Source organism: Artibeus jamaicensis, unplaced genomic scaffold, assembly GCF_021234435.1.
Source record: "Artibeus jamaicensis isolate MK-2021 breed Jamaican fruit bat unplaced genomic scaffold, CSHL_Jam_final scaffold_1689, whole genome shotgun sequence".
Classification (NCBI taxonomy): domain Eukaryota; kingdom Metazoa; phylum Chordata; class Mammalia; order Chiroptera; family Phyllostomidae; genus Artibeus; species Artibeus jamaicensis.
This window is the reverse complement of record NW_026522029.1, coordinates 696052-812016: the sequence shown is the minus strand read 5'-3', so window position 1 is coordinate 812016 and position 115965 is coordinate 696052. Positions and strand designations below refer to the sequence as shown.

Below are 115965 nucleotides of genomic sequence, written 5' to 3'. Positions count from 1 at the left end.
GCAGACCTGGAATCCATGTTTTCCAAGTCTTGGCTGGTCCTTCGTGTCTGGGCCCTGCGGACTCCCTTCCTCCATCAACTGTCTAAGCCTCTTCCTGGCCCTGCTCCCCGAAGTAGACTTCCCTTGGTCCTCTTATACGCCAGGTGCACTTAGTTTTTGGCTTCAGTGACATTAACTCTCTTATGTCACTAACTTTGTTTCCGCCCCCTATTCCAGGATGCACACAGCATGAGCTTCTGTTTCTTCTGGCTGCTTCCAGAGGCACTTTGTCCATCACCAATGGACTCTTCAGCAGTTACCGGATTCGTGAACACTTATTCACAGAAACTGCCCTCGCCAGCCCATGGCATGCACACCTCCAACCAGGCTCATGCGAAGGGCCGTTCTGTCCCAGAATGGCTGTGTCTTAGGTGCTTAGATTGCACCAGCTTGTTCTCCTGCCCAAAACATGATCTATTTGTAACCCTGCAGAGAAAATAGTACACATTTTTTTTTCCTGTGTGAGATTTTATTCAGGCTCATTTGCTTTGGCTGTTGATATAAAGAAACCAGTTTAACAGCTTCAAAAGGTCAACTGAAAAAGGAACTAGTCAACCTGTATATTCATTAAAAATAAATGGAAAAGTTATGTCAATACTTTTCTTGGGAGGGGAGAGGGTGTGGAGGGCAGGGCCAGGTGGGAGGTGAAGGCTGGTTGGGATTACGCCCGTGGTACCTCTGCTGTGATACTTGGGTTGACTGCATGTGAAGATGCTGGGAAATCAAAACTAGGATTTGTCCCAGCCCGGGATCTCTGGAGATGAAGATTATGTGAAGGGTTTTGAAGGCACCAGATCCAGGAGCGTAACTATTTTAAGAATTCAGATGGCTATGAAGAATGCAGTTTTAACCAGAAGCCAGGGATAAAACCTCCCAATCGCCAGAAACCCCGAGGTGTTTCCAAGGATCACACTGAAAATGGGCCAGAGTTCAGTGGGTCTCATCATTTACTTTCCTGATAACCCCTCTGGTGGCGGTGGGCTACTTAGTTGTGAGTTTGATGACATGGTCAGGAAGGATGGTTCACGTTAGCAGTAGGTGGGCAGCATCCAGTCGGTCTTACGTGTTTAGATTTGGTGCCCACCGAGGGACAAGGTTTGGGAAGAATAATGGCTGGTCATTATTACGCACTTCCTATGTGCCAGAGACTGTGATAAGAGCGTTCAGGGTATCTCCTCAGGGACTCCTCCTAACGACCCACCTAGGCTTCCTCCTTTCTCTTGTGAACGTGAGGCACTGAGGCTCAGAGTGGCTCAGGAACTTTCCCCGGGCCACACAGCCAGTAGGTAACAGTCAGGTTTCAAACCAGGGTCTGACTCCATGTCTCATGCAGCTAGCTAATCACTGTGCTGTGTTAGGAAAGGCACCCGAAGGGACATTAATACTGTAGTCGTAGATTTACAAAATAAAGGTGTCTCAGTTTTCTTCATTTTATTACGTCTTGCATCCTGTATCCAGATGATAGTACAGGGCTATCAGTTACATGCTGAGCTGTGTGGAGGGGTGAACGGGGTGTTTCAATGGAAGAATGCTCAGCCACGAAACCCACCGCCCTCACACAGACCCCTGGGAATGACCCGGTCTGCCAGCGTGTGGACAGAGGAGCACACGCAGCCCTCACTTGCAGGAAATGTTCGTTCTCCTCTAGAAGATAAAACATGGGTATCCAGAAGGTAATCCAAGGCAGCATAGGTAAGCACTAACAAAACAGAAGAGCCGCTCCGAGTGCTGGAGGAGGGAGATATCACTCCCGGGGGCGGGTCCAACAGGAGTCCTGGAGGACGAGGCAGGATCCGCATGAAGGGTGCGGGAGGTTAAGTATTTGGAAGTCGAGGAATCGAGGCCCGGAGCAAGGAGGAGAAGGGTGTGCTTGGGAACAGTGAAGGCACCAGCTTGATGCTAGCTGGGCTCTGTGGAGGATGAGGAGGAGCGAGGCCGGAAAGGTGAGCTGAGATTAGACTGTGCAGATCCTGGAAAACAATGCAGAGTAGCTCCGGTTCATTACAATAAATGCATCCACCGTGGGAAACACCAGGCCTGTGCAGGCACTCAGCAAGCTGGGGAGGCTGTTCAGGAGGAAGGGCGGACAGGCCAGGGGCTTTGGACAGGAGGTGGACTCACTAGGATTTCGACTCTGACTAGTCACTTCATGTATCTGAGTTTTGGTTTCTTCATCAGTGAAGTGGGACTAATTCTCATTTCATATGGTTATAGGTCAAGAGTAGCAAACCTTTCCTGTTGTGAGCCAGATTATGAATACTTCAGAATAAAAACAGTCGACTGAATCCGACCTTTGGGCCACACTTGGTTAACTAACCCTTGTTGTAGAGAGAAGTAACATTTGTAAAACAGCTGAGCACTGAAAGCAGACCTTAATCGGGGTGGCCAACCTGTGGCCCCTCGGGCTGCCTGCAGCCCAGCGTGGCTGTGAACACAGCCCAACATAAAGTCATAAATTTACTTAAAATATGATGAGTTTTTTGTGATCACCTGTTGCAACGCACTTAACGTGTGGCCCAAGACAACTCTTCGTCTTCCAGTGTGGCCCAGAGACGCCAAAAGGCTGGACGCCCGAACTAATCATTCCACTTCTGCCGATTCCTTTTGCCCCTCAACTGGCTTGCACTCCCGTCACCGCACTCTGATATGCGTGATGCATACGCGTGTATACTTACTGCTTTTTTTCCTGCCCTGCTGACCATACTATTGTCCCATAAGAATAGGCTTCAAAACTATAGATTTCTTAAGGTATTATTTGCTAAGGGCGTAAACAAAGGAGACTGCTCCTGATTTCTAGGCTAACAGAGCAAAGGCTTGGGAAAGAAGGTCCTCCCTTTCCTTGCTACTTAAAACAGAGGAAAAAAGCCCTGGAGCTCCCCCTGCTGAATCTGGAATGGCACTGCATTGGGAATTTAGAACGAAAGGGCGCCGCCTAATGGAGACGTGCAGAACTCGGTTGAATTCCATCATGACTGTAACTAGGGTTCACCAAGATGAATGTTCCTTGTAAGCAGTGTGCTCTTCACTAGCCCCCTCACACGTGACCCCATTTGATCAACAGCTGTGTCGTGTGTGTTGTGGAATAACTTTTCTCCGGAGTATATTGAAAAAGAAGTTCTCAATATATCCCCATTGAAGGATGGGGTCAAGGTCACACTTCATGAGATGAACGGAGAAAGTAAGAAAGAGAGAGTGAGCAGGAGAGGTGTGGGTGGTGGGGACACTGTGGAGAAGGCTTACCAATGGTGGGAGACCTCGCCCACCCCGCAGTTTCACCTGCTGCCAACACCATAACGAATTGAACAACAGTAAGAAATGGTCAGTCTATGTCACTGAAATCTCTCCCATTGCAGAAGAGATGTTTTTTTAAATTGATTAGAAAGAGAGAGAAACACTGATTTGTTGTTCCACTTAATGATGCATTCATTGGTTGATTGTTGTATGTGCCCTGACTGGGGATCAAACCCACAACCTTGGCCCATCGTGACGATGCTCTAACCAGCTGAGCTACCCAGCCAGGGCCAAAAGAGTTCTAACTGAGTTCGATACACTTTAGGTAAAGCAGTCTTTGCAGTTGGTAAGCCAAGCTACCCAATGGTTGTTTACCAAATCCAGCATTTGGAGTCACAGGACACTCATCACGCCCTCCCCCTCTTACCCATAAGTCATTTCCTTAGTTGCTGACTGAGGTGACTATAGGACCAAGTCCCTGCATTGCAAAGAGTACACAGCCCTCTTGGAGCCCTGTGATAGTCACGCAGGAACAAACAAGAAACGTCAGGATGGGAGCAAACAGGACCATGTTAAAGAAGGAGAAAGCAGCTCTTCTTCTACGCAGTAAAAGTCTCAATAAATGAACATCCAGTTCCTCTTTGAACTGTTTGAATAACAGGATTGGCAAGGCAGATAAGAGCAACATGGAGACCGTGGCAGGACCTGTTTAACTGAAGGAAACAGGCAGGTGAGAAGCAAGCTGAAGCTCAGACCCCAAGGAGCCCTGCCTGCTCCTCGGAGCGGGGCTCCTCGCCTTCCGCTCCCACTGACTCCCTACCCAGGAGGGTTTTATGAATGGTCTTTGGACCACAGTGGCATTTCCTCAGGAAAAACTCATGGGAAAAATGTTCTCAATTCTATCCATCATTGTTTATCTTTCGCGTACACTAAAATCTAGTTTCAGCACAGAAGTATTCCTTTACTGAACATTTAATGCAGCAGTATTTTGTGATTAGGGGGCAAAGGAGGTCTCCTTCCTTCCTTCCTTCCTTCCTTCCTTCCTTCCTTCCTTCCTTCCTTCCTTCCTTCCTTCCTTTCTTTCTTTTCTTTCTTTCCTGTTGTTATTTGGTGAAGAGCACGTGGTTCTTCGGCCTGAAATCAACACTGCTCACAGTGTGTTATCTGAGAACAATAGGCCAGTGAGTATTTTATTATTCTCCACCTTTGTCTGATGGCAATGAGGCTTCCAACTGAGTGCACTTTAGCCAACTCAACCTCTTGTTTACGTCATCCCATAGGCCATTAGAATGAAAATTTTCTCTCCCTGGTTGACACTCATTTTAGAGAATTGAGCCTTCTACCTGGCCCCAAGGTCTCTCCTGATGAGTGGCCAGGATGTTCCGACTATACATGGCCAATGTCCACTTACCTCTTTTTGGTGATGATCTGGAATAATTCTGACATCCAGCTCACTCCCTTGTGAGGCTTGCCTTTATGCAAATGAGCTGGTCTGGGAGGCCAGCAGACTGTCCAGCTCCAGGCTCGCCAAGAATTGGCTGGACATGTCACAGCTTGGCAGGTAGCATTAGACCTGCCATATTTAGGTCAGACTTCTCAACTGATTATGGATCAAAGATTTCTTTAAATTCTCCATTTTCTTGTCAAGGTTTAACCAATAGTCTTGCATGTTTATAAGCAACGCTCTCCCCTAAAGGTCCTGGCTGTGCTCTGGGCAGTTAGCTTCCCAACCACCATGGAAGATTCGGAGGGAATGAAACAGATGTGCAGCCGTGTCAGAGGGGCTGCACTGGGGCTCAGCAGGCAGGTTGGGGGCCGGTGACCGATCATCTCCATTTGGAGTTGGGACTGAGGAGGATTTCAGGATCTGGGACTCTTGGTGCTGAAACTGGGAGATCCCTGGGCAGAGTAGGCTGACTTGATCAAAGAGCGCTGGTTGAAAAGAACTTGAACCTTGTCTGTAACTGGGGTTCAGAAACATATAGGCTGTTTGGTGGACTGGAGAACCCTGAGGGAGGCAGGACAGTAGGGACTCTCAACTGGCCCCTAGAGACCAAATGACCAGGAATAGGGGACTCTGTCTAGGGTGAGGCCAACTAAGCAGTAGCAACTGGAGTTAGAAGGAGCAGCAGTTTCAGGAATAATGCAGAATAGTTGTTCCTACACCATCACTCAAACAGTCCCTCATCGTTCCCAGGACACCTGTGGGCCCAGGGAGGGTGAGGCTGTGGTAGAAATGCCACAGTGGCATCTGTAAGGGCTCATGCGGCACAGCTGTGCGAGTCCCCCTAGAAACTGCACCCAGAGAGGTGCTGCCAGAGAGAAGGGGCGCAGGGCACTGGGAGAGACTCGGGTGTTCAGAGAAGGGCAGGGCGGCAAGATCAGGACCCACAGATGATCCAGGCGACAGTGGATGACAGAGGAAGGGGTAAGCAGGGCCTCTGGTTATATATGAGGTGGTGGTCCAACTCCTGAGCGATTCCACTCAAGTTATACATTTCTTGAAATTCTCAGAAATACAGGGTCCAGCACAAACAACACCCCTTTTTATTACAAAACTGTAAGCATGTAATTCTGTAACGTAACCACATCACACTTAAGCGCACCCTATGACATTTTAAATGAAATGTTCAAATTCAAACTATGAATTATTATACCCATATCATCACCCTACCAACCACACTCAAGCAGGCGTTACTTCTGCTGGACCCTGTAGTTGGAGAAATGAACACACAAAATAAGAGCTCTCCTGTTAGCCAGCAGTTATGGACATGAAGGTCAAGATTTAGATGATTATTATAAGTGACCCTGGGCTGCAATTACATAAAACGGCCTCATAAAGCTGAGGACATGCAGGCCATCATTACATTAAACTTCTTTCTACAGTCAACTTTCTATGGAAGTACAAGTACTTACAGAAAACACCAATCACAGGTGTACAGCGCAATTACTTTTCCCAAGGAAAAAGCGCAATTACTTTTCCTTGCCTACCCAGATTAAGAAACCGGTGTATTACCATCCCAGAAGCCCACCTCTTGCCCCTTTCCAGTCACCCCCTCCCCCCACCCTCCCCCAAGGAAAACCACTGTCCTGGGGGGTCTGCCTCCGGTCAGCCTACTGCACATGGGCTCTTGACTTTGTGTAGGAAAGACTTCACAAGGAGTCCAGGCGATTCTGCAAATACGTTTAAAAGAAGGACTTGCCATAGAATAAACGACAGGAGAGATCCTCAATGCTGCTCTGCTTTGGCTCCCTGGGAACGTTCTAGGAAAGAAGCGAGCTAAGACAGGGCTGCTGTTGTTGGCTCACTGGGAAGCGAAGGTCCCAGTGACAGAAGTGAGCCAAGGCCGAGCTGCTTTCAGCTCACTGGGAAGTCAGAGAAAAAGGGGCCTTGGACACAGGGTCAGGGGCAAGGCCGGGTGCGCCACTGCTGCCCACTGCTCCCCCGGACCCTTAGAGTTTAGGAGGAAATACAAAGTTCATGCCCGAGAAGGGGCATGGGTGCGTTCTAGAGCTGGTCCACGCTGATAGCTTTGTTTTGAGGGATTTGTTTTGTTTGTTTTTGTGAGTGAGAATCTTAGGGGAGGGTTCCAGTAGAACATTCATCAGCTTTCCCGGAACGTTTTTGATATGCTGATGTATCAAAATGACTGAATAAGGGAGCTCGGGATGATGACTCAGTCTGCTATACTGTTTTACTTTTATCTTGGGTCTGTCTGACCGGTATTGGAATTTTGTTATTTGTTCCCCTGACTTCATCTGTCCTTGGGTTTAGCTGGCAAAAATGACATTAATTGGGCCTCTGTTTGATATTTTTCAGACCAGGGTGATTTAAGATACGTACTCTCTGGTTAGGGAGGAAAGGTATAACCACTTGCTCTCAAGTGTCCTTGGTTCAACCACTGGCTTCAACTCACTGGAGGTGAGTATTGGCAACTGTTGGCCCTGTTTCATTTTCTTGCCTCAGTTTCCCTTTTCCACCGCCCAGGACTTTTTCTAGCTTTTTACTATCACGCCACAGCCTGACACACAACACTGTATATTAGTTTTGTCGGTTCTTGATCGAACTTTCTATAAATGGAAACACACATCGCTCTTTTGTCTGCCTTCTTTCACTCAACGTTACATTTATGGGGTTCGTCCATGTTGTACTTTATTCATTGCTGTTGCTGTGTAGGATTCCATTATGAAAATACCACCATTTATTTACCTATTTGACTTCCATTGGGCATTTGTGCTGCTTTTAGTTTGTGGCTCTTCTGAAGGGTGCTGCTATGGACTTACTACTGCGTGCGTTTTGGTAAATTCATGATGTGTTCCTACTGGGTATATATCTCAGAGGGGCTTGCTAGTCATGGGGTAAACACATGCTCAGCTTGGGAAGTGGCCAAGACACTTTCCCAAAGTGGTCATGCACATCCCAAGCAATATTCGAAAGTTCTAGTTGCTGTATATCCTTTGCCATGCTATTTTTCCCCGATTTTTGTCTGGTGGTTGTGAAAGCATACATAAAACTTTCAGTTTTATTTTTAGATCTGGCAGGTTCCCTGAAGTGTGCCTGATGACTAAGATTATTCTTGAATTTGGCCAAATGGAGTTCTCACTATTTGGTTTCTTCTTTTTGAGAGAGTTGAATATATTTGTAAAACAAAATAAAATAAAACCGAAAGGCAGATGTATGGGTGGCCATACAAAAAGTTTTCCTCCCCCTCTTTAGCTATTTCTTAAATAAGACATTAAATAAAGCTTAATGCTTATATCCTTCCTTCTAGAATGCACCCCTTCTCTTCCAATGTCTGGCTGTCACATGACTCATGGGCCTTTCATTTAGTCCGCACAGCCCAGAACAGAGAAGATTAGTGCAGGAGACCTGCAGCCAGGAGGAGGGTGAGCACTGCAAGGCCTTTCTTGTCATTGACCTTGAAAGGGGAGACTGCTTTCCCATAAGACCATGTTTCTCCAGTGGCTGCTGTGTTAGTTCACATGAAGGAATCTATTAGGACCAAATAGCAGACAATAAAATAAATCTGCAGGGGGTGCACAGGGCTTTCACAAGTTCCTGTTCTAGAGCTCAGTATGCAGAATGTGCGTGATTCGTTTCCTTTGCTTGTTAACACCTTTGGCCTGGGCAGTTCAATTCTGCAGAACGATTTCTGCTTTTACATGTATCATTGATTAGCTGTTTTCCAAGTATGGGCCTACTTGGGCTGGTGTGTTAGAGCATTGACAAGGCTGAGAGGGAAAGTCACCTAGAAATAATGTTTTCATATTTTTGAAACTGCAGCCAGATTTGTGCATGTCTGCAAAATGGGCTTCATTCTCCCCATGCTAGTAACTAGCACACTAAAAAACTGTAAGAAAAGAAAAGACCCTGTTAATGAAGCAAGGAAAAGGCTTTCAGAGTCTGTTGACTGCTAAAAATTGTGTCATTATTCATAGTTTCCTCAGAATCATGTAGGTGTCATAAAGCCTCATAGGAAGCTTTGGGTTTGGCTGCAAAGAGAGAATGAAGGATACAGTTAGCTGGTTCTCTGAGAAACTGCCTCTTAACAGCTCTTGATTTCACAGATTGCATGTGATACCTTTGTTCCCCAACCAGAGTATAAACCTCTGGAGGGCAGGGGCTCCTGGTTCACTCAAAATAGTCAGTAAGCACCTGCCAGGTGCGGGGGATGGTAGGGCCCCGCCCCCTCTGCCAGGCCTCCCCAGAGTCAGCCCCTTAGGAGACTCCCTGACCAGGGCCTGCTCTCTGCACCTGGGGACTCTGGAGACACCTGTGCTCTTTGCTGAGCCTTCATGGTGACAGTCGTTTGTCTGGCTGGCACCTGTCATTTGCCTGGACCCTGTTCTCTCTTGCAGATCTTTCTGCCGGCCACGCTTCCAATGGCCCCCTCTCCTGGTACAGCTACTTAAAGGTTCTAGACCCTTCCAGGCTGCCACATCCAACTTTTTTCTGGACCACATCCCTTCATTCATAAATGCTTTCATTCCATAAATGTTTATTGAGTTTCTACTTAATTCCAAGTACTATGCCAGGTATAAAGGATACAAACTTTTTTTTTTTCATTTTTTGGAGTGAGATGGGAAGAAAGGGAGAACGAGAGGGAAAGAAACATTGATGTGAGAGAGAAGCATCTATTGGCTGCCTCTTGTCTGTGCCCTGACCAGGGACCCAACCTTCAACCTAGGCATGTCCCCTGACTGGGAATCCAACTGCAGACCTTTCGCTTTGCAAGACGATGCCCAACCAACGGAGCCACACTGCTCAGGGCCCAGACATGTTTACAGTCATTAGCTTGCTAAGGAAAACACAGGCCTGTGAACGAATACGCGTGTAAGAAAATGTTCCAGAGCCTTAGCCCATCTGTGTATGGCACACAGTGGGGCAGCAGGAACGGCCAACCAACTCCTCCGAGGACTCGGGTAAACATCGGATAAACTGGCTTTAACCAGACCTCTCTCCCTGTGACAGTTCTCGACATTCTCGCCTGGTCGTGCTGCCGTGCTGGTCGGCGCTCTGGCAGCAGTGGGCAGGAGAAGTGAAACAGAGGCCACTTGGAGGTGGCATCGGGGCCTGGTGTCCGAGGGAATGCTGGGTTTTGAAGACATGCGCAGCACGGCAGTCATTGCTGCTGTAGGCCAGGCGTCCCAGGTCCGCCTCCCAGGCAGACGGCAGAAGGGTGCCCCACGGCCCCTTTGCAGGCCATGTAACTCTTTCTAGACAAGGAGTTAGAAGCGGATACGACTCTGCGGCCAGTACGTTCAACTGGCACTGTGAGCCACACCAAACTTTTCTTCTCCCCTCTGACATGACAAATGACAACACTTCTGACAACTGTTCTCCCGCCAACCTGAGGCCTGTAGGAACTGATAGAATGCTGACACTCCGACTGTTGGTAATGCTGTATGGAACAAGGTCCTTGGTGTCTGACCCTGGAATCTCACGTTCTACCAGCTTCCAGAAACTGTCACAGGTTAACTTGTTTATCTGCAAGGAAGGCAAAATCGCAAACCTTTCCCGCCTCTGGGGAGATACACCAAGAGGGGAAGATGGACTGTACTGTGAGGGTTTCAACTTTCCCAAATTGGGTGCTAGTTTTAACATAATCCTAACAGAATTGGTGATTTTGGAGCTTCATAAAAATTATCTTTAGGTTGAACTGAAAGAATAAATAGCTAAGTGTAAGTAAAGAATTTTTTCAACAGTAAAGAGGGATCAGTTGCCTGGTCAGATATTACATTATTCATAAAGTTATAATAATAAACACAATAATTGTGGTTCTGGCATAAAAAAGATACACAAATCAATGAAACGGAAGGAAAAGCACGGAAACAGATTCTATCACACAGAAGTTCAAAATTATGAGGGACATATCACGAACCAATGTTGGAAGATTGAGCTACTGAATAAATCATGGCTTGTAAAAACTGGCTGGACATCTTGGGGGGAAATTAATTTAGAGATTAACATGATGCAACAATATACCCTTTTGATGGATAAGATTTAAATATGAAAAAAACATATAAAACCATTAGCAAATATAAACAAAGATTAGAAGGATGTTTAATTTCTGGATGGTAAAGAACATTTTGAAATATCTTTCAGAATTTTATTTTTTAATAGATTTTATTTATTTATTCAGAGAGAGAGGGGAAGGGAAGGAGAAAGAGGGAAACATCAGTGTGTGGTTGCCTCTCACGCACCCCTGACTGGGGACCTGGCCTGCAACCCAGTCACGCGCTCTGACTGGGAATTGAACCAGCAACTCTTTGGTGCACAGGCCCACACTCAATCCATTGAGCCACACCAGCCAGGGCTCTTTCACAGTTTTAAAACCATCATGTTCTTTGACCCAGCAATTTAACTAAAAGAATGCAAACTTGTTTCTTATTGCTGCATTGGTGGAACAGTAGTAAGGCAGTAAGTGTTTATGGAATGAGCAGAACAAATGATGCACAAAATGTTAAAGGCGTGTGTGGAAGGGTGTCCCTGCCGTCCTGGTCGTGTGCACCAGCTGCCAGCAGCCACTCTGGGCCTTGAGATTTAAATGAAGTTGGCTCCAAAGTCCCACCCTTGGAGGGTGTTCTTGGCTCACCCCATGGATTCCTCAAGTTTTCACTGTGTTTTCTTAGTGTACTTGTACCTCGCTCAGAGTTCTGGCTCTGTCTGAGTCCTTAACCCCACTGGCACCTCACCTCTTACAGCTGGCCTCGTCTTTTTGATCCAACCCAACCTGCTCACGGCATTCAGCCCCTTCCTCGATTCTCCACGTGCTGCAAACATGACGAAGCAAAACAACACAAACGCCCCCAAGGCATCATAATGGGGAGCAACACTTACAGGTTCGAGATAACAAATGGGATTTTTACAGCCACACAAACGGACTCATTCAAAAATTCACATTAAGAACTTACACAACTCAATAGCAAAACCCAAACAATGTGATTTAAAAATGGGCAGAAGATCTGAATAGACAGCTTTCCAAAGAAAACATGCAGCTGGCTAATGAATTCATAAAAAGATGCTCCATGTCACCGATCAGCAGGGAAATGCAAAGCAAAACCACAGTGAGCTATCACCTCAGGTCAGAATGGATATGATAAGGACTAAAGACCAGAAAGAAGCCGTGGTGAAGATGTGGAGAAAAGAGAATCCTTGTACACTGTTGCTGAGCGTATAAACCAGATGGGGGAATTGAGAGGGATGAAATGGGTTAAGGGAATCAAAATGTACAAATTTCCAGTTATAAAATTAGTAAGCATGGGGATATAAGATTAGTATTATTATGGCTATAGTGAATAATACTGTATTGGTAGGAGAATAGATCTTGAACACCCTTATCATGAGAAAAATAATTTATAACTGTGTGTGGTGATGAATGTTAACTGGACTTACTGTGGTGACCATTATGCAATGTACACAAATATTGGATCATTATATTGCACACCCCAAAATAATATATTGTGTTAATTATGCCTCCATTTTTAAATGTTCATATGACACATTCTCAAACACAACAAGTCCTCCCACGAATAATCTCCCTCTGGCTGTACTTCCCTGTGGGCCCCTGTCCTGATTGTCACCTGACCTGCTCTCTCCTCCTCCTGGCTTATCTCACATTTTACCAGCTTTGGGTTTCCAGGGTTTGCTCCCCGCTGGGCCAGGGAGGGCGGAGCACAAATGCCTGCCCTTGCGAGGCAGAGCCCCCTGTGCTTCCCAGGGGTTCAGTCCTGAGCGTCTCTTTACATAGCAAAAGCTTCAATAAATGGCTAGACTAGTCACAGGCCCGTTAATTTGGCCTCAAACTCTGGCAGCACAGATATGGGTACAGGTTTTCACGTCTCAGATGTTTCCTCCTTTACCTGTAAAGTAAAAGGGAAGCAGTATAGATGTTTTTTTTTTTCCCGTTTGATACTAAATATGCCTTTCCTCTCTTCTTAGAAGGTAGACATGGCTAAAGATAATTTGGGTTTTAAATAATGTTTTTTTCACCCAGCTACATTTAATACTAGTCAGGAAATTTTAAAATGACCCAAATGATCATCAATAGAAGATATCAAGTGAAAGAAATTGTGAAACAATAAAGAGTGTAATAGATTCGATGTTTTGAAATGGAAAGATGGCCAAGGGGTGTTATTAAGATTAAAAAGAAAGAAAGAGAAAGAAGCACGTTGCAGGAAAGCATGTACAGTGTGAAGTCGTTTGTCAACGTCTTGGGATATATTTTCGGTTGTCACACTGGGTGGTGGTGATGTGGGTGGGGAGATGGTGGCTTCTACTGACATCTAGTGGTTAAAGGCAGGGATGCAGCAAAACATTCTCCAATGCACTGGGCAGTCCTCCAGACAAAGAATTTTCCAACCCCAGATACACAGTGTAAAACCCACAGTGTAAAAGTTAAGAGACCTTGTTCTAGATGCACATATGCCAAACTCTTTTATTTCTCTCTTTTAAAAGACATTTTACTTACTTATTTTTGAGAGAGGGAGGGGTGGGATAAAGAAAGGGAGATAAATACCAATGTGTGAAAGAAAAACGAAGCTAGGTTGCCCCTTGCAAGAGACCCCGGCCAGGGACATAGCCCACAAACAAGGCATGTGCCCTGACCAGAAATCAAACCTGGTGACCTTTTGGTCCACAGGGCGATGCCCAATCCTCTGAGCCACACCAGTGAGGGCTATGCCAAATTCTTAAAAGCATCCCCAAGAGTTGAAAGTCACTAATTTCTGTTTGCATTACTTTTAATGAGCTTCTTATAATCATACAGGGAAAAATTTTTTTTAAAACTACAAATAGTTGGAAGAGATGGCACATTTAAAAGTCAAATTATTTAATCAAATTACGCAGCATATGAGCAGAGAGGGAGAAGGCAAGATCAGAGCAGGTGTGAGAGGAGAAAGGTGGCTTGGTCCCAAAGGATGCCAAGCTGGGTATTGAATTCAGGTCAGAATCAGCCCTCAGTCCAGAAGAAGGATATTCCCCAAGAGCACACCGCACCGATGGCCAGTTCTTTCCTAGCCTCACAGCGAGTGTTGGCTGGGCAGGGATGCTGTGGGACTGGGTGTTCCTCCCTGTTTGAACATCACACCCAGAGTCCTGGGGTTGGGAGTGTAACAGTTAGAAGCAAGATAGAACATCAGAGGACATGTAAAATAGAAGTCATGATGCTACATATTCTTCTACCAGGTAAATTGTGCCCCACCCCCCATTTTGTAATTGTTTTGTTAAACTGGAGTCTCTTGAGTGTCATCTGATGGACCAGTGAACAGATTTTTATTACCGAGTCAGGTTGCTCTCACGTCTTCCCCACTGTTTACCTTTTAAGTTCTGTTCCTGGTACGACCGTGTTTTGTTTTCAATTCCTCAGCGCTTTGTGCAATCGACACTTATAGACAACCAGAAATTGTCAAAACAATAAATATTGACCTATTAAAAACTGGGAGTGGGTACTGGAGTCAAATCTGAACTGGTGTTGGGAGAAGGAGTGGAAAACCAGGAATAGGTTACCCTGGTCGTGAAGGGTGAGGGCAATGCCCCAAACTAAGGAACAAAACCGCCTCCAGGCCAAAGAGCTTCTGAGATCCCAAGCAGGCTCTGGGGGAGAACGCAGGAAGCCCACAGAATTCTCCCGGGGCTTGGGCGACTGCTGAGAGAGTGGACCCGTGCACCTCCTGGCTGTCAGCCCACGAGAGGCCTAAGAGCTCTGATATGTGATTTAACTTGTCCCTGTCATTGCAGCTCTGCCCCTTTTAATCCTCCAATCACGCAATTCCCGGCCTTCAGAGCGGGCCTTAGGGGAATAGCAACAAGTTCCCTTTTCCATGGGAACAGCTGCCAGTGAGTGGCCCAGTGGATACTCAGACCAGTGTTGCAATGTCTTCAGACTTCTCCAAAGAAATGGACATCTTGATTATCATGCGAATTTTCAAATACTGGTTCAGATTACTTCTGAAACACTCAGCAAGCCAAAAACACATGGGTTTACGGCCGACAGTGAGCGACCCGCCACCTAGAGGATCTCTAAGCTTCTTTCCACTCTTCTGACCTCTGTCCACATATGTGCATGGCTAGTTTTTAAATGAGGTCAAGTGATAATCCTAGCTCAGTGCAAACCAGAAGATCAGCAGTGCTCTTTCTTTAATTTTCAAGACAATCAGCTTCTTTTTAGACAAAAAGATCAAGATCTTAACCTTTAAGTCAAACATCTTCCAGAGCAGCCCCCTGTCCAGAAATCCCCAGTACCACCACACCAAAACACAACCGTCTCCGAGGCCTCTTTCTGCTGCAGATGCACAAAACACAAGTTGTGAGAACTAGATCAAGCCTCTGCATTTTTTCCCCAGGGTCAGGTCTTTTATAAATGTTCTCTCTTCATTTACTTAGAAGCCTATGATGCTATCAAACTAATTAAGCTAATGTTGGCACTGAGACAAAAAATACGGCCCAAATGAAAGAACAGATCACAGCTCCAGAAAAAAAACAACTAAGCAATGAAGAGATAGCCAATTTATCAGATGCACAGTTCGAAGTGCTGGTAATCAGGATGCTCACAGAATTGGTTGAGTATGGTCACAAAATAGAGGAAAAAGCAAAGGCTATGAAAAGTGGAATAAAGGAAAATATACAGGGAACTAACTGTGAAGGGAAGTAAACCAGGCTTTAAATCAACAATTTGGAGCAGAAGGAAGAAATAAACTTTCAATCAGAACAGAATGAAGAAACAAGAATTCGAAAATAAGAGAGGCTTAGGAACCTCTGGTACAACTTTAAATGTTCCAACATCCAAATCATAGGGGTGCCAGAAGGAGAAGAGAAAGACCAAGAAATGAAAAACTTATTTGAAAAAATAATGAAGGAGAACTTCCCCAATCTGCCAAACAAAACAGACTTCCAGGAAGTCCAGGAAGCTCAGAGAGGCCAAGTTGAACCCAAGAATGTACACATCAAGGTGCATCATAATTACATCACCCAAGATTAAAGATAAGGAGAGAATATTAAAAATCAGCAAGAAGAAAGGAGACAGTTACCTGCAAAAGAGTTCCCATAAGACTATCAGCTGACTTCTCAGAAGAAACCTTGCAGGCAAGAAGGGGCTGGAAAGAAGTATTCCAAGTCATGAAAGGCAAGGACCTACATCCAAGATTGCTCTATCCAGCAAAGCTGTCATTTAGAATAGAAGGGCAGATAAAGTGCTTCCCAGATAAGGTTAAGTTAAAGGAGTTCATCATCACCAAGCCCTTATTGTATAAAATGCTAAAGGGACTTATCTAAAAAAAAAAAGAAGATAAAAAATACGAGCAGTAAAAATGACAACAAACTCACAACTATCAACAACTGAAGCTAAAACAAAAACAAAAAAACCAAGCAAACAACTAGAACAGGAACAGAATCACAGAAATGAAGATCACATGAAGGATTATCATGTGAGGGAGGCATGAGGGAGAAAGGGGGAAAAGGTACAGGGAATAAGAATCATAATGGATAGGTACAAAATACACAGGGAGAGGTTAAGAATAGTACAGGAAATGGAGAAGCCAAAGAACTTATATGTATGACCCATGAACTTGAACTAAGGTGTGAGAATCATGGTGGGAGGGGTAGTATAAGGCAGAGGGGAATAGAGAGAGAAGAAATAGGGCAACTGTAATAATATAATCAAGAAAATATTTTTAAAATAAAAGTATAAAAAAAGAAAGCTTCTCAACTGTTAAAAAAATTAAACTAATTTTAATCAAGCACCACCATGCTAAAGTTTTGAATCACTTTGCCAGTTCTAGAGAACTCAGGGTGGGAAGAGTTGATGAAAAATGTCTGATCCCCTAACTCAGCCTTGCTGATAGTTTTGGGAAATTTTCTGGAGTTGTCAGTCACAAGCCCATATGAGATCCTGATCTTAGCAATGGAGCCTTCTCTCAAGAAAAACACTCACAGGCATGTGAGTTTCCAAAGCCTGCACGGAGACCCCGAGGAATACATGGACTCTAGTTTAAGAACCGCCCCCTACACACATGAGGGGCAAGGCAACTGCACAGGACCTGTAAATCTAATTTGATTTGAACTTGTCCTGTAGACCATAAACTCTCCCTCAGTACATCACACCTCTCAGCGGAACTGAACCAAGATTCCAGGACCTTTTTTGTGCTTCTTTAGGACCTCAGGGCCCTGTACCATGCCAGCTTCCCTGTGCCATGAAGGCCTATTAACATCATATCAGTCCACCAAGCATTTCCACCTCTAACTTTTGCTTGGGTCCTGTCTCCTCCATTTATCCTTATCTCTTTCCCTTCACTTTGATTAGGGTTGAGTTTAAAGTCAGAACTGAGGTTCTGATAGCACTGGTGTTGGGCTAACCAGGAGAAGGCTAAGACCTCCAGCCCTGACCACTATCCCAGGTTAGGCTGGACTTCAGTAGTGGGTAACGTGAGGATGTTTGGGGAGTCATAGCATCTAAATAACTAGGCAGGTAGGCAGCTCAGAGCCCCAGGAAAGCCTGGCAAGATATCAGGTAGCATCAGGAGCCTAGGCAGGAAACTGAGGGTCAGAACCAGGGCCTCAATCACTAGGACTGGAAGAAGCAATACAAGAACTGGAGTTCTTAGCCAGGAGTCAAAGTAAGAAATGAGCTAGAGGGAAAGAAACAGCCATCCAGTCACTAATATTGCAGTAGGACATGGTGTATTTGAAATAAGGACACACTCCACAAACAAAAGAATAAGCTCCCAGCAGAACTAGCAGTGAGAATGACCTGATTCTAAGTCAAAGAGCTTTGGCTCTGGAGTTCCTTATACTCCTCCTGGATCTCAATCCATCTCTGAGTCAGAGATGGAGCTGGACTTGCAAGTGGAGACCAAATAGCTCTACTGAGGGGTTGGGGGCTCTCAGGGTATAGAGAGCCTGGCAGGAACCAACAGAAATGTCACTTCATGCGCATCCTTCTTGGTATATTGCATGGCCATCAGGGTGGAAAGTCAGCACTGAACACATCCTAGGCCAGAGGCAGGCAGTCCAGGGGTATTTTCTTCATGTATTTGTTTTCGACATGCCAGGAGAAAAACAGCGGTGTGTGGTTGTAAGTATGAACTTCGGAACCAGACTCTGAGTTCAAATCTCAACTCTGATCCTCTCAACACTGGCATGTTTTAAAGTCTCTGTATTCCTCATAGAGAGGGTAATATAATCTCATATTATGGAAGATAATATTAGAACCCATTTCATGGTGTTCTTATGAGAACCCATTCATTAATGAATAACTGTATACAAAAGTGTTTATAACAATGTCTGGCACACAATAAACACTGAACGTGTTGGCATATAAATAAAGCAACAGAAAACATTCTATAAGTCCAGGCACCTCAGTAGGAATCTGGGGTCTCAGGTGAAATCCTTGGGCAAGGAGGTGCTGAAGAAATGGTCCGTAATGATGACAGAACAGGGGTGGCAGGAGGTGGTGACCACAGTGCTCCAAGAACCTATTGAGACTTGGCCCTAATAGATTTGGGTCTTGGTTTCTGGAACCCAAAGTGTCTGCTTAAGAATGAAGAATAAGTATCAATACTTTGACAGGGAGAAGCAGCTGTCTGGTAAAATTCAAAAGGTAACGAAATTAAATGTTGTCTTACACAAGGCAGTCCCCTCAAACTTGCCAAATTTTAAGGACATAAAAAAGAAACACATGGTTTATTCAAATATTATTTAATGCCAGTTAATTTGAGGTTCCCAAGGTCAAGAACCATGTTCAATTCTTGTTTGTATCCCCTGTTCATGGTAGGGGTCCCACACTGCGTAAGCATCTAACATAAAGCAAAGGTGTTTAATACTCACTTTGTGTCCAGGTTTTAAGAAGTTTGGAAAGACTGGGCACTAAATACAGGTGGAATAGGAATTGCCTCAGAAAAAGAGGAAAGTGGAGGAAGAAAGAAAGAATAAAAAAATAAAGAAAAAGGAGGTCAAGAAAGAAAGAATTCTGATTCAATAATTCTGTGTTAAAGAGGGTGTCATTAAAAAAATAAATAAAGAGCATGTCATTGAGCAGAGTAGTAGCACTGAGTTCCATATTAGACAGGGTTCTCAAAAAAACCCACAAAATTAATAGGATGTCTATATATACATATTGAAAGAGATTTATGATGAGGAATTGTTTCATGCAATTATGTTTCATCTAAAATCTACAGGGTGGGCCAGCAGGCTGGAGACCAGGAGAGGCAATGGTGCAGGTGGAGTCCGAAGCAGTCTGCCGGAGGACTCCCTCCTGCTCCTGGAGGCTGGTCTTTTTGTTCTATTCAGACCTTCACCTGATTGAGTGAGACCCACCCACATTATGGAGGGCAATCTGCTTACTCAAAGTTCACCAATTTACATGTTAATGTCCTCCAAAAACACCCTCCAAGCTGACACATAACATAAACTATCACAGTCTCTATGCTCCCTTGACACCTTAAGTCACCTGTAAAAGAGAATGCACACCTTTACTGGGTTTTGCCTCTTCTTCTCTGACACATACTTTACCAGTGTACAAGAACAAGCATCTTTGTATTGGAAACTCTGGGATATTGTTTGGAAAAGAAGGGCAAGTTCTTGCAATGAAAGCAACTTTGATGATGACAACAGAAAAAGTACCAGAGGAGATGGCACAGCCACACGGTAGGAGGAACATGAGTCCCCGGGTGACCTCACAGTGGATGCCAACCAACCGGGACTGCACCCTGGGGGTCGTTATGGGTGAGAAATACGAACTTCAGTGTTTTTAAGTACTGTGTATTGGAGCCTTTCTCAGAGCAGCTTACCTTTTCCTAATAAATATAAACACTGGAACCTGGAAATGGATGCTGCCATAAAAACATCTTCAATACAAAGCATCAGCTTAGCAGTCAGGGGTAGGCAGTGAGCGATACTGGGGCCCAGAAAGCCGGCGAGCCTCGTGGCAGGCAGACCAGGCTTCCCTCTCTTCTCCTAGAGAAAAGGGAGTATTTCTCTCAACTGTGTTTCACAACACACATCATTAATAGGAAATACTTTCGATAGTAATTTCTGTATATCTGTTTTCTCAAGAACATTTGCTTCATGGGGTAGTTTATCACCAACATTTAACCCAAGGCCAGGCCTACAAACAGGGATTGGATGAATAAGTAAATAAACACCCAATGAATGGATAAATGAGTGAATGAATGAATAAATAAATTTCTTTCTGAGATTAGATGGGATTGGGAAAACACCTAGGACCTCCAGGTGTCAGGAGAGCCTTTAATCCATTTTAAGCTGTGAGACTCCCATTTGACACTCATCCAGGCAAGTGTCTGGTGAGCCAGAGCTTCAGGACAGACTGGAAATGCCAGGCAATAAATTGCAAGCTTTGTTGACTCACCTCCTCACTGCTGGCCCAGGGAAAGTTCTCTTTGTTTGCTGCCTCAGATTTCTTTCTATCAAAAGGGCCATGATCAGATCCAAGAGAACAGTAAACTTGCTCTGAGTTAATTGACAGGAAGCGAAAATTAAAATTAAGAAAAAAATTTAACTCTAAAATATCCCTTATAGTAGATGTATGTTTTAGAATATCTCTTGGTCAGACAGAGATCTTGCTGCCTAATTCTTTCTGTTCTCCTAATGTCTATACTGTGAGACTAAAAGGGAATATTATTGAGAAATTCTAGGACAATTGGAAGGTTGCATCGTGTAACACATTGGTTCTAAGAAGATAGTAATAAACTGAAGAGAATCAAAACAAAAGAAAATATCATGTACAACACTACCATTTTACTACACTTCAATTGATATGTTCTGTTTCATATTTTATTCATAGGCTTGTCTAGTTCTTTTGTAGACGTGCACTAAAAGCACACATACTCACAGGCACAAATACACAAGACAAATCTTATGCCCACAGGCTAGACCAGCCTGGGGTGAACATCAGGTCACACTAACGACATTCAGATCACATTTTTCTGATTCTCTCTCCTCATTCAGCAGATATTTCAGTCCTCAAATTTTATTTTTTAAAGATTTTATTTATTTATTTATTATTTATTTATTTATTATATTTATTTATTTATTTATATGTATTTATACAGAGAGGAGACAGGAGGAAGAAAGAGAGGGAGAGAAACATCGTTGTGAGAGAGAAACGTCGATCAGTGGCCTCTCCTATGTGCCCCAGTTGCAAACTGACCCTGCAGCTCAGGAATGGAGCCAGTGATCTCTCGCCTTGCAGTGGGGCGCCCAACCAACTGAGCCACACCTGTCAGGGCAGTCCTCAAATTTTAACTCCGGTCCTCCTAACTAGTTCCTGAATCCTCAGAAACTAGTCCTCCCAGCTATCATGTGCTATTTCCAAATGTATGCTTCCATTTGATATTACCGTACTGTTTACTACAATGCCGGACCATCGTGCATTCTGACCAGTAGTGTCGGAGAGTCCTAGTGGTTCCACGTCCTCATCTATACTAGGAATTGTCAGAACCATTCCAGTAGATGTGGGTGGAGTCTTGCTTTTCATTTGCATGGTCCTAACAAGTATGATGTTGAGCATCTTTTCATGTGCTTATTGACTATTTGTGTATTTTACTTTGTAAAGATCTGTTCTAGCCCTGGCTGGTGCAGCTCAGTGGATTGAGTGCAGGCCTGCAAACCAAAAGGTCACCAGTTTGATTCCCAGTCAGGGCACATGCTCGGGTTGCAGGCCAGCTTCCTAGTTGGGGGTGCTCAACAGGCAACCACACATTAATGTTTCTCTCCCTTCTCCCTCCCTTCCCTTCTCTAAAAATAAATAAATAAAATCTTTTAAAAAATAGAACTACTATATGACTCCGCAATTTCACTTGTTGGCATTTATCTGAAAAGACGCAAAACACTAATTAGAGAAGATATTTGCTTCTCTATGTTCATTGCAGCATTATGACAATAGCCAAGACATAAAAGCAATCGAAGTGCTCACATTGTTTTATAATTAAATGCTGTCAACACATCCACATCTAGAATCTCTTACATATTCCAGATAAAACCCTACCATCTGATCAACGCTCTAACCCTTCAGTGCTTCCCTATCTCTCTGTGGGCGACGCGCACACTCCTTTGATTGCGTGGCCCTCCCTGACCTGGCCAATGTCCGTTCCCCTGTGTCATTACTCGCCACTCCTCCCTCACATCCTCTACTCCGATCTTACTGATCTACTTGCACCTTCCTATGTCGTAGTTTCTCTTGCATTGATGCTTTTGGGCCTCCCATGCCCTCTGCCCAGAGTGTGATTTATTTCCTAGGTCCAGCAGTCTCTCGATACGCAGCTCATGGTCCCCAGCACCAGGAGTTTCAGCAGGCCGGCCTTTCGGCTCTACCAGTCGATCAATTTCTTCTTTTTAAAATTTCATATTTCAATTACAGTTTACATTCAACATTATTTTGTATTAGTTTCAGGTGTGCAGCATAGTGGTTAGACAATCGTATGTTTTATAAAGTGTTACCCTGGTATTTCAAGTACCCACCTGGCACCAAACATAGTTATTACATCATTACTGACTGTATTTCCTATGCTATATTTCACATCCCTGTGACTGTTTTGTGACTACCAATCTGTACTTCCTAATCCCTTCACCTTTTTCACCCAGCCCCCTAAATTCCTCCCCTTTGGCATCTGTCAGTCTGTTTTCTGTATCTATGATGCTGTTTCTATTTTGTTTGTTTATTTTGTTCATTAGGTTCCACATACAAATGATATCGTATGGTACTTTGTCTTTCTCTGTCTGGCTTATTTCACTTAGCATCATACTCTCTAGGTCCATCCATGCTATTGTAAATAGTAAGATTTTGTTCTTTTTATGACTGAGTAATATTCCCTTACAGATATATGCCACAGCTTTTCATCTAATTGCCTATTTATGAGCACTTGGGTTGCTTTCATACCTTCAGCCAATCTCATTTCTAACAGAGCAACAGAGAACACCCTCGTCCAAGTGCTCCTTACTCTGTTTTCTAATAACTTTGCTGATTTACCCGATTGTGTGGCTCACACACTGTGTGAGCTCCTTAAGGATGGAGACTTTGTCTTTTTTACATAACTCCTGGCATATTTAAATGGAACCATAATGGGAATGAATAAATGCATAAAGGAATACACGAAGAGTCACAGCAGAGCTTCAGGTCTTTGTGTTTGTCTGACTTGTATTTGCGGTGACTTTGACAATTTTGAACAGATGGGGGAAGCAGGAAGAGACACTGGAGCAGAGGGAAGATCAATAAATAAAATGGTTACAGGAAAAAGGAGTCCATTGAAAATGGTTACAACACAACAGAGAATAAATGGCCATTTTTGAACACATTTGCCTCTTGCGGGGTCAAGTGGGTACTCTTAAATCATATCCAGAACAAGAACAGCTTTTTTTCTCATCACTGTGCAATAATAACAAATTAGGATATGTGTTAAATAATTTTCACGTCCATTTTTTCAAGGCATGTTCATACCAACCCTGTTTTTTTAGATGAGGATGATGAGCTACACAGAGGATGGGTTATTTCTCAAAGATCACTAGACGGCCAAACTGAATGCCTATCAGCTCAGGCCTTTAACTCAATATGGGGCCATTGGGACAGCTTCTGATTATTGGATTGCCGATTTATACTTTATTGGTGCCGTGGTCCGGCCCCGGCGGGTCTAAGGGTCCCCTCGAGGTGAAGGTAGGAGTCGGCGCGGAAATCAGGCAACTACGCAGTTCAAGGCAGGTGATGCTCTGAAGACCTTTATTGAAAGTAAGGCTGAAGCCTTTATGCTATTCTAGCTGGCAAGCGATTTCGGATTCGTTGGCTTTTACAGTTACTGTTGCTATGCTTCTTGGGCTGAACAGGAGCTTGGCTGTCTGCCTTGGTTAGGCTGTCGCAGGGGGCCTGTTCTTATTCTGCGTATTAGGTATGTCTAAAATTGACTCAGGGGGTAAACATGCCCTCCTGGTTGACCTGTGTACTTGTCTATGCCCTTCCTTATTTCCTCTTTTGTTAGGGGTTCTAATTCTTTTATTTCTTTTCATATTTGTTCTCTCTTCTCTGGCCAGTATGTAAGGTAACATGGCCCGGAAAAATATCTTATGAGGCTTTTTCTAACTTCTAGTTTTCTTTGTGCTGTCATGTAGTTTTGTGGTGTGCTATCACTTCTTGCAAGTCTCTCTAAGAAGGGTAGGCTTCTTGCCGTTATATTTTTACTGTTTTTAGAAACCTATTTAACTCCGTCCTCATCCCAGACTCCATAATAAGGAAGTGTAGGTTTAGGTGGTGTTGGGACAGGCTGGAGACTTCGCTGTCCCTTAGGGGGATATCAAGGTCTGGCCTTAATAAAATAAGCAGGTCTCCGTGGAGTTTTAATAGTAGGTGGGATTTTTCTCGGTGTTTTTGTAGGTTTTGGGAGAATCCTTTGTCTCATGGGGCTATCCTGTCGTAGTAGGGGGCTTTCAAGGGTGATCTTTTCTAACTTTTCTATTAATTCTCCAGTACTCATATTCTGCTTCCTGATTTCTTCTGGTGTGTTACTATGGTTACTTTCTTTGTTCCAAGAACTCTCTAAATCATCTGGAGTCACATCACTCAATGTACTGTTCAAAGTATTATTACTTTGTTTAGTGAACAGGGTCGACGTACTTTCTGAAATATTATTAGTTTATTCAGTGAACAGGGAAAGACTTGCTTGTACTATTTGGATCACAGCAGTGGTATTCAAAATAATCAGGGCGGAAGAGGTCAAAATCCCCAAAGCAAGAACAATCACAATGGGTATAGCAGGGCCCTCCATGCCACGTCCACCAGGTTGGAAAATGCTTCTTTGAAGTCTTGGACCTCCCCTCCTGACTTTGTCAAGGAAGGGATCCAACTGTGGACGTGGCATATTTGTTTATGTAATTCCCAAAGAGTCTCTGTGTAACTTCTTGGGAATACAGAAATGTATTGCTTATCTGCATATATATTATTATATCTTCTAACAACTGGCTGTATACTTAGTTGGAACAAATTGCTAATGAAGATACAATCATGGTTTTGATTTGAGAACTTACCAGTTAACTTGTCTTTTTTCCCTTATTCACAGCTCAAGTTCTGTGTCAACCTAAATTAAAAACCTCTTCAGACATAAAGGGTTTTTCCATAACCCACTTTTCTAAACTCATCTCCTTTCTTCCCAAACAAGAAACGGCTCCCACAGCCAGACCAAGCTCTTCCTCCTCCTTCACCTCCTCTGACCCCTTTTTCTCATTGCTGCCTGCACATCTGTCTTAGACCCTCTGGAAAGGCTCACTATTCTTCGTTGACTATCCTATCCGATCGCAGCCGTTCCCTGAAGCTGTTCAGAAATGTTGTTCCTCAATGATCTAGCTCTCCTCTGAGCTAGCTACCAAACATTTGGTCCACTCCATGTTCTTGGTACCATATTTTTGCCATGTATAAGGGACTCCTGTGTATAATGCACACCGGCGTTTTTAGCCCAAGCTTTCAGGAAAGAAATCGTTCGTTTAAATTTTTAATTCAATATTTTATTTATACATAAAACATATTATTGTATTCCAGGGCATTATTTTGCAGATGGATATTGTTATTGCTGTCCAGAGTTACACTTTTAATGCATAAGCATAATAAATTAAAAACATTTATATAAATACAGAATTAGTACTACCCATGTATAATGCACATATTTATTTTTCCCTCAAAACTGGGCAAAAAGTGTGCATTATACACGGCAAAACACAATAATTACTAACGTTAATAATAATAACACTACATCCATCTTTCTCATTCATGGAGACCACTGAGCCCCTCCATCTAGTTCCCCCATCTCTGCCCTATGACCTCTAACTTTCTCCAGACCCTGAGCTGGGGTGATCACAGCGCTTACCTCGTTTGTTTCCTACCCCTCATACATCACTGTCTGTTGTTCTGACATCCTTGAACTGAAAACCATTATTTCATGTATTTTGTCCATTGTTTTAGGGAGAAGAGTAAACCTAGACCCTGTTACTTTATCTTGGCCAAAAGCAGAAGTCCAATGTAGCTTCTCTGAGCCTTGATTTCTTCAACTTTGAATTAGCATTGGTGATATCAATGCTAATTGATATCCGTTCTGCTTTACTGGGTCATCAGCATAGGTAGCTATGCAATTCCTACATAAATAAAAGGTCTTATTTAAACAGATGAAACATGTATACAGATAACTGTGAAAGAAAGTTATACTAAGATTGTGTCAGTCATTTGCTCATTAGTGAGAATGAATTAATCAGAGCTTTTACAAGACACACCTAGGGTTGACCCTGGGATTGCAGATAACAGCCCTCTTTTGCTCCGAGCCTTCTCACTGGTCCTCATACAAGACAGAGATCAGGGGTCCAATACAGAAGAGCGAGCCTAGATAAGAGTAAATTAGCCAAGAATTATTCCAGATTGTCCTAAAATATCACATTATAGGTTCCTATCAGGAGTGACCATTTCTACCCCAGAGCCTGGGTGGAAGAGGACATCGCCTCTTTGAGGACACAGGGGCTTGAGGGGAGGGTGACGCTGACCTGAGATGGGAGAAGGTGACCTAAGAAGGGAGCACAGAAATTCCAGGGTCAGGATCGGGAGTGAGGAGTTTGCTGACTGGAAAAGCAATCAAATTAGAAGAGTCTGGAAAAAAAGAAAGAAAGATTAATGCAATAAAGTACAGCCAGTACAAACTGAGCAAACAGAGACTTTGAATTTGTAACTCATCTCATTCACGTACATTTGTATTCTGAAATGCCCTGTGCCCTGAGCTATAGAAGTGTGGACTCGGGCTTCATGCATGTTGAGAAAGCCTGATCCTGGAACCTATATTTTTGTTGGCAGAGGGAGGGGGAGGAATGTTAAAATTTGGAGAGTGCCACAGACCAAATGTTTATGTTGCCCCCAAATTCATATGCTAAAGCCCTAATCCTCAGAGTGGTGGTATTTGGAGCCTGGGCCTTTGGAGGTGATTAGGTTTTAATGAGGCCATGGAGATGCAGCCCCCATGATAAGTTTGGTGCCCTTATAAAAAGATGAAGGGACCAGAGAGTCCTTTCTCTCTCTCTCTCTCTCTGTTTCTCTCTGTCTCTTTGTCTGTCTGTCTGTCTGTCTCTGTCTCTCTCTCTCTGCCATATGAGGACCAGCAAGAAACCATCTGCAAACCAAGCAGAAGGCCTTCATCAGAAACTCGGCGTGCTGGCACCATGATCTTGGACTTCCAGCACCCAGTCTATGGTATTTTGTTACAGCAGCGTGAACCAAGGCTGTTGCAGGAAAGTACCTCTGTCTTCCACAGGTCTCCCTGATTCACTTTGATAATGATGGGAGACGACATGTGTTGAAACGTTCTGTCTGGTGTCCACTCAGAGATGCCCATTTTGTCCTGAGTTCCACTTCCTATATACATGGCAACCACTAAAGAACAGCGCCAGAGTCCTCTCCCCTCTCAGTCCTGCCTAAGACGGGGGCAGCGTGGAGAGACCCAGCTGCACCTTCTCCAGGCATGGATCACCGTGCTTCAGTCTTCAAAGTGTGTCAGGGGGCTGCACCTCAAACCACAGAAGATCCTTTTATTTAGATGTGCTTTCCGTGTTCTTACATGACATTAACAGTGAAAGGCTGAATCCTTGGTTCTTGCCCCACTTACCCACATGGCTGCATGCTTTTGTCTCCCTCCTGCTGCTCTGCTTGTGCTCACTGTGATGACAACACAATCCCTGCTAGTGATGCAGCCAAAGGTCCTGGAGGCACTAGAATGATGCTCGTGCATGGCCTTCTTCATTCAATTTCACCAATAGGCCGTGTAGTCTCCCCTACCCCCCAATACCCTTGAAGGATCTGCACTCACTGTTTCCTGTGTGGAGCATTCTTTCCCCTTTTCATTCAGTCTCTGTCCCCCTAGAAGGCTCTAAGGGCCAAGTTCACATCTATTCTTCCTTCAGATACCATCTGGAGCTTCACTCCCTTGAAGAATCCTTCTTGCTCCCCTTCCTCCCCCAACCCCCAGGTCTTGATTAAGTTCTCGTTCAAGAATCTCAAAGAACCAATTCTCTATAATGTTTATGCTAGGTTTCAGTTATACCCTCATGTGTGCCTATTTGATTAAGTCTTGTTACTGTCACTAATAGTAAACCCCCTGAAATCAGGACCCCAGCACCTCCCAGCATGTCACAGTTGCTCAATGATCTACTGTTTGTGGAAACAATGAATGAGGAGTAGGGACAATGCATCCCTTTCACCCCGTGCCACTATCACCTGAGTGCGCTAGGACAGCATTCCTTGTGAGCCAGGGTCCCCTCCCTCAAATAGCTCTTTAGTATTTTGCCTATAGTGGCATGCTCCACGGCTCAAAATCCAGCCCTTCGAAGTGGTCGGGGATGGACAGTGTATCATCCCTCATCTTCCATCTCTCATCTCTGGTCTCACGCATCCATAATCAATAATCATTCCGGGAAATAGATGCTTGAGGAGTAAGCAGGGAGGGGACAGTGGGAGCAATTTCTGGTCCCATCTATCCTGTCTCTCACTTCAGGCTATTTATTGATGAAGGCTAGGGGGACTTTAAGCAAACAATCAGTTGGGAGGGCCTGTGGAAGGAGCCAGGGCTTGTGGAAGTTCTCAAACTCTGTGTAATGGCACGGACCCTACATGTGAGAACCCTACCGGAAGAACTCTACATTTGTAATAAAAGTCTATGGTTCTAAATTCCCCTTCCCTTAACTTCCTTTTCCCTTCTGTAAATACCCCTCTGTCTTGGCACGTAGGCCGAGTAGGTACGTGGTTTGCTGTACCTGCACGTGTTGGGTTGCAAATGTTTCTTTTTTTCTGGATACATTCTTTTTGGTGATGAAACAGCTAGCTGATTTTTTTTTTCAGTTGGCACTGTCATAGAGAAAACCACAGGCCCAAAATGGCATCACCATTTGGTAATGGCATAAAGTCCATGGTACCAAACCTAGATTTTATATCTGACCTAACTGCTGTTTCAATCTCTTGCAGAAACAAGATTTTAATCGACCAGTCTGGAATTCTCTGGTCAAGCACCAGTGAGCTAATGATTTGCGTGGGCCCTTTCCATTCCCCACAAAAGAAAGAGGCAAGTGCTTCACGAAACCCTTCCCCTGGTCTCTTCCCCCAAAAGATGTCCTGGTCTAAAAATGGTCCTTTCTTTTCTTTTGTTAATGCCTCACTCTTCTTCTTATAAAAACCTCCCATTTGTACAGCTTCTCCACGCACACTCCTAATGGCTAAATGGGATGCCGCCCAATTGGTGAATCACTTAATATAGCCAATTAGATCTTCAAATTAACTTGGTTAATTTTTAAAACAATTCTTAACCAGGACTCCCCAGGGTTTTGTTTGTTTGTTTGTTTTAACATAACCTCCATGGTTAACTAGAGGCCAGGTGGGGAGTGGGTCCATTCATGTTCTTTCTACCGCTCCTGTCTCCTAAAATTTTGTTTCACGGCTACTTTATCTCTGTGTCCTGGATAAAATTTTGTTCTTTTTATTTTGTATGGTTTCCAAGTATATTAGATTTCTGTCACTGTAATACTAAGGTGTCACAATATGGCAGCTTAAACCAACGCACATTTATTCTCTTTGAGCTCTAGAGTTCAGAAATCTTGAGCCCAGTGCCACGAGGCTATAAAGTCAAGGTGTCCTACTGGAGGCTCTGGGGGAGAATCCGTTTTCTTGCCTTTTCCAGTAGCTAGAGGCCACCTGCATTCCTGGCTTGCGGGCCCTTCCCCTGTTTTCCAAGCACATCACTCCAATCCCTACTTCGTCGTCACATGGACTTCTCTCCCACTTCGATCCCTGTGTCCTTCTAAGGGCTCTTGTGACCAGTCCCCAGGGTCATCTCCCCATCTCCAACGTCTTAACATCATCATGTCTGCAAAGTCCTTTTGCTTGTCGTGTAAGGTGACATATTCACAGGTTCTGGGTTCTTAGGGGTGAACATCTTTGGGGCACATTATTCTCCCTACCACACTAAGACTCACGTTACTTAGTGAATGTTAATATTAGATAGATTCTCGGGCAATAGAACCCCTGACCTCTGCCTGTCATCAATAGTCATAACCCTCAGGCCCTTTCTGTTGTTTCTGAACTAAATGTGCTATTTTATCCATGGAAGGATCTTCAGGTTCATTTTGAAAGATTCAAGGGCAGCACAATTAGAAGTTTAACTAGACATTTAAAGAAATGCTCTAATTCTATATTTACTACCTCTTGTCAGGTAACCTTTGGTAAATCATTTTACTCCTGTAAATTGTGATGTTGGGATAAATATAAACATGTGTCTCAGGTCATTTGTAAAAGACGAATGATAGTGTTATCTACCCCATAGAGTTGTAAGGATTTGCTAAATTATACTTATCTAGCACTTAAAAATGTTCAGTAACAGAGACTTCCGGCCAAGATGGAGGCGTAGGTGGAAACATTGTGCCTCTTTGCTCAACGAAGTTTAAAGACAACAAAGTTTTAGTAACAAAAACTCAACCAAAACACAGAAAATTGAACTAAATGGAAGTCCGACAACGATGAACCATTCAGCCAGACTGGTAAGAAGGGTGAAGCCAGCGGTGGAGTGGGGTCAGGCAGAAAAGATCCCCCAACTCAGGCCTGCAGGCAGCCGTGGGCGGATCCCAGGTGTGGGGTAGCAAGGGGCTGACCCAGGGAGGGCGCAAGGTGGCAGGCTGACCACGGTCACACATTCACACACAGATAAACCAGGCGAAGGAGCGAGCATTGAGACAGACCGTGCAGGCCCCAGCAGCGGGAAGCAGCAGAGGGGACTGCTATTGCCCCTCTTTGACCCTGCCCCCACAGACAGCGTCACAACCCAGCAACCTGGGTGGCCCCGCCCTGGTGAACACCTAAGGCGTCTCTCCTCATGCATAACAGGTATGAACAGACCAACACATTATGGCTCAAGAAGAACTCAAAGCCCCAGAGCCAATAACTCTAAGCGACCAAGAAATAGCCAAACTTTCAGATGCACAGTTCAAAACACTGGTGATCAGGATGCTCACAAAACTGGTTCATTTTAGTCACAAATTAGAGGAACAAATGAAGGCTAAACTAATTGAAATGAAGGGAAATGCACAGGAAACCAATAGTGATGGAAAGGAAACTGGAACTCAAATCAAGGGAGTGGACCAGAAGGAGGAAAAAAATGACCAAACAGAAAAATATGAAGAAACAAGAATTCAAAAAAATGAGGAGAGGCTTAGGAACCTCCAGGACATCTTTAAATGCTCCAACATCTGAATTATAGGGGTACCAGAAGGGGAAGAGGAACAGCCATGAGTGGAAAACTTATTTGAACAAATAATAAAGGAGAATTTCCCCAATCTGGCAAAGGAAATAGACTTCCAGGAAATCCAGGAAGCTCAGACAGTCCCAAAGAAGTTGGACCAAAGAAGGAACACACCAAGGCACATTATAATTATATTAGCCAAGATTAAAATGAAGGAGAGAATCCTGGAAGCAGCAAGAGATAAGGGGACAGTCGCCTACAAAGGTGTTCCCATCAGACTGTCAGCTGATTTCTCAAGAGACCTTACAGGCAAGAAGGAGCCAGAAGAAGTATTCCAAGTCATGAAATCCAAAGACCTACATCCAAGATTGCTCTATCCAGCAAAGCTTTAATTTAGAATGGAAGGGCAGCTAAAGTGCTTCTTAGATAAGATCAAATTCAAGGAGTTCATCACCACCAAGCCTTATTATATGAAATGTTAAAGGGACTTATCTAAGAAAAAGAAGATAAAAAAGATGAACAGTGAAAGGACAGCAAACTCACAGTTATTAACAACCACACCTAAAACAAAAGCAAACTAAGAGGACAGCTAGATCAGGAGCGGAACCATAGAAATGGAGATCACATGGAGGGTTAGCAACAGGGGAGTGGGGGGAGAAGAAGGGGGAGAAGGTACAGAGAATAAGTAGCATAGATGATAGGTAGAAAATAGGTAGGGGGAGGGCAAGAATAGTATGGAAAATATAGAATCTAAAGAATTTGAGACACATGGACATAAACTAAAGGAGGGAATGGTAGGGGAGGGGGTGTGCAGGGTGGAGGGGAATGAAGGGGGAAAATAGGACAACTGCAATGGCATAATCAATAAAATATATTTTAAAATGTTCAGTAACATTTGTATTATGAGTGTGGTATTTTTGTGTTTTGTTGCCATACCAACCCGTGTAGATATGGGTTTCTAACAAGGGGTCTCTGGGTCCTAGGAGACCCATGAATAGTCTCCAGGAGGTGCATGAATCCCCAAAACTGCACAGTGCAGTGGGAGGGCTTGTAGCTTTCCCTAGATTCTTAGAGTTCAGGACCTACACAGCTCTCGAGACATTGCAGTTGGAGGAGAGGAGAGGAGAGCCAGCTGGGGATCGCAGAGGGAAGAAGCTCTCTGAAGACTGGACTCCCAAGGCAGTAGCTCAGGCGCCATTCCCAGGTCAGTGAGTTCACAGTGCGATTTTATCAGAGTCCTGGTGTTGATCCGAATTTCAGAGACTGCCATTAGCCTCACTCACAGGACACCAGGGTACAAACTTGAATGCTCCCTTCATGACCAGGGGGCATTAACCTGTCTAGTGTAGTGGACATTAATATTCACTTCCTTCTCTCCGTGCCGCTTGACAGCATGTCCCTGTGGACAGGGGCCCTTCAAAAACAGCCTTTCCACTTCTGCCTGTTTCACTTTCTGCCCTAGGACTTCAAGACAATAAGGCCCGGAGAGAACAGGTCCACCTGGCAGCCCCTATCTTGTATCAGAGGATCTGGAAGTAAGTTACTGAGAAGAATAGCAATGGAAGGGAGTTGCACAATCCGAAGGAGTATGTTTTGTACAGACACGATAAAATCTGGTGAATTCTCCCTGTACCACATCAAAGCACACCTTGCCGATGACCTGTCTGTCACCAGCACTGTCTTCCCTTCTGTGGAGCAGCGCTGGGTAAAAAAGCCAGGACTTGCCTGGATCAACTTCTTGAACATGCAGCCCAGCCTTTCTGTTAATACATTCTTCCTGCAGAGAAATCAGATTACAATTGATTATATCAATTATTTTTCTTTTAGACATTCAGTGCATTTGGGTGGAAACAGTATTCTGCTTCCCTTATTTTGATCTGGTGGTGCCCCAAACTCCTTTGTCAGGCATTCACCTTCCCTCAGGATGGGTTACTTTCTTAGGTGGTTAACTTTATCTATCATTCACTGATTTTTTAAAAGATCTTATTTATTTATTTTTAGAGAGAGGGAAAGGGAGGGAGAAAGAGAGGGAGAAAAACATCAATCAGTTGCCTCTCGTAAGCACCTTGACTAGAGACTGAACCGTCAACCCAGGCATGTGCTCCAACCTGGATTTGAACCAACCACCTTTTGCTTTGCAGAACGACGCCCAATCCATTGAGCTAACACCAGTCAGGGCTCATTGATTTGTATTAGTTGCACAATCAGAGTTGTCTTGTCAAGTTCAGAGTGTACCTTACTGAGTTGCCTCAGGTGCCAAACAAGAGACCCAACTTTGCTAATCATTATCATTGCCATCTTTAGCACAGTGATAATTAAAAAAAAAAACAAAACACTGTGAAAAGAGCTTTGTGAGTGAGTGTTAATGTAAAGTGATCATTTTAAAACTTAGGTAATACTTGCCCCTCCTTGGCCCTCCAGTGGTTTCCCAGCCTCCTCAGAGTAGAATCTAAACCCCTTGCCTTGGTGGAGTGACCCTGGCGCTGCCAGCCCAGGGACCTCAGCATCTTCAGCCCGGAGCCTGACATGTGTCTGGCTCACAGAAAGTGTTACAGAAATATTCGTGGGCGAGGTCCTTGAACATGCCAGACTTGTTCTGCTTTTCCCTTTGCCTAGAATTCTCTTGCTCCAGTGTTTTTACAAAACTGGCTCATTATTTCGGCCTCAACACAAACAATCTCCTTGGAAAGGTCTTCCCTGATGATAAAGCCTAAAATTCACTCCCCTGCATTCCATCCCCCAAGGTGTCACTTTGTCTGATATTCTTCATTATAGTTACCACACCCTGAGATTCCCTTGCTCCACTTTTCATTTATTTAGGTATATTCTGTCACCAGCCGGAATTGGTGACAGTCACATTCTGTTACCAACCGTCTTTTCTGGTTCAAGCCTGCTTTCCCAGCACCCTGAGCAGTGCCCGGGGGTTACTGGCTCTCTATGCTCGTCTTGCCTGACTGACAGACGGTCTGAACGAACGAAGGGACGAAGGGATGAATGAAAGCCAAGCAACTCTAGATGGCACTCACCGGTGTGCTTTGCCTGATTTCACCCTCACAACCACCTTACGAAGTAAGCACTATCTTACTATTAGTCCCATATTATTGAGAAGAAAACTATGTCTTAGAGAGGCAATGTGATTTGCCCAAGGTCACGTTATTAGTAACTTGTGAAGCTGGAATTCAAATCCACATGTGCCTGTTCTACAGATAACAATTCATCTACTTCTCAAAATCTATCTTGTTCCTCTTGATGTGGGTTTGGAGGTCACAGGTGGGCTCCACACTGGAAAATGGGATTCCTGCTTCTCCAACCCCTCCCTCCCCCATTAACCTTATCCCCCGCAGGCGAGCAGCTGGCCTGCCCTGGTGGGGTCACCACACACCTGGGAGCAGGAGCATGCGTACTGTTTGTGGGTTTTCTGCTCCAAAAGAGAGCCAAGAAGAGGCTGGCCTGGGCCCCTACAGGGACCTTCCCCCCCCCCCCCACTCACTCATCAGAACAGTTCCCAAGGAGCTGGGGCCAGGGGAGGGGAAGGAGCAAGGCGTCCGGAGAAAAACGGAGACCTATGTCCCTAATACTCCCAAGGGGGCCAAAGTTCCTGTTTTGTGGACGGAGACAATAACACAGGGAAAGGGAGAACATTCCCCCTGCTCCAACCCTCAATGATAAAGATAAAACCCTCACCTTACAATAGAGTAGGTGTAGGAAATAGAAGTGATTGTTGGGTGTTTATGTGGGGGGAGGGATACAATCTACGTTAGCGATATCAGGGCTCAGCTCGGCTGGTTGACTTAATCCAATCACTTCTAAAAAATCGCTCAGCACCTCTGAGTCAAGTTTAGAGTCAAGTTTAAACTCCCTCTCAGGGCAAGGCCCTTTAAGGGCAGCCCCTGGCCCCTCTGCAGTCTCATCTGCTCCCCTTGGCATCTACTTGGCAATTTCTTTACACTTCCGGGCCTTTGTAAATGTCACTTCTTCTCCACTTGGCTACTTCCTCTTCAGCTCTCAAGGCCAGGCAACTGGAAGAGCAGTTCGAAGGCAGATTAAGTTTTACTTATCTCCACATCCTCCAGCCTCTCAGTGTGGTTGTGTTCAGGGAGCACCAGAGTGTCCGCTCAGAGGCAGCCTTCAGGGAAGGAGCCTGCCTGGAGCCCCTAAGCTGTGCTGGGGGTTGGGGGACTCGCCTTCTTCCTCCCAGAGCATTTCAGCACATCCGTCCTTATAGTTCTACTGCTATACTTTAAATTTGTTTTTCTTTCTTTCTGAGGAGATAGATGTGTCTCATGCGTCACTACATCCCCAGTATTAAGACACAGGACCTGGCACATAGTACTCGTTCAGTAAATTGATTTGTGAATGAAATTTCTTCTGGATCTCCATAACGTGGAGACCACCGTGCTGGGCACTATTAGGGGGTTACAAAGCTGTATCTCTGATTTAATGGGGAACAGGACTCAAACTGTTCACATACATGTACACATGTGAGATGAAGACAATGCTACAGAAACTTAAGGAGAACACTGCTGACTTATCGATGGTAAGAATGATCATACATCCTCCTTTCCACCTGGAAGTTAACTCTTATCTGTTAACTATTTTTCTTAATGGTTTTAGAAGTGTCCTTCATCATGTAGCATAAACAATAAAGAAACAGCCCTGGCTGGTGTGGCTCAGTGGATTGAGCACCAGCCTGTGAAACAAACAGTCGCCAGTTCAATTCCCAGTCAGGGCATATGCCTGGGTTGCAGGCCAGGTCCCCAGTTCCGGAGAGTGTGAGAGGCAACCAGATCAAGGTATCTCTTTTATGTCCATGTTTCTCTCCCTCTCTTTCTCCCTCCCTTCCCTCTAAAAACAAATTTAAATAAGAAAGGAAATAATGCCCAGGTGACAGGCGGGGAAGGGCTGGGATGTGACTTCAGTAGTATCCCAGAAGTTTGACTCAGGGTGAAGGGGTTAGGTTATGCCTTTAGAGAGAGCTGGGTTTAGACTCTACCTCGGATGGAAACAGAGGGCGTGTCCATGGGAGGGCTTGAATGAAAGCAGTAGCAGAAATGGGTGCTTCCCAAGTCCGTTCCTTAGCCTCCAGCTCCAGTTCTACTGTGTGTCCCCAGCACCCCCAGGCTGCTGGCCACCTCCTGAGAGGAAGAGAAGTGGAATCCTGAGTGCTGGAATGTGGGAACAAGAGATCATCCAAACGAGTAAACAAGATAGCTAACAATCTTATTTCCCGTTGGGAGCCTTTGGTCTAACATCTGACTTGTGCCTGAGAACTGGCAGTCCAAACCTTTTATTTTTTTATAGTACTGATGTGGCGTACTTCTCTAGGGCAAGACTCTACACTGGAGTTTGAATGGTGCAGAACAATGGCCCACAGCAGCTGACTGGGCCAGACGTTCTCAAGCTCCCCTGATTCTGCTTCTCATCGATGCTAGGTGGCCTTAAACAACCCAAAACTGAACAAATTCACGGTCCCCAGAGGGGAGGGGTAGAAAAGGGGTAGGGGATTAAGAAGTACAAACTTCCAGTTATAAAACAAGATATCAGGATGTAATGTACAGCATAGGAAATAGAACCAAAAACATCACACTAATTAGGGTGACAGATGGTAACTAGACTTATTGTGGTGATCACTTTGCAAGGTGCAATATATAAATGTTGAATCACTATGTTGTACAGCTGAAACTGACATAATACTGTATGTCAATTATAATTGAAATACATTATGAAAAAGAGAAATAATCCAAAAGTGGAATTCTGTAAAGTGGGGCACGGGAGAGCACGCTGGTTGTGGGGTTTGGACAGAGTCAAGAGCCGGGAAGTGCCTCCTCCGTCAGCAGGTACATTAGTCTAGACTAACATGCTGACCTATCATTTTCCTTTTCTTCATTTTTATTAACAGAGAGAAAGTGGAGGAGGGGAATAAACGAACTTGAACAAACATTCTGTCTAAATTCACCAGATCCTTGCGTTTTTTAAACTCAGGATTCTCATTGCATCATCCATTTAGAATTAATTGCTGCTTGGTGAGTTCTTAGCAATAGTTTCCTATTGCTTTTTATTTAACCTTCTGTGTCTTTAGTGCTCTCAGATGGTTGGCCGCTGCAGGAGAGGGGCTGTGTCTCTTTAACGTTCCAGCCCCCTTCAACACCCAGCACGGTGCCTTGAACAAAATGGGCACGTGTTCTATAAACGCTGTTCAGAAATTCATGAATGAGTCCTTAGGAGGGAAGAGGTGAAGATGAAACATTGCTTTCACAGTGAGAAGGAATCTTTCTCAGTTTATTTCAGATATAAATCAGCTAGGCAGCGTAAAACGTGCTTCTATATGCTCACCAGGTGCAGGGATGGGTTTTGGCTGAGATTGAGAAATTCGATGCTGGAGAATAATAAAATGGGAGGGGAACTGAAGGCTGAGAACATCGAGGAGGCGGAGCCGGCGCGAGTTGAAGCATTTCTGTCCAATCAAAAGGAGACGGTAGGAGCAGAAGGGGGAGATAAAGGGGGAGCGGGAGATCCTTAGTCCCGCCCAGTTACTCTAGCCCGGCGGTCGCAACAGTAGCTTCTGGGTTTAGGTGTTTCTGCGCTGGGAGAGCGGTCGATTTCCAGGCTGGCTCCAGCAATGGCCTTCGCAAATTTACGGAAAGTGCTCATCAGTGATAGCCTGGACCCTTGCTGCCGGAAGATCCTGCAAGATGGAGGGCTGCAGGTGGTGGAGAAGCAGAACATGAGCCAAGAGGAGCTGATCGCCGAGCTGCAGGTAATGCGAGAGGGAGGAAGACAAGCATCCTCCGCGGAGGCAGGCTGGCCGCTGCGCCCGGGCCAGCGCGCCCCACCCCCACACCCCGTCCCGTGTATCAGTCGGTCCTGGGGCCTCCTGATTTGGGGGTTGGGGGAGGGGGAGACGAGGGAGGATCAACGGCAGCGAGCTGCAGGATGTAAACTTTCCGTTGAGTTTGCAACCGAGCTTTTCGCGTTGGCTTGCCACCCGCGAGTAGTGCAATGTGTAGGCTGCTCCAACGGATCCTGCAGGCTGTCCGCGGGATGCCAGCGCGGCTCCCCAGCGCCTTGGTGCGCAGTGGCCCTGGCCGCTGGGCCCCGCGCGCGGGGCACCGAGGGAGGCGCGCCAAAGTGGCTTCCGGCTCAGGGGCCCGCGATCCTACCCCGACTAAGCCCTGGCTCGCGCAGCGGAGTCCTGCCTTCCCAGAGGGTTGGGGGGTGGGGTGCGGCGGAGCTGGCCGAGTCCCAGCCTGTCTCGTGGCAGCTGGAAAAGCTGCAGACAAGGCAGCAAATGTACCCGCTTTTCGTCTGACGCAAGACTGCTGCGAGTTTTCACCGCCCCTCCACCCCCTGGTAGCTCGTAGGAAACGCGCGGGCTGGGGGCGCCCGAGTTTCCCCGGCCGCCCACGCGGCCGCAGCAGCCGCCTCAGAGGTCCAGGCTTGGCTTCCGCACGTGGCCCCAGCAGATGGCCTCGCCTTGACCTCATCGCTGGTCAGGAATGACAAGACAGGACTAGAATCCATCCCAGGCGCCCCTAGGAAACTGGTACACTGTTTCTTAGCAAATCTTTCTAAGGAACGTGTATCTGTCGTGATGTAGAATTAGCCCAGTCTTCCTCCGCGGTCGTAATTTACCTTGGTTGTAAGGGCCCTGTGAGATTTGGTGGCTTCGCCCAGTGAATGTCACTTGTTTTGTGAACTCTTCCAGCTCCTGCACTTCTACACTCCTGGCACCTGGGTGTCTACGCCCCATCCCCCAGCTTCCACACTCTGCAGTGTAGCCTCCTACCAGCCTCAGGATGGATCCACCCCTTCCACCCTTAGCTCCCCCTAAAGAGGCAGCTACTGTTATTTCCTCCGCTACTGCACGGTCCTCAGCACTGTCTGTGCAGTCTTCTCTGCCGTTGTGTCTCTTCCTCGACTCCCCGGCCCCATATCCACCCTGTCCTGTACTCAGAGAAGTGTCTGACCGGTCCTAGCCTTCAGGAAGCTTGTAGGTGAGTTAGGGAGCCTGGCCAAACGGCGATTGAGACGATTGACTCACCACATGAGTGGGAAATGGGACCATGCAGCAGCAGCTCGGCCTCTGCTTGATCCGACCGCTGAAAAAGCAGAGAGAAGGGGCGATCAGCCTGGGCGGGGTGGGGGGGCAAGGGCCCAGGTTCTGACCTAAGGAGCAGGGTAGGGCTAGATGAGACAGAGCACCTCCCATTCTTCACCTCCTCTTTTGTATGGATAGTATCAACGACCTCCACCAGATCTCTGGAGTAGGAGAGTGGCCTTCCCTTAGGGGCTTTGTAGCTTTCTTATGGAAGTTTGAGGTCTTATGGGGATTGGGGGTGGGGGAGATGAGTCACGGAGGGGTAAGTGCGGGATTGAGAAGAACCAGGGAGGGGTAAATACAGATTTGGGAAGAACCGGAGGCCTCCGCAGGAGTGGGGGCTTCAGTGAAGTTGGGCGTTCAGCCAGGTGGATGCTGGGAGTCTGGAGCTGCAGTCCGGAGGCCTTTGTAAAGGCCCTGCAAACTTGCGGGACAGAAAGGGTGTTTTCTTGGCTAGACTGCCGGGCATCCGTGGGCTGTGTGGGAGCACCCAGCCATCCTGTTTTTGTAAAGCATTCAGTTGGGAGTGTTGGTTAGACTCCTTGGCAGCCCACCGGAGGGGGGCTTCTCTGCTGCGTGCCTTTTTATTCTGAGTGCAGAGGCCTCCGCCGTTAGTGTCCCTCCCCTTGCCCGGCTCCCTCCCCCGCCTCTGCCTTTCGCCCCCCCATTTAAATCTTTGTTAACACTGAAGGAAGCTCCAGCACGTGGCCTGAAGCAGGCGTGGTCTCCACTCCCACTTAGTATTCTGGGCAGGCACGGTTTGCTCTCTCTCACTCCCCCAGAACGGTCCTTTTCAGACTTGAAGCAAGTCACAGCTAGTCCATTACTGGGTAATGAAGTCGGTTTAATGGGTCATGATTAGCATTTTAAAAAAGCAAAATAAGAAATATCAGAGAGCAGTGGAGATACTAAGGCTAATATTGTGTCATGAAATTTGTTGCAATTATGTGTTGTAGCTGGGGGGGGTGTGGGTTTAAAAATCACAATTTAATCTTATGTTTCTAACTATGGGTCTTAATTAAAAAACGTTTAGGAGTTAGGAACTCACAAAACTGAGACTGTACTCCTCCTCGTTCTGCAGATGCCATGTCTTAAATATGCAAGGAACATTTAACTCTTAGCCTAGATCAGTGGCTTGTAAACTTTGCCCGGGACCCACAATCAGAAATTCACTTTACATCACAACTCAGTCTACACTCACGTATGTGTACATGCACACACTGAAGTTTCATGAAATGATACCTTCACCGTATGTGATGCGCTGGCATGTTTTCTCCTGTCCCATTAAATAGCAGTGCAGGTCAGAATCCAGTTAGACTGCATGCTGGTGATAACTTAGGGAAGCATACTGACACCTTTATCTCAGAATTTTAAGAAAGATAAAGAAGGGAATAAATTTCCACGCAAGAGTCTTTTGAAAGGCTCATTTAAAATAGGAATTTCCAGACTGTACACCAGGATTTAGTTTGCAAAAGTTAAATAATCCCCAACTTAATCAGGATCACACCTGATGTACAGAACAGAGCCTACCTGCATCTTTTATGGCTGGGGAACTGACCTGGAAATTCTCTTGGACTTCATCCATGATTTAAGTCAGAGGCATGAGCAATGCTAGCATTGCCTCCAGGGCCAAGCCTGTCCTTGTTGGGAAAGTATGTGTGAACTTGGGAAACGTGAATGGGTTTTCACTGCTGAGTTGGCAGTTTGTCCGGAGCAGCCATCAGTCCAGCAGAACAGGGGCCTGCTGTTCTCCAGCACTGAGGCAGCTGGGGGATGGGGTTGGGGCCCAGGAGGAGGTGCACCTTGCCAGCTGACGCTCCTAACGCTGATAAGGCGCTCAAAGAGCAGAGAAGGTGGTGAGAGGTGTACTCCGCCCTGGGAGTGCCAAAGTGGGCCTTGGGGATGCTGGAAAGAAAGGTAGAATCGCAGCAAACTGAGGATGAATCCCATGACAGAGGATTTGCAAAAGGCTGTAGTTTTCTACGTGAGGAGAGGAGCAGGCTGCATGGAGCCAAAGTCTGGGAGGAATGACATGTGGTCTGAGAAGAGGATGGTGCCTGAGAGTGCCCAGTATGTTGAGGGATCAGCAGGAGATAGGTGGGCACATTGTCTCATTAAATATGTGCTGATTGAAGCAGCTGATGATGCAGTTGAATGAAGCTGGGGGTGTGGAGGGTGTAAGAGGCCTTGGAAGCCAGTGAACTCTGGCCAACAGGATTGGGACCAGGGTTTGCTGAATGGGAGTCTCCGAGGGCAGATTGTCCTCGTGGTTCGGACCAGCCCTGAGTGCACGTCTGTACTGGGTCGAGTGGAGACTCTTCAGACTTTCTGGCTCGGAAGAAAGCTGGTTTGAGGGGCACTACCCTTGAGGAAAAGTAGAGAGAGGCTGCAGGGTAAATCTCCCTAAGGGAGATCCTTCCATAGAGCGAGGCTGGGCTGGTTAAAGAAAAACTAGTGCTGTTCCTGAACTTGTCCTCAGGGCCTACAAGAATGGGGTGGACAGCTGGGGCTGTCCTTGTCTGCACCCACAGCCGGTCTGTTCTGTTCTCTGAGAAGCAGATGCCCGAGGTTTGGAGAAGGTGGTGGCCGCTTTGGAGAGAGAATTCAAGGAGGCCAGACCCTTGGGGGTGACTCGAGGAGGTGATTGGGGTAGCATGTGCAGAGCAGGACTGGGCCTGAGATGTGGGCCCAGAAAAAGAAGAGGCAAAGTGGTAATAAGACTGTGACTCTGTGAGTGGCCCCTGCCCACTTCTTGTCAGTTGAACTTGGACCCCTGGCGCTGGGCTGACCACTTCACAGGAAGTTCTGTTTCCTCTGTCTTGCCAATTACCCAAGGTGCCATTGCTGGTGGTAAAGGAATATGCCTTCAAAATGTGCTCCCTTGCTGTGAAATTGCCCTCCAAGAAGGTTATGTAATTTACACTCCTATTTCCCTGTCTTTTCACCAACACCGAGTATTATCAACTTTCTCTTTTGTCAGTATGATACCTGAAATTACCACATGGAGCACCAACTGGTAAACATAAAAGGTCTCTGGTGAGGATAAAAAATTTAAAATAAAAAATAAAAGCACCGTGTTTTGATCTTCTAAACCTAATACACGACTTGGCCTTACTACCATCCTGTGGCAAATTAGGAAGTTTCCCGATTTGATTTGATTTTAAACATCAATCCACAGAGATGTCTAGCAAGGAACAGGTTAATAATCTGAAAGTAATTTTAAAATTCTGTGTATCACTGGTTCATGAGAAAATGTCAAACATGGTAATACTCTGATGTGAAAATGAAGTAAACAAAAAAGTATATATTAAACTATCGTTAAGTTGGCTTTTTAATTTTTTTTGCTTTCCTCAATTACAGTTCATATTCAGTATTATTTTACATTCGTTTCTTGCATACAGCATAATGATTAGACATTTATACAATTACAAAGTGATCTCCCTGGTAATTCCAGTGCCCGCCTGGCACCACACACAGTTGTTATAATGTTATTGACAAGAGGGCGGGGCAAACACAGGCTCACAGTTGTTTGCATGGAACATAACACGATGCTTAATAAATAATAGTACAAGACTAAGTTCCGTTTCACGTACTCACAACTGTAAACCTGCGTGTGCCCGCCCTGTGCATTCAACCCCACGACTATTTTGTTAACTACAAAGATACAACATTTTAAAATTCGCATTTCTTTGATATCTAGTGTTCACAAGTTTTGTAATAAATTACTGGCCACTTTGTTAGTTCTTCTCTAAATTGCCTACTTACTACAGCTTTGCCTTTCTTTTTTTTTTAACTGTGTTTTCTATCATGTAAGAAAGTGATTTGTAGGAAGTCTTGATTATTTTGGAGGATGAATCTTCGTTCTGTTACACATGTTGGGAAACGTTTCTCCCCTGTCAAGCTTGGCTTTAACTCTGTTTATGGATCCTTTCCATACGGAAGTTCACATTTCAAATGCAATCAAACTCGTGCATATTTTCCTTGGTGACTTCTGGGACTCGTGCCTTGCTTGTGAAACTCTCTCGTCCCAAGATCATAAATGTATCCCCTTGCATTTTGTTCTACTGCTTGTATTTTTTAAGTTTCTTTAATTCATCTGGATTTTTAAAAATCTGTAGTGAGGTAGCAATTAAATATCTTGTTCATTACCTTTTCCTGGTGCCATTTATTGTACAGATCTTGCTTTGCCCATGACTTTGAATTTCACCTTTGTTTTCTAAGTTCCCACATGTACCTGTGTCTGTTTGTCTACTGCCTATTGGGTTTTGTTCACTGATTTGGCTGAACTTTTTTCTGTCTGAACTTTTTTCTCTCTCTCCCAGCTTGTTCTCCCTTTTCAGAAAACTCTTGAGTGTCCTTGTATATATAGATCTTAATCATTTTTACCATAGTCTGGAGATGGGAATATATCTGGTGCTGGATTTTCAATCACGTGGCCTGTTCAGCTATTTGGGGAGGACGTTGGGGGTGGGGAGAATGGTGAGGTTAGGTTTTCATGGGCCTCTCTAATCATGGGATTCATTTTTTCAGTGGAATGTTTTACTGCGTATCAGCTATTAAAATAATCTTTGCTTTAGAGACATAAAATACAGATGAGGAAAACGAACTGCAGGTCAGAGAGAGGACGTCTAAATGTGAAACAGATGATAAGAAAATGGAGGAGGCGCGGTGAGGGAGCCTAGGATTTTTTGCAAATGTTTCATGGAAGGGAAATTGATCCTTGTCTTGAAAATCCGGCAGTGTGTGGCCAGGCAGGGGGAGCCTTTTCCTTTGGAGCCAAGTGCAGTGGACTTGAATGTGGGACAGACAGCAGTGTCCCCTTTCTGCCTGGGCATTGGCTGGTGTTCAACTAGGGAGGTATTCAGAGTACCTGGTGTTGGCTGCCAGCCCAGACAGGGTGGCTGCTGTCTGTTTCCTCTAAGCTTTTCGTGCCTCGGACACGCCGAGATCGCACCACTCAACGTGCGACAGGGAGCTGTCCTGTGTGTGTCACTGTGAGCTTGAGGAGCGGAGCTGCGAGTTTACCTCATGTGACAGGGCCTAGCATGATGCCAGATCAAGGTGTGTCCAGAAGCCTTCCAGCCATGCAGTATGAAAAAGACACGTTTATTGAAGATACAAGGTAAAAGAAACATTGGGATGAAAGTACATGGTGACAGTCAGTGATGCCTCAGTCCCCTTCACAGTGGACACCTTGAGACCTCACACAGTTCTAATCGCCATCACATGCCCTGTTATATTTTGTTGAATCTTATCAAAGGTCTCAAATTTCTTCCCCTTCAAAGGTGATTTTAGTTTGGGAAAAAGCCAGAAGCCACAGGGCCCCAAATCTGGGCTGTGGGGGATGGGCGGTTGAGTCACTTGGGTAATTTGATTTTTCACCAAAAACTCTGCAGGAGACGCGATGCATGAGCAGGTGCATTGTTGTGACGAAGCTGCCAATCACCAGTTGCCCATAGCTGCGGCCTTCTGAATCATCCCAGTAGTTTCCATGGAGGAATGTTAAAGCTTAATGCAAAATCTGATACAGATTCATTACTGTAGTCTCTCAGTCATTTTGAATGCGACGGCCACAGAGTGCACATGCTCACTCAAGGGCATCTACTGCCCCCACTGGCTAGTACCGTGAGGTCGTCATTGTTCATGCATGTGCGTTCCGGTCCACTCTCCTTGGCTGCCAGGTTCCATCCAGGTCATGCAAACTGTTCTGGTTACATTAACAATGGCTGGACTTTTTCTAGACAGACCTCAAACGGAGGGAAGAAAGTTCTTGTGGGGTCCATCCGAGAGCTTCACTGAGGAAAATCCAGAGACTTTACTCACGGGAGTCAGATCAGATGTGGGAGGGGCTTAAGGGGCCATTTGCTCCAACCCTGGTACAGGCAGAGACCAGGCTGGGGGTGGCGTGACTGGCCTGGGTCTAGCACCCAGCCTCCCAACTCGACTCCCAGCCCGCTGCTCCTGTGACGACTCTTGCTTCTTCCTCACCCACCTGGGATGGCCAGTGCGGGGCAGACATGTGCGCATGGGGTGTTTCTTAGGGATGCTCATTGGGTGTCTCAGCAACAGTATCCTTACTCTGGGAAGACACCCCAGGGTGGTCTGGATGAGCCTCTGAAGCCAGTCTTGGGGTCTAGCTTAGCCCAAGTAAAGTGGCTGTGATGACTAGAATCTTTTTTTTCACATATGTATTTAGTCTAATGTTGCCTGGAGTTTGAGCCATTAGGGACCAATTTCACTGTTCTCCCCTTCCCCCTTACTTTGGTTTCTATTTTAGGAAATGCTTTCTTTCGACCGTTTTGCCTTTCCGCACTTCACTTTTTCATTCAGCCAACCAGGACATTCGCTGACTGCCTTCCACGTTCAGCACGGGGGCTCCCAAGGTGGAATTCGGTCCCACCTCCTGTAGTTGCTCAGGGTCGATGCAGGAGTGGCATCCCTGGGCCGGGGCCAGCTGTCGTGCCTCTTCCCACACGGTTGGGGAGGCTGAAGCTCAGATTCTTGGCTTCTAAGGGCTGGGGCTTGGATTTGAACCCAGACCTGACTGGTGGAGCTCTCGGGTGTGTAAACAGTACATGGGTGCCCTTGCTTCCCCTTCCCCGAGAACATCCCAAGTCCGCCAGCATGTGGCAGCCCCGCTTTGGGCAGAGAAGCTCTAGGAGGAGGTCTTCAGTCCAGCTCGATGCACCCAGTTGTTTCTCCTTCTGCCGCAGGACTGCGAGGGCCTCATTGTCCGCTCGGCCACCAAGGTGACCGCTGATGTCATCAACGCAGCAGAGAAGCTCCAGGTGGTGGGTCGGGCCGGCACGGGCGTGGACAATGTGGATCTGGAGGCCGCCACAAGGAAGGGCATCCTGGTCATGAAGTGAGTCGTGGAGGCCGGGGGCGAGTGTGGAGACAGGCCTTGAGGAGGGAGGAGAAACCTCACTTTAGAGAGAGCCGGGTCGGAGTCCGAGGGCTTCCAGGAGGAGGAGGCCTGATCCAGGGTGGTCAGTGCTTCCAGCTTAGTGGCGCCCAAGGGTTTGACCTTGAGGCTGTGTTTGTCAACTCAGTGCCTCACGAACCCACCCCACAGATGTTTGTAGTCTTCAGCCTGGTTCAGGAGGCAGAAGAAAGTTAGTGAATTTGTCTGGCTCCTCTGAATTAGCTCTGCCCCTCCCCCTCCCTCGTTCTGTCTGGAGCCAGATATTGTTAGCCCTGCTCCTGCTCTAAACCCAAACGCACAGCCTTTGCTACCAGGGTGACTCTGCCTTCATCTTCCTTACTTCCCTGCACCCCCTGGAGCCAAGAGCACAGTTTCTCTTTCACGCCTCAGGGCCAATAGGAAAAGTGTCCCCGCTGGAACTGTTTTTGCATAAATTCAGGGGAAACATCACTGCCAGTGCAAGGAGACACTCCTTTCTGGCTCCCGCCTGGCACTGGCTGAGGCAAGATTGTTCCCAGTCCACTTCTCTGTCCCTTGGAGTCCTTTTCTCTTCCATTGGGAACCTCATTGTCCTCTAGTCCCTTCCCTCAACCCCCCTGTAGGGTAGGGGTGAGTTGGTCTGTCACCCAACTGAGGGCAATACCCAGCAGCAGGAATGTTAACCAGTAGCCCTGTGACTTCCGGGCCCTGGCCCCAGGGGCAGCAGCCCGCTGGCCCGGCCCCTCCTCCCGCATCCCCATCCGGCCTGTTGGCTGGGGATCTGGGGAGCCAGGGTCTGGTGCAAAGGTGGGCTCTGAGAATCCTTTTTTCTTTTTTAAACCAAGCCAAAAAACCAGTTTTATTAAAGAAAGATTTTGCATGATTTACTGCCCATTGGTCTGACCTGGCACACCTCTAATGACACCAGTCACCCGGGTCAGTGACGCCGGTGTGCGTGCTCTGATGCTACCCACACGCCGTGCCCGGTTCGTACCATCGCCGCCATAGTGCCGGCACCACTCTCGGCCGGCGTGGCCCAGCCCTCCAACGTCAGCCGTCCTCCAGGCTGGGCGGCTGTTGGCGAGGATTTCTGGTCCTTCTCAGAGGCTGCTTGTACCCCAGCATGTACTTCCCACCTTTCATAGCAAAAGTCAGGGCCTCGAGTTGATCGACTTCAGTGACTTTCTCGTCTTCTTTGCAGCCATCGTCTTCCTGCCTTGGGTGCGGGACGGCCCCCAACCAAGCGCAGTCGCCAAGATGTCTGAGAGTCCCTTCATGTGGACCTTTTTTAAAATAAGGAATCTCTTGTCCTTTTCTCTCCTTGTAACCTTCATTTTCCAGAGATGAAAAGACCCAAGGGGGAGAAGGAGGGTGAACGTGTATGTTAATAAATTCTTCCCAAAACAAAAAAGGCCTGGAGAAAGAAAAATAGTTGCATAGGCGGCCGGCTCTTCTCCTTTCTGTAAAATGGGCGGAGTCAGCGTTGCTCTGAGTGTAAAGGTGCGAGGGAGCTTTCTCACTTTAGAACTGGTTGAAGGATGGGAGGAGAAGCCCCACAGTGGAGATAAAACTGTTCACTTGGTTACTAGTAAAAGCCAGGGTGGGCACCTTTGTGGAGGTCGGCGGGCAAGGGCTGACCCCTGCATCTGATAGATGTACCGCCCTCACGAGCACAGCCTCCATCTGATGTGTGACATGGAGCCGAGGCCGGCCTGTGCGTCCTGCCGGCAGGTAGGTTCTGAAATGAGAGGAGACAGACAGGGTCCAGGCCACACACACCTTTCCCAATCGGGGAGACACTTCCGTGCCTCCGAGAAGTGAATTTCGGTGGAGAGACCAGGTGCGTTTCTCTACTGGAGGTCCCTCCGCGTGGAAACACAAAGCCAGCGTTTCCTCCAGCCCCGGGGTGTAGCAGCGGCACACCAGCGAAACCAGGGGCAGCGGCGTGGGGTTTGTACATCGAGAGCGGGTAGGAGCAGAGCCAGGAGTGGGAGCACAGGGGGTCCTCGGGCTTCCTGCTGGGCTGGGGTGGGAATGCTGGGTCCGGGCCCGCTGATGTCCCCTCTCTCCTTGCCTCCTCAGCACGCCTAATGGGAACAGTCTCAGTGCCGCGGAGCTCACCTGTGGGATGATCCTGTGTCTTGCCAGGTAAGTGGCTGACTTCTCACAGCAGAGCCAGTCCCTCTGGTGGTCAGTTAGTACCATTTCCCCAAGCAGAGTGACCCACAGAACCTGGGGGACGCTTCAGCTTCTCGAGGTGCAGGGCGCCAAGAACCTTCACGCTGTCAGTCGTCTGCCGAACATTCCGTCCACTGGCTCTGGAGCACCAAGGTCGGGATCCAAGTGCTTACAAGTGGGGAGGGGCGGCCACTGGGCTGCCGCTCATCGCCCAGGGGCAGGGTTGTGGAGAGAGGAATTGTGCGTGATCTTTCTTTTCTCCTTTCTCTCTTTCCACCCTCTGCATCTATTCTCTGTGCGGGTCCTGCATTTGGTTTCCACACATTACCTTCTATCCGCTGAGCCTTGCAAATGCTGTTCCTGCTGCCTGGAGCACCTTCCCCAACGTCTTCGTCTGGGGAACTGCTCATTCTTTAAGATAAAGCTCCAGTGTTAATTCATCCAAGAAGCTGCCTTTGGATTCCTCAGCTGAGCCATGTCCCTCACTGATTCCCTTGGCCAGGTGACAGGGCTTAACCTGTCTATCACCATCCTCACAGATCTGTGTTGAATAGAATAGAATAGAATAGAATAGAATAGAATAGAATAGAATAGAATAGAATAGAATAGAATAGAATAGAATAGAATAGAATAGAAATAGAAATAGAACAGAATAGAATTAGAATAGAACAGAACAGACTAGAAAGCTGCCCCCAGATCCCTTTGCCTACTTGTGGGTTCGTAACACCAGGGAACACAAATGGTTAAATCTTTGACCTTTTTTGGCAGAATTCTGCGGGTGGGGCCTCTCGAGTAGAGGGGATGGACAGCCTAGGAACCTTTGGACGGACACATAATATGCATGAGCCCTACTGTGTTGGGTAGTGACATGACTGTTGAACAGGCATTTCTGTGACCAAGGGGAAGGGAGTGGAGCCAGTCACGGGGCAGGGAGCTGCCCTAGGTCCCTTGGCAGAACCTTGGATTCTTTTTCCTTGATCTCTCGGGCGCTTTCCTCTTCATCTCCCTGGCACCGAGTCCACATCAGAGGGTCAGAGGCTGTACTGGAAACGAATCACTGAGACCTGGGATCCTTACACGAGCGGCCAGGCAGCCAGGTCTCCTTGCTTCTCTGCTCAGGCCTGAAATCTTCTGGGGCCGAGAAGTTCCTCTTTCCCTCACCCGAGCCCGGTCTCCCTCCTGCTGGGGAAGACCAGGAGGGGCTCACCTGTGTCTCACTCTTCCCTGGGATTTCTGCTCTAAGATATTCACTGGTGTCCACTGGCCAGTGAAGAGGGGAAGAGGTTGGAGACAGAGGAACGGGGACAGCTGCCGCAGCAGAGGGGACCCAGCCTGGAAGGGTCGCTGAGCTGGCTGTCTGGGTCTCCCAGGCCATCTGAACTACACTTATTTCCCCCAGAAAGTGGGGAGGCCTGAGCCCAGGTGTCACCTGTGCTGTTAAACCCACTGCTGGGTTTTGGGTTTTGTTTTTTGTTTGTTTGTGTGAGGGAGGGATCTCCTTTCTATCTAATTCATTCTCTCACTTTTTTTCCCCTGGAGGTGGAAGGAAAGGCTTGGGAAACAGGGATGATTTTTCCCCATCCAGGAATCGGAAAAATGGAATGATTTAAAGAGGGCACCCCAGGCCCAGTCCCTCACCCATGACCTCACTCATCAAAGATGCCTCAAAACTAAGAAATAAGGACCCGTTAAGAAGGAACTGCCGTCTTGTGATTTGTGTGTTTCCTCAGACTGCTTTCCTGGCAGGGCAGCAATAGGCTGGAATGGGAGCTGTGAAGGGTCAGGTCAAGAGCACTGGGCCCTGTGGGTGTAGAGGCCCAGGATAGGCCTCACGGCAGGGGAGGGGCGCTTCGAACAGATGACAGGGGTTCCTCAGGTGCTGGAGAAGAACAGTGACATAGAGAGGAGAAGGCAACAGACGCAGATTTCCCCGTTTTGCCTGCTCTACCTTCTCTTGTAAGTCAGGCCCCTCGTAGGCTCCTCGCCCACTTCTTGGTCCCCGAGTCTGGCCTGGTGAGGACCTAACCTGGCTCTGTGACTAGCTGGGTGCAGCAGCTAGAGGGAGGGTCTGGGATTTCTTGTGGTCCGTGGTGCATCTTAGGCAGCACTGTGCAGTCAGGTGGGCAGGGGGCGGGAGATAAGGGGACCGAGAGGGGGCAGGTGGAGGGACGGGGGGGGGCTCCGTCACGCTAGATGAGGCATTTGTCAGGATGGCTCTGCTGGAAAGAGAGCACTTCCTCTCCACCAACGCAAGTCACTCTCCGTTATTAGTTTCCTGAAATGAGGCATGATGGGCAAGAGGAGGGAGATGGAGCTTCTCGCTGTGTCCTTAAGTTTGGCCGAAGTTACCCATGAGTCCATGGGGCTCTCATCACAGGAGAGCAGCTCCACCCTCGGGTGCAAGTCACAGTGACGTTTAGACATGAAAGAATTTGTTTTAAACTTCTCTTTTTAAAATATTTTATTTATATATTTTTAGAGAGAGGAAAGAAGAGAAACATCAATGTGTGCTTGCCTCTTGAGGGCCCCCTACTGGGGAACCTGGCCTGCAACCCACACATGTGCCCTGACTGGGAATTGAACTGGTGATCCTTTGGTTTGCAGTCTGGCACTCAATCCACTGAGCCACACCATCCAGGGCAGATTTTTTGTTTGTTTGTTTTAATGAGTCAGTGATGTAGGAACACAGAAACAATATCTTGGAATCTTTTCGTGTGTGCACGCACAACACACACCACTAAATTTTGTGGTTGGCAGGAAAGCCTGCATTTAAATACTTTGGAGGCTGCCTGGTCGGATCTTCCTTGGCTTTGAACCAGTTCAGCTGACTCCAGTTGGGTGATGCTGGGTGAGGTGTTTAACCTCCAGTGTTGGGCATTATGCAGTTGGGGGTTAAAACAACTTAATGCACATCTGAACATTTCCTATAAGAAGCTTGGATGGCCTTGTCCCAAGTGACATCTTACCCTGTGACCTCTGACTTTGCCCTTACTCCCTTCGTCTCCTCCAGAAACCACTAGGAGACTCAGACCTGCATGTTAATTAACCAACAGGAGGGGAGAGGCTGTGTGGGGTGGGGCGTGAGTGTGCCTGCAGGGTGGGGCGGGAGGTGGAGTAGAAGTTGGAAGTGTCAGGACTGTTACACCCACCCGTTGAAATCTAGCCCGAGGCCTTTGGGGCTTCAGAAACTCCTCAGGAAGAATAAATAATCAATTGTCCCTGATGCAGTAGATGTAGGCTGTGTCCCTGGAGAGACTAGGAAAACAAAAATCCTTGAAGTTCTGGAGCACTTGATGCCATCAGAGTTCTGCGACACCACATTTTGTTGTCCCTACACACCCTGGAGGATTGGCTGTTGACTGTTATGTGCCCAGAGTCACGCTGATACCCCAGACCCCAAGTCAAGTTTGCCAGGGTTCCGCTCTGCTGCACCACCTCGACCCTCCTCCGTGCTTCTGAACCTGAGGCCCCCAGACCCAGGCAGAGGTGGTGGCTGCGCACACGGCACGTCATGCTTCCTTCCTGAGCTGGCGGGGGTCTGCATGGGCCGGCTAAACCTGTGTCTACCCTTGCAGGCAGATTCCCCAGGCGACGGCTTCCATGAAGAATGGCAAATGGGAGCGGAAGAAGGTGAGCAGCCGGCCTTGCCTCCCCCACCCCCAGCTCAGTGCCTGAGGTTCATTCCTGATGCTGACTTTGGCTTCTTTGCCTGTTTGGCTGTAGTTCATGGGAACTGAGTTGAATGGAAAGACCCTGGGAATCCTTGGCCTGGGCAGAATTGGGAGAGAGGTGGCCACCCGGATGCAGTCCTTTGGGATGAAGGTAAGGGGTTGGTGGGCTTCCTGTAGAAGGTTTAGAAGAGGCAGCTTTGTTTGAGAGAGGCTGAAGGCTTTGTCCTAAGGGTCTGACCTCCCCCGTCCCCGCCCCCACTTTTAGAACCTTGACTTAAACAGGCGGTAAAGCCAGCGAAGGAGGGAGGGTTTCCTGCCTATGTGGACTCTTGAACTCAAAATCTGCAAAATCAAGAAATACTTGGTGGAGGTGCTTCAGTTCTGGGGGGAGGAACGGCCCTGAGTCCCAGCAGAGCAGAGAGGGGTCCCGATCCTGCCAACCTTCCCTCCCCTGCCGTGAGGGCCTCCTTCTTTGCTGTGTCTGTCGCCTGTGATAATTCAGAAACACGAGCAGTTGATAGATAGCCTTACAACAGAGCAGTTCTGTCCGTCTAGTTCCCCTCCACACTCCAGAAGAGACTGAAAGGCGCTTGTCTGTTCGCTGATATGGTTGTAGAGCCAGCGGTGGCTGGAAGACCCCATACGTTTCTCGGACTTGGTCTCTGACCTCTGCCCCCACCCCATACGGGTTTTATCCTGTCCTGGGAGGCTTCTAGTTGAGGGAGTGTTGTCATCAATAGCAGTGCCACCACCGGGGACATGGCAAGGGAGGAGGACACTCAGCCAAGAGAGGGATCCACAGAGGTGTCGGCGTTGGCCACAGTGACAGGCAACTGGGGGGGGGGGCTGGCGGGCATCTCCCTGTTGACAGTGGCTGTGAGGGGGTGTGGGTTCAAATTGCAACCAGGGAGGCTTTAGTTAAACATTAAAGAAAAGAGCGTTGAAAATCAGATCTAGAAAATTAACATAACACTGTTACAGAATTTCCCATTTCTCCCTTGCTCCCTCCCTTTCTGTCTGTCCCTCCCACCGTCATAGAGTTAGAGGGACCTTGTAGATGAACCCTTAACTTTATATTGACCTCTGTAGTTCACATGTTTGCTAAGGACTCCCAGTGAGTGGATGATAGACAAGATCGCAGGTGGGCATCCGTTCTACCATGTTGAGCTTCTTTCTGCCTCCCGCCTCCAGTCCCCGCCATATCCCAGCCTGCTGCCATCTTTCCTGGGCCTCAGCACTGGGAAGGGCAGGTACACTTCCTAAATCTCTGGGAGCAGAGGGTGTGGCCCAGTAGGATCCACTGATCAGGAAAACAAACCAGCCCCACCTCTCTCTGTGCTGGGGAGGCCTGGTGCAGTCCCCACAAAGAGCACTTTCTCCTCCTGCCTCTTTTGTGAGGGATCAAAGTAAAGGTTTAGCTCACAGGGAATTCTGATGATCTAAAAGCAGGGGTCAGGGGTCAGGGAAACTCAGAGTACGCATTGCCAAACAGGTGAGCCCGGGTTTCGTTGCCGATGCGGTAACTTTGGAAGGAACAAGTTCCAGGCCTAACGGCCATTCTGTTATTGATACTTTCACTCCCTGTGTCTGGTGCCATATCACATCAGATTCTTTTAATTCAGGGACATTTGTTGTCCGGGACTTGAGACTTTGGCAGTGACTTAACCCAGACAGAAAGCCTCACCGGATTTCTTCAATAACTGATGTGATCAGTCAGCTGTCTGTTCATCTGGCAACACTTGGTCACTCAGCTCCTGTGGGAGCTGCTTCTGGGGGCCCTGGGGATGGAGGACCTTGAACATCAGCAGTAGGAGTGGCTGCCACCCCTCAGACATGTGTTTGAGTCAGAGATGGCTAGGACCTGCTCATCGGTGTTAATCTGTGTTCCTGGGCACATTTTGCATGGCAGGCCCACGTCTGGTGTGGCTGCCTCCCTTTCGGGGGTTCTGTCGAGCTGTGTCTAGACGGTTCCTCTAGGCTGTCTTGCTTCTGAGACGTGCTGTGGTAAACCCCTGAAACATGCCTTGGGTGGCCTCCCCCGCTCCAAGCCCTCAAGAGCTCCCTGGCCCAGTCGTTCGCAATAACTCAGGGGCCTCTCTTCCCATTCAGCTGCCCACTTGGCTGCAGCTCCCTAACACGGTTTGGGTCCAGATGGATTTTGTCTCAGGGCAGAGAGATTATTGACCTGCAAGCCTTGGTTGATGTTTAAGGGGTCCCTTGTGGAGAGCAAGATTTCCTCAGTGGCAAGGAAGAAAGATTCTTGAACGAATTATAAAAGAGATGGTGTATCGCTTTCAGACAAGAACCAGTGTTCAGTTTGCTAAACGCGAGATCTTTTATTTACTTATTTAGTAGAATGTAAAACTACACGGTGGCGAGAGCTAGAGCCCCGGTCCTCTGCACAGAAGCTCTGGGGAGGGTCTTTACAAGATAGTCACTGAGCTCCTGAGAGGGGGACTTGGTGAGCAGTCTCTCCAGAGGCCCGGGGTGAGTGAGACAGCTGTATGTCTTGGAGAGGGCGGCAGAGGTGGCCTGGGCCAAGTTGCCCAGGATGGCGGTGCAGTGCCTGGCTGAGTTGTGGCAGCAATGAATATAGGCCATTACCAGCTCCTTCTTGGGCACAGGGGCTGAAATGCTACTGTCTTACAACAGCAAGTGGGGTTCTGCTGCCCAGGGGCTACCCCCTGGACAAAATTCCAGAGGCAGAGGTTTGATGATATAGGAAAGGAGTCTTTATTCAAAAGCAGCCCAGTTTTGGATTAACAACTTTTAACAGGCGTTAGTTAACTTACGCCTATCAACTAAAGCCAATCTTCAACTCTGGAGTTCCAGCTTTAATCACTTAAGCCTGTCAATTAAGGCTAAAATCTTTAACTCTTGAGTTCTCCTGTTTTTATGATCTTATTTCTATAAGGTTAGTTTGCAAACTTAAACAACATAAGATTCAAAAGCTACACAATTTTGGAAGGGCGGGCTTCTGCCTCGGAGCTCGTCCCCTCTAGAACACCCAAAGAATAACCCTTGCACCTTCTGACAGGCCAGACTGATCCTTGGCTGTGCCTGGAATTCCTTCTCCAATGTAAAATACCATCCTTCGGAAAACGCTGGTGGCTGCAGGAGGATCATTCAGGCCTCTCCGGGGAATAGAAAGAGAGGCGGCCTCTGCCTTCCTTCTGTTTAAATCCTCTGGCCCATAGTTCTGTGCACAATGGAGGCGTTCAGCTTCCCAGCCAATCCTGTCCTAGACTGTTTATTATTGCCTTGGGCAGCCTCATCCCACCTCCGCCTCTCCCTCCTCCTCCCCAGTAATCTGATCTGACTTCTCTACATCAATTCTAGGGCCCCTTGGGGTGGGTTTGAGGCAGACGACAGCACTAAGCTTGAAAGGGACATTGTGGAGCTTCCTGATCTCCCTGCAGCCTCCTTGCACTGAGACAACAGAAGCTTGGCCAGGATGATGGCTGCCTGGGTAGCCGTGGCTGCTGCCTTTGAGCACTTAACACCCAGACCAGCGTGCCCATTGCGGTCCCCAATGGCAACAAATGCCTTGAACTGGGTCCTCAGGCCAAAGCAGGTCTGCTTTTGCATGGGCGTAGTCTTCAAACCCTTGTCCTTGAGGGCTGCCCCCAGGAAAAAGTGGGTGAGCTCAGATTCTGAGGGGCAGCGAGGTTTCCCCCAGGGACTTGATCCTCACGCCCTTGCCCAGGCAGCTCATCTCAGTCACATGGATCTGCTCCTTGCCCTTGGCCTTGCCTCAGTGAGCTCCATGGCCTTGGCCTTGCATGCTGCCGCCGAGTCCTTCACGGAAGCCGCCGCAGCCTTCCGAAGCACCAGTGTCTTCTGCCATTTGCCGTTTTCCTGTGAGAAGAAAAGCGCAAGTTACTTTAAACTGGCCTTGTTCTGCCTTTGAAGGTTTTATTTATTTATTTTTAGCGAGAAAGGAAGGGAGGGAGAAAGAGGGAAAAAGACATTGACGTGAAAGAGAAACATTGACGATCGCCTCCAGCACGTGACTTGGGTTCCAACTGGGGTCTGAACCCATAACCCAGCCATGTGCCTCAGCCTGGAATTGAACCAGCGACCTCTTGCTTTGTGGCATGACACCCAGCCAACTGAGCCATGTTGCATCCCAAGTTCTCGAGAGAAGGAACGAAGACTTTCAGAGGTTTAAAGAGGTTTATTGAATCATAGTTTTACCTGCGCAGGGGCGAGCTCTCAGGGCGTCGGAGGACACCGTGCCAAATATAGCTGCAGATAAGAGTCGCGCCGAACGCTTACAGACTAGGGTTCTTATAGAAGCGAGCAAGCGAGCGATTTCCAGAAGCAAGAGGTGGCCGTTAGCTGTTGGTCAGGGGCTCAAGCTAGGGCTCGTGATCTTGCTGATGATTGGCCTGCAAGGTGCATGAACAGCCCGTGCTCAGGTTAGCCATTGGCTTGGGGGCTCATGCTCTACTGACTGAGCTAGCTGGGCTCACGCTAGGGGGTAAAAAAACTTCCAGGAGGCTATCTGCTTGACTAGTTCTTATTACTTCATTGTTCTTTTCTTAACTTCTTGGAGTATCTGCCCGAGGTGGGGTGTGCAGTTTCCCGCCTAGGCTTGAGCAAGCAGCTAAGGTCGAACAAGCAACTTAGTTTTCTTAAGACTACTTCCCTAAAGACTACTTCCCTTAGCTCCTATCATTAGCTCCTATCAAGCCACACCAGTCAGGGCAGCCTGACTGTGTCTCTGGAAACTAGTACCTTACTGGTAGATCGGCAGTTCCTAGATGTCACATTCCTGGGCTAATTAAAATTGTATTTTAGTCATGTAGTAGGTGAAGGCACTGTCATAAAAACAAAATGTGTGTGGATAGGGTCTCCTTGATCAACCATCCCGATTCCAGTGTCTCCAGGTAACGCCAGTTTGGCCTTTGCCGTCTCAGACTTCTTCCTGTTCATTTGTATAGAATGCATACGTTCTCCAGAGAATGGTGCCCATGCATTTACCATATTTTTAGGCCATTGTGTGGATTCTGTTCTGTGTATAAGTTGCTTTTGGGGGGGGGCATTCCCTTAGAGATGGACATTTAGAGTGTCTGTAAATGTGGACTTTGGCGAGACCTTGTTCGGGTCTTTCATGACGCCCTTGTGGAGAGACTGAGCCTGGAGCCAAGGGGTCAGTAACTGGTCGAAGGGTGGAGCCTTTCCAGTCTGGAGGGAGGTCGTGCAGGGCGGTGCAGGGTCCTGCCTTGTCCGCCATTCTCATCTGTAGCCTGGATAACATGCACTTTGTGGGTGATGGGAAGCTGAGAGAGGTCGTTAGCGCTCAAGCATGCGTACTCAGGCCCATAAAGACATAGGGGAGCTAGAATGGCACCTGAGCAGGAAATTTAGCTAGAATATATATATATATAGATCAGTGTCCTACATATGGGCCCCAAACAACTAGACACATGTTGGAGTGTCCAGATGTTTACAAAAAGCTTTTCCAGGGGAGGAGGCCTTTGATTGACAAGACTGTGGTGTGGCTAACAGTATCATGGCTGGTAGAAAAATGGGATGTGACTTTTGGCAACATGAAAAGAAGTATGCCTTCCAGAGCAAGGGAGGCGACGTTCGTCAGGGTCCCTACAGGTCAGACTTTCTGCGAGCACAGTCAGGGCCCAATGCTCTGTAAGACTGATAGCTCTGGAGACAGACGAGACGGTGAGCGTCTCGGCTGTACTTCCTGAGGAAGGGTTGGACGTACTGGGGTCACTGAGCCCAGACAAGACTTGAGAGTCACAGGGGAGGCCCTTCAAGTAGCTGAAGGGCGACCCTGTGGCAGAATCGTGCTCCTTAAGGAGTGATTCCTGGGCGGACCAACAGGTGCCAGCCAGAGGGGAGGACAGAGCTGGCCCCAAGCGGCGTGGGTAGTCTTGGGAGAGAGTGAGTCTGTCCCATCACTGCAGGTGCACACACGAGACTGGGTAGCTGCTGGTTGAAGAGGGGACGTGAGCATTGCACTGGCAGAAGGGATAAGCCCTGATATGTTTGGACATCCGCCACCCTGTGAAGTAGTCCTCAGCAGGGAGGTCACTGTGCAGTCCCAGGAGGTGATGTAAAAGTGTCGAGGGCTCTGGTTTGGTACAGTGACTTGGGAGAACACTGTAACTGGAGACTGGAGTAGACTAGGAGGTGCAGGGGACACCCGGTGGCGAGAGCTAGAGCCCGGGTCCTCTGCACAGAAACTCTGGGGAGGGTCTTTACAAGATAGTCACTGAGCTCCTGAGAGGGGGACTTGGTGAGCACAGTCTGTCCAGAGGCCCGGGGTGAGTGAGACAGCTGTATGTCTTGGAGAGGGCCGCAGTGGTGGCCTGGGCCAAGTTGCCCAGGATGGCGGTGCAGTGCCTGGCTGAGTTGTGGCAGCAACGAATACAGGCCATTACCAGCTCCTTCTTGGGCACAGGGGCTGAAATGCTACTGAATTTAGCATTTCAAATGCTACTACCCGGAGTCGTTCTGGCCAGGCCGGCTTGGGCAGAACTGCAAAGCCCCTGAAGGTTATTTTTATCACCCCCGTCTCTCCTTAGCACCGGGGGTCTTGTCTCATGTCCTCACCTGTCACCCAGGCCGTTAATCACTGATGAGGCTATTAATGAATGGCTAACATCTGACCCCTTCGAGGTGTTACAGTTGAAGAATTGACCCCTTCATATCACAGGAGTGGCAGGGAGAGACTGCCTTGCTCGGAGGTTGGGGATGCACTGTCCCCTTTCCCCTCCTTTGTGACCATCTGGTCATGTAGGGAAGGAGGGTCCTAGACCTGAACTCCGATGGTGGGAGCTTAGCCAGGTGTCTTGCTGCCACCACCTGGGGTGTGTGTGTGTGTTGTGGCCGGGGAGGGAGAACCCACTTACACTGCCCTTTCCAGTGCAGGGCGCAGGCCGAGGAGGAGCCTTGTCCAGCTGCCCTAGAGCTGCTGCTGACCTGCTCTCGGCCACACGGTGCAGATGTGGGTTTCAGGGTAGTTCTGGCAGCTGGCAGCCCACTGACGGTCTGAGTCATCTGGGTCTTACTCGGTAACATTTTTCTGAAGCCTTTTCTCAAAAGTTTGAGAATCACAGGTGTTAACTTTGAAGCTGTAACTCAGTCATGCTGGTATTATGAATGGGAGGAGACAAAGGGTGGGACCGGGTCAGGATCCCGGGTTTCGGCACCATTTACGTTCCAGGAAAAAACCCTGGTTCTTCTGGCTGACGCGGTGGCGAATTACAGATTTGCAAGTGCATTGGCGTGCAAGCAGGGTTTATTGGTGATGCATTCTCAGAAACGAGAATGGGCCTTGCGGAGGTGAGAAAAGCGTAGGTTCAGGACAAAGCAAAGCCAGGGTGGCAGGAGTGCCAGGTCCTTTGTTCTGAGGACTTACATACATAGTTGGCGGGATGGGGTGAAGTTACATGTTCACTGACAGGTAAAGGTGGTGCCGCTTTCCCAGGGGCTGTGACTACCCAGACTTAGGTGAGTGTGGGGGTCTGTCAGCCCGAATCCTTATCTTGCTCCAGAGTCTATGTGTTCGTTCATCTTGTAAAACAGACACGTGACAGGAGGCAGTTAATTAGAGTTGGGGCAGTTACCCAAAGTTACTTATAAGCTCTCTCTGTAAGTAAGCATCAGGGACTCATAGTAAAACAGGGTGACCAGAGGCAGGAAATTAACCAAAGCTGTTCTATGGGCTTCTTCTTTTTGGACACTGTGGTCCCTCTCCCACCTTCCAGGCCTTGGGATGAAAGCACAGTTTCAAGGCTTTCCTTCCCAGACAGTGGAGATGAGGATACATAGAATTTCAGGGACTGCCCTCCTCCCGTGCTAACATGGTGTTTCCTGTGATGTCGGAACAGCTGGCAACATTACTGGACCAGGCTCAGGCCTGCTGAGTTAGTGGGTGAGACAAGCCTCCCTCCTCCTCCCTGCCTTGGTTTACCATCCATTCTACCTAAGTGATAAAGGCGTTGCCTGGCAACCAGGACGCTAGACGCTGGCCAGTAACAGCAGCGCAACCTCAGAGTTCTTCCTGTGCCATCTCCTGCCCCAGGATGTCCTCTAGAATGTGTTACAAGACCCGAGTCAGCCAGGAGCTGAGCCTTGCCCTTGTTTTCATGGTTTTCTGTGAGGAGCAGATCAGCATCTCAGGTTGCTTTGTGGCCAATGTTGTGATGAATCTGACTTCACCTGGAGGAATGGACATTGAAGTTGAGGCACCAGTTGTCACTGATTCTTTCATGTCCAGCTCATGTGTACTGAGGTCTGCTGTGTCCAATACTGTGCTCCAGTGACCCTGTGGAGTTAATGTTATTATCCCAGTTGCAGAAAAGGAAGCTGAGGCCCAGGAAGCTTACACGACATGCTCAAGAGAATCAGACTAGTCAGCGGTGGAGTCTGGTTCAGATTCTGGGTCTCCTGACTTCTGATCTGGTGTGTTTGCCTGGTACCACTGCTGCTGACTTTGTTCAAACCGTGGGAGTTGCACAGTCCCTGCCCGGAGTTCTTTCTGCAGCGGAAGTTCTCCTATCTCATTCCGATAGCTGGAGTTCCTACTGCCCCAGAGGAGGGGTTTTCAAACTCTTCCCAGAGCCTCAGGCTCTAGAAAGGTGCCTTAGGGACAAGGGAGGGGTCGGGCGGGGCTCTGGGCCACTTCGGCAGCTTTGAATTAATCTGATGTTACCACTGGGCTTCTGTTTAAGATTTCATGGTGCAGGGAGAGTTCTAAGGCTAAGCCAGAAAATTTGGCTGCAGGGCAGAGACTGGGTATGGCTAAGGGAACCCTTGTCCCTGGAAGGCGGCTTTGCCCTCCTCCATCCTCTGTGAACCCGGGGCCTGGAGCAGGCAAGACCGGCCCCCTAGGCTGCCTTTGTGATGCGCTAGGAGGTCTCTTCAGAGTTCCACTTGAAAAGCTGGGGTTCTTGCCCTGGCTGGTGTGGCTCAGCGGGTTGAGCGCTGGCCTGTGAACCCAGTTTGATTCCTGGTCAGGGCACATGCCTGGGTTGTGGGCCAGGTCCCCAGTTGGGCACGTGCAAGAGGCAACTTACTGATGTTTCCCTCCCTCCCTTCTTCTCTCTTTAAAAATAAATAAATTAAAAAAGAAAAGAAAAGCCAGGGGGCTCTTCTGTTACTCTAGTCTCAGGGGTCTGTCTTGGGGGGCTGCAATTAAGGCACGGAGTTTTTTTTTTTTTTTAAGATTTCATTTTATTTATTTTTAGAGAGCTGAGAAGGGAGGGAGAAAGAGGGAGAAAAACATCAATGTGTAATTGCCTCTTGTGTGCCCCCCACTGGGGACCTGCCCCCAAACCCAGGCATGTGCCCTGGCTGGGAATCCAAACAGCCACCCTTCGGTTCGCAGGCCGGCACTCAGTTCACTGAGCCACACCAGCCCGGGCGAGGTGGGGGGTTCTTTATGCATCTCCCCAAGGCTCCTCTGTGGAATAGTGTCTCTGAGATTGCCCCAACTTTGGTGCATTCTGACATCTGACCCGTGTTCTGGGACACAGCAGGACCCCGCTAAGGCACGGGCCTTTGGGCCCAGTATCACCTTCCGGTTCCCCCCCCCCACTCCCCCCATAGTCTCTCCATATAAGGTCCCCAGGTCTTAGGTGAGCTCAGCTCCGGGCTGCCCTGGGCGTGTCCAGTGAGAAAGAAGAACGGGTTTCCTTTCCAGTTCTCTCCCTGTGGTGTGTGCGCAGATGAAGGAGACACTGTCTCTGTGTGAGAGAAAGCCGAGTCCGGGCTGTGAGACGGTGTGGGGGGTGTGTCCCCTCCTGTCCCCATCCACTTCCCCTCAGCCCCAGGCGAGCTGGGCAGGGGCACCGGGCCAGCCTCTGCCTGAGACCCTTCCTCCAGGCGGTCTCCCGTCCCCCTTCTCGCCTTCTCAGAGCCGGTTCCGCAGAATTGTGTGAACCTGCTCCCTCAGGCTTGGCTTTGTGACCTCTCTTGGTGTCCGGTCTTCTCCCCTTTCCACATGAAAAAATACATCTGGATTAGAGATGAAGGGGCCATTGTTCCAGCCAGCCTCTGAGCCCCAGGACAAAGAAGACTTGGGAGACTATGTGCAGACTCCTTTTCTCCTGTCCGCACGGTTCGTTCTCCCCACGAGAGAGAGGAGTCTCTCTTTCTGTGGGACCTGTGGTGGTCCCACGGGGCACCGGGAGGCCACCTGCTTCCCCAGAAGCTCCGCAGATGGCTGGGCCAGGGTCCACTTGGCCTTCCTTCTCCCACAAGGAAAACGTGACCCGAAAGCTACATTCATGCACAACCATTTTCAGTTTCCTCTCCAGAAGCTCTGGATTCCATACAGCTGTGTTCTTTGGCATTGTTTTCTAAAATAAAACTTTATTTCTGTGATTTCAAAAGAAATTCATAAGCAGTGGAGAAGAGCTAAAAAGCACAGGAAAACACAAAGGATAAGAAAATGAATACCACTACCCGGAGATGACCACTGCCGAAGTGTTACTATGCTTTCTGTTCTGTTCTTTTTTGTGTAATCCTGGGCCAGCTCTGAACATTCTCTCAGGGTTAAGGAAACTTTCTTTTCGAGGAATACTGAACAACTGAAAGTTAGAGCAAAAGGTGACTTTGAAACCACCCACCTGGCCTCTTTGCGTTGAGGACCCAGGTGCACAGGGCCTCTCTCCCCTCCCTTTCCTGGTTGCACCCCACACTGCTCCCCCACCTGACCGTCCTCTCTCACGTGGGCCCCTGCGTTCTACGGGCTTCTGAGTCCCATCGTGTCTGCACACAGCTGCTCTGCGGTCCTGGTTCAGAATGTGCGGGCTGACGCAGCTCCCTTTCAGCTCTGGCCCCGCCCCCTGCCAGCGTGTGAGCCCCGCCCCCAGCTCTGAAGTAGGAAGGAGGGCAGCCCCAACCCCGATGTGTTGTGAGAAGTAAACTGGTGTCGGCCAAAGGCTTAGCATAGTGCTTGGTGTAGGGCAAGTGCGCAGCGGTTGCCATGATTAATATTACACGTACCAATAATCAATAATGACACTCCCTCCCTCTCTCGTGTATGACCAGACTGTAGGGTATGACCCCATCATTTCGCCAGAGGTCTCGGCCTCCTTCGGCGTTCAGCAGCTGCCTCTGGAGGAGATCTGGCCTCTCTGTGACTTCATCACTGTGCACACCCCTCTCCTGCCCTCCACGACAGGTAGGTGTGGGCTACCTGTCCACAAAGGCTGCAGACCAGACGCTGGTCCCTCGGCATCAGAGGGGAGGGGTGAGCCCGCAGGGAATTCTCGGGTGTCTGGGTGAGCTGGGACAACACGTGCGACCAGTGCCCCGTAGACACTTGTGGGGCCACGACAGGCCTTTCTGGTGCCCACACCACGGGGAGCAACAATAGCTAAGGGACTTATTTCTAGTGTGTTTCTAAACTGAGACTGGCCCCGAGTCCCTGACAAGGGAGAGGTGAGACCAGAGAGGCTCTTGTCCCGAAGGAAGGAGGCCTGTGCAAAAGAGCCGGGTGGGGGAAGGGTGTCTGGAGCTGGGTCCTGGCAGTGGGGTCCCCGTACTGTCGCTGCAAGCAGGCTCTCCCCTCCCCCCCAGGCCTGCTGAATGACGGCACCTTCGCCCAGTGCAAGAAGGGGGTACGCGTGGTGAACTGTGCCCGCGGAGGGATCGTGGACGAGGGCGCCCTGCTCCGGGCCCTGCAGTCTGGCCATTGCGCAGGGGCCGCGCTGGACGTGTTCACGGATGTAAGTCTACCACCAGTGGGTGGGGGGAGGGGAGAGGCAGGAGCCCGGGGGCTCAGGGTGGTGCAGAGACCTTTCTAGTCAGGGTCTCAGGGGCTGCGATAAAAGGGAGGAATGGATATATATATATATATATATATATATATACTAAAAATAGCACCTTCGTGCTGGGAGGAGCCCTTGCAGAGTCTGGTCTAGTGACAGCCACGTTGTCCTACAAAACTTGAGTTTTAAACCGGACCCATGGTCTGTGCTCAGCTGCGGCTGCGTTGGTAACTTCAAAGAAGACGGCAAGTCAGTTCCGAGGTAGAGGATGTCAGGTGGGGAGAGAGAGGGTTTTGTGTAAGGTTCAGATCTCTGATGAAGCGAATCCCACCCCTGGTCCACCCAGTGTCCACTGGCTTTTCTTTCTGTCCTCTGTGTAGGGGGGAAGCCCCAGGACAGTGGTTGGACGGGTCCCCCAGTGCCCGGGGGGACTGCTCTCCCTGTCTCCCTCCGACCCTCACAGTGGACAGAGTGATGAAGGGTGCATTTCCACTTGAATCTGGTAGCCTCTCTTAACCATCAGACATCCAGGGAAAGGGCGTGGGCTTTGGGTGAGGCCGTGGGTGTTTGCTGCACGTGTAACAGCACGCGGTCTTGGTGAGTCCCTGGCCCACCCTGAGCCCCGGCAGCGCTCAGTGTCCGCTCCCTGCCCAGGATGCAGAGTGTGCTGGGTTTACGTTCTTGGTAACCCTTTTTAGCTACACCGTGGGGTTCCTGACGGTGGGTGTGCCTGGCTGTCTCCCCAGCACCACGCCTTCTCTGCTCCTCTGGGCCTCTGCAGAGCACTCAGTGCCACACCCTGGGACTCACAGGGTGGTGTGGGAGCCCACAGAGCCCTGGCCTGAGTGGCCGGACAAGGCCTAAGTTACATTCCCAAGGGCAATCCTTTGTGCTCAGTGAGCAGAGGGGTGGAGGCACCGGGCAAGCTGCCTGTCCTCGTGAGGGACCACTGTGTGGCGCACCTGCAGGGAGCGTGACAGTAAGTGATACAAAGATGCAGTGAGGGAGGGGGTTTCAGGGAAAAACAGCACAACAATAGTTACTGCTGCTTCTGAACCTCTAGCGTTACATCCATGATGCTGTTAATGAGGTACATGGCACTAATGCACTTTATAGACGGGGAACAGGCTCACAGGATGCAGATTTGTCCAAAGGCACATGCTAATGTGGTCCACGGCTCTATCCACAACTTCGCTGTGATAGGGCGTCCATGAGGAAGCCAGTTATGGAGTCCAGCGACCACCCTGACAAAAAAGAAGTGCAATAGACAGCGACATCCTTCCCGCCTTGCCCCCCTCCGACTTCCCTCACGCCCTGGGCAGTGCATAGCAACCGAGCAGAGATGTCTTTTTCTGGGCAGGAGCCACCACGGGACCGAGCCTTGGTGGACCACGAGAACGTCATCAGCTGCCCCCACCTGGGCGCCAGCACCAGGGAGGCCCAAAGCCGCTGCGGGGAGGAAATCGCCGTCCAGTTTGTGGACATGGTGAAGGGGAAATCTCTGATGGGGGTGGTAAGTATCTGCGGGGGGGTGGTGCCCGTGGTCCGAGAAGGGAGCAGGAGTCTTGGTGATGGGAATGGGGACAGCAGGGACGAGCCATGGTGTGGTGCTCTGGGAGCCGATATCAGATAAGGGATTCCACTGGGGTCAGCCTCTGGGTGGGGTGGCTGGAGTCGGGCTGCCCCTCATGTTCATAGCCCAGGCCAGGCGCCAGCTCCACCCTGATAGACTGTAGCCCTGCACAGAGGCTGCAGCTCTTCGCGGAGCCCAGAGTCCGGAGAAAGGCCCCTTTGTTCTCCACGTGCCTTGGGAGGGAGGGGGTGTGGCTGGGGTGAGCGCTGAGTGCCATGGGGGTGGGGTGTGCAATGGCCTGTGGAGAAAGCCCTGTGAGAGGGAGGGGATTCTCACCTCGGAGCCCTGACCGCTTGTCACAGGCCCCTGGGTGGGGACTGACCTGCCCCAACGATCTGCCCCTTCCTCCCATGAGTCTACTCAGTGCTCTAAGATTAAGGGGGGGGGGCAGCCTGACCCTAGTGGCTGACCCTCCACGCAGGGATCTTCAGTGATAGGACAGAACTGTGGCAGGAGAGACACAGGCTCCTTGGCTCGGCCCCTCCTGCCCTGCGTGGACAGCCCAGCTCTGAGGGCCCCCCTGTCCTCCACGTCCTGTGAAATAAGGAACCAGCTGCTGCCCTGCAGGAGGGCCCCTCAGGGTGATGCTCTTCGGGACCCAGGCTGAGGTTTGGGCGGGGACCACTGGCAGCCACCGTGCGCCTGGCTTTTCCCCTTCAGCCACTGCTAGAGAGGTTTCTGCCCTCGCTCTTGCAGCCCCTGGGAGACAGTCACGTTGTCGTTAGGTAGCAGTGGCATTTCGGGCCTTTTTGTGAAGGGGACTGACTCTTTAACACCAGCTGCATGGCCTGGAACCACAAACTGTCCCCACCCTTAGAGGTAAAATGTCCCTTGGTCAAATTTGACTCTCCACCCAAAGCAGCTGATGGTCTGGGCTAGGCACTGTCTCCCTGGTTCTTCACCGTGTCCTCTTCAGCCCAGTTGTGTTCCAACCCTAGACACTAATCAGGGTTCATTTGGGGCCCAAAGGCGCCCAGCTTCCTGGAGCCTTCCTGCTCGCCTTCTAGAAAAGACTGGGCCTCCTTGTATCGGGCAGAGTTGGGCTCTTCCGGTACTGCACAGAGGTCAGAATCCAGGTAGGGAGCCTGCTTCTAGAAGCTTCTTAGTTGCATACCTTCCTCCACCTGCCACAGGTCCCAGGCCACCCAGCTGTTTTGTGACACTTTGGCTCTGCTCCCAGCAGCCGGCCTTTTCTTGTCCCATCTCCTGGCTCACTGCTGCGCTTTTCTGGGTCCCCTGGAGAGGAGCAAGGGGAGCGCTGGGTGGGAAGGCCCTCACCAGGCTGCCGCCCACACGGCAGTGTCTGGGGGGGAAGCCCTGTCTTCTTGGTCATTTCCGACATCTCGATACTATCCTCTAATTCCCTGCTAGTTACATTTTCATGAAACAGGAATGCAAGCGTCTGTTTTCTGTTCCCCACATCTTGTAGCAGCCTGTTGATTTCTGTCAAACCCAGGTTTCTAGTTAAATCCCTCTTAGGTGGTTCTTTTTACAAGGTGTCTCACGAACGTGGCCAGTGCGTAACTCGGAGCCAGAGCCTCTTGAATCACAACATGGGGTAGGAATGTTGACCCAGGATAAGCTGGCTCTGTCACCAAATCCCCGTGGGGGTCCAGCTGGCCGGGCCCCAGACTCACCGCTTTAGGAGGAGATGTGCCCCCTTCAATGGCCCACGTGCCTGTGGTGGGCTTCACAGGGGTCCGTGTTTGAAGACAGATGGAGTCGTCGAAAGTATATGAATCCATCCAGCTTTATACATTTTGTTAATTTCGTCAAAGTGTTTAATGACAATGTAAATACTTCCTTTTTTACAAAAAAAAATCAAGATTCAAAATGAAAAATAGGAAAGCATATTAGGAATGCCACCCAGAGAGACCTGCCCCGCTGTGTCCAAGTGATGGGGGGGTAGGGCTGTCTCGGTTCCAGGAGGGGGAAGTGCCCCCCTAATCAGTGCCCCCCTTCTGGCAGTTTGGAGTGGCCTTGGCCTTTGCTGCCCTTTTCTGTAGCTCTCGGCTATGGCAGCAGGCGGTGATCTTGCTGTTGGCCGATGGCAGTTGTCAGCCCCTAGGCACCGAAAGGCAGCAACGGACCGCGTTTGGACAGGTGTGCCGGTCCGACCTCTTCATCCTCAGCCCCACCTCCTGTCTCTGCAGGTGAACGCCCAGGCCCTCACCAGCGCCTTCTCTCCGCACACCAAGCCTTGGATTGGCCTGGCAGAGGCTCTGGGGACACTGATGCGAGCCTGGGCTGGGTCCCCCAAAGGGACCATCCAGGTGGTAACACAGGGTGAGCTGGGGACGCCGCAGGGGGCGGGGAGAGGGGCGCGGACTCTGCACTCCACGTGGTCCGCCTGCTGCAGATCAGACAGTGAGGAACTCGAGGTGGCCCTGGTCTTGGGACTCCATGTCTCCCATTCTGAGTGTGACTCATCTGCTACTGAGTCGGGACAAGAGAAGAGGGCACCGAAGTCATTGGGAAATAGACTTCACTTCCACAAGTCATGTTTGTGCAGTATTTTGAAGGTGTGCGTGTTTGGGGTGCCAGAGAAACCTCCATGGAGACGGCCTCGCTCGGGGCTCAGTGGGGTTGGCGGCAGGGGTCCTGGCTGGGACTCTGGTTTTGGCCTGTCGCGTGCCTGCCTGGTGACTTTCCCTCTCTGAGCTGTGAGTTCCTCCCTGTGAGAAGTGAGAGCCAGGGTGGGTGTACCAGTGAGATGGTAGGGACATTCTGTGCTCAGCGACAGACTAACATGGGCCCTGGGACTGGCCGATGGCCTTGGGCATTTGTTCAGCTGTGGTGTGGGAACCGAACAGCGCCCCGTCAGCCCATCAGTGACTGAGCAGGCTCCAGACACCTTGGCAGTGCGCCCAGCCCTCTGCAGATGTGCTTGAGAGGTGCCCAGTCCCCTAAGTCTTGCAGAGGGTGGCCCTCCCCATTGATGACTGGGTGTGGACTCTCTTGGGGAGAGACTGGATTTGGGGCAGGAAGGCCCAGAGCATTGTGGGTCCCGGGCAAGGCCCCAGAGGTAACAAGACAGGGAACTGGACCACAGCTGCTTCAGTCACCCCCTTCTCCCTCCATTTTCTGAGGCCAACAGGGGTCTGAGTGCCAAGAAGGGGTGGAGCAGTAGATTTTTCAGGTGTCCCTTTGGAGGATGACGAGCAGGCCAGGGTGGCAGGTGCGTGAGGGCACTGGATTTGGGCTGAGTTTTGGAGAGGAGTTTTTAGACTGGTTGAGAGTGACCCAGGGTGCTGACCTGGACAGGGCCAGGCCTACTGACCCACTGTGTCTCCACCCCCAGGGGACTCAGGGCTGCCCAGGCAGGCTGGCCTCGGGCCCCCAGCCATGCAGTGAGGAGCCTGTGACCCAACGCTGGGTGCTGGCGTCCCCTGCCCCTCCCATGTTGCTCAGTAAATAGTGACCTTACAGTAGCCTCTTTTCTGTCCCCAGGAACGTCCCTGAAGAATGCTGGAAACTGCCTAAGCCCTGCAGTCATTGTCGGCCTTCTGAAAGACGCTTCCCATCAGGCAGACGTGAACTTGGTGAATGCCAAGCTGCTGGTGAAGGAGGCTGGCCTCAATGTGGGTGCCCACCTGCCCTCTCTCCGCCCCGTGGGCATTGCCTTTCTCCTCCCCCTGCATTTGCAGAGCTTGCTCACAGCCCTGCTCGGTGGGCGGGGCCCTGAGTGCAGTCCTGCCTCTGACACTGGAGAGGTGGCGTAAATTAAGTCTCTGTCTGCAAAGCGGGGATACCGCCTGACTCCGAGCATTGCTGCGCGTGACTAATATGTGTGAAAGGGCTGTGCGTGTACACGCTGTGGCAGCACCTCATTTCTCAGCCAAGGAAATGGAGGAGCCAGGCTGCATCTGGTCGGAGGCTGGGAGTGAGCCCAGCGCGCTCAGCCTCTGACTCCGCCAGTGCTCCGTCCACCACAAAACCGGTTTCTTGCTTAGCTTGCAAAGCCCCGCGGGAGCTGTCAGTACACCCTCTTAGTCTCTGCTGCCCCCGTGGCTTTTCTTTGGCATCTTTCCCTCTGGTTCCCTTTGTAGATCAAAGTCCATGTTTCTCAGCCAGTGGGAGCTGGCCAGAAGCGGTGGGAAATGGGGCTCTCAATAGCCCCCCCTCCACTTCTACATTCCAGTCAGGCCACTGGTTGTGTGTAGGAAGCCGTGAACAGGAGGGGCTAGACTGGGCCACCCTCTGGGCAGACCCGCTAACCCAGGTCCTCACAGCCCTGCCTCTCTCTCTCCTCCCTCGCTCCTACTCCCCTCAAAGCAGTTACCTGTACCTGGCAGTCCCAGCCTCCCTTGTGGGGGCCACTGACTGGACTGTCCCAGGAGCCTGCTGTTCAGGGGCTCAAGGCTTATTCACCCATTGGCCCTCTCCCCCACCCCTGAATTGCTGACCAGGTTGGCCAGGCTGAACTCCTACAAACTGGCCATGGGACCGAGGGAGAGGGTGGGTGCAGTGCAGACAGCAGAGATAACTGTGTCCTGTCTCCTGCCTTCTCTCTGCAGGTAATCACCTCCCACAACCCTGCTGTGCCGGGAGAGCAAGGCTGCGGGGAGTGCCTCCTGACCGTGGCCCTGGCAGGTGCCCCCTACCAGGCTGTAGGTTTGGTCCAGGGCACCACACCCGTGCTGCAGGCACTCAACGGTGCTGTCTTCAGACCAGAAGTGCCTCTCCGCAGGGGTCTGCCCCTGCTCCTGTTCCGGGCTCAGCCCTCCAGTCCTGCCCTGCTGCCTACGGTGGTTGGTGAGGAGGGGCCTGCGGGGCTGGCCGGTATCCTGAGGCTCAGGGGTGGTTGGTTGGGGAAGGGGGTGTCCTGTCCTGGGATTGGGTTCCATAGACCTCAGTGTCCTTCAGCTCCCCTCCAGCCTCAGGGCATCTCTGGATCTGCAGAAGACAGAGGGTCTGTCACGCCGGTTTCTAGGACATTGGGAAGTAGATACAGAGTTCAGAGGGAGGTGCCTTACCTGAGGTTGCAGGGGAGCATGGCCACAGGGCAGTGTGACAGGGGTTGGACTTCAGAGCCCCTGTTAACTGGGCTGCTCACCGTGTGAAGTGCACAGTGGGGACCTGCTCACGGAGCCGCATCCCAGGAGCTCAGCCACAGAGGGTGGGTTTCCTTCTGACTGCAGCCAGCCTGTCGGGCATCCCCACCTGCCCCAGTGCCCTGGCACCGCAGCCGCTGGGAGCTGTAGGGCACTTCCTGGCAGAGAGTGTCCTCAGAGGGCCTCATTTCCCCGTCTGGCCAGCTGCCCGGAGGAACTTTCCCCTGCGTTTCTCTCCCTGTTGGTCTGGGTAAATCGGGCAGCCTGCAAGTCAGGCTCTTGCACTAGCGCTGTGCCTTCCCACCTTGCCTCATGGTCGGGGAGTTCTGAAGCCTCCAGGTCAGCGAGGGAAGCTGCTAGGGTGTTCCCTCACTTGGCTCTATGCATCCGACACCGTCACCCCCGGTTGCAGCTTGGATCACAGCAATCCAAGACTCCCAGCCCCTCGCTCCTCCTCCCCCGTGCCCTGTGCTGACCAGGGGTTTTTTCTTCCCAGGGCTCCTGGCAGAGGCAGGTGTGCAGCTGGTGTCCTACCAGACCTCAGTGGTGTCAGAGGGGGAGACCTGGCATGTCATGGGCATCTCCTCCCCGCTGCCAAGCCTGGACACCTGGAAGCAACACGTGACCGAGGCCTTCCAGTTTCACTTCTAACCTTGGGACCCACCAGGCCCAGCCTTGGGGGCTTCTCGACCACCAGTGGGAGAGCACATGCCTGGGGCTGACGCTGCCTGTGTGGTCTGACCCTTGTAGCACAGCAATAACTACCTAATAAAGAGCCCACCCTGTCTCCTTGTCTTTGTGTTGTCATTACTCACAAGGGCCACTAGGAGGTGTCCATGGGCAGCCAGGGGTTGGCTTTGGCCACAGGAGGCTGGGGTGTAGGGCGGAGGATGTGGATGGGCAAACTGCAGGTATGGGTGCAGGTGCCTTGAAGGGGATCTCCCTGCTGCCTTCCAGGTTTCTGATCCTTCCATCCGGGACTATACACACGCAGAACAAATAGGTGATCTGCCTAAGAGGAGCGCTGCACCCTAGGCTTCTGCAGAAGTCTGCCCCTGGCGGAGGGACCGGGCAGGCACAGGTCACCCGGGAGCACTGAGTGAGGTGTCACAGCAGGGGCATGGGGACTCTGCAGAGCCCAGGGGAGGGAGCAGTCCAGCCGAGGATGGTTTCTCTGGGACGTTTGAGAGGATTTCGTGGAGGGAAGAAAGTGTGAGCAAGGTGCGGGGCATGAGAAGATAAGGCAAGTTCACAAAGCCAGCTCTGTATGGGTTGGAGAGTATATCATTTGATCTTCTTTTTAAATTTCTTTTCTTTTTATTTTTAGAGAGAGGAGAAGGAAAGGAGGAAGAGAGAGAAACATCAATGTGTGGTTGCCTCTCACATGGCCCCCACTGGGGATTGGGCTGCAACCCAGGCATGTGCCCTGACTGGGAATTGAACTGTGAACCTTTGGTTTGCACCCCACGCTCAATCCTCTGAGCTACACCAGCCAGGGCTGATCTTTTTTTAAAGATGATTTTCATGGAAGATGACAGAATGGAGCTCCCTGATCCTGAGGGTTTCACCTTTTGAGGGTTTTTCCCTGTTAGTAGGGGATGACGCATCTGCCTTGTGCCTGGCAGCGTCTCTCTCTGAGACTGCTGCCCAGGTTTAAAGCCTGGCACAGGGCATTGATAGGCACGGACAGGAGCGAACCCTCCGCCTCGGCCTCCGTGTTGTGGCTGGGCTAAAGGGTGGCAGGAGGGCCACCAGGAGCCACTGTGCTAGCCTTGGCAGTGAGCTCAGAGGACTGGCATGTCACCTCGCTGCAGCGGGCCCGGAAGGGGATGGGCCAGAACGAGACCAGCAGGGTTGGTCTGATTTGTAGGCTCTGATTTTTTCAGCGCAGTGTTTTAGGGAAGTAACAGAGACAGTTGGCAAGGCTTGTTCTTTCATTCCTGTGCCTTTAAGGAGATAAGCAGGTCTGTCTTTTACAGAGAACTCCTTACACTAAAGAGCCTTCCCCTTGACCTTGGCCTGACACTTAGCCAGGTCTGGACAGCGTGTCCTAAAGCTCAGGTCACCTACCCCCTCCTACTGAAGAGAGATCTGTGCACCACGTGGCATCTGGTGAGGGGTCACTTGTTAAAAACAGGGGTTAATGAAATGAAACATCGAGCTCAATTTTCAGCCCCTTAGCCTCTTCTTCCCTCAAAACTCCTTAGACAAACCATATTCCGTGCTAAGGTGGCCAGAACAATTCTGGAAACCCAAATTACATGAGCACCCCACAGAACCTTCCTAGACGTGAGTGGCACATCCAGGCATGGGGCAATTTCACTGCATTGCCCTGTTTAGTGACCGTCCACGTAAATACTCCCAGACTTCAAAAGACAAGATTATTGAAGAACCCAGCCAGTGCTCCACAGGAGGCGCCGTTTGCTCCGCTGTGCTACACTCTGTGGCATCTGTACTGCCTGACTTCAGAACGGAAGACCCTCAGCCAGAAGGTTCTCATAAGCTCAGTGATGGAGGCAGCAAATGCTGGAGCAGGAGGGGACTGGCCTCAGAATTCCCGGACGCTGAGATTTAGAAATCCTGTGTGCACGTGTGTATGTGTGCTCAGTATACCGCCTGGAGACCTGAGGTGGTCTGGCGGTCAGTGGGCTGGAGGGACCATTCTCCACATCTGTTTTACCATCACATGTCACGTGCTCCCGCTTGGGATGAGTGTAACACGGCTCGATGTTCTAGTCTCGGAACCACTTCCTCTTTCCTGTTCGGGGTCCGTCCCCTGGCTGATGTTTTGCCCACACTGGGGAGTTCTTTCTCTTCATGATGTTAGCTGTCCTTAGAGTGAAATGGCAATGGGCCACCGGAAAATCATTCCCTCCTAGTCCACCTCACACAGTGGGAGAGGGCTTTGTTTGGAACCCGCAGGAGTCTGCTTTAACGACATGGACCCCAGAGCAGCCAGAGGGAGGCCTAGGGCTCAGGGTCAAAGTCAGTGAAGAAGGAGCACTGAGGGAACCTCTCTCTGTGTCAGGGTGGCAGTGACCAGTGTCATCCTGAGTGCGCCTTGTTGAACCAGGCTGATCCCCAGCAGGCGTGCAGGGGCATGGGCAGCACCCACTCACTCGTCGGCACCCTGATACCCTCCTTGTTAAATATTTTTGACATCATCCCTGTGCTCTGTCCACGTGACTGCTGAGGGGGCGCTGCTCTGGCCCCGGCAGCAGGTGCTATGGAAGGTCTAGGTTGCTGGGGCTGATAGAGGCAGTTGGAGCATCAAGAGCCCCCCAGTAAACGACAAAGGCAAGTCCCCGAGTCTCTAACCTCGAGGGCAGGTGAATATGCGCTTTTCCCATGGCCACTGACACTACTTGGAATATCTTGGGAAAGGCATGGATTGTCCTACCAGGCATGTCGACTAGACTGAGGGCCCCCAGACAGCTGGCGGGGGCGGGGGGAGCAGGGGTTAGCGAGGGGCTGCTAAGGGGCAGCTGCGGGCCCCCTGTGATAAAGCCGGAACTGAGCAAGCACCTGGGCAGAGCCTGGGAAGGGAGTCAGCTGCTGCTGGATTAGCGGCTCAAATTGTGGCTTATCTTGGATTTTCTGGTGCCTGTTGGGACAGGAACAGCCTTGGGCAAAGAGCCAAGTTGGCGGGCCCAGCACCTCATTTCCCTGCGTCACTGCCCCATTATCCCTGGCACCCCCAGCCAGCCCTGCCTCCCACCGATGGGAACAGTCTCTCCTCCAAAGTGCACTTACTCATTAGGGAGGCTGAAGAAACTTTTTAAAAGAAAACGAATGACAAGAATTTGGCGTCCTCTCCTTCCTCCCGGGCCCTTCCTCACCTCAGCCCCCACTCCCCCAAACTGTGGAGATTTTGTAAAAGAATCTTGGAACAAGCAGTGCCTGAGCCCAAGGGGTACAAACAACCCTCTCATGCAGAAATTTCCTACTAGGTAGCAACAATGTGGGTTTTTTTTTTTTTGGCTGGAGGAGCCAAAAAGTTGACCTATTAACCTCTGCCCTGTGTTTATTTGTTCAGATAACACTGATAAAGACCAGGAGCTTTGATCTGCAAGCTCCGGGCAGTCACTGCGGCCCCTGTCGCTGGCTGTCCTCTGTGGGACATCTTTAGATCAGGGAAGGAAGCTGGGGGCCGGGCAGTGTGTTTCCCTGCCCATGTTGCCCCAGAGCCTCTCAGAGAACAGAGTGACGGGGAGGGGGGACTGGGCAGTGCGAGCTCAGCAGTCAAAGGGCTGTGGGGGAGTCAAGGTCAGGAGGGGCCTCCCAGCCAGGGGCCAGGGGGCGGGGCAGGCTTCTCTGCCTCTCCGTCCAGCAGCCAGTGTGATTTTTTTTTATGTTCTGGTTTCCAGGAAATAGAAGAATTGTTTCCTCCTCTTCTCTTTCGAGTAGCTCATTTCATTTTCTTGCTTGTGATTTTTGTTTCTGTGCACAGTTGGGGCTTGGTTGCCTCTCTTGCCCTTTACTTTTATTTATTATATAAATTTCGGGTATACAGCATGCATTATAATTCGACATCTGTATACACTACAAAGTTATCACCTCCCAAAGTCTAATTAACTTATTTGTTTTATCTTCACCCAGGGACATGTTTTTCATTGCTTCTTAGAGAGAGAGAAAGGGAGAGAGAGAGAGAAACATCCATGTGTGAGAGAAGCATTGACTGGTTGCCTCCCGTACACGCCCGGGCCACGGAGTGAACTCAAACCTAGGTATGTTGCCCTGATCTGGAATCGAACCCGCAACTTTTTGGTTGGGGACGACGGTCCAGCCAACTGAGCCATGCTGGCCAGGGCCAAAGTCCAGTTCTTATCTAATGCTGTACAATGGAGACACCCTTCACCTCTTCCCCCTCTCTTCTCTACCTTTTTAGTAGTGTTATATTAGCTTAGTACCATTATATTAGTACCAGGTATAAAATTTAGAAATTCACAGAAAACTGAAAGAAACAATAAAGACAGAACAGCACAGAAAATTAGTAATAATAATAAAAGCAAAGCTACAATGGACGATGGGCAAGTCATCCGGATCCTGGAGACAACTGATCTGTCCCATTTCTGGAGGTCAAGGCCAGGCCTCTTCCCCTGCCCTCTTTTTCTCAAAGGGCCCCTGACCCACAGAGCCACAAGCCCATGACAGTGACTACAGCAGGAAAAGGCATGAAGGACGCACTGAGGGTGACTGTCACTCTACAGGGCCAGGGCTTACGGGCTGGTGTGTCCAATCCAATCTGTTTACAACTGGGTCGTTGTTTGTTTTTCTTTACATGATTCGTGGGCAGAAGCTCTGCTAGCGCACTTTTCCCAGGGACCACGCTCCATGGAGCTGTAGAATTTAAAGAAACAATAAAAGGACATTGAATGGTGACTTTCATCCGTGGCAGCCCCACCCCCTGGTACCCGCTTCTTGCAGAGGTGGCGCTGTGTGCAGGGCCTCTCCTAAACTCATCCTGAGGTCTGGGGCGTTCCCCCTGCTCCCCTACCCCCAGCTTTGAGCCCTGACTCCTGCGGGGCCTGTGACCAGTGCTGGGGAGCCCAGGCTGGAAGAGTCCCTGGGATACAGTCTGCCTGAGCCAGAGCAGGCCAGGGCAGTGCCGAGACGGCTGGAACTCTGCAGAGCACTGCTGTGACTCGAAGTCCTATTTCAGCTAAAACCTCGCAGGCGCAGGTTCAATCCCGTGTGAGTGAGAGTCTCGACCCAAGTCCAGGAGCTGCCGCGTTTCCCTTTGCTGGCTCAATGCTGCCTAAGAGGTTTGTCGGCCGGAAGAGGAGGGAGCCGGACCTCGAAACTCTCCCTTCAAAATCCCACATTCCCTTCCCCCTCTCTCTCCAAACACTGCTCGAAAAAGCCACATTTCCCTCTCTCTCCCTCCCTCCCTCTCTCCCCTGCCTCTCTCTTCCTCCCCTGCCCCCTCGCTGATGCTGGAACTAACCTGATGCATTTAACAGCTCCCTCTTTGCCACTGACTTTCCCTTAAGTATCGTATTTCAAACAAGCAAGCAAGACTCCGTGGCAGTATTGAAATCAGGTGAACCTGCCTTCTCAACACGTCCTGCAGCCCCCAGTCGGCCTGGCCTGGCCCCTGACATCCCGGCTGTTCAGCAGCCTAGCAGCAAAGGTCTGGCACCCAAAGGACCCCCCCTCCCCCAACGTGGCGGGAGTGAGCGGAACGGCCCCTCAGCCGGTAGTTTCTCCGATTTATCTCAGTGCCTCCTTTATCGGTGGACTCCTCCCTCTTGGTCTCCTGCTCCACACCTTGCCCTTGGCAAACCTTTTTATTCTTCCCCCTTCATCCACCAAAGGAGGGAAACAAGAAAACCACCAGAAAAATATGGAGGAAGTATTGGGCAGGGGACTGTATTTGTCAAGATGTAAGGTTTGTAAAAGAAATTGCTTCTCACTCTTCTGCTGATCTTACCAACTCGGAAGATAAATTAAAAGCCAATATCTGGGCCCATGAACTACGAGATTCTAATTCCAGAAACTTGATTTTCCTTTAAAGAGTATCTTAAAGAATTCTCCAGTCCCTCTTCCGGCCTCAATTCTTTTCCCCTAAACTCCTCTCTCTCCTTAAGACCCCGTTTCTTTATGAATCTCCCCACCCGCACTGGTATGTGCCTTTCCTGATCTTACCCCTTTGGGTGATGAGTTCCATGGGTTCATGGTCACAGTCCGTCTCTGCTTATGGGTGCTAATTTTATTTTATCAAGCTTCTAGGGGAGCTTCCTATCATGAGCAGATCAGATAAACAAGTGACTTTTTTTTCATTCAGGATTTAAGAATATGCTTGTTCCCTGTGTTTTTGGCTTTCCAGGACAAAGAGCCCTAAGTGTTTTCCTCAGTCTCCATAGTACAGACTCCCCACCCCTGGTCATTTCAGGAGCTACCCACCTTCCCGGGTCCAGTTACGCAGTCTGAACCTCACCTGCCTTCAGAGGAAAAGCTTTCTCGCCATCGGCCCTGCAACATGTCACTCACCAGCTTCAGACGGGACAGCGGGCGTACTTCCGGCGATACAGCCCATCCACTCTCTCCAGGTACCAGGTGCCTGGGAAAAGGTTCTTTATGTCCCCAGGGGGCGAGAAGTCCACTGCGGAATGAGGAGAAGAGGCAGCACTTAAAAAGAGCTGTATGTGGCTAGGGAGGAAAAAACAGTAACAGAGACGCCTATGGCTTCCTGGTGATGCTCTCCTGGCTGTGCGGCAAGGGGTGTGAGGTCCTCCGTTACACACCCAGCAGAGCTCTGGACCAGCAGAAGGACCAGAAGCAGCCAGCCTGGATCCAGCGCTTTAGGCTGGGCTATGAGAAATTGCATCATAGCAGTATGACAGTTCCCTGCAGTGAACATGCTGTCTCCACGGAAATCTTCATCGTGTCCTTTTGTCAACGGTACCTAGCTCCAGGTGTGCCTCAGAGCTTCCTGTTTCCTCATAGACACTTCCGAGTAGTAAGCTCTCTGGTTCTGATCTATTGTAGTGTTTCGGTGTTTTGTCCACCAGTGTCCATCTCGGATGTCCTGTTTTTATTTTTATTTCTTCTCTTCTTCGCTCAAACATGTCCCCTGTTCCAGATGAGATCGAAGACGACTACACTGAGGTTTTCTAGAACATTCCCGATTCCGTAGGTTCTGTCCCATTGCAAACCATGTGTCTCAAGGTTTGCTTGAGAAGATACAGTTACTATGAGTTTAAAATCACCGTCTGGTCTCTCCAGGCATCCAGTTCGCTTTGGTTTACTTTTCTTTTGTTGCTATTTTTGGGGCAACATTTTGTTTTTATGTTTGGTGGGGAGACAGGGCAGTTGAGTGAAGGCAGTCAAATTTGTTCATAACTTAATATGTTAATTTACTTCACTTGCTTGGCAATCTGCCAGATTTGGGGTGATTTTATTTTATTTTGTATCTTTTTAAAAAGATTTTATTTATTTATTTTCAGAGAGAGGGAAAGGGAGGGAGGAATAAAGGGGGAGGAGCATCCATGTGCAATAGAAACATCAGTGGGTTGCCCATCAGTGGGTTGCCTCTCTCGCATCCAACCGGGAGCAGTCTGCAACCCAGATATGTGCCCTGACTGGGGATCGAACCAGTGACCTTTCCATTCTCATGCTGGTGCTCAATCTACTGAACCATACCAGCCAGGGTAAAGTTGCTATGATTTAAGAATGAGATGACTGAGAAGTAATTTTCCCAAAGATACAGAGCTTGTAAGTGTCACAGGTCAGTGTACATTTGGATATCTAGCTCTAAGGTCTGGGCTCTTCCAGTGTTAGATAAATGGCATTTTCAAAGACCATACATACCCCTGGCCTCCATAGGACCACACTGGCCATTGCCCCATTTTTCATACCAAGAAGTTCATATCCAGTTCATACCAAGAAGCCACATGTTGCCTGCTACCTCTTCCCAACTCTGTTATTTGCTTCCCTACCCAGTCCTTGCCCCTTGGCACCTAACAGATCTCCTCCCAATCATATTCTAGAGACTGCTTCACCTTGGCTCACCTTATTCTAGACTTCTGACGCATCCCTGACTGTCAGCTACTGGCATAGAATCTGAGGAAAACTGCCTTCTCCTTCTCCCTTCCTGCCTTTGTCTTACCCTTGTTGTAGAATTGTTCTCTTTGTTCCATCACTGCTGCGAACTCCTCAGCAGACGCGCGCTTCCTGGAGGCAAGGCGTTTTGGCAGGTCTGACATACTAGACACCAGCTTTTCCAGGGGGGACCCTGGAAAGCAAAAGCAAGATGGAAAAACCTGCTTCATTGTCATTATCCCTGCTACCAGTCACCAATCGAGCACAGAGCGAGGTTTTGTGGAAGCTCAAATCCCAAAGGAAATCACACTGTTTAGTGTGTGGCTTAGAATGCCAAGAAATGAGAAAGGTCAGCAAACACGATACTAGCAGAAGGTAAGGGCAGACATGCTCATTTAGTCGAAGTAGATGTGTTCCTTTTGTTACATTTGTCCTAAAATTATCAACAACTGTTGACCAGGTATCTACTTCTCTTTAACCAGCTGCAACCTAGCTGTCATTACTCTTGCCTGCACTGGTTTCCCATACATATCTACCTTCATTCCTGTTCAGTCTGGTCTCTCAGCAGCAGCTGGGAAGTGCTTCCAATGCATAAATTAGACATACTCACTCCATTGCTCAAATCCTTTTAGAGGTTTCCTTTGCTCTTAAACACACTGGGAGCTTCAGTGCTGGTGAGGCAGAAACTCCTTCCTTTTACCAGATGAGTTTTGCCAGAAGTGCCTGCTAGAAAGATGGGACCCACCTGGAGAAGTGTCCTGGGACACTTGAAGTGAAAAGAAACTGGCTGCCAAGCCAGAGCCATAGGAAAAGGCCCCAATCCTGGAGCTAGCCAAGTCCTGGGCAGAGTGCCTGCAGGGAAAGAAATCAAAAGCTAGGAAACACATCGGCATCATGTTCTGTGCTTCTAATAACCAACCAACCTATCGGCTGAATGCAGTTTGCCTCTTGCAACTGGCAATGAGCTCCCAGCACTCTACACAAAGAGGGGCTTTTGGACGCTGGGGGTGGGCCCAGAAGGAGAAAAATGTGCCAAGAAGAGAGCAGATAAGATCCAAGATACAGAAGACACAGTGAATGTAACAACATTTCAAGCTGGAAAAGGGGGTTCCTGCCCCCCATGAGGATAAGTGAAGGCCAGCGAACTCTGAAGGCATCTCTGAGTGGACCACTGGGCCACCTTCAGGCATCCATGGTGACTGGCGATGCTTCAGCCCTTGTAACTCTTACCATGCCTTCATTAGTAGTAATTTTGTCAGTGTGTAGGGGTGTGTGTGTGTGTGTGTGTGTGTATCTACTATAGTGTATGCATGTACTATAGTACAAGTATTTCCTCCAAAAAACCCATAAAATAGAATGTCAATAGAAATAACAACTAACATCTGAGCATCTGCTGAGCCTAGCAGTCTTAATTGCTTTAGACATTTAACACTCATCAAGACCCCAGAAGGTACACATCGCTGCTGTATGTATTTTATAGATGGGAAGAGGGAGGCACATAGAAGTGGAGTATTCTTCCAAGGTCAAAGCTAATGAGTGATAAAGAGATTTGAAACTAGGTTGTAGGATCTAAAGCTGGACTCTCTTAAACCCTATGTTTTACAAGGTATAGCATTTTTAATGGATGAGGTAAAAATGTGCACAACATTTCTTCTGTTTTCTTGCTGCATCAAGTAGATCTTGCACATCCCCTGATATGTGAACTTCACTTTGGAGATGACTGTTTAGTACTGACAGTGAACCTCCTACACCTACCTTTAAAGCAAGTTTCTTTCATCTTTCCCTCTCTTCCTCCCTCTCCCTCCCTCCCTCTCTTCCTTCCCAAAAGAAAAAAATTCTGAACCAGAAGAGGAACCAAACATGGTTGACCCCTCGGACCAGATGCAGTACTCACTGGGACAGAAGTGAGGCCAGACACCCATACAGCGACGACGTATACATATTCCCGTTGTGCGTGGAGAGGTAAAGGGAAGCCTTGGTTTTCCTGTTGAACATGTCCAGAGAGGCCTTTTGCAAAGCTTTCTCCAGCTCCTTGTTGTTGTAGGTGTCTTCCAGCTTTAGCCCCCTGTGAGGCAGCCAGAGCAAAAGGCCGGGTGAGAGACCACGGGGGGGGGGGGGGGAGGCAGCAAGGAGAAAAAAGACACTTCTGGAGAGAAGACCCTTGGGCACATGTTTTTATTACAGAATATTTAGAAATACAGAAAAGTGCAAAGAAGAAAATCTCACTAACATTCCTGCCATTCAGAGAGAGCGCTTAAGTCCTTATTTTTCTTGTGGAATCCATCTCTACTTTCACACAGTTTATTAGGAAGTAAAATCACGGTTCCATTCTGTTAAGCATGTGTCTTTTGCTGCTTTCTCTATAGGTTAAATCACTCCTATAATATTATTTTTAAAGGCTGCAAGAACGGGCCGTGGTGGGATTGGCCCTACTTTGACCTATCTGCCCAGTCCTGTCCTCACCAGTTAAAATACTACAGTGAAAAGTTACATGTTCTTTTTAAATTTTTTTATTTATTTACTTTTAGAGAGAGGGGAAGGGAGGGAGAAAGAGAGAAAGAGAAATATCCATGTGTGGTTGCCTCTTCTGTGGCCCCCACTGGAGACCCGGCCCACGACCCAGGCATGTGCCCTGACTGGGAATCAAACCGGCGACCCTTTGGTTTGCAGCCCGCGCTCAATCCACTGAGCTACACCAACCAGGGCTACATGTTCTTTTAAACATGTGAAATTGTTGAGCTAAAAGGTATGCACATTTTTAAGCCCTTTGTTTCATGATTTCCTATTGCTCCCCAAAATCCTTGTATGGATTTATACATCCACTATCACCCATGTTCCCACAGCCTCGTCAGTTCTGGGAATTCAAATTTTAAAAGGCTGCTTAAAGAACAGGGTAACTTGTTTAACTTTGTTATAATGAGCATGCACATTGAAAAATATGATTGTGTGCAATTCTTCTTTGAAGAAATTTCTTACTCATATCCTATGCTCAGTTTTCTACTGAAGTGCTTACCTTATTATTGATGAGATTTTCTTATATTAAAGATATCAAGCTATTATCTTTAGCACATGTTAGAATATTTTTTTCATGGAGCAGGTTTCATAAGCACTGTTTGTGCTAATCTTAGTGTTTTAGTTAGTGGCAGAGTTAGTAGTAGTTAGTAGTGTGTAATAAGGGCAGGTGTAGCCTATTACATATTACAAAACTTGAATAGCTATCAAGAAGAAAGGGAACATTCTCCTCTTAGTAGGAACTCTCTGTATTAAATATTCTTCTTTTCCAAATATCTTCAAGTAATGTATCAATAAATGCCATTCTTCCCGCTGTATTGACCTCTAAGAGGGAGAACTAGGCTATCTTGATTGCATAGATGGGTAAATTGAGGCAATAAGCCAGACATTAATGAGGTCAATGGTGAGTGAGAATGGACCGGATACTCCCGGTCCAACAGTGAGTTGCCGTCCTGTACTAAGATGATTTACTTCTAGGTGTGTCTGTCCATATAAACTGTGAGAGCTTCTAGGCAGAGATCATGGAGTCACATTTGTTCCTGTGTCCCTAGAGTTTGAATGAAGCCTGACCCATAGCTGAAGTTCATGGGATGTTTACTGACTAACCAGCAGAGCCATACTTTCTCCTTTTTCTTATTCTCTGGAGCTTCTTACAGTCACTTGACCCAGAGGTGCTGGCAGCCCCCCTGCACTCCCAGAGGTAAAAGAGGGAGGACCCTGTGTAGACAATAATGCAATAACCCAGGTAAGGCTCGGTGTCATTTCTGTTGTGTTGGAGGAGTGGCCTTTTTTCCCCACGGGAGTGACTGGTGGCTAGACTCAAGGTGCAGGGAAGCCCCCTCCTTTCTCACCGCTGATGAGCTTCTATGGTCCCCACAAAGAGGACTCACCTGAAGGCCTCCAGCCCCTTGTAGCAGCTGATCTGTGTGTTGCTACCGGTGGACAGGAAGTCATTGAACATCAGGCGAGCCAGGGATTTCTGGCTCATCTTGCAAAAGGGTGTGTGGAAAATCATGAACTGTAAATCATCGAGAGTGAAAGGTCGGTCGATGCCAGCTGGAGGAGGAAGTATGAAAACAAGGGTGTTCCAGTTAGACCTTCGCTCCAAGATCTAACTGTGTGGAGGGAGGCTGGGTCCTGCCTCCAGCAAGCACTCTAAGGTACAAGCATTTCCCTAAGCACCCTACTTATAGAGAAAGAAGGGAAAGAAATAAATATGTTCTTCCTATCTACTATTGCCAACCTTTATGACAGGCAATTCCTCCCAGTCAACCTTGTGTTCTATTGTTTTCTCTATAGTTCGTTCAGAGGAGAAAACAATGTCCATGAAATATGAAGCTAAGTTCTATGTCCAAGGTCACCCAGCCTGAAAACGGCTGTTTTTGGATTAAGATTCCAAGTCTCCTACTCAACGATCCAGACTGTTTTTCTCACTTCGAAGAGGAGAGCGACGCATCCTCCCTCCTTAGAAAGTTTACAGTTTAGTGCTGACTTCTAAGCAGCATCGTTCAAATTCCATACGAGAATGTGGAGTGAAATCAGAACGCAGTAAGAATTTAGAGTCGGTGAAAGAGATTAGCCAATAGCAGCTTTACAGTGGGTGGGCTGAGACAGGGAGTCTGGGTTGACTCCGCCCCCACGGGGGGCGGCTGTGGCGGCTGGCAAGTCACCCACTGCAGTGCACAGGGGCAGGAAGTGGCTCCTTCTGCCACCCCCACAGCATCACGCTCTGGCGCTTCCGCACTTGTCCCCTGCCTCATTGACGGTCTGCCTTTGGTGGGTGCCATCCGGGCGTGGATAAGCAGGTAAAAACTCTTATTAAATTCCAAAAGTAGGTTTCTCAGTATTTTAAAAATAAAATGTGTTTCTTTTCTGATTATGAAAGCAGTACATATTTTTAAGCAGGAAAAAACTAGAAACTGAAAGTGAAAATAAAATCAACTTGTAACACCACTATCTGGAGAAAAATCACTGATAATAGCATACCGAAAATACAGGTAAGACTTTTCAACATCAGTCAGACTTTAAAAGTGGCAAATTATACACCAAGAGTCAATTTGCTGTTGACTTAAGTGGAAGCAAATCCTCCGCCCAGCAGGACAGAGCGGCTCCGACTTTACCAGAGCACCTCTCCCCAGGGCCAACACTCACTATTTTCATACTGGTGGCTTTGGTCTAGATTACTTACTTGCTTTATTTAGCTCAAGTTAGAGGCACTTTCATACTTGAACTTGGATGACATTCAAGTACACCTGAGCATAGATCCAGGGACGGGTATAAGAAGAAGGGGACATGGGACAGTTCTCATGAGATCATTTTCAGAGGAGAGAAGAGACCTGGTCTTAAGCTGTTAGGACAAACACTTGGCTCCAGGTACACAGAGCCCCCACTTTCTGCCCCCCCGAGCCCCATACCTTGCTTCCACTGGTTCTGGATTTTTTGACGGTATACTGCGTAACATCGGTCCAAGGCCTGTAAGTAGCACTGAATGGATAACTTCGCATCTATCACTGGGTATTCTGTAGAACCGTCTGGTTTGTAGAAATCGTATACGTTCGCCATGTGGGTTCCCCGAAGCCCTGGCAAGGCACACACTGGGATTCAGGGACTGCACAGTGCAGCCCACGTAGAGCAGAGGGGATGCGGGAACGGCAGCGTGCAAAGTCTCCTGCTCTCTGTCTGCCTCACGCCCACGCCTGAGCCCACTCAACATCCCTCACATGTACAGAGGAAGTTGAACAGATTGTTGTGCTTATATAAATGAGACTTATATTTCTCTCTCCACACCTATATAGGCTTAACAACATCTGGAATAGGTGCCAAAAGTCTGAAAGGAAAGGCTTTTACTTTATACCCAATACCATCTTTCATCTCCGAGCCCCAGCCAGTTTAGCTCCCTAAGGTCCTTGTTGACAGCATCAGCATCATTTATTCCACATATCACTAACCCAACATGTGACGGTACAGAAGAGGAACCTCCCTGATTGTTCTTGCTGCCCTCTGCTCCCCAGTCCCCCATCCAGCCTTTTGAAAGCAAGTGATATCCTCAAATCCATCCTTCCACCCTGCATAGTTGGTCTGCCAATTTAGGATCAGGAGCTACGCGTTTGGCTGCCCTGTGCACAATCCTTCAGTGCCATGCACCCGCAGGTTCCTACAGACCTCGCTCAAGGACCAGGGGAGCCTCGGGCCCAAGCAGCATTGCCACGGCCCCGGCCCCGCCTGTGGAGCGAATATTTCCTTTGGGGTACACTGCAATGTCCCCGCAGACCACCACCGCATAGCGACCTGTAATGACAGACAAGAAACAATTATCCTCACCACCAAATCTCAGGTGGACTGGGTGCCCCTTGTATGTGAGTCTCAATTTCAGGAATTGAAGACAGACTAGGGAGCAAGACCCAGGATCCCCGCCCCATGGAGCTAACATTCTGGTGAAACACACGCATCATGGTGCATTTGAAATGCAAAGTCAAAACTCAGTGTCCCATTACTCTAGCTGTAAAATGCTCATTTACACAGAATTCAATGAAAAAATGTGCTAATCGGCACTTGAGGAGGTAATTTAGGTTTGTACCCATCACCATTAGCCACTCTGTGGCTGAAATTCCTTCCTGCAGATGGCCAAGAGGTAGGGAGGGAAACTAACGTTTGAAAAACTAGCTAGACATTAGTTATCCCCAAAGGAGTCTCACACCATCCAAGGAGGCAGTGCTATGCTGGGAGCCATATCTGTGCATAATTTAATTCTCATGATCAGCCTATATATCAGACACAGTTGTCACCTTTCTACAGCCAAATTGAGGCCCAAAGAACTTAAGCCACTTGTCCAGAGCCGCACGGCTGATAGATGGCACCATAAGAATTCATTCGGGATTCTAATCCAAATTCACTGATACTCAAGATCCTTCTTTTAAGAACTATGACCACTCCATCCCCAATAAAAAAAGTGTTTTTTCCAAATGTGTATACCTGTATATTTATGTCTATATTCACCTCTATGTACGTATTGAGAAGTCATTAAGAGAAAAATTAGTAAATTTAACTACTTAAAATTAAAACCTATCAGAAGCAAACTAAAAAAAGTGGGGAAGTATTTATAATCAACAAAAAGCTATTTTTCTTCTTTTATGAAAGTCTCATTAAAAAAAGACAAAATATGTAATAGGAAAATGCCAATAAACATCACAAAAATTATTGAAGCTCTCTTATAATGAAAGAAGGACAAAGCAATGACAACATTGTCTACGAAGTTTGATAACATGCCCTGTAGAAATATACTTTAGCACATCATTTTGAAGAGCAATTGGTCCCATTCTGTCAAACTCTTAAACCAACACAACAGACCTGCAATTCCACTTTTGGAAAAATCCATTCCTATGACACAGTCCAATGAGCATACAAAGCTCATACAATGTGCATTAGAACATTATTTGTAACTGCAAAAAAAACAACACCAAACTTGTAATAGTCTAAATACTTATCAATATGGGGCCAATTCAGTTTGGCGTATCAATGAATAGACTGTCATGTAGCTTTTACAATAACAAAGCAGACCTCATATATATTGATGTAAAATAACCTCTAGCACACCATACAGTATAATGTCAAAAACTAAAACTGAACAGATGTGTCTCCTTGCCGCTTTGTAGAAAAAAATCTGGAAGAATGCATGGAGACTGTTAGTGTTAAATCCTGAGAAGTGGTGACGAGGTGTCAAAGGAACTTTTTCTTCACTTTACACCCTTTTGTATATGTACATATGTTTTGTAAGCATAAATTTCAATTGCTTTCATTTAAAAAAAAAACAACAAGAAAGCATGAGGACTCCCAGGTCTTCTGAGCCACTACCTGCTGTTTGTCAGGGGTCCACCTCCCCGCATCGGAGGGCCCCCAGGTGGATGCCTGGTCAGGCCAGAGTGGACATTTATCTCATTGACACTGGACTGGCCTTGTCTGGGCCATTAGGCTCCAGCTTAAATATGCTTTATATTTTTATACAGACTGACAGTTCTCATCTCAATAACCTCGTATTAAAGAAGATGCATTTGCAGCCTGCCCTGTGGAAAGCCCAGACACGCAGCAGAATTTTCTTATCTGCAATGATGTGCTTCAAGCTGATGGTGTCCCCAGTCTAGGCTCTGAACGCTGCTCACAGGCTGGCAAGGGCCCCTTGCCTTTTATTTCTACACTCCAGCAAAATGCTTGGCTGGACATACTGGCGAGGAAGGTAATAAGGGCTGCTGGAGAGGTAGTCACGTAAGTGCCAAGTGGGAGAAGCACTGTACGAACAGACTTGATGATGTAGAGGCTGGAACATCCCACATCGATGGGCAAGAGGCTACGGGGGGGAGGGGGAGGGGGCAACCGAAGAAACACCGAATGGGCGCATGGCGTCTCACTGCTCTGCTGTGGGACCAGAGACAAACTGTTGCACACTTGTTGGCCTCTTTTTAAAATAAATCACATTGGGTGAGATCATCCCTAAGGCCCCTGCCAACATGAAGGCTTCAGAGTGAATTTTATAATTAATGTTCATTATGGTTTCCAAAGTTTTAAGTCCAGTTTCTACCTTGTTAAACATCGAGGGCCTCAACTGCCCGGCCACTGTTATTTCTCACCTCCGTGGGAATCTTACTCAATACTTACCAGTCCTGCAAGCAAGTAGGCAAGTAAGAACTATGGATCTTAAAGAGGGTAAAGTTTTTGTCAATAGTTATTCACAGAACTAGGTTTCTAACTCTCAACTTGAACTGTTTCTCTTGGTCCTCTCATGCTATTACAACAGGGGTTCTTTCTTGCAATAGAAGAAAGACATAAGTAAGGTACAGGGTAATATTAATATGCAAACACAAATTCCTAAGAATCAGATGAGGGAGAAAGAGCAGAAATACTCTGTAATTAGTCTGTCCTGTGATTCTTTGGGCCGGTTTTTATCAGGGTGTCCCCCCGTTAACATCTAACTTGTTTAAATCTTTCAACATCACCAATCTCTCATTCTTAGACACTGAAGAGAAGCTTTAGAGAAACAGGGACAGTGAAATGGAAAATACATTGGATTTGGTTTGGTGTATTACCCTTGCCACATACCATATGTAAGGTATCAGATCTTCCACTTTCTCATCTATAAATAAGGGATAACGCCCACTTCCTGGGATGTGGTCAAGATAAATGAATGGCTATATGAACCTGCTACCTCATTACTGTATAAAGCTATACAAGTCTAAGCAGTTACTATCACAGTTGTGGTGTCAATAAGTTGTCCCTCCCTCCCTCTCTGGATGAAACCGCCTAGGGAAATAGAAGCAATAGCAAGGGTTCAATCTGCAACCCCAGCTCCTCTCTTACGTAAAACCTCTGGCTCACATACCATCCCAGGAGCTGGACTCCATCCAGTTGGCCGCATTGAAGAGGGAGGCAGTGCCACCATAGCAGGCATTGGTGGTATCTATGCCCTCAATGTCAGTGTTGCCTGAGTTTTGGAAGAGCTCCATGAGCACTGTTTTAACAGCCTTGGACTTGTCGATGATGGTCTCGGTGCCCACTTCCAGCCGGCCCACAGACTCCCACGGGAGCTTCGTGCGCTCCATCAGCCGCTGCACCACTGTCAGGCACAGGGAATTGATGTCCTCCTGCACCGAGCAGAAGCCCATATGGGTTTGGCTCAAGCCCACCGTGTACCTCCCAGCTTCTACATTGTTGTACTTCTCCAGGTCTGTTTGGTCCACGTATTGGGCAGGGAAATACACCTCCATGGCAAGGATGCCCACATCCTTTGGCCAAGCATTCATTTTAGCCAAGGGGACAGCAGGGATTGTAGAAAACCTGCAGCGGAAATAAGAATCAGAATCCCACGAATGGTCGCTAGCCAGTCTCCTCAAAAAACAATACGGCAATCGTTTTTGCTCAACTTTAAAATGTATTTGGAAGCTATGTTACAAGAAGAATACAAATTTAGACTTGTTCTCTATTTCTCTGGAATTGATCATTTTATTCCTTATTAAATGTCCCTCTTTATCTGTGTGATGTTCTCGCCACACCATCTGCTTTCCCTGGTGTTAGTAAAGCTGCCTTCGTTCTTCGATTACTGTCTGCTGGACATATCCTTTCCTGTTCTTTTATTCTTTTGACCTGTTGTGGTTTTTGTGTTTCACATGCATCTATTCTAAACAGCAGGTAGTGGGGTCTTTTTAATTTTTGAACAAACCTGACAATTACTCCAGCTGTAACTGGAGTAATTAATCCAATTATATTTATTGCAATTACTGACATAGTTGGAATTAAGTCTTTCATGCCACTATTTGTTTCCATTAGCCTCACATATTTTTATTTCTCTTTTCCTGTACTCTTATGGATTAAGCAAGTATTTACCTCCTCTTTTTCTGTTAGTAACGATATTAGTGATTACAATATACACATGTGGCATATAACTTAATACTTCTAATGCTTTATGAACAGAACAAAACCTTAGTTTAGCCTCGTTTGTTCTCTCCGGCCCTCTGAGCTATTATTGTCATGTAGTTTCTCTGCTACATATAAACCCCATAGGACATAATTTTAAAGAATTCATTCACTTTGAAACTGTTCCTATCATTCCCCTTTTTCTTCTTCTTCCTTTTTTTCTATACGAGAGCATACTTACTGCTTTTCTACTTTCTAAAGAAGTTTTCTGCTCGATTTCACCCTCTCTGCTTTTCAGAATGGGGCCTCCCTCCCGCTATCACTGCGCACACTCAACACAGTGCTGGGCTCCCGACCCGCAGGAGTGAACGAGACCTGCTCTGTGCCCACCAAGAGGGCACAGTCTAATGGAAGAGGCAGATATTTTTACAGATAAACACACGGTGGAACAAGCAAAGGCTGTGAGAATGCAGAGGGTAGAGAGGAATTCTAAGTGGTGGCACGAAAACCCAGGGAAGCGTTCAATGAAGAAGACAGAGACTCTGCTTCTTTCCTGGACCCGCCCACCTGTCTCCCACCCTGACTCCTAAGGCCCTGCTGAAAAGCAGGAATTCTTCCGTCTGCAAGTACAGAGCTCACCCAGCCCACCTCCCCCCTGCTCCCACGAGAGAACACCTCAAGTCCAGCCACTTTAGTGACAGCCCTCACTTTGCAGGTGGTGAGATCAAGGCCCTCACGAGTGAGGCTTTGCACTCAGAGCGACATTCCAGCTCATCCTGTGTCAGAAATGTCCCGTCCCTTCACCGTCCGGTGTGAGTGACACTCCGGAGTGTATCTGGCTACAGACTTTCTGACCATGGAGGAGGGACAGGATGGCACCACAGACTCATACAGGTAGCCCTTTGCTCTGATTGAGTGTGCCTGTCAGTTGTGCTGAGAATTCTGGGCTTCTGCTAACGCCCCTTCTCCACCAGGACGGTTACTCGGAAGGACGGCTGTGAGGCACACGGACCCTGTGATCGCAAGATAGTGGGGCAAAGTGGTAAACGTTCGCTCACATCTGACAAGAGGGGTTTAGAGGTCAGTTATCCTCACGTTTTACTTGGTGCCCCCCAATTACTTGAGTTAGTGCTCCCCCAGATTTGTGGAGGAGCTTCTTGCCCACTACCCAGGGGTTAATGGTTGGCCTGTCTGCGCTTGGCTGCCTCCCCCATCAGCCTCGGCCTCCCTCCCTCTCCTCCCAGCTAGAAATCGGTCACGTGGCGACTTTTGTAACTGAGTAGAGGGCAAAAGTTAACATGTAGAGGTTTCCAGAAATATCGGACCACTGGAATTAAGAGTATCTATCTTTCACATCTTGTACTTTCTTTATGGAATAATCATTTTATTTATTTTAAAATTGATTTTGTTCCGGAGTCATTTGGTTCGAGAACATTGAGTTTTATGTCCTTACTTCCTCTCCTCTCCTTCCCTTGCGTTTCAAAGTTAACTCTTAGATGCCAGGCACTGTGCTTAGATGCCAGGCACAGCCTCCCCTAGGGATGGGCTGCAGGCTGAAGGGAGTGGGCAAAGAAAAGAGGGGGGGAACCACCTCATGACAGAGGGGGAAACTCGACGGGCACGTATACACATCCCCACCCGGGAATCAGAGCCGAGAGAGAGAGAGAGAGAGAGAGAGAGAGAGAGAGAGAGAGATGGGAAAAATCTCCGTGACTTCAAAGGAAGCAGATTCCCTGTAGCGGGGCTCAGGAGAGGCTTTGTAGAAGAGGCTGCATTTGAGATTGACCTTGAGGGATGAGTGGAGCTCCTGCTGATGAAGAACTGGAGGGGGCTTGAAGAGGCAGTGGCCACACTGGGGGCGACTGAACAAGTAAGGACACCGGGAGTGGAGAGGAAAGGGAGCAGGCAGACAGCACACAAGGAAAGCAGCTGGGGACCACGGGGTGGAAGGCACAAGTCTCCCTTCATTTTCAAGGCAGCGAATCCCATGCTGAGACGGGGCAAGCTCTGAGGATGGCTTCAGAGTCGATGCAGGCTTCATCTGGAGGGGACAGACAAATAGAGAAAAAAGACCCACAAAGAAGATTCTTAATACTTATTCAGACCCTGGAAAATGGGATTGGCTGTGAATACAGCAACAAGGGAGATGTGGATGGTGACTCCAAGAGCTTCAACCAAGAGCATCAGCAGAAGGGGCAGGTTAGTGAGGACCGAGGTTCGATTCTTGGTGGGCAGCCGAATGTTGCTTATGGAAACACACAAACGCACATCATCCCCTTCCTCACAAATACAGAAGCTGAGGCAGTTCAGAGCTGGGACATTTGATCTGTACCGGAGGTGGGGGAGAGTATGGAGGAGAGAGGAAGGCTGAGGAGGGTCACCCCCTCCACACGCTCACACACCCCGGTTCTCCGTGTGCCAGGCAAGGGAAGACACTAAAACATTAGATCAAAGTTATTTTTCTGAGTGTCCATGGAATGCTGTGTAGAAATGGCAGGAAAGAAAGGGCTGGTTCTAGCGTGCAGTGAATGGCTGAGGGGCCCTGGGGGACCAGCTGTAGCTGAGTTACGGTCCACACTGCAGACCTTCAGGGACGGACTGGGGATGTGTTTACAAAGAAAGGAGAGCATAGGTACTTCTTGCATGAGCAGATGGCACACGTATGCATGCACACAAACACATCTTTAGATTTCATCTTACCCTTTCATGAAATTGGAGGGCAGAGAAAGACACTTCTTATCCCTAGTCCTTTTTTAATTGCTATGCAACTTGAAGCTGCTGATTTTACTAACACTGCAGTTGGCACAGACCCTGTGGGTCTTGGCAGAGGCTGTGGGCAGAGGGGGGGTGGCAGAGAGGAGAAGGCTGAGGGCCCTGGTGCTGATATTCCCACAGCTTCAGGCAGCCAGGAGAGTGACAGATGTCTACATGTGCAAACAGCAGGTGCCAGAGGCTGGAGATCCTGGAACTCCATGGCTGTGAGGGGCTACTTCATTTAGAAATGAAGTAGCTCAGGCCACGAGAGGTTAATGTGCTTACCTAAGGCTGTGCACAAGCCTTGAAAGGTGACTTGGATTCTAGTGAGCTTTTCCTTATGGCAGGTCCTCTGCCTATCTTTTACTGGTTCCATGACACTTCTCTAAGAGTGAGTGACTGGTACGGTCCCTGGGAACAGCGTGACTCACCTTTGGAGGACTGTGGGGAGAAGGCTAGCAGCCATGGCGGGTGCTTCCTGCATCCCTTTCTTCACCTGCAGAAGTCGCTTCGCTGGACTCAACAGCCGCTGCATCTTCAGAGGAGCAGGTAGACAGCCAGAGTTTACACGCAGTCCTTGGGAGAGGTGCCCGCCGGTGCTCAGTCAGGTGCTCAGGTGCTTTATAGAGCCCCGAGACACCTGCCCTCTGAGTCGGGCCCAGCCTATCAAAGCTCAGCTGGCTTCTCAAACTGGGCCAGAGGTCTCGCTCAGAACACTGGCAGGTCAAAGAAAAACATCTCTCTGACGTGTACGTAGTCGTTTTGACCCTGGGCATGTGCAGGAACGTTCAGTTCTCATTCCTCCTTTCTCAGGCTCCTGCGGCCGCCTTAGTCATGTCCAGCCTCAACAGGTGGCTATGATGCTCCTGGCAACATGTCTGAAGGGACATCCACCGGGCTTGTCTTGAGCGTCCACCTAGCTCTCACCTGAGTGACTCTTACTTCGAGGTCCAGAATGCTCTCTGTACAGTCAGCTGTTATAATTTCAATGTACTATGTATAATAAGAAGAATCTTTCAAAACCAAAAGGAATGATAGCAGCCCTTTAAGTAGTTGAGAGTATTGGAACATAGGCAAAGGGCTGGTATCAGAAAGGGCATGGAGCCCACTCTATTTCTCCTGTCTTTATGGTCATCCTTGTATCTGTCTAGCTCTACACAGTTTCCTAGTGGAACACAGTCAGTGTGACAATAGAAGTGCAGGGGCCCCAAAGAGGTGACTGTCACTTGAAGCTGAAAGCCTTCTAGGAACGAAAGATCTGCTTTACTGATGAGGCCAGAGGTAGACTTTCCCAAAGACACGCCCATGCTCAGTAGGTGAAAGGTTGCAGATGCATCTGTGTCTTTTGACTCCAGATTCCGGTCTTTCCACTCTGCTCTTCTGAATAAAAAGGTTCCTGTTATCTGATCTTCCAGTGAATCTCTGTCTTCGCCCTTCTCTCACGGCACCTCGATCTTTTACGAGGGTCTTGCATTTGTTCATTAGTTCATTCAGTTAACCCCCATCTCACACGGCCCTGTGGGGGGCACGGAGAAGAGCCCGAGTGATTGCTGTTGGAGGAGAGACAGAGGTGACTTTGCTTTCCTGAACACAGGTGCCCCCAGAAGTCCGAGTCTTCTCAGTGTTCCTTCGACTTCAGGTTTGTGCCCCCATCCATCCTGTGTTGTGCCCTCTCGCCCAGGCCGCCACCTTGCTCTGGCACCCCGCGCTTTTCCACAGAGCCTTTCGTGCGTTGTCATGCATTTAAAATTCTTTTACTTCCAATCTTTCTCTGAAAAATGCTCTGTCTCCAACTGTGGCTTTCAAATGGCAGCTGGGCTCCTTGTCTGCCAAGCAACACCCACCCTCTGGTCCCCCATCCCCGAAGTAGGTCAGACAAGGCAACATGCCCTGCTCAGCGTCGGTACCTGCTTTGTGTCGACACAAAGAGTAAAAGGAAATCTAAACATTTTTCACAACAGCATTAACCACATACTCAGAAATATATCTGAGTTTAATACCAATGACATGATTCCCAGCCATCTGCGGCTACTTTTACAGCTTCGTCCAGATAATGACTTAGGCTGAAATGCATTATAACATTTGGTAGCCTTCAAGATCAGGAGCTTTAGAACATCACAAAATACATTTTGGTATCCCAAAGAAGCAAGTCTTACAAGTAGGCATTTTAAACATAACTAATCTACAGCTATAAAGTTCTATTCTTTTTTTAAAGATTATTTATTTATTGATTGATTGATTGATTGATTTTTACAGGGGGAAGGGAAGGAGAAACAGTGGGAGAGAAATGCCAATGTGTGCTTGTCTATTGCATGCCCCCACTAGACACCTGGCCTGCAACCCAGGCATGTGCCCTGACTGGGAATCAAACTGGCGACCCTCTGGTTCGCAGGCCAGTGCTCAACCACTGAGCCATACCAGCCAGGGCCAAAGTTCTACTCTTGATAGCATTTACTTCTGGGGGGAGTCTACCCATCTCCAAAGGATAAAAGCAGAGAGAATCAGTGTAACGTATACACAGAAGTCTGTACTCATCTCCCTCCTCTCAAAAGCCCCTCTTCAAGTACATGTAATCAGTCAGTCTGGCCTTTGCTCTTTCTGTCAGCCAACAATATTTCTCCACGCCCTCGTCATGAAGATCAAAGGCTGCCTTCCTCTCCACCATCCACCCTCTCGGCGAGATCTTGGAGGTGTCATCGTCCCCATAGGTAATTGAACCCCCGCCTGGCCTCTTGCCCATGTTCTCACGTCTGCGGACCTGTCTGCACGACTTCAGCCTCCTGTTCCGAGTTCCTGCTCTCGGCCTCACCATCACAGTATTTACACCATGTCCTACATTTCAGCCCTCCGCCCATTTCTGACAACCTCTACCTTCCCAGCTCACTTTTAAAGTACCCCCACCTTTTTCCTCCCACTGGGACCACCACCGAGTCCTCCACTTTGTCACCATTTGTCACGCCATGACCTCTTTTCTCTCTTTACTTAGTTCAGATTATTCGTGGTGCATCACCATACATGATCCTTCGCACACCCCTGGCCGCGGACGCACTCTGTCAGGCCGGCCCAGTGCACCGTCGCCATTGGCAACCACACGTCTCAGGCGGGCTGCAGCACGGCCTGGCTGTCACGGCTGTTTCTCCACATCTAAGGCTCTCTCCCCACAACCACACGTGGATTCTGCTGTGGGAGAGGAAGAGCCAAGGCTGCGGGTGATCTGTCCCTGGTTAAGCCGTGTCTCCTGCAGGTCTTGCCTTTTTTTATTAGCTAGAGTGACATTCAGATCTGGAGTTTTGTGAGGGAGGGGTACTGAGGCTTACAGGTAATGTGAATACGTTTTTGTCTAATTAGGTGAGGGGTCCTGAGAAAAGATGGGGGAAGGGCTGGAGTCTGATGGAATTTCTCAGTAGAAAATTATTGAGCACCTGGTGTTTTATTGTTTCTTGGCTTTCCCCGCTTAAGGTGACCTTTATGGTGATCCAGCAGACACAGCCAGTGAGGCAACTTGCAGTCCCAGGAAGGAAGAGTCAATATTTACACAGGGAGATACAGTGTAGTAATGGCACAGTCACTGGTGGTCCTCGGTGACTGAACCCTGGCATTGTACATCATTCTTTCATTGGCATTTATTGGCAACTTTCACCTTCACAAACATTTAAACAGTTTGAAAAAGATTGTCTGCTCACTGTCATTTCCTGCCAATAACAAACAATATGTCACAAAGTAACCAATTCACGTAATCGATTTCCTTTGCTTTTTTTGAGGGTTCAGAATTGTGCCAACAGGTAACTGGCACAGCATCTGATCATGTGAAAACTTTTCGACTTGGCGACATGGCTGCTGACTGCTTCTTTCCAAACCAACCCCCAAAGCACTAGAAAAGTGAGTAAAGTGTGAATTGGAAGAGCAATTTTTTATAAAAGCTGTGAGAGTCCTGGCCAGGTGGCTTGGTTAGTTGGAGCATCATGCCAAACACCAAAAGTTTGTGGATTCGGTCCCCAGTCGGGGCACGAATGGGAGGCAACCAATCAATATTTCTCTCTCACATCGATGTTTCTCTCTCTCTTCTTCCTCTTTCTCTAAGAATCAATGGACATATCATCAGGTGAGGACTTTTACAAAGGAAATAAATAAAAAAGCGGTGAGGAATCCCTGAGAAGTCTGAAGAGCGAGAGTGGAGGTGGGGATGAGGTTGGAAAGGGGTCTGAAGCCTGGGGTGGAGGGCGGCTGGAGTGGGCGGGGGAGGGAGGGACACTGTAAAAGCCCACCCTGGTTCCTGCAAAGACGTGCAGATTGACCAATCATACTCTGCTGATGCCTGTAACAAACCTCCATTCTCAAAACCCCAGACTGATGGCCCAGCGATATTTCCTCCTGTTGCTGTTGCTTCTTTGAAGTTCAAATGTGAAACCTTGGTCAGGGATGTCTCCTGGTGACCTGGCAGCAAACAGAGGTTATCGACAGTGGTTCTGCAATGTCTGGGGCTCTCTGCTGAGGGCTTGTCCCCCGATCGATGCACACACATACCAGAGCCAGGCCTTCAGTGCTTCCCAACACATGGCACCAGAGAGTGGCCGTTACCCCCAGAGAACATGAATGCCAAAATAACGATCCTCTGAAGACTGTGAAAGAAAGACAGCATGCTGAAAGACACGCACCATTGGAAACAGTTTTGGGAAACAAACAGACCGAGAAGATAAAATAGACAGCCTGTGTGCTGAAGAAGGAAGAGGAAGATTTCATACTGTCGGGCACTAAGGAGAAACTGTAGGAGAGGAAAAATGATTTTCCATTGACCCCTCTAGGTTCTTGGACCTCCCTGCAGTAAAACACAGAGTAACAAGAGAAAAACAAACAAGATTAATAAGGTGTGTACCTCCTCTACACATGGGAGACATCCCGGAAAATTGAGTAAACCCCCCAAAATGGCCCAGGCCACCACCTTAAGTACCTAAGCTTCAGCTAAAGACAAAAGGAAGGTCTTTTTGTAGAAAAAATATCTGACAAAATTCACCTCCTATCTTTGATAAAAAGCCAGCAAACTATGGCTAGGAAAGAACTTATAAATGTTACATTAAAAAAAATCTATAAATACTTAAAGGAGAAACATTAATTTAGGATCAGGAATAAGCCCTGGCTGGGGTAGCTCAGTGGATTGAGTGCTGGCCTGCAAACCGAAAGGTCCCCGGTTAGATTCCCAGTGAGGGCATGTGCCTGGGTTTCGGGCCAGGTCCCTAGCTGGAGGCATGTGAGAGGCAACCGACTGATGTTTCTGATAGAAGTGTCTTTCCCTTCCCTTCTCCCTTCTTTCCCCCTCTCTAAATAATAAATAAAGTCTTTTAAAAATATATCAGCAATAAGACAAGGATGGCCACTATTGTTTATAACACTATGATAGAGACATGATCTCACTTACATGTGGAATCTAATGAACACAATAAACTAATGAATAAAATAGTAACAGAAGCTTAGATACGTGAAACAGACTGACAGCTGTCAGAAAGGCAGGAGGACCAGATGACAGATGGTGAAGGGATTAACCAAAGAACATTTCTGCACAACCCACAGTCACGGACCACATCATGGGGACCGACGAGGGAGGGGAGTGAGCGGGGCTGCGTGGAGGTGGGAAGGGGAGAGAAAACGGGAACAACTGTAATGGCATTAATAATTAAAATAAATTAAAATTAAAAAGAAACGAGAAATGATAGTTGAAAGAACTGAAGACATGATATAAAATTATTCTTATTGGTAGGTGATATGTTGATTTCCTAGAAAACTCAACTAAAAATAAATGAATGACAATAATTTTTAAAAATAAAATAAATAAAATATTTGAATTAAAGAAAGTATTCAACAAAGTCAGAGACAACATTAATTTTTTTAAAAAATCAATAGGATTTTTCTATATCAGTGTTAACTGAGTCAGAACTATAAAAAAAAGGAAATCCGATTAACAATAGCAACAAAAACTATATCGTGTCTAGAAATCAATTTAACAGAGACTATGTAATATCTCTACGGAAAAACTTTGAAAACTATATACAACATAGAAGATAATTTGAAAAAATAGAGAAACATTCTACACACAATGTAATATTATAAAGATATTTATTCCTCTAAAATTCCTCCACAAATTCATTGAAACCCAGTAAAAATTCCAGTTGGATTTTTTGAGGAACTTGATTATTTTTCTGAAACATATATTTAAAAAATGTTCAGATATGGCCAAACGAAACTTGAAAAATAATAATAATTAAGGAGACTCCTTCCAGGTATATGAATTCCTAGTAACAAACATAGTGTGGTTTGGGTACAAGAATAGGCCTTGGGGTAAACTAGGGCACTGAGCAGCAGGTTCAGGTCTACACAGGGATCTTCATGATACACATTGCATCACAAATTAATTGGAGGAGGATAGATTCTTTAACAGACATGAACTTTGTAAGGAAATATGAAACTGAACTCCGATGGGGACTTGAAGGTGCTTTGGGTGTCCATCATCAGAGAGACACCTGTGAGTTGTGGCTGGAGGCACGACACCAAGTGCCATGAGATGGTTGGCCACAGGCATTAAATGTACCCACAGCAGCACTGCTGAAGTAGGGCCAAGTAACCTTCATGTAAGTGTAAAGTGAATATTCACAAAGCAAAATGCATGTTTTACAAACACAGCCACAAGTAGGAATTGTTGTCAAGGTAGGGCGAGGGAGGAAGCTGGAGTGGAAGAAAAAATAATAATAGAAAAGCATTTTATATTCATAACTACAAGACTGATAGTGTTTGAGTAAACTGAACTAATCATTTAAAATGTCTTAGAATCCACTTGTTTGCTATTTAGTGTGGAGAATACTAGTTCCTGCATCATGGGGTTGTGGTGATGTGTAAGTGGGGTAATGCGTGCACAGTGCCTTGGACGCAGTGAGTGTTCAGTAAACGAATGGGGTTATGTCTATCCTTGTGCACTGGGGAGGAGATGAGAAGAAGAGCTGATATCCACAGACTGAAAAGGACCGTCCTGCAGAAAGTCCTGAAGCTCCCTCTCACCACCCACTGCCCATTTCCTCTACGGGGGAACCCATGCCTGTCTTTTTTTTTTTTTTTTAAAGATTTTATTTATTTATCTTTGGAGGGGAAGGGAAGGAGAGAGGGAGAGAAATATCAATGTATGGTTGCTTCTGGTGCACCCCTTGCTGGGAACTGGCCCCTGCTGGGAACTGGCCTGCAACCCACGAATGTGCCCTGACTGGGAATCGAACTGCAATTGTCTGGTTCGCAGGCCCGCACTCAATCCGCTGAGCTACACCAGCCAGGTCATGCCTGTCTTTTGATGCGTGCAAGTTGGACCTTGGGAAATCAAGGGAGTGTCTGCTGTGTGAATGTCATCAACCTTTCATGAGATAAGAAAAAGAATCATGTGGCTGTGAAGGAAGGAACTTGGCAACTTGCACTTCTGCTGGCTTCAGGATCTAGGACATCAAACCACCATCATGGTATTCCAGGTCATCTTTGGTTGCAACTTGGTGAAAGAGTTTTTCTCTGAATGGCGAATTGCAATAATCTGGCTTTGGCTCAGATCAGAGAGAGAATAAATACTGCCTTGTACTTATTGGGAAACTTTTTTGAAACCTGTTTTTGCTTGTTCATTGGGCAGCAGGATCTAGAGGAAAAGTCAGGAGATCAAGCTATCCTACAGAGTAAACAGAATCAGAAGACCAGGACACTTCGCTCTCCTGGTGCCAAGGACTTGGGAAGTACCCTCCTGACAAAATCCTGGTGCCTGCAATTACTATTACATGTCTGGTATTCTTAATTAAAAAAAAAAAACATCTAAACAGCAAATGTAAATTTTCCCCCCACAAGGGATGTTTCCTTGATTGTTTTCTTCTTAATAGGAAGACAAAACTCATCTCAGAAAAATGCAAATAAGCAAACAGAAAACACGCAGGAGGCCATCACAGCCATGGTTAACACCTTCCTTCATGTGTGTCCTTGTGGACGGTTTCGGAACAGACACATGAAAGGTGAACAAATATAGCTTCAACAGAGAACACTTGAAGCACCTGCAGCTCATACTGAGTGAGCAAATTTACCTCAAATGTCCCCATCCCATACTGGTTTTCCTTAAGCCTAATTAAAAAGTCACTCTTTTTCTTCATTTTCCACTTACACATTGTTTACACTATATTGTTCATACTGTCGTTCCTGACGAAATGGTCTCCCTACATCTCTCAGCTCTGCAAGGCCACCCATCCTTTAGAGGCTGACGTATCCTCAGGAGACACTTTCCAGACCATCTCCCACAGCTCACATCTAGATGCCTGGAACTGACTATTCTAGACACAGCCATATTCCTCTGTGGTCCCTAGTCCCAATTTATAAATCCCAGGCACCAAGTGACAGCTCTTCAAACAGTGCCATCTCCCTCATGTCTCATCTTCTGCTGCTCAGGATGGAGATTAAAAAGGGAACACAAGAACTAAAGATTTTAGCTGTAGTTATAGTTGATAGGCTTACATCACTAATGCATGTGGAAAGCTGTTATTCCAGGAACTGGAATATGTGACCAAGTTCCAAAGAAATCCGCTGGACTACAACTCTTTTCCAATTAACCTTTTTTTCAAACCCCTTACCTACGCTTTCTTGTCCTTATAAAAATTAGGCTTAAAATGAGATGTTAAGATGGTTTTCGAGGGTTATTAACCCAACATCTTTTCAGATGGCTGGCCATCTGAACAAAGCGCCCATGAAGATTCAATCCTTGTCTCCATTTATTGATTCTGGTAGTGACAAGCATCATGGACACTGTCTCCTATTTCAGGAGGATGGTTAGAAATTTTTCTTATTGTATCAGAAACTTCCATTCACCTTGATTGGGTCAACAGATACAAATCCAAGGCCTGCTTTGTAGAAATCAATATGTGGTAAATCATTCAGCAACAGGATTATGTCATTGGTAAATAAAGTTTTACTTCTTTGGAATTTGGATCCAAAGAATTTTACTTCTTTTTCTTGTCTAACTGCTCCAGCTGGAACTTCCAGTGCAACGTTGAACGGCAGAAATGAAAGCAGGCAATGCTGTCTGCTGCCTTATCTGGGGAGAAACTGTGCAGACTTTCAGCCTTGTGTATGATGTTCCCTGCAGGCTTTTCACAAGCGCCCTTTATTGTGTTAAATAAGTTCCTTTCTATTCCTAGTTCCTGGAATTTTTTAATTACAAAGGGATGATAGACTTTGCCAAATGCTTAAAAAAAAAACAAATGAAATAACCACGTGAGGCTTTTCTTTCATTTTATATATGCTATGCATTACATAGATTGACTGGTTTTCTTGAGTTGAACCACGCATTCCTGGGATAACTACATTTGGTTTTAATCTGCAGGGATCTCAGGCCAGTAGTGTTGAATATCTATTCACGTGCTTGCTTATTGGCTATTTGTATGTGTTCTTTGATGAAGTATTCATTTCTTTTGCCCATTTAAAAGAATGTGTTGTTTGTCTTCCTGTGAAATGCAAGTCCTTTCTCAGAGGTATTTTGTACAAATATTCTCTTCCATTTCATGGCATGTCTTTGAGTTTTTTTGGCAGTATATTTTAAGAGCAAGAGGTTTTAGTTTTGAAGTAAAATTTATCATTTTTTCTTCTATAGTTTCTGCTTTCTATGTCTTAAGGCATCTAACCGAAGAACGCAAAGATTTGCATCTCTATGTAACCTTAAAATAAATGGTTTCTGGCTTAATCTTTATGCCCTCACATCACTCTCCTTTGCCGTTACCCATACAGTGACTATCTGTGCAGACTTCACATGTCTGATGGAAGTGTGTGCTAAATGTTTGAACCCGTGCTTGGTATGTGCCCCCTTCACGAACCCGTATCTGCGCCGGATGGTGTAGCTCAGCGATTGAGCACGGGCCTGTGAGCCAGGGTTTGATTCCCAGTCAGGGCACATGCCTGGCTTGTGGGCCAGGTCCCCAGTAGGGGGCACACAAGAGGAAAACACACATCGATGCTTCTCTCCCTCTCTTTCTCCCTCCTTCCTCTCTTTCTAAAAGTAATAATAAAAAAAGAAATTGTATCTTAGCTCTTCAAAGAAACCCCCCAAACTACCATGTGTCTGTATTGCTTCCTATGTGCTTGTGCACAGCCGGGCAGACACGTCTGCAAGGTTTCTGGAATCCAGTTTTCTCCTGTGTCGCTGTCCTCCCACCTGTGTCACAGCAGTCAGCAGCTAATCACGACAGTCCCTGTGACTTTCGTAGAGGACAATGACATTTGTTCAGCGCTCATGCCAGGTCCTATTGCAGCCTCTTCACCTCTGCTAAGTAATTCGACCCTCAGACCCCAGAGACAGAAGACACAGCCAGTTGGGGGCAGTCACGGCCTCCGGGCGGCCTAATTCCAAACCCTTTGCTCTTCCCAATATGATAAACTGCCCAGGTTGTGGCTGGAGTTCACCTAAGTGAGGCATCTTGGGAAAGAACATCTACCTGACTTTTCCCTTTTGGGGCATCAGATGCTTGTCCAGTCTCAGCTCACACGCTTGGTTCTAAATCCTGTGGTGGGACCTTGGGGCAGAGCGTCTCCAAGGGTGGCCCTTGGCCCCCAGGTCGGGAGCCACCTCACCGGCTCCCAGCCGTGTGTGTCGTCGGCGGGGCCACAGAGGAGTTTGGGGCAGTGCTCACACTGCCCCAAAGTCCACAGCTAGGGGTCGAAGTTCAGCCTGCCTTGGTCCTGCGGGTCCACGGGGCCGTGTCTCATGGCCAGGGGCCTGCTTCCTACAAAGGCACCACATCTGCAGCAGAGGCCGCTCCCTGAGGTGAAGCCGCCTGAACCCCTGGGCCTGAAGACAGTTACATGGGATGCAAGCGAGCTTGGTCAGGCAGCACCTTCAGTCCTCCTGGCCACAGTGACTGCGGGAAGACAGAGCATGTGGCGCGAGATTCCTGGCCACGGGCCTTTCTTTGGAAGCTGTTTGAGGGCTGCGGCTCTCTATCCTGATGAGGGGAACATTGGACCTGCTCCAGCCAACCTTGCAACTCAGTGGGGCTGCATAAGAAAGTTAATTACCAGCAAAAAAACCCCAGAGAGAAAGCCCTATCCTGGACTTCGTGGAGCCTGTGGTCAAGTTACACCTGAAGCCCAAATCTACCCCAAATGTGGACTGTGAGGGAACATGAACCAATACATTTTCTTTTTCACTTGAGACAGTCTGGCTGTCAGTTGTGGCCAAAAGCACACTAACCCTTCTGTCCACACCCCAGGTGCCTGCTCTCTGTACCCCTCCTTGGCCTTATATCTTCATCGTGACACCTGTCGCCTCGCCGTACTACATTATCTCCTTATGTGCTTCATTGTCTTGCTACCCCCCCTCCTCACCCTCACTAAAGTGTACATTCTATCATGGTCAGGAATTTCATTCCTTTTGTTCGTGAGTGGATTTCTAGTCCCTGAAATGAGTTCTCAGCACATGGCAGGCATTCAATAAAATTTTGTTGAGTACTATACCTCCTCGATAGATTGTTAAGAATTGTGAAAGTCCACGTGGGTAAATGAAAACCAGCACAGTTCCAGAGTCAGCAGAGGACCAGCCTTCTAATTAGACCAGGGACTACACGGCCCCACTTGGGAGAGTCACAGACTCACACTGAGTGTGTGCACACTCATGCAAACTGCAGGGGGGGCACTTAGCTATTGTCACATCGCCACATCTGTTTGAAGCTGGTGATGCTTTTCTGTTAGAACTGTTTTCAAATATATTTTAAATATCTGAATATGTCTGTAGAATGACTGTTAAGAGTTTACTTAGTTGCGCGTTGGTGTATGTGGTATTTGTTACTTATTGCGTTTTTATTTTGTTCATCTCTACTTTTTTGTTATTGTGAAGTATTTCTCCTCTGGAGATTGAACTGAATTCGGTGGCTCAAGGTTTCTTTTTTCTCTCATGTGTGCAGTCATCAGAAAATACTGAGAATTTCTACCTTTTGCGATATTGTCATCCAAATTTCCTTTACATTTTTTTTAGTTGTAATGACAGAATCTGGCACTGATCCAACAAAGGTCTTTTTGGGGGGGGGCTCATATCAGCCTAGTACACCCCATTTATCTACCACCTCTATCATGGGGTCTGACACTATTGAGAGTTTCTCTGACCTTGACTTAGCCTCACAGAAGCTGCCGGCGGCCCTTGCTGAAGTAACTACATGCTTCACAAGACTGATCCCTTCCCATCTCCCTGTCATCTGCTCTGAAGGCTCACCAGGAAGAGATTTTCCTCTGGGTTAACCAGTTTCCTAATGCCTGGTGGGGAGAAATGCATTATTTCTGATATTTTCCTCTCTGACAATGGAGGGGTGACAAGGGTGTGATGGGGGAGGGAAGAAGACAGAGAAGGAGAGGGGGAGGGGTGTGGGTAGGGTCGATGCTCCGTCCTTCATCTCCCTCCCCGGCGCACCCTCCTCCCACTCCCAGCCAGCACTCTCTAAGCAGACTGGAGTGTTCTCGGGTCCGGGTATAACGCTGTGTTTACTGGTTGGCAGTGCAGCGTGGGTGAAGCAAGTGGCCGTCCACACGTGGCCCCACCACATGTCCTCTCCTCTCCCGCGGCGTTTCCCTGTGAGGCACGCACACGTGATCACACCAAAGCCACGCTTTCCGTAACTGTCAAGTCCACATTGTCTCTTCTCGCATTGCCAAGTAGGTCCCCGACCCGAGGAGACGCGAATCTTCACGAGGACAAAATTACTTCCTCAGTATTGGAGTGACCCCCTGCAGTAAGGAATCTTAAAGCTCACAGGCACAGAGACTCGAACAAGGCCTCACGGGCTGTTAAGAGCAGGGAAGAGACGAGCACCCAAGGGCCAGGTCAGCTCCACTGCACCTGCTCTGGCTGCCTTCACCCCTCACAGGCTGCAGCCTGCAGAACTAAATAACCCCCGGCCACTCACCCCTGCTTGGAGGTTGGGCAGGCATGTCCCCCCCCCCCCGCCACATTCTCCTCTCTTCAAGTCAGGGCTGCTCCTGAGGAGGAGCTATTTCAAGGAGATGGGAAGCAGAGACCAGGAGGAAGGAGATGAAGAAAGACTTGGATGTATTTCCTCAGTCTCATTTTACCTTTTCTCTTCCATCACCACTGAACTGGACCAGAGCAACCTTCTGTGCCTGCATCGATCTGTTAAAAGATGGCCCTGGGAACCCTGGCTGGTGTGGCTCAGTTGGTTGGAGCACAGTCCCGTAGACCTAAAAGTCGAAGGTTCTATTTCCAGTCAGGGCACATGTCTAGGCTGCGGGCTTGGTCCCTGGTTGGGGAGAGTACGAGAGGCAACCAATCAATGTTTCTTTCTCACATCAATGTTTTTCTCCCTTTCTTTCTCCCTCCCTTCCCCTTGCCCTAAAATCAATAAATCCTCAGGTGAGGGTTTTTTTAAAAGATGACCCTGGAATTTATGGCCCACATCAGCCTACTATGGTCAATACTGGTGGATGGGCCCATAGCCAAAGGGAAAATGAGCAGGTGGCTGAGGAGAAGGATATGGGCAACAGAGAGAGGACCGGGGCAGGGCGGGGGAGTGGTTAGAGGCTCCTGCCTGGATTCTTCCTCCCATCTTCAAACCTGTATCCCTGATGGCCAAACACCCAACTCCTTTGTCAGGGCAGATGTGCGCTCCTAGTCTGCTCAAGCCAAATGGAAGTGGGGAGGGGAAAGAAGAATATAAAGGACAGCGATTGTGGGGTGAACACATGGAGCTGGAACCCACTCTTGTATCAATGTTGAGGTCTCTGCCTCTGAGCCTGACAAAGCCAGCGCAGTAAGAACCTCACCAGCCTTAGGTACTGCGTTTACTCTCTGAGCCACGTATCAGACATGGCCAGTATGGCCGAGAGGGAAGAGGAAGGGCTTGTGCAAAGGGCTGGTGGGAATCTCCGTTCTTGCTCTACGGTTGATACGTGGGTTGATACTTGCACAGGAAGTGTTGGTGCTTGTTGCATTCATTGCCTTCCCAAGTTAAGAAATCTGTTAAGAAAATAAACAAACATTTTGATGCATTGATTCTATATTGAGCTTAGCAGCATTTTCTGGCCAGAGCAGAGGTAAGGTGTGGTGGTGAATTTTTCATACTGACTTGGCCAAGACATGGTGCCATGATTTGCTCAAAACCAGTCTAGATGTTGCTGTGAAAGTATTTTTAAAAGTGTGAGTAGCATTTAAATCAGTAGACTTTGGGTACAGCCCATTACCTGCTATAATGTGGATAATCATCCAATCAGTGAAGGAATCTGGAGAGGAAGACCTGGTTTACTCTGGAGGACAACAGGTACTTGACTGTGAACATGGACTGATGGGAAAGATATTTTTGTTTGAGAACTCTGTCCGGTTGAAATGTCGGATTCCCGGGAGGGACTGCAGGAGGCATCTGGTCTACCACTTCCCTCCAGCTGGTCTGGCCTCCGGCCCTAGAGATTCTGATATTGTAGGCCCAGTGCCCCCATAGATTCTTGTGTGCCATTGAGCCTCTCTTCTCATACTTCTAAGGCTGCAACTACAGTAACAACTACAATGTTCAGTTTTCCTTGGTTAACTCTAGTGACAAGTGTCTCACTCACTACTTCTTGGGGTAGGCTGTTACATTTTTGAACAGTGCTTATTGTTCAATTATTTTTCCTTTAGTTCAGATTTTAAAAACCCACATTTTGGTAGCTTCTACCTACAGGTCTTGCTTGTTTCCTTTCATCTGAGATGCCTTGTGACTAACCACAGCTTGTCAGTCTGTGCAAGTCCTTCCTTCTTCCGTGATAAAGCGTTCTTATGTCTGAGAGTCTTCCTGGACCTCGCATTGGAGTTTGCTCTTTCATGTGCACCATTCATTCTTTGCTGTTAGAAAGCTTTCTCGCTCTTTTCTGGGCATATAGTTTTATTCCTCAGATGCAAGTTAACCCTTCTCTGCATCCCTTCTACCTGAGCCCCAGTCCCTGAGTCCTTAGTCCAGGCCAGCCCAGGCCCACTCTTTGCTTCAGAGGGGAGTTCTGGTGAGGCTGTCATAGCATTTAAACCCACTGGGATGTTCTCCTTGGCATCAAGTCTCCTTTTCCTCTTCACTATTCTGTTTTCTTGTTTTACACCTGAAACCTCACATAATGCTTATTGGCTGTGTTTCTTAAGTGGGAGGGATTTTGTTCCCCAAGGGACACTTAGCAGTGTCTGGAGAGCTTTCTGGTTGTAACAACCTGTGTGTGTGTGTGTGTGTGTGTGTGTGTGTGTGTGTGTGTGTGCGGGTGCTTCTGGCATCCACCAAATAAAGTCAGGGTACGCTAAACCTACCGTGTTGGGGAAAAGTATTACTATATCCCAACGTCCTACTGCCAAGGCCAAAAACTCTAGCGTATTAGCAAACAAAGCTAAGAATGAAGGAAAGGCACGCAAGAGAAACGAGGAGGCTCCAGTAACACGTGCCGCCTGCAGCTGAGGTTCTGGGCACTGGGTCTGGAGGCGAAGCTCAGAGAAACCAGCAGGAGGGAAGAACCCAGGCCAGGTCCAGGTGTCTGGGTCCCTTCACCATAAAGAAGCCAGAGAAGAGTCACCCATGTGTGCTCCCTGGAGCCTGGGTTTCCCGAAATGTGACACATCTCACCCCACCCCAGCACCATGGTATAAAATAGGATTTAAAAATAAATGTATTTAGGAATAAAAGCGAGTGGATATGAAGGAAATGTTAAGTAACTAACTGAACAGCTGATATGGTGACATGGCGGATTGTGAAATAGTCACAAATGACAGAGGCTGGTGTACAATGTCTGTGACGAGGCCACTGTCCTGGAGAACAGAAGTGTTGCTGCTGCGAAATGGGGGTGAAGGACGAGTGTCCATTTTTGTGCTGACAGCAGAAGGGCAGCGGTGAAGGCGCTGCCTTCGAACTCACCGTCTCTGGAGCTTATTTCGGCGCAGTGCTTGCTCGCGCCCACGGACTTGCCAGACCAGGTTTTGTACGACAATGAGGTGCCGTCTGCCCACTGCCACTGCTGATTCTGCGAGACAGAGGACACGCGGGCGTCAGCCGCCCCACCAGGGCCCTTTTCCAATGCAATTTCTACTGTCAAAATTGGGAAAGCTCAGGAATGTGTGAGAAGGGAAAATAGAAAGCCCTTCTGTAAATGTTACTAATCTCTTGGTACATTTATTTCTGGTGTAAACATTTTTGTCCCTCACAATATTTTTATTGTCCTAAAAATGTGGTGATCTTTAAAATATATATTCAGCTTTGTACCTTGCTTCTTAAACATGTTTTAATAGTAAGGATGTGCCATAATTTACCTTAATAATCTCCTTAAGGATTGACGTTTATATAGTTTTCAATTTACAATCATCACAAATAATAGTGCTATACACAACTTTGGTCATAAAGTTGTTTCTGTACTTAAAATTTTTTTTTAGGACAGAATTCCAGAAAGAGAATTAATGGGCACAGGGCGTGAGTAGCTGGAGGTATTGATGTGTGTCACCAAACTGCTTTGTAAAATAGCTCATTTGGAGGGATGAGCGGTTTTACATCCCCACCTACTGGGCCATTTCTCCCCAGCCTTAAAAATATTATTTATTAAGACAAAGCAAGAGTTTGATAACATAAGTCATATTATGTCATGCTAATTTGCATTTCTTTAACAACTAGAGACATTGCACACTTTTTTTAATCCTGAGGAAATTATTTTTTAAAGATGTTGTTTATTTTGAGAGTGAGGAGAAGGGCAGGAGAAAGAGAGGGAGAGAAACATCAATGCGTGGTTGACTCTCTTATGCCCCCTACTGGGGACCTGGCCCGAAACCCAGGAATGTGCCCTGACTGGGATGCAAACTGGTGACCTTTTGGTTCACAGGCCAGCACTCAATCAAGTGAGCCACATCAGTCAGACCTCAATGACATTTTTTATTGCCATTAGAGAGACAGGAAGGTAGAGAAAAAAAGAGAGAGAGAAACACTGATGAGAGAGAAACATTGATTGGTTGCCTTTTTGTATGCCCTCTGACTGGGGATTGAACCCGCAACCTGGGTACATGCCTTGACCTGGAAGAACCTGCTACCACTTGGTGTATGGGACCACGTTCCAACTAATTGAGCCACACTGGCCAGGGCCATTGTAACACTTTTTATTTGTCACTTACTTTCCTCTGTCATAAATATAAATGGGAGTCATAAATGAAATTTTGTAATTCAATTAAAAAATTTAAATTACAAAAACTATCTAGTGGAAAGAGTGTAAATATGTATGTGCTCTCTGAATGAGAGAGCTCTGGCTGATCATAGTATAAACACATTAAAACATGGGAAGTTCATTGTAAAAGATATTTGTGACATCTTTGGCAGAGTTTGATCAAGAAGCAGCCTGGCATTCCATCCTGCGTGCCTCGTGTTTGTCTGGGGCAGCTGCAGAAGCCCTGCCAGGGACCCCCACACTGCAGACCCCTGGGAGACCTCCACAACCAGCCCAAAGGCCTCACACGTCATGCCTTCCGATGAGGTGCGGACAGAGAAGAAAATGAGGGTCTATGCACAAACTTAAGGGTAACACCAGAAGCATAATAGCGCCCAGGAAAAAGCTTAGCTGAAAGTTTTCAACTGTAAGCCAAGATCTAATGGAGACTTCATTAAGCCAGGTCCCATAACAGGCCTGTGAGTGTGTTTATACATATATGTATGTACCCGTATGTACATACTTACACGCACGTTTTTTTGAAGACTCTGTAAAGCCGGCAGTTTTGTGCTCTGAGATTTGGGAGGACTTTAATTAGATAAAAGGTCTACTAAATGATGCCACGGGATGTTGTATTCTCCACTGAGAGCCAGAACTGAACTTGACCTTGAGGCCTTGTCCTCTCTCTCAGTTGGAGGCAGGTAACCCAGGAAGGCCCACTACGCGTGCCCCTGGTCAGAAGGCGTGGCAGCCAGTTCCCGGGGAGGGGCTATCTCTCGGGCCGCCCCCAGGGTGCACTGTAGAAGCGAGTCTGGGTTTACCTTCTGTGGGTCATGCAGGCCGATCCACACCGACAGGTTTCTTTGGTAGCCTCGTATGTATCCTGCTATGACTTCGGCTTCCGTTGAGTCCTGTATAGACGCCAGGTGGGCTCCGTTTCCAAAGGACTGGCACTCGAGCTGTGGGCAAGGAGAAGGGGCTGCAACGATGCCCGGAGGTTCAGGAGCACAGCCCTCGCCTCAGGACCCTGGCGTGCCAGACCTCCAGGACTCACATGGCCCCGCCTCCACCGGAAGTAGTAAACCTAACCTCACAGGAGACTTCCTGTCCTTCCCGCCACCACAGGAGGGAACACACTGTCACAAGTGTCAGTTCTCAGAGGAACTGGCAGCTCCAGGCATGGGCATGAGCTTTAGGGTCCCCGGAGAGGCCTGGGGTCCTGGTCTTGCCTCTCCTTACTGTGTGTGTGACCTTGGTAAGTCACCTCCCCTGTCTGCAGCCTGGTTTCCTTATCTGTAAATGGAGAATAATGCAGAAAATAATGGCTGTCGCACAGGGTGTCATTAGAAGGATACTATGGTTATAGTTACGCATTATAATACTGCATTTCAAATAAATCTAAGAAGTCACTGATTGTAAAACGTGCTATTCTCTAACCAGAAACTTACTGTCCAATGAAACATTTTATAGATAGAGATATATGCTTTATTTTATGCTCTTTCAGAGTTGTGTTAGGAGATCTGCTGATGTGATAAAACTTTAATAAAAAACGGACTGGCTGTGGTTGCCACGCCAATGAGTGTCTTTAGGATCGTGCTTGGGACGAGGTGTGGTTCCTGTTTCATGACAATTCAGCACACACACTTTGCCACCACTTTACAATTTCAAAACGCCTTCGTACTGGGAATTGCATTTGACTTTCAAGCGTGTGAGGCCTGGAAGCCGGACTACCGGCCAGCATTTAGTGAGTGCACCCGTCATAGAAATTCCCGGGACAGCGGAAGAAATGAGCTCGAGGCGTTTAAGTGATATTTTCCCTCCAAGTTCACACTTGGTAGAGACGAAGCTGGAACAGAACTCAGACTACCCTCCACCTCTGGAGTCCGAGATTCGCTCTATCCTCACTGTCTCCTTGGGCAGCTTCTAGGAGTCTCGAAAACTAAGACCAGCCATCAATACTGTCAAGGACAATACAATACATGCCACAGCAACACGGTGTCCAGAACCTTCTCTGTCCTCTAGTTCTGTATGGTTATTTCTGCCAAAGCTCAGTATCAATCCTGTGGACCTTTTTATTTTTATTTTTTGCCTCAAAAACCTGAATTAAACATCTACCACGTGCCATGTAACTTGCCATTTGGAAAGTTATTTTAATAAATCCTACTGACAACCCCAAGGGGTAAAAGTGTTATCCCATTTTTTTAACCCTCACCTGAGGACATTTTTTTTTCATTGCTTTTCAAGAGAGAGGAAAAAACCATCAATGTGAGAGAGAAATATCGATCAGTTGCCTCCCATACTCCCCAACCAGGGATTGAACCCGCAACCTTTTGACCTGCAGGATGATGCTCCACCTACTGAGCCACACTGGCCAGGGCAGTGCTGTCCCGTTTTACAGCAAGAAATCCTGTGAAGTGAGGTACATGTGTGACTAGTGAGCATCGGTCGTGACTTAACCTCGGGTCCACGGCACTCCCACATCCCCAGAGATGTTTCGGCAGAATTAGCGCCAGAATCTCCAGAGACAGGCGTTCATACAAATGGCCTCCCGAGACTTATTTCCTCCAGCTGCTTCCCACACACTGAGGAGAAAGCCCATCGCTGTCTGTGAGCTCCTTTTCCTTCACTGGACCTTGTTTGTCTGGTTCACATCAGCTCAGGAAAGCATTGGGTTTGGGCCGACTTCCCTGGGTTTGCTCATTACTCTTGCTGGAATCTTGGGAGGTCACATATGCTCACACTGCATTGGAATTTTCCATTTAAATGTCACAATCTTACATTAATTCTGTGCTTTTTAAGGCCAGAGAAGGCTTGTATCCTCAGTGGCCATCTCGCCGTAAGGGCTCCATCATTGCTGAGTTGCTTATACCAGGGGTTCTGGGGCCACTCTGGATCCAGATCACCCCATATTTCCCCAGGAGGCGCCCCCACAGTTACTTCCATTAAGCAGCCACAGTCCAGAGAGACAGCGACACGGACTCCCCGTGCGCCTGGGAGGTGACTCAGTTAGTCCGGCTCTTTGGGCAGCTCTTAGAGCCTCAGCGGGGGAAGAAGCAACAACGGTGCATCAGTATCGGTTGGGGTGTGCAGACTACAGAGCTTTGCCTCTTCCTGACTCACTTTCCATCTGGGCTCTGAGGTGGGTGCTCCAGCCCCGGCCACCCCCTGGCTCTCTTGGGTAAACCTCCTGCTGCAATCCAGTTATTCTTTCTATAAGCTCCTCAGCTTCTCATCCTCCTTGGATTGACGTCTGTCTGTCTTTCTTACTGACAGTGATCTTCTGAAGGGTAGGGGCTGCTTCTTGTTCATCCTTACATCTTTGCAGCCCATCGAGGGTCTGGGCACAGAGCTCCGTCAGTGCTCAAAAATTCAAGTGAGCAGAGCACACAACCCTCTTCTCTCTGTTTCCCCGGCTGGGTAACTTCTCAGGATGCCAAGCAGGGTCCTTGATTCTGAGTCAAAGGTGACCCGGATCCCAAGGTGGCCCCCTGCTTTGGAGAAGCCAGTCCAAGCATGGGCCACATTTCTTACCTCAGCGTCAGACCAGTTCCTCAGCTTCTGGAAGTATCCGTAGCAACTGAGTTTGTGGTAAAACCACCCAGTAGGACAGTCGTGCAGAAAGATGACGTCTGAACATAAACAAAAGGCAACGACAAGTTACAATGGCGAAAACAATCCATGTCTGCACTTGGTCCGGTTTACAGACCGGGATCCCTTGACTGAATGGGCAGGACCCTCCTGTGCCGAAAACACTTCATACTGGGCATCTGCGTCCCAGCCTTTCCCAGAGGGAACGATGGCCTTTTACTAGGATAACTGCACCGGGGAGAGGTCACCATCAGATCCGTTGCGGGTTACTGGGTACTGGCTCTGAACAGGTTCTAATTCTAGGGGAGCCAAGGTGTCAGAGCAGGGGCTTGCAGCGATGGGCTGATTGGCGGAGTGTTGGCTCAGGCTCGTCTCACCGTGAGCCTGGTGGGTCCCCGCGCCCACCCTGCGGTTATTCCCCCACTGGCTGAATGCAGAATTGAACAGACCTGCTCAGCAACAGGCACGACCCCACACTGGTACTGAGATCAAACAGCCGTCATTCCAGGCATCACAGGGGTGGGGGAGGCGCACGCACTGGTAGTTTCACACATTGCACAAAGGGAGTGTTGTTTGTTTTGGTTTTGGTTTGTCCAGGAAGACACAGGACAGGTGAAGCAGCAATTTGCTGATGCTTAGAACAGGTGGGCTCTGAGTCAGTCCCCAGGAGGGGGATGTGTCAAGCAAAGCGGGGTGGCTGAGCAGAGGGGTAGAGGCAGGAATGTGCGAGGTGGGCACAGGAAGGACAAGCACTCGCTCACCTGAGGCGTAGGGCACCTGCCAGGCAAGCACAGCAAAAGGGAAGGAGAGTCAGGGCCTAGGACCCAAGGCAGCGTGACCTGGGGGGCCAAAGCGCTTCTGCAAGGCGATTGGTGACTGGGCCACGTCACTGAATCATTCAGATTGCCGTAGGACCAGAACCTTCCTAAGAGCCAGATGCGCTGCTACGTCCCTACCACACAGATAAGAAAATCTTCTCAAAGGGGTGAAGGGACCTGCAGAGGTCACTTAGGTGGAGGGGAGGTGGGACCTGGGAGAGAGCTAGCGTGCCTCCAGCAGCCTGGGGCCCAGGCCAGGCCTCTCATGGGGCTGGAGCCCCTGCCACTGCACAGGGTCAAGAGCCTGCAGCTGCTAGCAGACTGCCTGGACTGCTAACAGTCTGTTCACTCCACCACTTGTAGATGTGGCCTTGGGGACATTAGTTAACCTCTCCAGGCTTTAGTTTTCTTGTTTGCACAATGGGCCGACAATACATACCTCCCTTATTGGGTTTTTGGGAGGATTCAATGGGATAGTGCATGGACAGTGATTAGCATAGAGCTGGTATGTAGTAATTGTTCAATAAATAGTAGCTACTTAACCAATTGTAGCTATATCATATTATCATTTTAACTGGTGTAATATTTTTTAAAATACTCACTGGGTGGAGTGTTTTATTGTCCACAGATCATTGCTCTTCCTCTGTCCACACATTGAGTGAATTGTTTCAGGTGAGGGCCGCTGAGGGCCATGACAAAGAAATCACTGCCGAGGCAGCTGGGTACTGGTCTTGACCATCGAGTCTCGGGGGCAGAGAAAAGGCACTTCTCAGTTCCCCATGCTCCCCTTAAATACAAGATTGGATTTTCCCATAAGGCACAATGTAAGGAGTACACAAGATGTGTCGTGAGAGTTCCTCCCAAGACAGTAAGAGTAAGTCGAAAGTCTTCGTGCAGGGCTGACAGGAAGATCTGTGAAAAGGGGACGGATGGATGGACCAGGGTGAGTGTTCTGGCTTCGCCTTCCCCAGGAGGGAAACTGGAGAAGTTCGGTGGAATCCCTGAGTTGGGCAGGGGGCTTGTGTCTCACGCCCCGGGATGGAGCTCGGGCAGATTTCAAGCCGCCTTAGGGAAGCCAGAAGCAGGGCAACAGGAACTACTTGACTAGTTGGAAGGCGGCTTGCAAGAGGAGCCCGCCAGAGTCTTTCACACTCCAGCAGGTTCAGAGAAGGTGTCGGAGGGTCCAGGTCCTGAGCAGCTGCAGATGGTTGAGAGAGCTGGGGGCTGGGCCGCAGACTTCAGCATGGCCACCCACATGATGCCCAAAGAACCCTGCTTCTCGCTGTCTTCTCTTCCGATCAACGCCCCCCGGGAGGGGTGACGGGCCGCAGACTGCACTGCACACCCTCAAGAGGCCCTCTGCTCAGCAGAAGCGCTTCTCGGCCCTGGTTTTCTCACTTATCCTCCATGTGCAATGCCCAGCGAGGCCACTGGAGACTCTGCGGCACCCAGGACCAGCAGCCAGAGCACCCCATAATCTTACAGAGTGACGGGGGGCAGGTCTCTACCCTTCCTCATCCATAGAACAATGGAGTTATACCAGACAAGCCCGTATTTCATTTCCTTCCATTTCCGGTATGCAGTGATAATTGGTTTTAGCTCACTCACACAGTTTTTTCCCTGTTTTCTGTTCTGGTGGATTCTAGGGTTCTGCTCCCCACTTTGTTAACATGTTATGTTATGTGTCATGCTGGGTCTATACCTGTGTAGGAGCTATTTTTCCAACCCAAATCCCCTGTATGTCCACATAGAAAAGCAATGTCTGAACATTCGTAGTTCTGATTACAGCTTTCATTTACTGACAGTGAGGTGTCGGGTACTTTAAACACATCGTCTCTACCTTTCACGGTAAACTAAAATGATCATTATAATCTACATGTAGTTGTGATTCAACTATGGCTCACACACACAGGAAGTTGGAATTTCCTGGCTTTTTAAAAAATAACCGCATTACACTGTCTTTTGTTCCAGCCTCCAACACTTATTTCCTGAAGTGCCTGACACTGCGGGGGCGAATGAGGCTCGCTGTGCCGTACTTGTCGCGTGAACACTGGCCGTGGGCTCAGTTCCAGCTGAGCGGCTGATACTCACCCCCCAGGACTTGAGTGCTGGCTGTGCAGCTGAGCAGTAGGAGCAGCCACGCCCTTTGGGCTGCCATCTTCCTCTTCCTCGAGGACAGAAGTGCTTCGGAAACCTTCACTGAGAGGATCTCAGAGCCCTCGTCAGCGTTCGCCTGAAGCTCCTGGATTCACCTAGATCCGCAATCTGAACACATTTGCACTGGTGAGACGGACCAGGAATTTAGATGCCAAATCACACGTGGAGAAAAAAAAAAAAAACTTTTCTGACTTAACCAATAAAGGGAATCTCA

General features: G+C 48.3%; 3 protein-coding genes, 2 long non-coding RNA genes and 1 other non-coding gene across 7 annotated transcripts; 3 read left to right on the top strand and 3 right to left on the bottom strand.

Annotated features, from left to right (window-relative positions):
- The first annotated feature begins 37523 nt into the window (after nucleotides 1-37523).
- Nucleotides 37524-71086, top strand: PHGDH (phosphoglycerate dehydrogenase). Its single transcript, XM_037135138.2, has 12 exons — nucleotides 37524-37771; nucleotides 45826-45977; nucleotides 48099-48164; nucleotides 51770-51824; nucleotides 51918-52016; nucleotides 62891-63023; nucleotides 63422-63570; nucleotides 64973-65125; nucleotides 67399-67531; nucleotides 68696-68826; nucleotides 69763-70000; nucleotides 70796-71086. The coding sequence occupies exons 1-12, from the start codon at nucleotides 37634-37636 to the stop codon at nucleotides 70948-70950; spliced, it is 1602 nt and encodes a 533-aa protein (XP_036991033.2). The 5' UTR covers nucleotides 37524-37633; the 3' UTR covers nucleotides 70951-71086.
- LOC119041756 (small nucleolar RNA SNORD62) lies at nucleotides 49173-49257 on the bottom strand. Its single transcript, XR_005081100.2, has one exon. It is a non-coding gene; the product is annotated as a small nucleolar RNA SNORD62 (small nucleolar RNA).
- Nucleotides 71087-74339: 3253 nt separating the features above from the next.
- Nucleotides 74340-92618, bottom strand: HMGCS2 (3-hydroxy-3-methylglutaryl-CoA synthase 2). Of its 2 annotated transcripts, XM_037135124.2 has the most exons (11): nucleotides 92442-92531; nucleotides 91043-91297; nucleotides 88226-88680; nucleotides 85018-85143; nucleotides 84270-84434; nucleotides 82746-82911; nucleotides 80738-80908; nucleotides 79589-79695; nucleotides 78911-79036; nucleotides 77293-77404; nucleotides 74340-75639 (listed from the first exon to the last, which is right to left on the bottom strand). In XM_037135124.2, exons 2-10 carry the CDS (start codon nucleotides 91243-91245, stop codon nucleotides 77298-77300), a joined length of 1626 nt encoding a protein of 541 aa, XP_036991019.2. In that variant the 5' UTR covers nucleotides 91246-91297; nucleotides 92442-92531; the 3' UTR covers nucleotides 74340-75639; nucleotides 77293-77297. The 2 variants fall into 2 exon arrangements, with proteins under 2 accessions (XP_036991019.2, XP_036991020.2); XM_037135125.2 differs by lacking the exon at nucleotides 91043-91297 and having other exon boundaries at nucleotides 74344-75639; nucleotides 92442-92618.
- LOC128625995 (uncharacterized) lies at nucleotides 91307-95388 on the top strand. The gene is made up of 3 exons (XR_008389867.1): nucleotides 91307-91455; nucleotides 94616-94718; nucleotides 94997-95388. It is a non-coding gene; the product is annotated as an uncharacterized LOC128625995 (long non-coding RNA).
- Nucleotides 95389-95630: 242 nt separating this feature from the next.
- Nucleotides 95631-97259, top strand: LOC119041701 (uncharacterized). The gene is made up of 3 exons (XR_005081089.2): nucleotides 95631-95889; nucleotides 96092-96187; nucleotides 96357-97259. It is a non-coding gene; the product is annotated as an uncharacterized LOC119041701 (long non-coding RNA).
- Nucleotides 97260-105938: 8679 nt separating this feature from the next.
- On the bottom strand, nucleotides 105939-115752 carry REG4 (regenerating family member 4). The gene is made up of 5 exons (XM_037135097.2): nucleotides 115686-115752; nucleotides 112720-112817; nucleotides 110010-110147; nucleotides 107922-108027; nucleotides 105939-106018 (listed from the first exon to the last, which is right to left on the bottom strand). Exons 1-5 carry the CDS (start codon nucleotides 115750-115752, stop codon nucleotides 105939-105941), a joined length of 489 nt encoding a protein of 162 aa, XP_036990992.2.
- Nucleotides 115753-115965: the final 213 nt, after the last annotated feature.

What these genes read in the sequence shown, in the direction of transcription:
- HMGCS2 (XM_037135124.2), bottom strand. Translation starts at nt 91,245, where the DNA reads ATGGGATTCGCTGCCTTGAAAATGAAGGGAGACTTGTGCCTTCCACCC. An exon ending in AGCTCCACTCATCCCTCAAG is followed by an intron (nt 88,681 to 91,042) that starts GTCAATCTCAAA and finishes TTTCCGCTGCAG; the next exon opens with GTTTTCTACAATCCCTGCTG. An exon ending in CCAGAACCAGTGGAAGCAAG is followed by an intron (nt 82,912 to 84,269) that starts GTATGGGGCTCG and finishes TTCCTCCTCCAG; the next exon opens with CTGGCATCGACCGACCTTTC.
- PHGDH (XM_037135138.2), top strand. Translation starts at nt 37,634, where the DNA reads ATGGCCTTCGCAAATTTACGGAAAGTGCTCATCAGTGATAGCCTGGAC. An exon ending in TCTCCTGCCCTCCACGACAG is followed by an intron (nt 63,024 to 63,421) that starts GTAGGTGTGGGC and finishes CCTCCCCCCCAG; the next exon opens with GCCTGCTGAATGACGGCACC. An exon ending in TGAAGGAGGCTGGCCTCAAT is followed by an intron (nt 68,827 to 69,762) that starts GTGGGTGCCCAC and finishes TTCTCTCTGCAG; the next exon opens with GTAATCACCTCCCACAACCC.
- REG4 (XM_037135097.2), bottom strand. Translation starts at nt 115,752, where the DNA reads ATGGCAGCCCAAAGGGCGTGGCTGCTCCTACTGCTCAGCTGCACAGCC. An exon ending in GGAACTGGTCTGACGCTGAG is followed by an intron (nt 110,148 to 112,719) that starts GTAAGAAATGTG and finishes CCTTGCCCACAG; the next exon opens with CTCGAGTGCCAGTCCTTTGG. An exon ending in GCCTGCATGACCCACAGAAG is followed by an intron (nt 108,028 to 110,009) that starts GTAAACCCAGAC and finishes TCTGTCTCGCAG; the next exon opens with AATCAGCAGTGGCAGTGGGC.